Source organism: Cynocephalus volans, chromosome 11, assembly GCF_027409185.1.
Source record: "Cynocephalus volans isolate mCynVol1 chromosome 11, mCynVol1.pri, whole genome shotgun sequence".
NCBI classification, from domain to species: domain Eukaryota; kingdom Metazoa; phylum Chordata; class Mammalia; order Dermoptera; family Cynocephalidae; genus Cynocephalus; species Cynocephalus volans.
Window position 1 is genome coordinate 95,466,854 of NC_084470.1, and position 144,179 is coordinate 95,611,032.

General features: G+C 46.8%; 1 protein-coding gene and 1 pseudogene across 1 annotated transcript; both read right to left on the reverse strand.

Annotated features, from left to right (window-relative positions):
- Positions 1 to 28,600: 28,600 nt before the first annotated feature.
- WNT7A (Wnt family member 7A) lies at positions 28,601 to 88,411 on the reverse strand. Its single transcript, XM_063115173.1, has 4 exons — positions 88,341 to 88,411; positions 83,531 to 83,757; positions 68,863 to 69,134; positions 28,601 to 29,080 (listed from the first exon to the last, which is right to left on the reverse strand). The coding sequence occupies exons 1-4, from the start codon at positions 88,409 to 88,411 to the stop codon at positions 28,601 to 28,603; spliced, it is 1,050 nt and encodes a 349-aa protein (XP_062971243.1).
- Positions 88,412 to 101,408: 12,997 nt separating this feature from the next.
- LOC134390145 (vomeronasal type-1 receptor 90-like) lies at positions 101,409 to 131,817 on the reverse strand (annotated as a pseudogene).
- Between the last annotated feature and the right edge of the window lie 12,362 nt (positions 131,818 to 144,179).

Consider the following 144,179-nt stretch of genomic DNA (forward strand, 5'->3'; position numbering starts at 1 on the left):
ACGTGGCCAAGCAGTCCTGGAGAGTGTGTTCCTGTCCTCTCCTTCCCGAGTATGTGAGCTCCTGCATGGGGGAGGGCCCACGTGGTGTGTCCTCTTCACGCCTGCCACCACCCCGTGGCCTCCTGAGTCTCACCCATCCCCTCTGGGCTGGGCCTTTCCATCTCGCCTGCCATGGGCGTGCCGGGGGGACTTCAGCCAGGCCAGCAGCTCCATGGGCCCTTCCCAGGCTGGTGTGCCCCCCTTGCCTGGCTGGCCGTGTAACCTGAGCTGCAGGCAGGGAGCTGAGTACCGATGGCCAGATCGCACAGGTATCAGCTGACCACCTGTGTCCCGTTTTCCTTCATAGGAGGTGCAGCTAACAATGGCCGACAGTCCTCACAGGGGGCCCGGGCCCCCCCAGGGAGAGGCCCCGGCATGCTATCGGGCCACACGATCTCGTCCCTTAAAAGGCCTGCACTCCCTGCTGACATATCGCATAAATGGGGCCTTCACTCGCTGCCAGCGACCGTCTGCCGCCTGGGAGTGCCGGCCGGAACCCGGGCCCCCGTGCCAGCCAGCCCCGCTCGGCCCGCTCTTTCCCTCCATGTGAACCTGCCTCTCAATACACCTGACCATTCTTCTCCCATCAGCCTGGGTTACACCCCGTGAAAGCCCTTTGTTCCTCAGCCCTGGATGAAACTGGGCCTGGTACCACAGGGGCTGCCCTGCCTCTGCCAACACAGCATCTGCCCGGGGGTGGGCCGACCTCGGGCCCCGACCCGCTCTCGGGGAGACACCAGCTCCAGGCCAGTAATCAGTTTGGGCATGGAGGGCGAGGTTATGGGTGTGCTGCTACTACCCCAGGTAACTCCTCTCTGTCTCTGTCCTGCTGTTTCCCTGCAGCTGCCCATAGGAGGCCTGGGTGGTTGTCTGTGCTGCCTCTGCTTCCCTGGATGACTGGGGCGAGCCCTGGCCCTTGCTGAATTTTCTCTTCTTCATCTGCAAAGCGGAAGTGACACTCTCTCCCTCCCAGCAGGGTTGCTGGGGCTGAATGTGCACACCCCACACATAGTAGGCCCTCAGTTAATACTGGCCATGGTGGTGGCAGGCCTGATGGAGCTGGAACGAGGGTGAGACTATCAGGTATGGGGATTTCTACATGGGCATGGAGAAAAGGACTGGCCTGAGTTCCTCAAATTGGGGCTGAGACCTTTACGATGACTCCTATCAGATGGGAATGGCATGGGTGGGCTAAACCCAATTTCAGGAAGGGATTTGGAGTCCTTGAAAAATCATTCCAAGTCAAGACCTGCCCTTAAAATAGGGTCTGAGTCCGCAGAAGAGCTCAAGTCTTAAATTTTACAGCTGCTTTGTCCAGTATAGTAGCCACTAGCCACGTGTGGCTATTTAGATCTAAAAAATTAAAATGGAACATGCAGTTCCTCAGCTGCACCCGCCCCATTCAAATGCTCAGTAGCCACGTGTGGCCAATGGCTCCCACATGGGGCAGTAAAGCTGTGGGGTATTTTCACCATCAGAGAAAGTGCTCTGGACAGTAATGCTTCAGAGCCTAGTGGGGGAATCCATTCAACACACACTTGTCCAGAATCTGCAATGTGCCAGGCTCCAGCCAGGCCATCTGTGAATGTGGTAGGCATAGGGGCCCTCTGAGCTTCAGTGGCTTGTTCTCTCTGCTCTGTCGCTGGAGGGAGGGGCCTCTGAGCTTGGCCCTCAGCAAGCTCGCAGGCGGGCGTCGAGTCAGGCCTGGACACATTTCCCAATATCATGCACCTGTGTCGGATGAGTCTCCTGGGAGAGGTGCGGGCCAGGCACTGGGGGCCTGGTGGAGGAGAAGTCACCCTCACTGGGCAAGGGATGCTTCCATTTCTCCCTCTGGAAATACGTAAGATGGGCTGAGGATGAGTTCTGAGATTCTCAAGTTCCGAATTAAGGAAAATAAAATCCATGCCTTCCATTAGCAGGCTTTGCAGTGGGCCCAAGATGTGCTCACACACATCTAAGAAGTAGGAGATCACTACTTCTTTTAGCAAGCCACAGCCTAGTTCAGCTATGGTGGCCAGGATAATGGCCCCCCAAGATGTCCATGTTCTAATCCCCAGAACCTGTGAATATGTCATCTTACATGTCAAAAAGGACTTTGCATATATGAATAAACTAATGATTTTAAGATGGGGAGATTATCCCAGATTATGAGCATAGCACAATGCAGTTAGGGTACTTAGAAGAGGGACCCAGGAGGTCAGAAACAGGGGAGAAGGTTCTGGGATGAGGCAGCAGAGACTGGAGGGATGTGCTTTGAGCATGAAGGCAGGAGCCACAAGCCACGGAACACAGAGGCCTTGAGAAGCTGAATGAGGAGACACATTCTCCCCTCAGAGCCTCTGGAAGGAACTAGCCCTGCCCACACCTTGACCTTACCCCAGTGAAATTGATTTCAGACTTCTGACCTCCAGAACTGTAAGAGAATATATATGTGTCATTTTAAGCCACTTTAAGTTTGTGGTAATTTGTTACAGCAGCAGGAGGAAACTCATACACTAGCATAGAGGTTACAATCACGGGTTTTGCACTGGATAGAAATAAGTTTGAATCCCAGCTACTTCCTTTGCTAGCTGGATAATCTTGAGAAAGTGGCTCCACATCTGGGTGCCTCGGTTTACCTTATCCAAAAAAATCAAGATCATAAGGATACCCACCTAATAGTGTCATTAAGGGACTTGGGAGAAATAATGCAAACTGATTATTTTGAAAATGCTCCCTGTTGGCATTCTTATCGTTACCTCTTAAAAGGCAATATGTGGTTTATAAGGATGTCATGCCAAGAGATAGATCATCTGGGCTGTCAAATTATTCAGTCCTGCCTCAATTTCTTTATCTGTAAAATTAGGGTAATATCAGGGGGTCCTAGGAGGACTGAATGAATTAATCTGCAAATGGCACTAAGAATAGTGCCTGGCCTTAGGTGAGCATTTGTCAACAGTAATTATTATTGATGTTATTTTATTCTCAGCCTTGGCACCCCATCCTGAAGCCCCTCACAGGCCTGTCCCCCTGACAGCAAGGCCCGCGGCCAGGAAAGCTGCCCCACAGTGCCCTGAAGAGCAGACAGGCAGGATGCAACTGGGGCTGGCCTTGCTGGGCCTGGCCCTCTGTGTCTTTGCTTTCTCGGCCCCCGCACCCCTCAAGCTGTCCAAACACAGGCCAGGCGCCTGAGGAGGACTCCCAAGGATCGGCCCTGGGAAAGGTTGGCTGTCCGCAGCGTGCGCTAGAGGAAGTGGCCCTTGTTTGCTTTCCTGCATCCCCGGGAGCTTCCTTCCCTCTGCGTGTTTGCTTTGCTTTCTTGCAGCTGCCTGCTGTGGAGGGCTGGCTGCCCAGTGGCCCTGGGCCCTGGAGCCCCGGATGCTTCCAGACCCAGAGTAACATCCTAGAACAATATCTTGAGCAAGGACCCAGCTCCCTGAATTGCCTCTTGGACTCATTGCCATTGAAGCTAAGAGCAGAGCTGCCAAAGTGGGCACGTGCTGCCTACCTGCTGAATGCCAGGCCCTGTTCTCAGTGGTCCTTGAATACTCTCAGAAACTTTGCAAGCCCATTCTATCCCCCATTACAACCCAGGAGACTGAGGCATGGAGCTGGCAGGCAATGTGTCCTAGTTCTCAAAACTAATCAGAGTTGGATTTGGTCCTTAGTAGCCTCACCTGAAGCCTCCTGTCCTGTGGGGCCTCCCTGGAGCTTTAACATAGAATGAGAGGCTCAGAATCACCAGATCAGAGCATTCAAAAACAGAATCATAGAATCAAGGAATCTGATTATAGAAATTCTCAACAGTATTACAGACTCTTGAAACAAAAATCAGAAATTCTTAGATTCTTAGACTTATCACATCTCATTGCCAGAAAAGACCCTAACTGTTCTCCGGTCGGCCCTCCTGCTCAACCCCTCCTACAGATGCGTTCCCTTGCAACCTCCCGTGCCAAGCTGTCCCGCCTCCCTCAGCCTGCCCATCCTACTGGCACTGTTGGTTAGTTAGAATTGCCCAGCCCCGCATCCTCCCTCCCATCTGCCAGCTCCTCTCTGCTCATGTCTCCTGTTCCTACTTACCTGCATAAATTAGCACCCCCACCTCTGAACATCTGGTGACAAACAGTGGCACTGATTCTAAGAGGCTGTGCATTTCTTATGTGGATTTCATGGGCTGTCTTTGGGGAGGACGGGGAAGTTCCATCCTCAGGCTGGTTGTCTGGCTCAAGGTTGCTCTGGTTCCCCTCAGCAGGTGCTGGGGAGGGAGACTTCAGATCATAGCTGTGACGGGACCTCATGCAGATCTCAGCCGGCATCAGCCCCACAAGGTTTGTACAAAAATAAGACCTGCTAGTAGGAACAAATGAAAGGTCACCCAGTGTAGTGGATTGAATTATGTCCCCCCCAAACTCCCTGAAGCTTGAATTGTGTCCCCCAAGTTTTATGTATTGGAAATTTAGCCCCCACTATGACTGTTAAGAGGGTGGGAAATCCTATTATGGTGATTGAAATGTAGAGCCTTGAAGAGGTGATTGGATTGTAGGACCGTGCAGCAGTGAATGGACTAAAAATGGTGGTCAGGGGCACGCTTCTGAGGACTTTAAAAGAAGAGGCAAATCTGTCTTGCTCTCTCTGCTTCCACCGTCTTGCAATGTGAGACCCCTGGGTCCCTGTTGCCACCACCAGATGGACTTTGGACTCCTCAGCCTCACAAACTGTAAGCAATAAATTTCATTTTTCTTTCTAAATCACCCAGTTCAGTGTACTTTGTTATAAGCAACAAAAATGGACTAATACACCCAGGTCACCCAGAACCCCATGGAGGAGGCCCCCTCTACAGCGCCCCAGGGGGCGGTTGTCTGAAGCCCCTTGCGTGCCTCTGGCACAGGAAAGCTAACGACCTGCACAGCTCGGTGGGATTATCCAGGTCATTTGTTGGATGCGGGGTGCCTTACCCCAGGCACTGGCGGCCCCTGTTGACTAGTGTCAGTGGGGGCATCCATTTTGATGGGGAACCTAAAAACCCTATTTCTGGGAGACAGTCTTACAGTGATACTCAGAGTCAGGCAGAAGACAAGTGTTCAAGGGTCTTTGTTACCAGGTTGGTTGCGATGGTGATAAACAGACGCCGTCCTCTTCAGTGTCCATAGATAGGAGGCAGACGAGACAAATTCGGATACCTTCATGTTGTGAAATACTCTGTCTCTTACAAACAACGAGCAGGCTTACCTGTGCACGTGTGAAGTTCCAAGAACTTGCGAAGCAGTTATATGATGGGAATACATAGGATATGTGTGTATTTTTGCACAGGAAAAGTCCAGTCATGGTGGTTATTCTGGGGAGCAGGACTTTGGAAAAGATGTGTATATTTTCACATTTTACATTAGGCACTTCTGTGTATTTTAAAACTAGGAAACATGTTCTGCTTTTGCTATTAAAAACTGTAAAGGGTGGTCTTCCCTCCCTACACTGAGACCATCCGCCTCAAGAGCGCGGGGAGAGAAGGGCTGGCCCAACTCCCCGTCCCTCAGTTCCTTCATGAGACTCAGGGACAGGCACCTGCCTCCTTTGATATCCACCTCTAGCTGATGAGATGCACATGCCTCAGTACTGCTGTCTAGTTGGTTATTCCAGAGGCTCTAATAGCTGAACTGAGGCACCTCAGTGACTTAATGCCATTGAGGTTACAGAATGGCCACACAGTAAAGGGGTTCCCACTGGGCAAAGAAGGTCCCAGGCTCCTGCCACCCATGGCTCCTCTGACAAGGTGGCTGTTGGGGACAGGGGTGGGCAAGCCCACTTGCTTCTTCCCCACCTCGGTCTGGATGTGATACAGTTCTGCTCCTGCCCACGTTCCCTGCAGAGAAGCCACCCTACAGAACCATCTCCTAGATGCATGCGGGGTGGAGGATGGGGGCGGGAGGGTGGTCCCATGTGGGGACCTGCAGCACCTGGCTCTGATCTGAGCAGGAGCAGTTGCAGATGCTCCCAGCTTCTGCCTGTACTGCCACCACCTTTTCTTGTGCCAAAGCCGCCATGACTTAGGAGCAGCCAGTAGGGCTCTGAAAGAAACTAGGTGGACCTGAGTCAAATGGTCCTGGGTGCACTTCAGGGTGGGGCAGGGAAGGCACACGGGGGGCTCCCTGGGCTCCTGTCTGGGGGCTATGCTGTGTTTGCCATGGATTTGGCATCCCCCAGCTTCCTCACCTCTAAAAAACCACTCAACACAAACACGTATAACCAGGATAGAGCTGGGCCGGGGTTGCAGTGGCCACAGGTAGCAACATGCTGGCATTCAGGCAGGGAGGTCAGGGAGGGCCTCCATGAGGAGGTGACTTCTGAACGGGGACTTGGCTGGAGGAAGGGAGGGTGGGGATGAGTGCAACTGGTCAAAACTGGTCAGGAAGTGGCTTAAGCGAGCGAGCAAGGACACCAAGAGTGGTGAAGGTCGTGGAAGGAGTTAGAGTTGTATTCCAGTGGTGATGGGAAACCAGCGGATGAATGGGTGGAAGAAAGGTTGGAGGGCGGGGAAGGCAGCTCGGTCCATCTCTGGCTGGGGAGGTGAAGCACAGGGTACTGCAGGAGTCCACAGAGTCCTGGGGACCAGGGGCCAGTGCTGGCTTCCTAAGGAGATGTGGAAGTTGGCCAGGTGGGAAACTCAGGAAAGCTTTCACAGGTAGTAGTCCTGGTGGGAAAATGGGCCAAAGGTGTAAACCATCAATCTACAGAAGAGAGACAGAAAAGGCCAATAAGCACAGGAAGAAATGGGCGAGCTCAGTAGCTGCCAGAGAAACGCAGATTAAAAGGACAATAGATATCACTTTATGCTGAGTAGACTGGCAGGAATTGGAAAGTGGGAAATGCGAAGTGCTGGGATGGTCGTGGACATAGAGGACCACTGGTACCCCGCGTGGAAGCAGCAACTAGTGGAACCAATCAAGAAAGCCATCTCCTAATCTCCTGGTTCTTATGCAAATTAAGTTATATCTACCCAGGCACCTGGGTGTCCATAGCTCAGGGTGTAGAGGGACACGTACTGAGCATCTACTACTTGCTGGGCGCGGTGCTGTCCATTTGACTTCATTATTGCACTGCAGAAAAAAATCCCTTGTTATCCCCATTTTGCTACTGAGGACACTCAGGCTCAGCAGGTGGAAGCCCTGGCCCAAATCACACAGAGTTAGTGGCTAAGGTCTGTGACTCAGCCTCCAAAAGTCAGCTGAGATCCCAGAGTCCTGTCCTCAGCGGGTCCACTCCACTCCCCACTTATGGGGCAGCTCCTGCAGAGATGGTGGCTGTAAGGTCAAGTGGAATGTGGTCTTACAGGATGTGCCCTGGCCATTGTCAGGAGCCAGAGTGAGTCCTGGCCTGCCATTCAGCAGCCCCATGACTAGGTGTCCGCAGGCTTCTTGCCTGTGAAATGGGTATAATGAGACCTGCCTCAGAGGCTTTAGTGAGATTTCTTATGCTAAGCTCCTGGCACCTCAAGTCTTTCTTTCCCTTCTCCACATTCCCTAGGTTCAGAGAGACATTGCCATCACCACCCCAAACCCAAATAAGAAAGGCTTCTCAGAGGGGGTATGTCTAATCATGGAAAATGGTTTTGCTAAAGTTAACTCCAGGCTTTCATGCCAGCTGCATGGCCTCCGGTAAGTGCCTGCCCCTCTCACGGTTTCCGTCACCCCTGTTATTAAATGCAGGGCCTGGAGCAGCTGGCCCAGGTAAGCTGACACTTTCTGACCCAACAGTCAGGGGCTAGAATCTCTGAGTGCTCTTAAAGAAAGAGCCCAGTGAGAGGAAGAGAGGGATCCCAAAGAATTGGGGATTAATCTACACACTGACTTATGTGGGGCATCGTGAGGGGTCTAAGCAGCCAGAGGATGCATCCCGGTGCCTGCTAGACCCTCCACCTTTCTCTGAACACCAGCCCCTCTCCCACATAACCACCTTAGCAAAGATAGTTGGAGCCTGGCATCCCTTGCCCTCAACCCTGGGCCCAAATATAACAAAGAGGGAGGCCTGGCCTCAGGCTGCATACCTTCCTCATGCAGCAAGCTGGCAGCTGGGATGGTGGTGGCAACCTGAATAATGGGAGAGACACAATCATAGGACCAACTGCCGTGTGGCTCACTTGCAAGGAGTGATGGCACTGGAGCTAGCCTGCCTGGGCTCAAACCATGGCTCTGCCCCTTCACAGCCATGCACCCCAGGAAAGTTGTCTCACCTCTCTGTGCCTTCAAGAGGAAAACGGAAGCACCTGGTCACTGGGTTGTCATGAGGATAAAACGGAGCAATTGAGGGGGCTGTAAGTGCACAATACTAATAAGCCACTGCTATTGTTAGGCTTGCAGGTCCACCATCCCCAGTGCCAAGGGGAACAGGCTTTCAGGGTAACACAGACAAGGACTGCAGAATCAGATTTGTCAGGACCAAAGAGATTATCCCACGGGCATCAGTCAGGAGATGCTAAGTTAAGCTGCAGAAACAAAAAGCCCCAAATCCTGGTGGCTTAATACAACAAAAGTTTATTTCTCATTCATTCATGCTACATGTCCAAAATGAGTCAGCTGTGGCTTTGCTCTGGGTCACCCTCATTCTGGGCATCAGGCTGATGGAGCAGCCACCATTGGGAACACTGCCAATCCCTGGGCAGAGGGGAGAGGCGAGTGGCAGTTGTACATGGGCGCTGGAAGTGTCCACCTGGGAGTGAGACTCATTACCTCCCGTGCTGTTCGCATCGGCCAGTCCCAGTCATATGGACGACTCCAAGGTGGCAAGAGGCACAACCTTACTATGTGCCTGGAAGATGGAGAGACAGAATGTTTGTGGGCAGTGCCAGTGACTGCCATCCTGCCCAACTTCCCTACTCCTGTGATTGTAGTTGCTGTTGTTGTTTCAAGGATGGCATGCTGGGCTCAGAGGGATCACGGAGTCATCCCCAGACCACAGAGCAGTCAGTGTCAGAGCAAGAGCTCATTTCTCACTCGACACATGTTTATGAAATAGCTATGATGTGCCAGACGCTGTTTTAGGCACTGGGGAAACCGTCAAAACAAAGAAATTGGAAAGCTCTGCGTTTAAAAAGCTTTTATTCTGGTGGTGGGGGAACAAGACAAGAAGCTGTTGCTTATTATGTTGATTGTGTTAACACAATAAATAAGTGAATGGTGTCATGTGTGGGAAGGAAGGTGGAAACAACAGAGCAGGGGAAGGGAGGTTAGAGTCCTGGAAGGAAGCAGGTGCTTTCAGTTTCAAATAGGGCGGCCAGACCTCACTGAGAAGATGACATTTGAGCAGAGACTTGAAGGAGGCAGGAGGGTGAGCCATGGTGATGTCGGGGGGAAGAGCATTCCAGACAGAGGGAGCAGCATGGGCAAAGGCCCATTCCATTATTCAATCGACAAACAATTAGGAGGGCTGCTCAGGCCAGGCAGGTGCTAAGAGCTTGGCACCCAGAGCAGAATAAAGTAATCCTTAACTCTGAAGGCCTCAGAGCCCATTGGGGAAGAAAGAAAAGGCCTGGTAGTTAATTATCATGAATTGTCATTCATTAATTCCATCATTCATTAAATTCATTTATTCATTCAGTAAGGATTCATTCATGCCCAGACAGTGTCCTGCCCTGTGTGGGGAGCTGGTGCCCTAGTGCAGGATCAGACATGGTCCCTGTCCTTGAGGAGCCCCCCAGTCTCATGGGGGAGGCAGGAATAAACAGGCAGCTGCTCTCCAATGGGAGAGGAAGAGGCACAGCGGTCAAGGAAGCCCAGAGAGGGACTGTGGTTCAGAGAGCTGGTCGAGCTGGTCACAGTCCTGGGAAAAGACTCAGGTGAGGCCTGAGTAGGCAATGACGGTGGGGCTGAAGGATAGAGATTTAGGAGGTGGGATCAGCAGGACCTGGTGGTTGGATGTGGGGGCTGGGAGAAGTGGGAACCAAAGGTGACTTTGGGAGTCTCACTTTGGGTTACTAAAAGTCTGGAGAACAGGCCGTTCTCTGAGGTCATGAAATGGAATGCAGAACAATTTTGGCAGAGAATGGTGAGTCTAGACTTGGCCATGTGGGGACTGAGGAGTACAGTGGGACAGGGTGCTGCTTAATAGAGGGACACGGGGGTTCTGCGGTTGCCTGGCCATGTGATCTGGGGCAAGTTAGAAGTCAATCCCTCTCTGGGCCTTATTTTGTCTTTTGTAACCTGGGAATAAATAATATCTACCTCACAAAGTTCCAGGGGGAGGGGGTGGTTGACTGAGGTCGTGTAAGTGCTGCATCTGTGGCCCCCAGCCTCGGCTGCTCATGAGAATCCCCACACCTAACAGCTCCCCAACCCGATTCAATCACAGTTCTGGAGTGTGGTCCAGGCATCGTCTTTTTAAAGCTCCATGGTGATGTTGATGTGAAGGCAAGGTCAGGGACCACCATGCCATCTATTCTACCTGGCACACTGGGGGAGCCTGATTGTGGGAGTTGCTTTTTATTTTTAGTTTTCATGCTATTATTTTTTTGTACCATTATTTAGGTGACACCATCCAAGAGGCAACTAGAGGGCTAGCTCTGGCATGAGGTCCTGCTGATGCTGCAGACCCCGGCCTCTGGTCACATGGGCCAGAACATTTCCAAGTAGGGGTCATGCTGCTTCCTGGCTTCTTGAGAAGAGGGCCCTGTGGGGACTTACCTTATAACAGAATCCAAAAGGAAATGGATTATGAAAACAGTACACACCAGTGAGACCAGGGGCTTTATTCATCTCAAAGTAATTTAAATTACTTTGATTTTTGCACCAAATCAATATAAAGTAGAATTACAAAACACAGATAAGCAAAAAACACACCAAATTCCTAAGCCCACCACCTGGGAAAACTACTGTATACAACCTTCCAAGCAAATTCCATGTAAATATATTCATTATATAGACATATGTGGTATATGAGGGATCTTCAAAAAGGTCATGGAAAATGCATATTATGAAAAAGCTATACATAGACTTAAAAAATTTTTGCACCAAAATAATCTCATGCTAACTTGTTATAACATGCCTGAAAAGGATCTAGTTTGAGGAACTAAGACGGGTAAGATATGAGTTTGAAAAGAGCCCCTATCAAAGCAATATAAATTCTGCTAAAATTGAAGCAAGAACAAACATCAAATTTATGAGACGCTTCGGTGGAAGAGTGGTGAGATCACTGATGTTTTACAAAAAGTTTATGGAGACAACTCCCCCAAATAAATCAGCAGTTTACAAATGGATAACTTGTTCTAAGAAGGGATGAGACAACATCGAAGATGAAGCCTGCGGTGACACATCAGCCACAGCAATATTTGAGGAAAAAATTAATCTTTTTGTTTCCTAATTGAAGAGAACCGACGATTAACAGCAGAAACAATAGCCAACACCATAGACATCTCAAATGGTTCAGCTTACATAATTCTGAACAAACTTTCCACCCAAGGGGTGCCCAAACTGTTGTGCCTATGTCAGGTGCAGACAAGAGCAGAGCTTTTGATGGAAAATTTAAACAAGTGGGAGCAAGATCCTGAAGCGTTTCTTCAAAGAATTGTTACAGGAGGTAAACCATGTCTTTACCGGTACAATCCTGAAGACTAAGCACAATCAAAGCCATGGCTACCAAGAGGTGGACATGGTCCAGGCAAAGCAAAAGTGGATCTATCAAGAGCAAAGGTCATGGCAACAGTATTTTGTGATACTCAAGGCATTTTGCTTGTTGACTTTCTGGAAGGCCAAAGAACAATAACATCTACTTATTATGAGAGTGTTTTGAGAAAGTTAGCCAAAGCTTTATCAGAAAAATGTCTGGGAAAGCTTCACCAGAGATTTCTTCTCCACCATGATAATGCTTGTGCTCATTCCTCTCATCAAACAAGGCCAATTTTGCAAGAGTTTCAATGGGAAATCATTAGGCATCCACCTGATAGTCCATATTTGGCTCCTCTGACTTCTTTTTGTTTCCTAATCTTAAAAAATCTATAAAGGGTATTTTTTTTTAGTTGATAATGTAGAAAAGACTGCATTGACATGGTTAAATTCCCAGGACCCTCAGATCTTTAGCGATGGACTAAATGGCTGGTGTTATTGCTTATAATAGTGTCTTGAACTTGATGAAGCTTATGTTGAGAAATAAAGTTTATATTTTTCATTTTTATCTTTTAATTCCATTTTCTACAAACTTTTTGAGGTACCCTCATATATATATATATATGCATATGTACACATATATGCATATATGTTATATCCGTATATTTGTACTATTATATTTTTATTTCCACAAAAAATAAAACCAAACTCTTAAATCCTGGATTCACATCCACCTTTACCACTATGCAGGCAAGGTGATTTAACCTTTCTGTGCCTTATTCTCCTCAACTAAATGATAACCTGCACAGTAGACTGTTGTCTTTGTTTAAACAGTCAGTTATTGGGTCTACCTTTTTAATCCAATCAGTCAATCTGTGTCTTTTGACTGGGGAATTTAATCCTTTTACATTGAGACTTATTATTGAAAGGTGTTGATTTACTCCTGGCATTTTACTGATTTTTGTTTGGACGTTTTAAATATCTTTTGTTCCTTTCTTTCCATTTCATTGTTTGTCTTCAACGTTTGTTGGTTTCTTGAGGTGGTTAGATAAAGTTCCTTTCTATTTATTGTTTGCATTTTTGTTCTACTGGTGGGTTTTGTTCTTTCTTGTGTATTCATGGTAGTAATGCTTATTTTTCAGATATCAAATGCAGTACTCCCTTGAGAATTTCATGTAGGCCTAATCATATGGTGGTGAACTCCCATGGTTTTTATTTGTCTGGGAAATATATTATTTCTCCTTTATTTCTGAAGAATAACCTTCAGATGGGTATACTATTCTTGGCTGGCAACTTTTGTCTTTTAGTATTTTGAATGTATCATCCCTTTCTCTTCTGGCCTTTAGAGTTTCTTATGAAAAGTCTGCTGCTAGTCTGATAGGGGCTCCCTTATAGGCGATGATGCTTTTCTCTTGCTGCTTTTGACATTCTCTCTTTGTCTTTGAGCTTTGCCAATTTGACTATAACATGTCTTGGAGAGAACCTTTTTGGGTTGCATCTGTTTGGGGATCATTGAGCATTCTGGTTCTGAAGGTCCATATCTCTCCCTATACCTGGGAAGTTTTCCACTACTATTTTGTTGAATATGTTTTGAATGCCTTTTCCTGTTTCCTCCCCTTCTGGAACACCCATGATTCAAATATTTGTGTGCTTATGGTTGTCTGCTATCTCTTATAGATTTTCTTCATTTAAAAAACATTTATTTATTTATTTTGTGTCCATGTGGGTTATTTCACAAAGGCCATCTTCAAGACTGGAAATTCTCTCTTCTGCTTGCTCTAGCCCACTGTTTAAGCTCTCTGTTGTGTTTTTTTATTTCATTGAGTGAATCTTTCTGCTCCATGATCTCTGCTACATTATTTTTTAGGGCATTAATTTATTTGTACATTTCCTCTTTCAGGTCCTGGATACTTAACCACATTTCATTGTGTCATCTGAGTCTTCTTGTATCTCATTTAGTTTCTCATTTTAGATTGTTGCTCAAAATTCCTTTCCAGTCATCTCCTGCTCTATAGGGTCTGGTACTTGAGAATTTTTATATTCCTTTCATGGTGTCATATTTTCTTTTTTTTTCCTTTCATATTTCTAGTATCTCTACATTGGTGTCTAGTCATCTGGTAGAGCAGTTGCTTTTTCTAGTAGTCTGGAGTGTGGGGTTTGAGGAGAGGAAGTTCCTCTTGTAGATGTGTTTTATAAATGCTCTTGAATGAGGTGTTTTAATATTGGTTCCAGGTAGATGCAGTAGTGTAGTCTCTGTATAGGTACTTTGGCTAGAAAAACAAGAGCAATCCAACCCCAAATTTAGTAGACAAAAAGAAATAATTAAGATCAATGCAAAACCAAATGAAATAGAGACCCCCCCAAAAAAAGATTCAAAAGATCAATAAAATGAAAAGTTGGTTTTTTGAGAAGATGAACAAAATAGACAAACCATTAACTAAGTTAACTAAAAAAAGGAGAGAGAAGACTCAAATAAATAAAATCAGAAATGAAAAAAGGAGACATTAGAACTGATACCACAGAAATACAAAGAATCATTAGAGACTATTATAAACGACTGTACACCAACAAATTTGAAAACCTGGAGGAAATGATAAATTTCTGGACATAAACAAACTACCAAGACTGAACCAAGAAGACATAGAAAACCTGAACAGACTGATAACAATCAAAGAGATTGAAGCTATAATCAGCAGTCTCTCAACAGAGAAAAACCCCACACCAGATGACTTTACTGCCTAAGTCTACCAGACCTTTAAAGATGAATTAATTCCAATTCTCTTCAAACTATTCCAAAAAATTGAAACAGAAGCCATTCTCCCAAACTCATTCTATGAGGCAAACATCACCCTGATACCAAAAACAAACAAAAATACAACAACAACAAACAAAACTACAGGCCAATATCTTTTATTTTAGCACAAAAGTCCTCAATAAAATATTAGCAAATAGAATACAGCAGCACATCCAAAAATTATACCCCACAATCAAGTGGGATTCGTCCTAGAAATGCAAGGATGGTTCAACATATGGAAGTCAACAAATGTGATACACCACATCAACCAAATTAAAGACAAAAACCATATTATTATCTCAATAGACACTGAAAAAACATTTGAGAAAATTCAATGTCACTTCATGATAAAGACTCTCAGCAAATTAAATATAGAAGGAAAGTATCTCAATGCAATTAAAGCCATGCATGACAAACCCACCATCAATATCATCCTGAATGGGGAAAATTGAAAGCTTTTCCCTTAAGAACATGAACAAGACAAGGATGTCCTCTCTTTCCACTACTTTTAAACATAGTATTGGAAGTCCTAGCCAGAGAAATCAGGGAAGAGAAAGAAATAAAGGGCATCCATTTTGGAAAAGATGAAAAGTCAAATTGTTGTTGTTTGCAGATGACATAATCCTGTATAGAGAGATGCCTAAAGGCTCTACAAAAAAACTCTTAGAGTTGATAAACAATTTCAGCAAAGTTGCAGGATACAAAATCAACACGCAAAAATCAGTAGCATTTTTATACTCTAACAACAGACAAGCAGACAAAAAAAAAATAATCAAGAAAGCTAACCCTGTTACAATAGTCACCAAAAACATAAAATACCTAGGAATAAAGTCAACCAAGCATGTGAAAGATCTCTACAATTGGAACTAAAAATCACTGTTGAAAGAAATTAAAGAGGACACAAGAAGATGGAAAGATATTCCATGCTCTTGGATTGGAAGAATTAACATTGTGAAAATGTACATACTACCTAAAGTGATCTACAGATTCAATGCAATCCCCATCAAAACACCAATGATATTCTTCACAGAATTGGAAAAACAATCCTAAGATTCACATGGAACAACAAAAGACCCCAAATAGCCAAAGCAATCCTGAAAAAAAAAAAAGTAAATAAAGCCAGAGGCATTACACTACCTGACTTCAAATTATGTTACAAAGCTGTAGTTACCAAAACAGCATGGTACTGGCATAAAAACAGACACCCAAACCAATGGAACAGAATAGAGACCCCAGAAATCAGCCCATATACCTACAGCCAAGTGATCTTTGACAAAAGCATCAAGAACATACACTGGGGGAGTGACTGTCTCTTTGATAAATGGTACTGGGAAAATTGGGCATCCATATGTAGAAGAATGACACTAGACCCTTACCTCTTGCCATATGCCAAAATCAACTCAAAATGGACTAAGATATTAAATGTATGCCCTGAAACTATAAAACTATTAAATAAAACATAGGGGAAACACTTCAGGAAGTAGGACTGGGCATAGACTTTATGAATACAACCCCAAAAGCTCAGGCAACAAAAGGAAAAATAAACAAATGGTATTATATCAAACTAAAAAGCTTTGCACAGCAAAATAAACAGTTAACAGAGCAAAAAGACAACCTACAGAGTGGGAGAAAATATTTGCAAAATATGCATCTGAGAAAAGGTTAATATCCAGAATATACAAGGAACTCAAACAACTTAGTAAAAAAACAATTAACCCAATTAAAAAAATGGGCAAAGGAGATGAATAGGCACTTCTCAAAGGCAGATATAGGAATGGCCAGCAGACACATGAAAAAATGCCCACCATCACTTAACATCTGAGAAATGCCAATCAAAACCACAGTGAGATATCATCTCACCCCAGTCAGACTGGCTATTACCAAAAAGACATAGAATAACAAATGCTGACAGGGATGCATAGAAAGGGGACCCTCCTACGCTGCTGGTGGGACTGTAAAATGGTGCAGCCATTATGGAAAATGGTATGGAGTATCCTCTAACAACCACAGACAGAACTGCCATACGATCCAGCAATCCCACTGCTGAGTGTATAACCAAAGAAATGGAAATCATCATGCCGAAGGAACACCTGTACTCCTATATTTATTGCACTGCTCTGTTTACAATAACCAAGAGTTGGAACCAACTAAATGCCTATCATTTGATGAGTGGATAAGGAAAATGTGGTATATTTATACAATGGAATACTACTCTGCCAGAAAAAAAGAATGAAATACTGCCATTCACAGCAACATGGATGAACTTAGAGATAATTATATTAAGTGAAATAACCAGGCACAGAAAGAGAAATACTGCATGTTCTCACTTATATGTGGGAGCTAATAAATAAATAAATAAATGAATGAATGAATAAATAAATAAATAAATAAATTTTTAAAAAAGAAAAGATACAATAATCACAATAATACATTGATCTTTTTGAGAGAGGAGAACAGAATTGTTGCCAGGGATGGGAAAGGGAGGGAAAGAGCGGGGGAAAGGGAGGAATTGGTAAAGGGCCATGAAAATTGATTATATTGCATTATGATGAATATACTAATTATCCTGATTTGAACATCACATACTGCACACAGGTATTGATATACAATGCTGTACCCCACAGATATGGACAATCAACTATGTTCCAATAAAAAATTAAATAAAAAAGCAGTCAATTATTCTTGAAAGATATTTAAATACTGTAATATGAAAAATCACCTTTTCTCCCCATGGAGTTACCATTTCCAACACTCTTTGTTCCTTTGTGTAAATCCAAGTTTCCAGCTGGTGTCTTTTTTCCCTCTGTCTAAAGGACGTCCTTTAGCATTTCTTGTTGTGTGTGTCTGCTGCTGATGAATTCTTTTAGCTTTTGTGTGTCTGTAAAACTAACACGTCTTTTTTTCCTCTGACTGCTTTTAATATTTTCTCTTTATCACTGATTTTGAACAATTTGATTATGATGTGCCTCGGTGTGGTTTCCTTCATGTTTCTTGTGCCTGCAGTGTGTTGAGTTCTTGGCTCCTTACATTTGGAATGTTTTCAGCCATTATTTCTGAAAATATTCTTTCCGTCCCCCCGCCTCCTTCTCCTTTCCAGACTCCAATTACTTGTATGTCAGGCTGCTTGAAGTTGTCCCTCAGCTGACTGATACACTTTCCATTTTTTAAAATATTATTTTTTCTATGTGTTTCATGTTAGATAGTTTCTATTGCTATGTCTTCAAGTTGCTTATCTTTTCTTCTGCAATGTCTAATCTGCTGCTAACTCTGTTCAGTATACTTCTTCGCTTCAGACCTTGTAGTTTTCATCTCTAGGAGTTTTGTCTCTAGAAGGCCTTTTCTATATCTTCCATATCTCAACTTAACTTTTTGAACATAGGGCACACAGTTGCAGTAATGATTTTAATGTCCTTCTCTGTTTATTCTACCATCTGTGCCAGTTTTGGGTTGGTTTTGACGGACTGATATTTCTCCTCCTCACGGGTGGTATTTTCCTGTCTGTTTACGTGCCTGGTAATCTTTGGTTGGATGCCAGGCATTGTGAATTTTACTTTGTTGGGTGCTGGGTGTTTTTGTGTTCCTATGAATCTTCTTGAGCTTTATTCAGAGATGCAGTTAATTATTTGGAAACAGTTGGTTCTTTGGGGTCTTGCTTTTATAATTTGTTAGGGAGGTTTGGAACCTTCCCAGGAACTCAGCCTAGGATGAGTCATTCCTCACTACTGAGGCAAGATCTTCCTGAGCAGTCTACCCACCGCCCTGCCATTTGGAGATTTTTCAGTCTGGCTGGTGGGAACAGGCACTGTTTCCAGCCCCGTATGATGACAGGCGGTCTTCTCTTTAATCCTTTCAGATGATTTTCCCCCTGGCCTTATGTAGTTCCCTCACACGCATGCACTGACTGGCACTCTGCTAAATACTCAGAAGGGATCCTCGGCAGTCTGCAGAGCTCTCGCCCTCTCCTCTCTGGCACTCTGTCCTCTGCACTATGACTGCCTTAACCTTCCTGGACTCCCAGGGTATCTCTGAGCTCTGCTTAGCTTCCTCTCCTGCCAGTGCCACTTCCTGGAAATTCTCAAGGCCGTAACTGAGCGATCATGAGATTTTTTGTTGCCTGAAATCCAGTGTCTTGGAAAATCACTATTTCATGTATTTTGACTGTTTTGTCTGTTTTAGGCTAGAGTGTAAATGTGGTTCCTGTGACTCCATCTTGGCCAGAAGTGAATGTCCCCATTGATTCTTTACCCGCCTCACCTGATTAAATGGGATTCTTCTCCTCTCCTCTCTCTCCTTCCCTTCTGCCAACCAGGCTAATGTGTCCCCTGGGCCAGACCCCCACCATGCCCTGAGCACACAAGAAGGTCCAGACAGCTGCAGACCTCAAGAGGGCCCAGCAGCTGGGGAGAAAGAGGAGCAGTCCCCATGGCAGCACCAACTGCAGCATGTGCTGGGAGGACATCTGGAGCCTATTGATGCCACATTTCACAGATGAGGAACTCGAGGCCTAGAGGCATGATGCCTCCCTGCCTTCTAGGCCGTAAAGCCGTAAGAGGTCAAGGCAGGATGTGAACCCAGACCTGGCAGACCATCATATTAACAGCTAACAATCTGTGCCAGTCACTGCTCCAAACGCTTTATGTGGCTCATGCCAGTTAATCCCTGGCACAGCCCTATCAAGTAGGAACGATGGGCTCAATTTTGAACCGGCAGTGCTGCTGAGTGGTCGAGAGTGGCCGGGGTTTGAATCCTGCCTCTAGTTTTTAAAATGTGTGTAACCCTGGACCAGTCCTTCTAACTTCCTTGCCTCAGTGTTTTCACCTGTACCCAGGTGCAACAGGTTGAATTTTGCCTCCCCCCAAAATTTATGCTTAAGTCCCAACCCCCAGTACTTCCGATGTGCCCTTATTTGTAGATAGGGTTATTTGAGAGATAGTCAAGTTAAAGTGAGGTCATTAGGGTGGCCTTAATCCAATTTGACTGGTGTCCTTATAAAAAGAGGAGATTTGGACACCGACACAGAAGGAAGAGGAGGTGAAGAGATGCAGGGAGGAGACGGCCTACTATAAGCCCAGGATCCTCCCTCACAGACCCCAGAAGGAACCAACCCTGCCGACACCTTGGTCTTGGACTTCCAGCCTCTAGACGTGTGGGGAAATAAATTTCTGTTGTTTAAGCCCCCAGTGGGTGGTACTTTGCTACAGTGTCCCTAGCAAAACTAACACAGCCAGGCTGATGACAGCACCTACTTTATAGAGTTACTGTGAGGATCACGAGAGAAAATAAGCATAATGTGCTTAGAATAGGGCCCAGCACACACCAGCACTCAGTGGTCGATGAGGAGGCTGAGGCCCAGAGAGGTTGAGCAACTTGCACAGGACCACACAGCTCACAGTGTGTGAACCCGACCTTATGGTCTTGAAGACCCTACTGCCCTTCTAAACTCCAGTCTGTGTTCTCTCCTGCGTACATTTTGCTGGGATTCCTGCCACCCTATGCCTTCCTTGCCAATAGTTGGTGCTTACCCACATTAATCGACCGTCTTTTCAGAGGTCAAAGGAAAAAAAATAAAACAGCAGGGAAGGGGGACAGGCTGTTGGGGAAAGGATTTTACTTAAAGAAATAATTACATATTAAGTGGAAAAGTCCACCAGAATGCTCACTGATTCACTGCCACCATGTCCCCGATGGATCTGCAGACTTGGCTGCCTTCCAGCAGCAGCAGCCACAGCAGAGTGTCCAGGTGTGCCGGCTGGCAGGTGTGGCCTGAGGGGGAAGATGTCCTTGTGAAGAGGAAGTCCTGGTGTTCCAGGATGGAGCGGTCTGGCGCCTAATTCAGTTCTAAATGACACAGCTGGGAGCCGAGCCTCAGTTTCCTTTTCTGTAAAACAAGTGTCACTATGGTGGAAAAACCCAGGGACCTGCAGATGTTGCCAAGTGTCCCCTGCCTTGTCTTCCCGGAGGACCCTCGTGCCCAGAGAGGGTCAGAGTGAGGCTGCAGGGAGCACGGTCCTCCTTAGTCATCCAGAGGGGAGGAGGCAGGAGGAAGACAGAGGCTGCCTCCGGGGGTTGCAGAGGTGGGGGGTGGGGTGAACAGATGGGGTTGCTCTGGGGACAATCTCTCAAAGTGGGCCTGGCTGGCTATCGGGGATTGGGGAGACTCTGAACTTGAGGGGAAATGTCACCAGAAAGAAAACTGCTCACAATCACCACCACAACTTAGCCCCCCATCTCTGCCATAGGGGGAGGGGCTGTAATGCCCCCCTCTACAGATGACAGAGGTGGAGGGGCTGGCTCCAGGGTGCACAGTGGGGGGAGCTGCCTGGGGTAGAATTCATGAGGCAGGGTGCCCCATCTTGCTCCTGTCCCTGCCCTCAGCACCCAGAGCAGGCCTGGTACAGTGAGGGTTGCCAGATTTGAAAAACCGAAATATAGGACACCAGTTAAATTTGAATTTCAGATAACAACAGATCCTTTTTAGTATAAGTATATCCCGTGCAATATTTGGGATGTACTTTTACTAAATGTTTTTGTTGTTGCCTATCAGAAATACACATTTAACCTGGCATCCTGCTTTTATCTGGAAGCTCTAGGCACAGGGAGGGGCAGGAGACGGCAGGGACTGGGGTGGGGGGGTGTCTCAAATCAGACTACCTGGGCTTGAGTCCTGACTCTACTACTCACTGGCCCCACAACCCCATCAAGTTCCTGGAAGTTCAGCCTCAGTTTCCTTCCTGTCTTAATAGCACCTACTTCTCAGTGCTGGTGTGAGGATTCCTTGTAATCACCCTCCAAAGCCCTAGAATGGGGTCCGGTTCTAGGTAAGTAAGGACCCTATTTTTATTACTTACTGAATTTGGGTGAACAGAGGAAGTACAGTCAATTGCTAACTGTGTGTCTAAAGCAGCATTTCTCAAACTGTTGGATCTCAGGACCCCTGATATTTATAAAAATTATTGCAGTCTGAGGTGTTGTGTATGTGATGTCTACCAACATTTACAGTAATAGAGATTAAAGCTTTGAAAAAATTTAAATATTTGTGTATTAATTTATTTTAAAATAATGTAATGAACCCATCCTGTTTACATAAAAAACAAGTTTTTAGTTAAAAATAGCTGTGTGTTTTAAAACAAATAAAATAAAGCAGTGAAAAGAGGGCCTCATTTTGCATTTTTGCAAATTGCTTTAATGTGCTGCATAATAGAAGTTGGCTAGAGTCTCATGTCTGCTGCTGTGTTCAGTCTGCTACCATATCACAAGGCATATAGCCTCTGGAAAATTCCACAGTATAGTGAAAAAAGCAAACATCCTCTTATTGCTATAAAAATAATTTTGACCTTTTGATCTCCTGATCCCTTGAGAGAAGTCCCCGGACCACGCTTTGAGAATCACTGTCTCAGGCCAATTTCAGGCAGGGGTCTGCCCAGCCCCTGATTCCTGCCTGGCCCCTATGGGGTGGGGGCTGGACCCAGGCTTGCAGTTTTGAGGTCATGCCAGTGTAGTTAGTCAACAGTGAGCATTCGCTGCTGCCCTCTGATCCAGTAGGGCTGGGGAGGCAGGCCTGGGATTGTCCCCTGCACTTTACAGTGAGGACACTGAGGCTCAGAGGGTGGAAGGGCCTTGTCCAACCTCTTCAGACTAAAAGGGGCAGAGCTGTGAGGGGAACCCAGTTCTCAGGGCTGAGAGCCAGGGCTTTGTTGGGCTGCTTCCTATGCAAGGCAGGCCCACAGCCTCAGAGGATGCCCTCCTGGGCTTGAGAGGCTGTCTCTCTTCATACTCAAGTATCTTCTGCTGGGTGTGGCCTCCTGAGGGAGGTGACACTGGATCTCCCTCCAACCTGCATGTCCTCGAGTCCTCCTGAAACCTCCACCCAACATCACACACACGTGCGCACACACACACTGGGGCCTGCCACCAAGCAGGTGCCAGAGGCTGCAGGTGAACACTGAAGGTCCAGCCGTGGCCTCCCAGAGAGACAGGTTTGCCCAGGCCTCCCCCAACACCAGACTGTGACCTGCATCTGGGTGGGTGTGCATCTTGTGAGTGTAACCCTGCACCTCTTGGGGTGACTCGTGTGTATCTCTCAGAGCCTCTTCTGGGGTCTGTCTAGGGCTCTGACCATGGTTGATGTGTGTTTGCACTCGCTTTGTGAGTGTCCAGTTTCTCCCTCGGCTGTATGGGTCCCTCTGGGTCTCTTGCTCAGTGTGTGTGTGTGACTGTGAGCATGTGTGACTGTGTGTGTGTGTGTGTGAGTGTGTACTTTCTCTGGGTCGGGATGGCTTGCCATCTCAGGGGCTAAGCTGGGGGTGGCTGCAGAGCCCTCTTGTTGTCTCCAGCACATTGTTCTGGGGCCAGGAGTGTTGCTGTGGCAACCAGTGGCCACCCTCTCAATGGAGCAGATGTGCCTGTGACCACGTGGAGGGGTTTGGTCTACCTCAGCACCCCCACCCGGCCCCTGAGCAGGCAGGCAGCCCTCAGGATGGAACCTCCTCCTATCCTCCAGCTAATCCACTCAGATGCCCTCCTGAGCCCACCACCCGGAGCAGTGGACCTGGTGAGTCTGGGAACAGGCTCTGGATCTCATTCATTCTTATTCAACAAATATTTATTAAACCCAACTGTGTACTGGATACTGGAGACCCTGTAACAGCAAAGATAGACAAAGTCCTGCTCTCATGAAACTTAACAACTGTATTAATACCCAAAGCTCACACTTCGATAGCCTTACATTGTGCCAGGCACTGAGTCTAGCAATTTATATGTATTAACTCATTTAATCACTGTGATAATCCTACCACTGCCCCCTTTTACAAATGGGGAAACACAGGCACACAGAGGTTAAATTACTTGCCCTAAACTACAAAGTCACTAAACAGCAGAGCCAGGTTTGAACCCAGGGCATCTGGCTCCAGGCTACATGCTCTTAATCACTGTACTGTAGAGCTGCTAATAAATGAGAAAAATCATTTCAGATAGTGGTAAGTGCCACAAAGAAACAAAAGTCATTGATGAGGGGGGCACTGGGAGTCAGGGAGTATGGGGGTATATCTTGAAGTGTTGGCATTTGAGTCAGGGACTAGTAACAAGAAAGAGCCAACCATGTGTAGATCAGAGGGAATAGAATGTGCAAAGGCCCAGAGGCAGGGCAGAACCTGGCTTGCTGGAAGAAGAGAGGAGAAGGAAAGCCATGGCGGCTGGAGCCTAGTAAGGTAGAGGCTCTGTGCTATAACAGATGAACCCCCAAGTCTCAGTGGCTTCCCACAACAGACATGTATTCCTTGCCAGTGAGTGTTTCTAATCAGCAGGTGTCTCTACTCCAGGTGGCCATTCAGGGACCCAGGGTCTTTCCTTCCACTGCCTGTACCTGCAGCCTCCTGGGTGGCTGTGCTGAGCCCATGAGGTGTTGATGGGCTAGGAAGTGGGCCCATCACCTTTGCTCCACAGTCCAGAACCTAGTTGCATGGCCCAGTAGAGAACCTGGGTGTGGTGAGAAGCCTTCCAGAGTTAGCCACAGAGATGGCTGGTGAGTGTGCAGACAGAGAGAGAGGTCAGGTGTGGGTAGAGATTGGGGCTGGGAATTGCTGTCAGATGGGTAGAGGAAAACAAGACCCAAGACTGAGCCCAGACCTGCACACTGATCGAGGTGAGAAGCTGAGGCGTAGGCTCCATATGGCATAGTGGCCGTATCCCTGCTGCCCCATCAGCCCTTAGGTGCTCTCCTGCCAATGTGGATGTCTTCCCACTAGTCCTGTGGTCAAGTTTTGGGAAATTATTCCCCTCCCTCTCCCCATGCTCTTTGCCATGTGACTGGACAGTCCTCTTCGTAGGAGGTGGCCTCTACTTCCCCAGGCCCTGAATTGGGGCTGGCCTCATGAGTTGCTTTGGCGAGAAGGACGTGGAGGGACTAATGTAGTGGCAGTGGCCTCAGGAAGCTTTGCAGCACCTGCCCCACTTTTGGAATCCTTCCCCTCTAATGGGAAAAAGCTTGGTCTAGCCTGCTGGAGGACGAGGGTCCAGTCATCCTAGCTGAAGCCATCCTAGACTACCCCAACATATGTGAGAGAGTTCTGCCAAGATCAGCAGGGCCACCTACATGATCCCCAGCTGGCCAGAGTTGCATGAGGGAACCCAGCTGAGACCTGGAGTGACCAATGCATGCATTGACTCCTGAGTAAGGGGACATAGTCATTGCTTGAAGGTACTGAGTTTTGGGGTGGTTTGTTATTCGGCAATAGCTGACTGATCTACTTCCCCAAGAGTCCACGTCATGGAGCTGAGGACATGGGCTCCAGTCCTGTGGCTGTCAGTGACTTGTCGTGCAGGTGACTCCCTTTGTCTCCTGCCTTTCAGCTGGCTCTGGAGCCCTGTCAGGGAGTGTGGTTCTGACTGCAGCAGGTGGGAGGAGAATAAGGGCCAGGGCTGCACAGGGTGGCCCTAGATCCATCCTCCCTGCAGCAGCACGAAAGGCTCCTCAGAGGACCAGGACTTTGTCAGGTGGAAAAGGAAGGGGAGTGCTCCAGATGGAGGAAACAGCAGAGGTACGAGATATGAAGGGAAACGTGGGGCCACGGTAATTCTGTGCCAGAGGCAAATGCGGTGTGGTGGTACGAGAAGGCATGAAAATTGCTGGATCCTCACCTGGCACAGAGTACTTGCTTCATAAATGGCAGCACTGCTACTGCCAGGACGGCAGGTGCCGGGTCAAGAGGGGATAAGGTGCTTGGACTTTATCTACAGGGCGACGGGGAGCCATGGCTGCTGGTAGGCAGGGTGTGGGTTGGTCTGACCAGAGCTTGGAGGCTGACCTGATGGGGCCTGAGTAGATGCAGGGAGACCCAGGAGGAGGCACGGCATTCTTCCAGGTGTGGGACGACGGTGGCTGGAGTCAGTGATGAGGGTGGGCAGTGAGGGAATTCATGGGATACTCCATGGAGGCAGTGCCAGGGCTTGGTGACCTTTTGGATGGGCCAGTGAGAGGGTGCAAGAGTTGACGGTGACAGTCTGTGTCCAGCTTGGGCAGCCTGTGTGGTCCACATCCTGAATCCTTTCTATCTTCCTTGGGCCTCTGTTGGAGGTGACAGAAGTCTCAGGACCACGTACTGACATGGGACAGCCCGGACTATGGCCCTTGTTGCCTCACTACCAGTGGTAGGACCTTGAGGAGGTCACTTCCCTTCCCTGAGACTGGTCCTCCTCTGTGCAGTGGGAGCAGAGGCTTCCTGGGGGCTCAGGAGCCGCGGCGGCCTTGCCTCGGTGTGTGTGTGGGGTGGGGGGACGGCTCCACCTGTGCACAGAGCCCCTCACTTCCAAAATTGTGTCCCCACCTAAGCCCCACTCATCTGTGTTTTCAACACTACAGTCCTGGGCTTTCTGATTTTATGAATCAGCCTCCGCCATTTTAGCCATTTGAATGTTAGTTTTATTGAAAAGCCACTTTAGGATTAGACCACTGTGCGGGGGGGGTAATTTTGCCCAGCATAGAGCCAAATATTTATTACCATAGGCCGTGTTTTAAGAATCCTGTAACTGCGGAGAGAATAATAATGACAGTAATAATATTTATGAGTTATATTATTTAGCTCTCACCTGTTGCTTTGCACCTCAAAGCGCCATGTGGTCATTACTGGAGGGACCCTCGCGAAAGTCCTGTGCTGGAGGTGTGCTTATCCTGATTTTACAGATGGAGAAACAGGCTCAGACCACAGCTGAGCTGGGTACCAAAGAAAAGGCAGGCCCCAGGGTGGGGAACCTACGGTGTGCTGTGGACCAGGTGACAGGCTGGCAGCTGACTGAGCCAGTCTTCTTACAGGCCCAGCTGCCCTCATGCCAGGCTGATTGCTCACCTGGACAGTAAAGGAGGACAGGGAGGTCACTTTTCTAAGATCGTGTATATGTAACCAACATTAAACAGTCATCTGGGGAGGCTAGTCAGAGCCCCTCCCATTCCCAGGTGCCAATGAAGCCAGGAGCAGAGGGGCCGCAGGCTTGGGAAGCCCCTCTGCTCATGGGAGACACAGTATGTTTCCCAAGGCAGAGATAAAATGTGACATGGTGGCTTCGAGAGACTCCTATATGTTTTCTCTACCCATCCATCCATCTGTCCATCCGTCTGTTCGTCCATCCACCCACTCACTACCCATCCATCCGTCTGTCTGTCCATCTGTCCATCTACCCACCCCTTCGCCTCCCTCCATCCATTCACTTCATTGTTCCTTCACATTCCCACTCATCCAGACAACCAAGAAAAGATAATTTTTTAAAAAGTCCAAGGGAAGAAATCAACAACCATCCAGCCATTTTTATTTGCCAATGCTGTGATCCAGGCCCAGTGCTGACATCGAGGAGCAGACACAGCCTAGATGCTGAGGGGCTGTCAGCATGTGGGGCCAAGGGGATGTCGTCTAAAGATATTACCAGTGGCTGTGGGGACAGAGTTCAGAGGTGGCTCAACACAATCACAGAAGATCTCTGCTGTCTCTCACACCACAGGTCCTCATCTGTAAGCAAAGACACCCCAGAGACACCTGGAAACCAGCAGATGCACAGGCACACAGCTCTGTTTATATATGTATACATAACCTAATCTCCCAGGCACATGGAGAGAGACACACAGATACCCTGGTACACACAGGAGCACATGGAAACACACAGAGACACAGACATGCATAGGCACACCAGAGGCTCTTTAAGGCGCAAAGTCACATGACCACCCCAAGAATACCTAAGGTTATACATACACATGTGGAAATACAAACAGACACATATTAGAACACCCAAAGCCTCCTGGAGAAGAGCATTCTGGGTTGAGAGGCACTGGGTGTAGCTGGACCCAAAGCCTCTCCTTGCCAGGCTGCCCTAGGAGTGTGACACAAGGGAAGCCCCACTGGGCCAGGCTGCTCATTGACCCCTCACCAGCCACTGTTCTGCCCCTTCTCTGAGGACTGCATCTCACCTCCTCCAAGGACACACAGGCCATGGCAGGGGTGTCCTCATGAGGTGCAGGCTCCCTGAGCTGACCTCTGCCCAAAGACCACGGTCCCTGTGATGGTCACACAATGCTGAGGGTGCGGCCTGCCCGCCACAGTGGCTCATCCTGAGGCCACCACTCAGTGATACTGCTCAAAGGCTGAGCCTGGGGATTTGATTTCTTTCCCAGTTAATAGCAATGGTGCCTCCACCCCAGGAATCCCAGGGCCACTTTTGCCCACTTGTCGAACAAACTCGAGGACCTAGCATGTGAGGGTCCTGGGGGCCTGGCCGCACCCCAACGTGAGCACCAGATTAGGAAGAAGCATGGGCCATGGAATGATAGAGGCAGACTCGTATAAATAAGATATTCATATAAAAATAGTCTCTTACAAAATATTCTCTCTTATCCAGTGGCTCACTTTCCAAAAGATGGAAACTTCTGGGAGTTAATTATTAACTTTCCTCTCTCTTTCTATTCCAAACTGGATTTTTGTAGTGGTAAAGTTTGAACCAGGGAGGGCAAAAGGATGGGAAGCGTATTCTGGAAAAACATCTCCAAATCTGGACCAGCTTAAATTTCTGGATAAGTAGCAGCAAACAGCAAAAAAATATAAATGTGTGTGTGTATATATGTATCTACATATGTATAAAGGATGTCTGCTCTCGTACTTAAACATCTAGTACTGCAAGGGAGCTACTTGTAACATCAACTAGTAGAAATATCTGCATAAAGAATAACTATGTACAGTTCTACTTGGCTCCTTGTCCTAGCGACAAAATCATCCCGCCAGGAAAGCAAGCAGTCCACTTTGATTGCAGAAAACGGATCCCGACGAAATGGAAGAATTCTTTTTAATTAAATAAATTAATATTATTTTTTATCAGAATAAATTGTTAAATATTGCTATGATGAAGCCCAAGTGTCTAGAGTTCCTGCTGTGAGAGGCTTCGCTCCAGCCATGGAGGGACCTGGGCGGTGTCTGGGGGAGAGTGGAGCAGCATTGGGCGTGGAACAGAATAGTCGAGGGCTCGGAGAGGTTTTTTCCCACAGGTGTCTGCAGGAATCCCAGGAGAGGTGCCCTCCTCAGCAGAAAAGACAAGCTCAGTAATCCTGCAGCTCCCTGTGAAGATCTAAGCAGTGACCTGCCAGGGAGATTGCAGCTTGGAACTGTCTGGTCCTCCCTGCAATCTAGCTTGCAGCTGGAGGGCGGCGTGCAGTGCAGACGTGGGCTCACTTGCACGTGTACATCTCAGTGCGCTCGCTGCACGTGTTGCACTTGACGTAGCAGCACCAGTGGAACTTACAGTTGCACTGCCACACGCGGGCGTACTGGTGAGTGTTATAGCCACGGCCGCAGCACATGAGGTCGCAACCGCTGGCCTGGGGCGCCGTCTTGTTGCAGGACCGGCCCTGCGTGCCCACGCTGCCCGTCACCGGGTCCTCCTCGCAGTAGTTGGGTGACTTCTCGATATACACCAGGTCCGTGTCCATAGGCTTGCGGTACGACAGGGGCTTCTTGATCTTCAGGAAGGTGGGCCGCTTGTTGCGGCTGGCGCGCACGGGTTCCACATGAACAGCCTCGTTGTACTTGTCCTTGAGCACGTAGCCCAGCTCCCGAAACTGGGGCAGCGTGGTCCAGCATGTCTTTGTGGTGCACGAGCCCGACACACCATGGCACTTACACTCCAACTTCATGTTCTCCTCCAGAATCTGCAGGGGAAGGCGAGGAAGAGCACAGCACAGGTCACTGCATGCAAGGACCAACGCAGCCCCAGCCCAGCGTGGCCCAGCCCCTGCCCCACCTGGCTGGGTGTGGCTTTAGTTTTTCTTTTTGGTGCAGGAAACTCAGACCTGGATTCCCACCCCTTCCACCTGCAGCCTTTGTGCTGGGCCTTCGGCCTGGAACTCACTTGTCCACCTTGCCTTAAACTCCTTGTGGTCTCTAGATATGCGCTGAGACCATCCAGGCCAGTCCAGACCACACATAGGTTCTCTTTGGCCTGCATAGGTTTAAAATTGACTTTGAACAAATATTTAAAAACCAAGAGAGTTCACTTTAAAAAGCAGACTTCTAGTAGTATTGGCAAACAAGGGGCATCTGGCAACACTGCAGGATACAAAATCAACACACAAAAATCAGTAGCATTTCTATTTTCCAATAGTGAACATGCAGAAAGAGAAATCAAGAAAGCGTGCCCTATTACAATAGCCACCAAAAAAATAAAATACTTAGAAATTGAGTTAACCAAGGATGTGAAAAATCTCTATAATGAGAACTACAAACCACTGCTGAGAGAAATTAGAGAGGATACAAGAAGATGGAAAGATATCCCATGCTCTTGGATTGGAAGAATCAACATAGTGAAAATGTCCATACTACCAAAGTGATATACAAATTCAATGCAATCCCCATCAAAATTCCAATGACATTTTTCTCAGAAATGGAAAGAACTATCCAGACATTTATATGGAATAACAAAAGACCACACATAGCCAAAGCAATGCTGAGCAAAAAAAATAGAGGTGGAGGCATAACACTACCTGACTTTAAACTATACTACAAAGCTATAATAACCAAAACAGTATGGTACTGGCATAAAAACAGACACACTGATCAATGGAATAGAATAGAGAATCTGGAAATCAACTCACACACCTACAGCCATCTGATCCTTGACAAAGGCATCAAGCCTATACACTGGGGAAGGGACTGCCTCTTCAGCAAATGGTGCTGGGATAACTGGATATCCATATGCAGGAGAATGAAACTAGACCCATACCTCTCACCATATACTAAAATCAACTCAAAATGGATTAGAGAATTAAATATACACCCTGAAACAATAAAACTTCTTAACAAAAACATAGGAGAAACACTTCAGGAAGTAGGACTGGACATAGACTTCATGAATATGACCCCAAAAGCACAGGCAACCAAAGGAAAAATAAATAAATGGGATTATATCAAACTAAAGAGCTTCTGCACAGCAAAAGAAACAATTAACAGAGTTAAAAGACAACCAACAGAGTGGGAGAAAATATTTGCAAAATATGCATCTGACAAAGGATTAATATCCAGAATATACAAGGAACTCAAACAATTTTACAAGAAAAAAAGAAGTAACCCAATTAAAAAATGGGCAAAAGAGCTAAATAGGCATTTCTCTAAGGAAGATATACAAATGGCCAACAGACATATGAAAAGATGCTCAACATCACTCAGCATTCAGGAAATGCAAATCAAAACCACACTGAGATACCATCTAACCCCAGTTAGGTTGGCTAAAATCCAAAAGACTCTGAACGATAAATGCTGGCGAGGTTGCGGAGGAAAAGGAACTCTCATACATTGTTGGTGGGACTGCAAAATGGTGCAGCCTCTATGGAAAATGGTATGGAGGTTCCTCAAACAATTGCAGATAGATCTACCATACGACCCAGCTATCCCACTGTTGGGAATATACCCAGAGGAATAGAAATCATCAAGTCGAAGGTATACCTGTTCCCCAATGTTCATCGGAGCACTCTTTACAAAAGCCAAGAGTTGGAACCAGCCCAAATGTCCATCATCAGATATATGGATACAGAAAATGTGGTATATCTACACAATGGAATGCTACTCAGCTATAAAAAGGAATGCAATACTGCCACTTGCAATGACATGGATGGACCTAGAGAGAATTATATTAAGTGAAACAAGGCAGGCACAGAAAGAGAAATATCACATGTTCTCACTTATTTGTGGGAGCTAAAAATAAATAAATAAATACACAGCAAAAAAAGAAAAAAAACGGCGGGGGGGGGGGGAAAGAAGACATAACAATTGCAATTCCTTGAAATTGATACGACCAGCAAACAGAAAGGATATTGTTGGGGGGGTGGAGGGAGATGAGGGAGGTTTCAGTAATGGGCCACAATAATCAACCACATTGTATATCGACAAAACAAAATAAAATAAAATATTTAAAAAAAATATTTAATAACTAGGACAGTTGGGCACTGACCTACTGGTATGGAAGCTGGCCCCAAAAGCCAGCATGGCTGTTTCACTGTGTTCTGGCTCACTGCAATGGTACATAGCAACCATACCTGCAGGTACACTTGCAGCTGCTTCTTCACAGGCTGGCGTCCTTCAATTGCCACAGTTCTCACCCCTCCCTATTGCTTCCCTGACCTCAAGCTGTGATTTCTCAGAGGCCATCTGCTTTGATCATTCACGACACCTCCCAGGCCCCCGTGGGTGTCTGAGTCTGGGAACCCTAGCTCTGACTGAAGCTTCTCTGGCAGCGTCCTCAGCTCCCCAGGCTGGAAGATGCAACCCTTCTTCTGAGCTCCCAGTACCTGCTGGGCTTCTATCATGACAGCATGAGGGCAGCATTGTACAGCAGGTAAAAATCACTGATTCCGGACCCAGGGTTTAAAGCCTGGATCTACCATGAACCTGCTATGTACCCGTGGGCAAGTCACGTCAGCCTCCTGTGTAGCAGTTTCCATATATATATAATGGAGATAATAGTAGTACCTGATCATAGCCATACAATGAAGCACTATACGGCAATGAAAAAGAACGAACTGCTAACATGCACACAAAGAACAGTGGATCTTTAAGAGGTGATGTTGAGTGAAAGAAGTTGGACACGAAAGAGAACGTACTTTACGATTCCATTTATATGATGTTCCAGAACTGGCTACACTGATGGCTGTTATTTCACTTAGACTTTATTTACATCTGCAGGCAGTGGACCAGAGCTGGCCTGTGAGCCGAATTTTGCTGACCTTTGTTTTAGAATATTTCAGCAATAAAAGAAAGCAACATTTTACCAATCTCCCTTTCTCCATAGTGCAGGATATTTAGGTTGTTTTCAGGGTCCTTTCAAAGAAAACCTTCTCTCTCTCTCTTCGTCCTCTCCTCCCTCCCTCTCTTCCCACTTTCAGCTATGAGTAACGTGGAAGGAAATATCTTTGGGACTGAAGCTTCTTTTCCTTCTTTATCTCTGCAGCCCAATTTCATCCTAACAGATGTTTATGGAGCGCCCACTGTATACCAGGCCCCGGGATGCGGATATACTGGTGAGCACAGTTTCTGGGTCAATGTGTGAGCATTTTCAAGGTCCCTTATTGAGACTGTCAAATTTCCTTTGCCTGTTATATCATGAAAGAATAATTGAATAAATGAGTAAATGAGTGGACATTTGTTAGTCGCCTGTGCACACACCGGGTCCATGCTTTTATACATGGCATCTTATTAATTCCATGAAGTTAGTAGGACTACAATTCTATTTTACAGAAAACAAAAAACAAAAAACAAAACTGAGGCTCAACGAAGTCCCAGAGCTGGTCTATCAGACATTCTCAGTCAAGGGTCTGAGAGCCGAGGGGTGTGGATTAAGTGTGTGGTGGCTGCTTACTTGCTCTGTGACCTTGGGGTTGTCACACTCCCTCTCCAGGCCTCAGTTGCCTTAACTCTAACATAGAGTGAAGACATTCCATCTTTCCTGAAAAAAGTCAGGGCACTGGAAGAGAATCAGACATTCAAAAAATAGCCATTAGTTTTGCCTCTGTCCCTGAGCCTGTTTAGGGTGCTGAGGACACAGAGGTGACAAGATAAAGTCCCTATCTCCAAGAATGGGTCCGTGTTCAGGGTCCTCCCAGTCCTGAGAGCTCTACTTCCAGGAGAGGCGACCAATGCTTGGGTCAGTAGAACCTGGTAATGTTCTGCTCCTTGATATGGGTGAAGGTTACATGGGTTGTGCTTTATAATTATTCTTTTAAATGAATGTGAATGTTCTGTGTACTTTTTTGCACATAGCAATATCTCACAATTTATAAAAGTGCAATGGATGCAATGGCCAATAAGCACATGAAAAGGCATACAACAGAACTCATCATCAGGGCAATGCCAACCAAAGCCACAGAGAGATACTACTTCACACCCACTGGGATGGCTAAAACAATGTATACAGACAGTAACAAGCACAGACGAGGATGTGGAGAAATGCGCTCCTCACACACTGCTGGGAATGTGGGACGGTGCAGCCGCGGTGGAAAACTGTCCGCAGCTCCTCAAAGTGATAAACACAGAGTTACCACGCGACCCAGCAATCTCACTCCAAGGTAACTAAGAGGATTGAAAGCACATGTCTGTGCAAAAGCTTGTACATGAATGTCCACAGCAGCATCATTCACAATAGCCAAACAGTGCTCAATCTAAATGTCCATCAGCAGTTGAGCAGATAAACAGAATGTGGTCTATTCCTACAGTAGAATATCACTCAGCCATAAAAAGGAAGGAAATACTGATATATACCGTAACACAGATGAATCCAGAAAACATTGTGCTAAGTCAGAGGAGCCAGTCACAAAAGGCCTCAAACTGTGTGATTCCACTTACATGAAATGTCCAGAATAGGCAGATTCATAGAGACAGAAGGTAGATCAGTGGGCAGGAAGGAGGTTGGGGAAACGGGGAATGACTGATAAAGGATACAGCTTTCTTTATGAGGTGATAAAATATTATAAAATTGATGTGGTAATGGTTGCCCATATCTGTGAACATATTAAAGGACATGAATTGCACACTTTAAGTGACTGCACTGGGTATTCTGTGAATTATGCCTTAATAAAGTTGTTTTATTAAGAAAGGCAACGGCAAGCCCCAGAAGGTTGTAGTGAGAACGCAGTGTGAATGCTGGTGCGTACTTGCACTCCATGACGGTGACTGCTATTGCTGTGCTGCACCCTGGGCAACGAACCCCCAATGCCAGGCTCCTGGGCAGGGTGCAGCTGCCACTCCTGCTGGACACAGTGTCCTGCACGTGGCCTCCCTCTTCTTCTGTGGCCATCGATGGCCTGAGGCCATGGTGATTTTGAGTGAGGCCCTAATCAGATGATTCCAGCCTAACCCTGCAAACTCAGCATGTTTTGAGAGCCTCCGTGATTGCATTCTGCCCGCATTAAGCAGAGCATAATCACAGCTGCTCTGGCCAGGGATGGTCACCCAGATGGGCACCCAGCCCTCTCCCCAAGGTAGGGGACAACAGCAGAGGAAGCATGTGAGGGACAAAGCTGCATTCTCTGTACCCCCTGCCCGCCGTGCCCTGCACCCCCTCCCAGCCAAGGGCAGGCTAGCCACCAGCTTCTGAGCTTCCCAAGGGCACTTGGAGCTCCCTTCCCACTTGAAGACTGGATTCTGTGATTCAGTGTCAGGCAGTCTGAGGGCTTGCAGGTTTTAAGATGACATGACTCCATCCACCTTCCCAGTGCATGGCACACAGCAGGTGCTCAAGCAATGCCCAAAGGTATTTCACCAACAGGGTACATTCAAACTACTCCACAACTGGTATGGCTCAGGCCCAAGTGACCACCAGCTGGAAATAAATCCGTGAATGTAGTGCCTGGCCTCAGTAGGCCCTTCCAGATGGGTTTGGCCAGTAGAAGCCACTGGCAGGAGATAAGAAGGCAGGAGAAAAGTTCTGGGAATTGTTTTCCCTGCTTGTTTCCTGCTGGACCCTGAAGGATGGCTGCCTTCCCCTGTCAAAAGTCACAGCTCCTGCTGGGATGTCCTCTCTGTACAGTCCCCTGGATTCTAGCAGCTCAACCTCCCCACCCTTCAGGTCTAAGGAGCAATGGCTCCCCAGGTGTGGCCAGCCCCCAGGAGCTGCACCATCTCTCTTGATTCCTTTAACTTTGTCCTGCTTAATTAGCAAACTCTCTTTTTGGCTTTATTGCAGTACAAGTCACATGCCATACAATTCACCCACTTAAAGTATACAATTCAATGGTTTTTGGTATATTCACAGAGTAGTGCAACCACCACCACAGTCTAATTTTAGGACATTTTCATCACCCCGAAAGAAAACCCCATACCTGTTAGCAATCAGTCCCCATTTCTCCTCTTCCTAGTCCTAGGCAACCTCTAGTCTCTTTCTGTCTTTACAGATTTGACTGTTCTAGACATTTACATGAATGAAATCATACAACATATGGCCTTTGGGATGTCTATCTTCCTTCGCTCAACATAACGTTTTCGAGGTTCATCCATGTTGAAACATGTGTCAGAATTCCCTTCCTTTTCATGGCTGAATAATATTCCAGGTCACAGTTTATCTATCTATTCATCAGTTGTCGGACAGCAGTCTTTTGAAACTCTCTTTAATGTCCCAGTCTGAGTGTATCCATTGCACCTGGCCGTGACCACAGTGGACACAGGTGGCTCCCCTGCGCCGGGCCTAGCACAATCTGTCCTCTGGCCTCTCATGCCTCTGCTCTTTTTCCTGCAGCTGTGGCCTCTTGTGTGTGCTCCTGCCATGCCTCTGGGCCCTGCACCTGCCTTCCTTATCTGGAAGGCCAATCTTTATCACCACTATAGACAACCAATGCAACAATTCCACTACTGAATGTGTACCCTGCGGGGACGCCTGCACATGTGCAAAATGACAAAGAGCCTCACAGAGGCATTATCTGAAATACCAAAAGGCCAAAAGAATCTAAAGACCCACCAGTGGGGACTGATTATATAAATTATGGCACAGCTACAGACTGGAGTGTCCTGCAGCTGTAAAAGAGAAGAGGCAGCTGGGTGCTTACCAGTGGGGCTGATCTGCGAGGTGCGTGGTGACGAGACAAAGCCAGCATGGTGGAGTTTGCAGAGTGTGCTCGTTGTGTGAGAAAGGAAAGACCTGCGCATGTTGCTTGTAAGAGCACAGGACATCTCCAGAATAATACATGAGAAATTAGAGTGGCTGTCTCCAGGGAGGGCACCCTGTGCCATGGGACCAGGGGAACAAATAGGAGCCTTACTTTTCATGGGATTACCTTTTGTTCCTTTTGAATATTCTACATGTCAGAAAAAGTGTCACCTCCTCCCTGATTGCCAAGTTAGACAGTGATGGTTCCTCATGTTTTCCATCGCTATCCTGGGCTCTTAGAGTCCTTGTCCCCATGGCACTGTGATACCTGTCTACACATCAGTGTCCTCCATTAGTTCAGCAGCTCTTTGTGGTGGACACAGAGATACATCATCCAAACACCCTTTGAAGGAAGACTTGCTTCCCAGCCGTAGGCAGTGGTGGGCTGGTAAAGTGGTTCTCAAAAAAACAAAAGCCCTGTTTTATAGTGTTTTCCAGTTTCTGTGGAATAAATTAAATGCTCTTACCATGGCCAACTACACATCCCTGAATATTTAGTACTGGGTCTTGCGAGCTGATAGGATGGGCTCCAGCACCCCACGGCCGGGAGTGTGATTAGCACACAGCCTCCAGCTGACAGATCTTTCAGGGTCTGTCCAGCTGCAGACAACTGCAGATTTCCCCAGTGGCCGTCATCAGGGTGTGAGAGGGGCCAGAGGCAGGACACTGATGGGCAGTACCTGCTCCAGAGCTCCAAAGCTCGGGAGTCCAGGCTCCTGAGGAGTGTGGCAGGTGGGGTTCTCTGGAAGCAGAGGCTGAGATGGAGCTCCCCAGCGAAGCTTTGTGTGGCCAGTGTCGCAGCTGAACGCTTCCCTCTGCCCAGTCCTGCTACTCCCCTTCTCCTTCACAGATCCTCAATAAACAATTTGGACCTGAAATTCCATCTCAGTCTCTGCTTCTGGAGAACCCTACCTGCAAGACTCCTTGGGGGCCCAGGCCAGAACATTCACCTCCATTTCCCCAGCCTCTGGCAAAGAGCCTGGCATGGAAAAGGTGCTGACCAGTGTTTGCAAGGGGAAAGAAAGACCTACAGTGTGTTTGTCCATATGTGCATTCATTCCCTCCCTCACTCATTTTTTCAGTAAGCACCTACTGTGTTCTACTTGGCATCACCCCTTCTGCAGAGTTCCTGGGAAGACGATGACACAACCAGATGCTGTCCAGGTCTTCTCTGAACTTCCAATCCCAAACCAAAAGCAGCCATGGAATTAATAATCCCCCAAAATCTAATTATAAGCTGGTGAGTACCATGAAGGAGTGGAGGCGAGAGCAAAGAAACCTTGAACCAGGAGGAGCTGCTCTTGTGTGCAGCTCAAGGAAGACTCCCCCAAGAAGGCAAGGGCTGAGCTGGGAGCCAGGCAACGGGAAGTGGAAACTAGAATCGACTAAACTTAGGAGGATGGGGAAAGGGCATTTCAGAGCAAGGAACAGCTCATATTGAGGCTGGGTGCTAGGAGGACATGGCCAGGAGAGGAATGGGAAGGAGGCGAAAGGGCTGGGCAAGCGCAAGAGGACAGTGGAACCAAGGCAGGCGGGGCTGGAAGCTCAGGCGGGGAGGCTTGTGGGCTATCCACGAGCCAAGCGGAAGCTTCCCTGCAGCAGTGAGGAAGCCTGATTGGCACCTTTAAAGAGCATTCTAGATGGAGTGGAAATTAGGTTAGGGAAGTCAGAATGGCAGGACAGAGACCCAGAGGGAAGCTATCCCCAACACTCAGGCCAGAGACGATGGTAGCTCTGATGAAGACGGAGGCAGTAGAGGAAGGGAGGGACTGGAATTGGCAAGACTGGCAACACTTGGTGGGAAACATCCGTGGGGGGCTGCAGGGGTGACTCGTGGGCCTCTGGTTGGGGAGGAGGCCATGCACAGGGGCAGAATGGAAGAGGGACCAAGCTTGAGGAAGAGCATTCCTTGAAGGCATAATGAGGAAATTTAGGCACAGTGAAGGATGGGAGAGGGTCATCTGGGGGGCAGAAGTGTCTTCGGCAGGACTGAAATCTGACTTCAGTCAGCTGTGGCACTTACAGAGAACAATGTGAGTGGAGTCCCAGTCAAAATTCAGGCCCTTCCACAGATTAAAACATGTGGTTTAAACCAGCCAGAAGAGTGGTAAACATCTACAATTTTTGATATTAAAAAAAAAATTGATTGCAAAATCACAGGATGGGAGAGAGTGAGAAAGATTAAAACCTTTAAATGGCCACAAGGTCAAAATGAGCTAAGAAGCTACTAAAAAGCTGATGGTTTCAGGACATATTAACTAAGGTCTAATGCTCACAATAAGGGAGGGGGTGGTCTTGCCATGTGATTCTCAGAACTGGACCATGTCCCAGCGGATGAACAGAAATAGAGCATGCCTATCTGTTAGACAGAGAGGGGAGCGGGAGATCCCACACTGAATGAGCTGGAGCTGCTCAGCCTAGAGAATGCAGTTTTTGGGATCCCTGGTCACTGCCCCACAGGTTCTGCAGACCTATCCTGGGACAGGGTGAGCAGAAGGGAATGTATGTCCAGAGGGCAGAGTTGGGACATGAGTCAGTGTAGGAAATCACAGGGCAACAAATTGTTGCTCAATGAGAGACCTGCCTCCCCTACCAAGTTCACCAGGGCTCAGGAGTGCTGCTGGAGAGGTGGTGAGCTCCGTGTCCTGGAGTGTATGCAAGTGGCAACTAGAACCTGTGAAAGGAATTCCTGCATTGGGTTGGGTGGGGCTGCAACCAAGATCCTTCCCTGTCCCCCAACCATGCCCTAAACCTGTCTGGAGAAGCAGGAAGAATTTTCCACACCGCTGGAGGGAGAAAAATCAATCTCTTTCTGACAGGTCCCCCAGGAAGTGCCAACAATGTACCAGGTGCTGCCCAGGGCCGAGAGTTACTCAGGGTGGGGTTCTCAGGTCTGGGAGGGACCTGGAAAGAAACTCAGCTGCAAAAAATTCCTTGATTCATAATATTGAAAAGATAACGATTGAAGTCAGCCTCTTGGGCCCATCCCAGACACTTGGGCGGCCTTGAAGATCCAGAGGCGAACTTCCTGGAGAAAGGGAGGGGGTTGAAGGGAGGGAGATCAGACAGCAATCTCCAGCTCTCACACAGTCCGTGCCACATGGTGACCGGAGCGTCTGTCTCCCTCCACAGCATTCTAAGGGGTATCTAGTTTTAAAAACCCAAAGCTGTCTCCCAGCATTGCCCACCACTGCTCCCTCTCACCAGCCCTCTGACAGCACAGGGATGTGCCCTCCTCCACGAATGTGTCCCCATAAGTGCCACCTCTTCCTCAGAGCTGTCTTGCCCCTGCCCCACTTGGCCCAAGCAGGGCTCCTGCAGCACCCGATGCCCTTCTTTTGGTGCTTTGTTTTCTAATGAGCCCAGTGTGGCCTTGGAGCTCTGCAAACGTTAACTCCTCTGTGAGGCTTTTTTCCCCCAGCCACCAAAACTGAAGTAGACCCACTGGCCATCACTCCCAGTTCTCAATGGTCATTTCTCCCTGTCCTCACCAGTCATTGCTAAGGATAAACTGGTGACTCAGGCTAGTGAGGGCCAATCAGGGTGAGTCCTGGGAATTCAATGTGAACAGAACACAATAGCTGTTGGTTAATTCTCATCTGATATGAACAGGAAGAAATGCAGGGGCCAGAATTGTGGACGGGCAGCTTGCAACCCTGCGGGGCAGCTGGGAATGGCGCCAACTGAAAAAGCAGAGCTGGGAAACAGAGGAGGTGAGGGGTGCATGCAACTGGTTCCGGGGAACATCATTGCTACCCTGGATCAAGCAGGACCTGAATCCATGACCCCAGGACCATTCAGTTCCATGAATTAATAAATTCTCTTTGTTCTTAAGCCAGCTTGAGTTGGTTTTCTGTTCATTACAGCTCAAATTATCTTAACTGGTACAGAAATCCTTTCAACTGTGCAGTAGAGATGCCTTTTGTAAAGCAGATAACCAGTCCCTAGTTGATGGGTTTAGGCCAGAAATGGCATGCAGCAGATCTGGGGAGCTCAGGAATGATTTACTTATTAAAACGGCCTTGGGGAGGCCAGGACCTCGGGGAGTGGAGGTTGAGGCTCTGGGTTAGCTGGACATCTGCTGCTGACTCCCCCTCGGTCCCCTCTGAGGTTGGCCAGCCTGGCTCCTCAGCAGGGAAGGGTTGGTTCTTGACCATGTGTACCTCGTGTGGACAAGCAGTGACCCAGGTGACCAGAATCAGTCTTTACATGGCAACACAGTGAGATGAATAGGGAGCAGGCAACAGCAGCAGGGCCAGGCTCAGATCCCACTGCTGTGGCCACAGGCTAGTGATGACAGAAGTGGGTGAGGGCAGCAGAACGGCTCTGTCTGCCTCTCCATTTCCTTAGTACGACCTGCCTGCCTCTGACCATGAAGGCTGAAAACATAAGACATTGCCTAATAAAAATAGAGGCCCGAGAGAGCCACTTCTCCCTTCCTGTGTTTGGATGCTGTGGTGTAAGAGCGTGATTCCTGGAGCTTAGGCAGCCATCCTGTGACCAACAGGCAAGAGACCCAGAGCCTGACAGGGTGGCAAAGGCAGAGTGGAAGGGTAAAAACAGCCTGGGCCCACAAAGAGACTGTTCAGCCTCTGAAGGAAATATATCCAGACTTTAATTTTGCAAGAAAAAGCAAACTCCTATCATCAAAGCCGCGTCTGGTAAGGCATCCTGTTGCTTGCAACCAAATGCATCCTCATTGTGAAGCAGAGGTGATGTGTGCAGTGGGGACGGTGGGGACAGAACAAGGGAAGTGCTGTGTGAGGCCTGGGGCTGCACATCTCACAGAACAGCGCCCAGCTGGCAGGAGTTTTTCTCATTTTGTTCAGTGAATGTGGGATGGACCGGCACAGTGCTGGACGGGCAGGGAGAGCAGTGCTGTGGGGTGTACGGAGCAATTGGACAGAGGTCCTGGTCCTGCCTCTGCACTGCTGTGTGGCTGTCGGCAAGTCCTTTTCCTTCTCTGGGCCTTAGTTTTCCCCACCCTTGCAATGCAGCGGCTAGAGGGGGATCTCCGAGACAGATGGGGCCATGGAGGGAAAAGAAGGGCAGTGGTGAGATTAGCAGGTTGGCGGAAGCTGGCCACATTCTTCCAGATTTCCTTGGGGTAGGGGTAAATTTCTGGTTAGTGCAGTAGCCACAGAGACACAAGGAAGTGGCCATTTCCCCCAGAAGTCGCTACGAGTGCCCAGTAAGCCCCACTGATGAAGCCCTGCCCTTTGTGCGCTCTCCTGCTCCCTCCCACACGGAGGCCAACTTGCAAGAAACCCACCCTGAAGCTCGTCCATGCTGCTGCCACCTGACGTGGGAGCCCAAGACACCTTGAAGAAGCCCCCGAGATCCCCACCTTTGTTCTCCCTCACACCATCTGCTCCTGGTCCCTGCAGTGAGCGCTCCCATCTCCCCAGCAGGAGACCAGTTTCCAAAACTCCAAAGAAGACCAAGTCAGCTGATCACCTGGTACAGGTGGGCACCGGTCAAGGAGACGCACAGAAAGCAGATCTGCTGGTCATGGAGGCACCCTCCTACGAGGGCTGACCATTCAGTTTGCACAGAAGGCCCTGCCTGGCTCACACTTGAGGGGACTTGAGGTCACCAAGTCCTGCTGATTTTGATGGCCCATGTTTCTCATCTCTGAGCACCACTGACCCATTCACCTGCACCACCCAAGTGAAATACGTGTCCACCATGCTCTGTGTGTGATAAAAGGTGTCCCTTACTGCCATTCTCCCCTCCTCCACCCATGGGGGCTGAACTGGGTCACTCTGTCCGTGGGCTCCTGGCCCTCACACTTATTCTGGTCAGGTCCAGCCTATGGGAGCTCCCGCAGTGAAGGGCAGGAGGAGAAAGAGGCTGGGACATTTGTTCTCCGGGTTCCCTTTCTGTGGGGCCCTGTGGTGGCTATCACTGCATTCCTCTACCTGTGGCCATGGCTCCTGCCCGGTGGCCCCTCTCCTCCAGCTACGTTTTCTCCAGCCCCATGGCTCCCTCTATGGCCCCGTGGGTCTCTAGGTAGTAGCAGCTCCCACTGCCACTGGCCCCAGTGCTGCAGTGCCTCAGAATTCCCTGGAGGCTGCTCACACCCTTGTAAGTAATCCCTTCATTAATCTTTCCTCTCTTACCCCCACTGGTGCCAATACCTAACCCCAGCTGGGACACTGGGTAAGCTGTGCACCTCCCTGAGCCTCAATGTTGTCTCCTCATTAAATGGATCCAATGGGACACACCTAGCAGTGTCAGCATCGAGAACGACCAGAGGCATAGTGCCAGGGTGAAGGAGGCACTCAGGAAATGCAGCTGTTGTGATATGATTGTTAAATAATTTAAGGAGCTGCAGGAGTTCTTTGCATTGGTCTCAGGATCAGAGTAGGGACAATTTCTCAGCATAGGGCTCAACACCGGCTTCAAGCCCAACCTTCCCTGTGTCATTATTTCCTGTTTGTACACATGACCCGCCCACCAGACTGTGAGCACCACAAGGGCAGGAACCATGTCTGCCTCTGATAAAAGCCGCTGACTCTGAGTCAGCTGCTATTCTAGGTGCTTAACATTTAATCCACACAGCAACCGCAGGAGGCAAGTCTATTGTCATCATACCCATTTAACAGATGAGGAAGCTGGACAACGTCACACAGGTAGGAAGTGTTGAAACTGGTATTCAAACCCAGTCAGTCTGGCTCTAGAGCTCTGTGATGCAGCTGAACAGAAGGAATGTGTGTGGTCTGGGAAGGCCTTGCCCCCTCAGGCCATGGCCAACTGGGCTGGTTTGTGTAGTGGACACTGTAGTGTGCCACCGAGGTCCCTTCTTCAGGACCGAGCACTCACTCCTCAGCTGCTGTGGTGCTCCTGCTGATGGTTGGCAGCCAAGACCCTCCCTCCCTATCACCGTCTCCTGATGGGAGCTGCTTCATGCTGGATTATGCCTCCTCCCTGGGGCAGTCCCCCCAGCAGTGACTGGTGGATGCGGGGCCTGCCCCAATTGGGCTAAACCAGCTGCAGTGCTTCTCATGGGACCAGCTGAAGCCCCCGTTGCTGTTGCATCAGAAGCCAACTTCTCTCTATGCCCAGGGCTGCCTTCCTCACTTCCTTACAGGTGTGTCTCCCCAGAGCTCCACACAGGAAATGCGCTGCTCACACGGGGCAGGGTCCACATTAGGGCCCCTTTCCAAGGAACCTGAACTAATACTATGCAGAACTCAGTGGGCAGGCGGCCTCGAACCTGCTCTTGGGAGACAACTGGTGAGAGTGTGCCCACCTGGAGGGACACTGCAGACTCCACTCAGAGCTGCTGCCACTTCCTCCTCTCCTCCTCCTCCTCCTGCTCCTCCTCCTGCTCCTCCTCCTCCTGCTCCTCCTCTTCATGTTCTTCCTCCTGCTCCTGCTCCTCCTTCTGCTCCTCCTGCTCCTCCTTCTCCTCCTCCTCCTCCTGCTCCTCCTCCTCCTCCACCTGCTCCTCCTCCTCCTCCTCCTCCTGCTCCTCCTCTTCATGCTCCTCCTCCTGCTCCTCCTCCTCTACCTCCTCTCCTCCTACGTGTCTATCCATCATGAGCAGAAAGCTGAATTTCATTCAGCTGCAGCTGTGTTCCTCTGGGCAACTCAGATGAAAGAGAGGAAAAACAGCTTTTTTTTTTTTAAACATTTGGAGTATTTTCTTTTTGGTCACATTCCTTAAGTCATACTGGATGCATTGACTTCAAGCAGATATTCCTGTCTGACTCAGGTAGGGATTGCAGGGAAAAGCTGGATTCCACAGAACAGGGCCACTGGAATGCAACTGGAGTAGCCCTGACTACCCGAGAAGGCAGAGTCTGGCCTGGAGCTCAGGAAAAGGGGTTTCAACCCAAACCAGAGAGAGGTTTCCAGGTGTAGATAGGGGCTTTCTGAAATTCAGGGCTTGCCGGGTTACAACTGCTCACACACCATCTATGGCTCCCTTATGTCCTGGGGTTAAAGCCCAGATTCCATTCCCAGGCTCTCAAGGCCCTCTGTGGACTGGCCTCTGCCCAACTTTGGGGGGTTCTGTAGCAAGTGCATCTTGTGGACAAACCACCTCCACCCCCAGACTTGTCTCTGTCTAGGTTTCCACTCCCCCAATACACCTGTATGCTCAGCACACAGTCACACACACACCCAAACACACCCCCACGCACTTACACCCACACACCGAGCCTCCCCACGCATGACCCCCATGCAAACCCACACAGGCCACACACCCTCACACCATACACTCAGAGTGCACGTTGTTATGTGTGTGCACACTTACATGCTCTCTCAGTCACACATAACCCACACACACATGCGTGCCTCCTCCCTGTACACCCCCCTCCCTGCGCCCCGTCCCCCCACATCACTAGCAGTCACACCCACACCCTCTCCCGTGTTCACACATGCACAACACTCATATACCCCCCCAAGCTCACACACACTCACATGCACACCCTCAAAGGTGAGGGGAGCCCAGGTGGTGGTGGAGGCAGGTGGCCCTCCTCATGCTAGCTGGGGGCCTTGGGCTAGGTCTCACTCAGCTTTGCTCACCTGTAAACTGGGCCTATCACCACCAGCCCTTCACAGGGCTCTCATGGGCATTTAAAGTGCAAAACCCATCTCAAAGGCAGAACAGCTGCTCCGCTGCCCCTCTCATGAGCCCCTTCACCTGGAGGGAGCTGGATTGACTAAGGGCTAGGGGCTGCCTCTGCAGGGTTTGTCCTAGAGGAGAAGGTGGGGAAGGGGGACTGTGGCCTGGAGCAAGGAAGTCGATGACCCCAACTATGGCAGGAGAGACAGGGAGCCGCCAAACCCACATATTCCTCACAGCTTCTGGAGCATCTGTGAGTTGGCCTTGGCATTCATTCACTCATCCATTCACTCACTCATTCATCTTCCCAACACATGTCAATTAATCCCTGTCCTGGGCCGGGCTCTGAGGTTGGTGGCCAGGTGGGCAGAAAGAGACAAGCTCCCAGCTCCCTTGAAGCTTGCACCCTTGAGGGGGAAGTGGCTGTGGACCCAACTGTCACATGGCATGAGGCTGACACCAACCTCCACCAATCGTGCTATGAAGGAAAGAGCCAACCTGCCCCTCCTGTGGTCACGCCCCTGGCGGTTCCTCTCCCACATCCTGATAGCAAAATGTTTTTAAGACAATCAGAGAAATCTGAATCAGATGGGGTATTAGACAGCATTGAGCAAAGTTTGTTCTGCTCAGGGTGACAGTGGTGCTGTGGTTCTGTTTTTCAAGAGTCCTTATTGATCAGAGATACACACTGAGGATCTGTGAGTGAAACAGCATGATGTCTGGGGTTGTGGGAGCTGTGGCGGGGGTCAAACAGTGTCGACAACTGCTGGCCAAATGCTGAGGTTGTTGAAACTGGAGTTGGGTATCTGGGCTCCTGATGCAGTATCCCCCCTTATCCCAGCAGATACACCCGAAGACACCCAGTGGATGCCTGAATCTGTGGGTAGCATGAAACCCTGCATGTGCTACCTTCTCTCCTGTGCACACTCCCCTATGGTAAAGTTTAGTTTATAAATTAGGATCAGTAAGAGACTAACGACAATAACTAATAAAAGAGAACAATTACAGCAGTATACAGTAATGATGGTTACGTGAATGTGGTCCCTCACTTTCTCTCACAATATCTCATGGCACTGGCCTCACCTACTTTCAGACCATGGCTCACTGTGGGTAGCTGGCACTGCAGGAAGTGACACTGTGGATGGGGCAACTGCTACACGGCTCTCTCTGTCAGCCTCGCTGTCCTGTTCCTGCTGCCTCTCTGACCTCATCTCCTGTGGCCTTGTGCACTCCAGTCCCATCACGACAGGTCCCTTGCCTGTCCTCCAACACTGACGTGCCCCTGCATCAGGGCCTTCATGCCAGCTGCCCCCTCTCCACACGGCCTCCCTCACTTCATCCCAGCCTTTGCTCAGAACTTGCCTTTCCAGCGATGCTTCCCTGAGCCCTGCCCTGGTTTGCTCCCTCATGTGCATCACTACCTGACACAGCACATGTTTTCTTCACTGGGTTTATTGTCTCCCACTAGAATGCAAACAGCCCAAGGGCAGGGACTTGGCCTGTCTATCCCCTGCTGTGTCCCCAGTACCTGGAACATAGCTGGTGCTCAGTAAATACCTGCCGCACAAATGATAACAGCAGTCTCAAAGAACCCTGACCTGAATGAAGAGGTGAGGAAGTGACTCCCTGAGGCGAGACTGGGACACTGAGGGACACAACTAGACACAAAGGGAGGAAAGGGCAGGCCAGGCAGAAGGAACAGTGTGGGCAAAGGCCTGGTGCGGAAGAGAGCAGGCAGCAGTCCCAAAATCAGAAGGAGGCCAGTGGGCCAGGCTGCAGGACCGGCCGGGTCTCTGTCCTGATGGTTCTCAGGACAGAGGGGTGCGTGTCAGGAGGCATTTGAGAAGCTCCCTCAGGTGGCCATGGGGAGGACAGAGCAGAGGCCTGAGCAGATGCAGGAAGACCTGAGATAGAGGCTTAGCCAGGCGGCCCTAGAGAGAGAGTGGGGAAGTTCACAGAAACCATCTCCCAGGGCAAGGCCCCGTGAGCCCCCTTTGGTGGTGAACCAGCTGTGATGTACCCAGCTGACGAGGGCCGAGCCAGTGTCCACAGTGCCTGCTGACATGCAGGGCCCTGGCCAGCCTCATGGGGCCTTGGGGCATGGCTGGCCCATGCTGCCCAGTTAGTCAGGGCCCACATCAGCCCAGACCCTCTTTCTCTCTTGGCCAGAGACCTGGGCTGTCTCAGGAACAACCCCAAAGAAGGTAGGCTTCAGAGACGTGTAGGGCCCAACACAAGAACGGCACAACCATCAGGCTAGAGACATATATGCACAAAGAAACTTATCCATGAGTGTTCACAGCAGCACTACTCACGACAGCCAAAACACAAAACAACTTGAATGCCTGCTGATGGCTGGATGGACAGACAAGATGTGGTCTACGCGTGCAAGGAGCATTACTATGCCACGAAAAGGAATGCAACACTGGTACACGCTGCAACATGGATGAGCCTTGAGAACATCACGCTACTGAAAGAAGCCAGTCACAAAAGGCCACATGTTGTATCAGCCCATTTATATGGAATATCTAGAACAGGAAGATCCTCAGAGACAGAATGAAGATTAGTGGTTTCCAGGGACTGGGGGAAAAGAAGGAACCGGGGGTAACTGCTAATGGGTACGGGGTTTCTTTCTGGGGTGCTGAAAATGTTTTAAAATGACTGTGGCAATGGCTGCACAAAGCCATGAATATACCAAAAGCCATCGAATTGTACACTTTAAATGGGTGGATTGTATGGTATGTGAGTGATATTTCAATAAAGCTGTTATGAAAAACCCAAACAGTCTAGAGACCCTGTCAGCTCGGCGCCCCTGGGAGTTTGGGACCACTGAGCACAGCTGCTCCTGCAATGGCGGGTCTGCAGGACTCAGCCCCTGCCCTCCAGCTGTGCACAGCCAGCATCTCTGATCCTCCTGCAGGCTGCACTTTGGAATTGCCTGCAGACTCAGGGGCTTTTAGAATTCACTGCTGCCTGGCCCCACCCCAGAGGTTCTGATCTCATTGGTCTAGGGAGTGGCCGGGCATCTTATGTTCTTAAACAGTCCTTGGGTGATTCTAACCTGTGGCCAGGGATAGAAAGCCCTGATAATATCCTCCACCCACTCTCTTCTTCCAGAACCATCCAGTGGGACTTCCCCACTACCAGGGCCTGTGCTGGGTGCTGGTGAAGTGAGGGCGGTAGGACAAGGTCTCTGTCCTCAAGAAACCCCCACTGTAGTCAGGGAGACAACCAAACCAGTAAGCATCTTCCTACAGGGAGACTGGGCCGAAATAGAGGCCGGCGTGTACTGTCACAGGGCAAGTGAAGCAGTGCCCTGTTAGGGCTTCCTGGAGGAGACGATCTGCGGGTTTTGAAGGACGAGGAGGAGTTCTTCACTGTAAAAGTAAGGAAGGGTGTCACCAATAGCAGAAATGCCTGGGCGAAGGCCGGGGAGCTGGAAAAATCACGGGGGTAGGGATGAGTGCAGGAGAGGTTTGGAGAAGCGGCAGTGATGGCCTGAGGTAGGAAAGGAAGGCAAGCTGGACCCCAAGGAACCCTGGATGGACTTGCCAAGAGACTGTGAGTGCTGAGGGCCGGGGACCTCGCTCCTCCTGGCTGAAGCCCAGCACACTGCAGGGTACTAACAGGGGGTGGCAGTTATCAGAGGTCAAGTGGCAGCCTCTGGTAGGACAACCACCTCCACGCTGTCGCGTGGGGCCCCAGGGCACCCACTGCCTCTCAGCCCTGCCAAATACCCTCAGTGAATGAGTAATGTCAGGCATTTCTGGACCACACCAGGCCCGGCCCGCCTCGGGCCTCTGCAGCGGCTGTTCCCTCTGCCTGCGATGCCCCCGCTCCCGTTCCTCAGCTCCAGCCCAGCACCTCCAGGCAACTCTCACTGGCCACTCTGCAGCATGCCTGCAGGCTCTGTCCTGCGCACCTGCCCCTCTCCCACCACCCTGTTTACATCCTTGGTCGCTTGCTTGGGCACATGCGGATGACTAGCTCGCCCCACCCCTCCCCGCCTGAATGTTAGCTCCGAAATGCAGAGCCCTCACCTGTCTTGTTTACGAGGCATCCAGAAGAGGCCTGCCTCTCAGGAGACTCTCAGCAAACATCTGCCATGTGAATGAAGGGATGAATGAGTGAGCGAGTGAATGAATGAACTGGTCCTTGCTCAGGAGCCTAGAAGGCCATTCCATCATGGTGGGATCTGGTAGACGAGGCCCTGACTTAGTCCATAGAAGATCAAGACTGAAGCTCCCAGGGAGGGGCTTTGGGCAGGGGCGCAATGGGGATGCTCCAGAGCATGGCGGAAGGACCCAGGAGCCGGGTCATGCCTGGCTGAACCCCTTCTGAACTGCCTGGACCCCAGCAAGGCCTTCCTAGGCAGCTAGCTACCAACGAGGCCCTTTGAAGCTCCCATCCCAGAACAGGAGCTCCCTGAGACACAAGGGGCAGCTTTGGCCTCTTCCTGCTTTGTGTGGGTGTGTAGTTACAGGAACTGGTGTCCAGGAGGGTGGGATGGCCTGAGCCAAGGTTCCATGCTGCCACAAAACCAGCCTGGGGACATATGTGCAGGGACACCTCCTCTGAGATATCCTTTTTCCAGCCCTTGGTGGAGTTGGAATTTTTCGAGCTGGGCGACTGGGAAAAACACCCTGGTTATCGCTATCCCTCGGCAGTTTCCAGCTGAGGGTGGGGTGGGGCTTCTCCCCTTGGGCGGAGGTGGTGGGTGGCATGGTTGGGAAATAACTGATTCCTTAGTGCTCTAAGCTATGAGGAGCTACTGCAGAAGCTGAGACCCAGTGCTCAGAGGACTTGGGTTTTTGTCCCAGCCCTGCCACCAAGGGCTGCGCAGATTCTGATGCCCATTCTCCCACTATCCCTGAGGCTCCATTAGTATCATCGAGGACAATCCCGTGTGTCTCAGGTGCGTGAGGGGGCCTGGAAGGCCCTCTGAAACCCCGTCACACTGAAACAACTGGAACCTCTTAGAGTGGAGAAGAGGTTGCAAAGTCCTGACTTCTAGGTTCAGCTCTGCCCCCTTCCCCCCTTCCGGCAAGGGTCACCCTGAGGCTATCACTTAACTTCTCTGATCCTAGTTCTTCAACAAGAAAAGTGGGAACTAAGAATAACAATAGAAACCATCTCAGGGCTGCTGTGAGGGCTGACCCAAACTATGTGAGATGCCTGTCTCACAGGAGAGAGCTGGAGGATAGGGCTTCAAGGGGATCTAATCAGAGGCTCCAAATTTTTGCCATGTGGCATGGGGACCCAAAGAGTGAAGCCAGGTCTCCCCAGCTGGTCCTAGGAGGTGACTCCCTACTCAGAACCTGTAGGAATGCAGTGGGTATCCTATAAGGTAGTAAGCTCCCTATCATCAGAGGAATTCAAGAAGGATTTAGATCTATGCCATCCTGAACAGGAGCCACCAGCCACATGAGCACTTAAAATGTGGCTAGTTTGAATTGAGATGTGCTGTAAGTGTAAAACAAATGCCAGACTTCAAAGACTTAGGGCAGGAAAAAAAGAATGTAAAATATCCCAGTATTTTTTTTTTATTGATTACATATTGAAATGATAATAATTTGGATATATTAGATTAAGTAAAATATATTACTAAATTTAATGTCACCTGATTTACCTTTTTCATCCAGCTACTAGCATGTTTTATATGACACGTGGCTCATATTATATTTTGTTGGACAGTGCTCGTCAAAGTCCTTGCTGCTCAAGATGTGGTCCCAGGACCAGCAGTGTTGGGCATCATCTGGGAGCCTGTTGGAAATGCAGGATCTCTGGCCCCACCCCAGACCTACTGCAGTGGATTGAATTGTGTCCTCCCAAAGTTTAATGTGTTGGAGGCTTGGTCCGCACTGTGACAGTGTTGAGCGTGGGAAATCCTATTACGGTAATTGAAAGGTGGGGACTTGAAAAGGTGATTAGATTGTAGGACTGTGCAGTAGTGAGTGGATTAAAAATACTGGTTATGGGCATGGTTCTGAGGGCTTTAAAAGAAGAGCCAATGAGAATCTCTCTCTCTCTGCTTCTGCCATCTCATAACATGATACTCTGTCACTGAAGCCACCACCAAGAAAGACCCTCACCAGATGTGTTCCCTGGACTTTGGACTTCCCAGCCTCCAAAACTGTAAGCAATAAATTTTGTTTTCTTATAAATTACCCAGTTCCAGGTATTTCATTATAAGCAACAGAAATAAACACACTCACATGGAATAAGAAGCTGCGTGTTCATACATTCCCCAGTTCCCCACTTCCCTGGTGACCCCTGTGCACATTAGTTTGAGAAAGCCTGCAGAGCTTTGGCTGGAGGTCTTAGAGGGCATCTAGCTTCAGGCAAGTAGTAGAAGCACATGACCTGAAACCCAGCCCATCTGCTGTGAAATATTAATTGATATTAATTGTTAATAATAAATTTTTGATAATTAATTGATATCAATTAATTGAATTAATTGAAATAGTAATTGATGCCTGTCCTTTAGTCACACTCTTAGTCTGTGGTGGTCTTTACTCCCAGCTCCCTCACTAACAAGCACACATATACTTTAAAGACAATCGAAGGGCAGCACAGCAAGGGATGAGGCTCTCTTGTTTAGAAATGAACGATGTCATGGACTACACCATTAGTTTGCACCCTGCAGCTTTTTAAAGGCTGGGAAATGATCTCAGAAAACAACTGAAAAATAGATCTATGTGTTTAAAAACAAAACAACAACAACAAAAACTTAACCAACTTCCTCCCAAATTTCTCCTTCTTTTGCTCTCTGAAAACCTGGCCAACAAGCATTACATGGCACTAAATATAGAACTGGTGAGCAAGTAAATCACTCAGAGGTGCCACATGTTGCCCAGGGCCTGTTTTACGGTTGAGTTGTAAACCATTGAGAGCTGGGAGCTGTAATTAAAATGCTGACAGACTCCCAACTGCAGAACAGGCTGGAGGCAGAAGGGTTGGGAACCCATTGAGGGGGTGCAGGGAGGGGGGTGCCTTTCCGGACACTAAGCAGCCCAGGTTCAATGTCCTCCAGTGGCTTCCAAGACACACCAAACCCAGATTCTTCACAGGGCCCTGGAGGTGGTCTGCCTATCTCCTGTGCACCACCGATTCCCAAATACACCTCTCTGTGACCTCCTCTGCAGCTTCCCCTCACTCACTGCTCACCAGGTGAGAGCCACGTTGGCCTCTTTGCCTCGGGGCTCTTGAACTTGCAGTTCCCTCTGACTCAAGATGGCTCTGATTCCCCAGATGGCTCACCTCCTCACTTCCTGTTCAGAAAACACCTTCCCAGAGAGGCTCTTCCCAACCACCCAAAATAAAATGCCCCCTCTGTCATCTCTGCCCTCTCATCCTACTTTATTTTTTCATCACAGCATTTATTACTCTCTGACAATATAATCTCCATGTATTCGATTATTTGTCTGCCTTCTCCTGGAACATCAGCCCCATACAGGCAAGTACCATGTCTAATCCCAGAGCCTAAAACAGAACCAGATACATAAATAGGTGCTTAATAAATATTTGTTGAATGAATGAATGCACGGATTTCCGACCCTTTCTTTCAGCTGGTCTGGTGATCTCACTGGGAGAATGTCCAACTTCCTAGCAATGAGCTCAGCTTTTCACCCATCCATTCAACCAACCATCCTTCCAAATGACTGTCCATCCATCCACCTACCCACCCATCCATCCATTCATCCATCCATCTATCTAACTATCCAAACATCCATCCGACCATCTGCTAATGTCTGTTCATCTAACCATCCATCCATCCATCCATATAACCATTCATCCAACCATCTTTTCAAATATAGAACTATCTATCTGTATTTTCAAATATGTCTATATCCATCCATCCATCCATCCATCCATCCATCCATCCATCCATCCATCCATCCATCCATCCATCCATCCATCCACATCTCTCTCCATCCACTCTACCACTCAACCATCCACCCAAACCAATCCTGAAATGTTTAGACCTCCTTTCTGGAGACCCATTGTCCCCTGCACTCTCCCCTACCAAGTGCAATTCATGTTATCATGTTTACATGCAATAATTCATGCTTCTCCCTCCACCATTAGAATGTAAGCCCCTCAAAAGCAGAAACTGTGTCTTATTTATCTCTAACTTCCAGTGTCTAAAACAGAGCTAACACATAGTAGGTAAGTCCTTTGATGGCAGGCACCATCTTTCAGTCACTCTTTGGTCTCTAAAATCTTGCACGTAACACAGAGAAGACACTCTATAAATATTCAATGAATGAATGAGTGAATAAATGTGGAAAAGAGAAGAAGCATAGCAAGAGCATAGACTCTGGGCAGACTGCCTGAATTCATATCCTGGCTCTCTGCTTATTAGCTGTGTGACCTTGGGTGAGTCACTAAACCTCTCTGTGCCTCAGTTTTTCTCATTTGTAAAAGGAAGATAATAATAGTAATTACCTTATTGAGTTATAATTTTATGAATTAATATACATATTAATGTGTATATATGTATATATATAAGGTACTTAGAACAGTGTCTGGAGTAAGATAAGAGTTATACAGATATTTTAAAATAAAATGTTCGTTTACTGCTGGCCCATTGCAATAAATATTAAAGGCACAGACCCTTAAGTTACAAGAGGGTGGGCTGGGGAGGAAGCTTCAGTCTGAGCCTACGCTGTTCCCACAGGAGGGCTCCTACAGCAAGCACTCTAACTTTTCCCAGCCACATTGGGATTACTTGGGAAACTACCAATATTATGTCAGGTGGTCAAAAGTGTTATGTAGAAAAACAAAACATGGGAGGGCACAGGAAGGGGTGAGATGCATGGAGGGGAAATTACAAATAGGATGGTCAGGAAGGGCCTCCTTGAGAGGTGATATCTGAGCAAAGACTTTAGGAGGCAAGGGGTGAATGTCTGGGGAGAGCATTCCAGGCAGAGGGAACGGCAAGTGCAAAGGCCCTGAGGTCAGCACAAGCCCAGTGTGTTTGAGGAACTGTGAGGAGACCAGTGCAGATGGAACAGACTGAGCAAAGGGGATTGGAGGAGATGAGGACAGAGGGTCGCAGGACCCAGGCCATGCAAGGTCTTGTTGGCCACTGTGAAGACTTCAGCGTCTACTCTGAGTGAGATGGGAGTCATTGTGAGGTATAAGCAGAGGAGACAGGATTTAACTTACATTTGAAAAGACTGCAGGTGGCCGAGTCAGGAGGCTGCTGTGCTCTGCAGGGAAGAGAAGCTGGGGGTGAGGGCCCCGGGGTCGGGGGTGCGGGCTGCTATAAGGTCGTAGATTCTGGATAGATGTTGCAGGTAGAAGTGACAACTTAGGTCTGGGGTGTGAAGGAAAGAGAGGAGACAAGGGCAAGGCCATGGTTTGGGCCTGTATACCTGGAAGGACGGAGCCACTACTTATTGAACCTGGGGAGGGCGATGAAGGCAGGAGCAAGTTTGTGAGAGAGAAGTGAGGACTTAGGTTTGGGATAGGTGCATTTTCATGGATCAGCAGACATCCTGGAGCTGGGGGGCGGGGCAGGCGGCTGGATGCAGGAGGCTGGGGTTTGGTGGGGGGTCCGGGTTGGGGACTGGGCTTGAGGGACAAGGTTACAGGTCCTGGAGTGTGGTATGTACTTGGGTGCAGGTGGCTGCTCAGACATGACTGAGAGACCCAGATAGGGGAAGACCAGCATGGTATCACAACGCTGTTTCAGATAGAGGAAGATCAGCGTGGTATCACAACAGCTTGGGCCCCTGTGACCCTTTATGTTCAGTGAAGTGACAAATCTCAATAACTTCCTGGACAGCTCCTTCTCCTCAGACCTTCTAGAGCGCTTTGTGGCCAGTAAATGGCAAAAACAGTTTTAGCTAGAAAGATCCTTAGGAATAGAATTCAGGGTTTAAAACTTGATTGTGGCTTTAAAATTACTACCACTACCACCATTCATAATAGCAGCTACTGTTTTCCCAGCTCTCATCATGCTTGAGAGCATCAGACCAAGCACTCGATGGGCATTACCTCATTCAACCCACATGACAGCTCAGAGTGCACATTCTCACTGCCCTCTTCCCAGTGAAGACACTGAGGCTCAGAGAGCGGTGACTGCCCAAGGTGACGCAGTGAGCAAATTGCACAGCGAGGTATCATGCAAGCTTTATCCACACCCATGTCATTCCCACCTCCCAGCAAGGAATAAAAGTCCAACAGAAATTCTTCATGAGTGGGGAGTATGGGGTAGTCAGCAGCCCCTGGCCTGCCTCCCGTTCAGGACTCTCAAAGCCCAGGGGAGAACTGTGCTTTGGGAGCCACCATCCCAGCAGATCAAGTGGTACCCAGCCAGAGCCTCAGCTGCCTTGCCTGCAAAATGGGCACAATCACACTACTCACCTGGAGGAGAGTGTGAGCCTTGGCCAAGAAAAAGTGTTAGAAAAGGTCTTGCAAGGTACAAAGTGTTTTACAAATGTTGTTAAATAACAATATTTATTTATGAACGATTTATTCATTTATTTATGAATGTGTATTTATTTATGAAGTTATAAATATTTATTTAGGAATAATTATTATTTCAAAATACTACTAGCCCTTCCACGTCCAAAACACACACACACACACACACACACACACACACACACACACACGCACACACTGAGGGCTAAGGAGGCCACACAGAGGATGGGCAGAGCTTGGGTTGCAGAGGTGGGATGGCTGGGAGGAAATTCTGGCTCTGATGTTTCCTACCGGGGCAACTTCAAACACACCTCTATGCCTCAGTTTTCCTCATCGGTTAAATGGGAGTAACAATAGGCCCTTCCCCGCGAGATCATGTACGGAGAGCACTGGGGATGGGCCAGCACATGGTATGTCAGCCTCAAGAGGGGTGCAGGGCCATGCAGCGAGCAGATACATGCTGGCCTCACACCCGCTCGGCTGAGCTGGCTGGGGGTCTGCCCCTCCCCCCAACGTCCTGGGAGGCCATGAGATCAGGAGTGTCCTCGGACTGCCCAGTTCTCCTGCCCAGGAGCCCGGGATGCTACTCAGGTCACTGTCTGGACCTCAGCTGCCCATCAGTGGAAAGGAGTTAACAAGGCCCTCCAAGTGCTCTGGGCATATTAAATGGATTAGCCCACGAGAGCAGGCAGGGTCCCATCTGGGACAGAGCCGGAGCTCTCGACTGTGAGCAGTCTGTATCAGTGGCATCTCGAATGCCCACTGAAAGGTGGTGATGTATAGAAGCTCCTTTGTCAGGCAAGGAGTCCTTTTTAGGGCCATAATTGCACCTAGATTTCTCCTCAAAGGACATACAAGTGTTTAGGATTAGGGAAAGTGACAGCTGCCGGTTCCTGGTGCCAGTTCCCCGAACTTACCTGGCCACCCCATTCCTCCCTCCCTCTAGGACCACTCCTTCTCCTCTGCTCTGCCCCCTCCCTCACTGTCACTTGGCTCCCCCTCTCCCCTCATCCTGGAAGATTTGATAATACCCAGGAGTCCCAATCACCCTCCCGAGGACAAAGGCAGTGATTGTCCCCAATGGGCGCCTTTTGACTTGGTCTCACCATGGTGTAACTGAGCCCCCTGCCTTTACCTCACCTGGGAGGCTCTTTGAGACCTCACCACGCTGCCCTCTCCCCACCTCAGGTCAGTTTCAAATGAATCTGGCTGAAGGGCCAGCAGCCACACTGGGAATTCCTTGCAAGAGAAATCAAATGAATAGCATTTGAGACCCCCTTGGCTGGCCAGAGGCCAGGGAGGTGAAAGGTTTGGTTCCCACTGCTGCCAAGAGCTTCCCGGGTCCCCTTAATAATAATGCCAACATCTGAGCCCTTATTCTATGCCTACCACCATCCTAAGCCAGCACTGTCCAGCAGAGCTTCCTGTGACTATGAAACTGTCCAATGTGGTCACCAGGAGCCACCTGTGGCTACTGAACACTTGAAACATGGACTGAGAACTAAATTTTTAATCTTACTTATTTGTAATTCATTTAAATTAAAATAGCCACATGTGGCTTGTTGTGACCATATTGGATAGCGCAGCTATAAGCACTTTAAATTCATTTAATCATTTAAAACCTCATGATACTCTATGGAGCTATTATTGTCCCTGTTTTACAAATGGAGAAACCGAGGCACGGAGAGGCAAAGTAACATGTTCAAGGCCACACAGCTAGGAAGCAGCAAAGGCAGGAGTGGGCTCCAGAGCCCGCCTCATATGCCACAGGAAGCATCCTCATGCTGCCCACCTCAGTGTGCACACCTGTGAATGAGGACAGGTACCCCACTGCCTGCAGTCCTCTAATGGCTGGTTTTAGATATTGGCCTTGGATTCATGTCACCCTATGTAACTGAAAGTACACCAGGCTCTGGGCTGGGCTCTGGGAGATGCCCAGGAGGATCTCAGGACTGCCCAGAAACGTGAGGGGGATTCTGCAGGGGATGAGGACAGGCTCCCCAGACTGCTCTTCACCAGGCTGTCTGAGCAAGCCAGAAATGCCGTAGCAACAGGACCTGCCCCGGGCTCTGCACCAGGTGTGGCCTGGGCAGGCCCCTGTCTCACCTTGAACCCCCCATGACAGCCTGGCTGTTCCCTGCCCCTGTATGGGGCAACACGCAGAATCCCCCTTTCCACACAGCCAAGTTCCCTCTTGGCCCTGACATGTCTTCTCCCAGGCAGAAGATGGTGGCCCAAGGACTGTCCCAAGGCCACAATAACCAGTGTGGGAGAGGACGCACAGTTCCTGGATAACCCACAATCCTGAATGGCCAGATAGTGGGGCCTTTTTGGGGGACTGAGGACTGTAATCACCATGTCCCCAAATGAGAGGGTCCGTGAATCTTAAGATAACATCTTGGAGTCACAGGATGTCAGGACTAGGAAAGGGTGGGGATAAAAGTATATGAGTCCAAGACCCCTGGGGCTGGTAGGATCGTTCAGTGGTTAAAAGCTGAATCTGGATTCTGGTGCACAGGTCAATGCATATCACCTGTCTGTGACAACCTCTGGTGCTTCTGCTTCAGCTGCTCTTTCATGTGACCTGCACCAACTGCCTGAGCCATACGGAGGATGCAGGGACACACATAGTGGGAAATGGGTATGTGTTCAATGCTATAAATTTTCCTTTACTAACTGCTTTGTTACATTTCACAAATTTTGGACTCAGTGATCTTTGAAGATGTGGCCGTCAAGTTCACTTTGGAGGAATGGGCTATGTTGGATCATTCCCAGAGAAAACTCTACAGAGATGTCATGTGGAATCTTTACAAACTTGTCTTCTATAGGAAAATGAGGGGAAAACCAGAATATTCAGCATCAGTACAACAATTAGCACAGAAATCCGAGCAATCATACTGTAGGGAAAGTTGGTGAAATTAAAGAAAGTCCTCACTGTGGAGAAACCTTCAGCCAGATTCCAAATCTTAATCTGGACAAGAGAAGTCTTCCTGGAGCAAAACCACGTGAATGCAGCCTGTGTGAAAGTCTTCATGTGCCACTCATCCCTCACTAGGCACGTCCCATCTCACACTGGACACAAACCATATGAAAATCAGGACTATGGAGAGAAGTGATACGAACATAAGCAATATGGGAAGCCTTCATTTCTGTCCCAGGTATTCAAAGATTCATGATAACACACACTGGAGATGGACCTTATGAATTAAGGTATGCGGGGAAGCCTTTGGCTGCCCCAGATCATTTCAAAGTCATGCAAGGACTCACACTGGAGAGAAGCCCTGTGGAGTATATGAAATGTGGGAAAGCCTTCATTTCTCTCTCAAGCATTCAGAAATGGACCTTATAAATGTACGTTATGTGAGAAAGGCATTGACTGTCTCAGCTCATTTCAAAGTCATGAAAGGACTCACACTGGAGAGAAGCCCTACGCATGTAAGGGATGTGGGAAAGCTTTCGCTTGTTCTGATTCCTTTCGAAAGCGTGAAAAAACTCATACTGAAAAAAATCCTAAATGTAAGGCTGTGGAAAAGCATTCAGCTGACCCATAGACTGACAAAAACGTAGAAATGCACACTGGATTGAAACCTCGCTAGTTTTCAAAGAACAAGAAAGTTAAAAATTTTAGCAAATAGTTTAAAACTCATGTGAAAACCCACATTGCAGTGAAATCCTGTAAACGTCAGTAATATGGAAAGCCCGATGGCCATTAATTCATGTAGAAGGCTCTGAAATTTTTACAACACGAAAGAACTACAAGTAATACATACATTATGCTCATCAGTGCCTTCTTTTTAAAGTGCATCCATGGACTATCGATTTCTACTTCTTTTGCAAAGAAGCTTCGAGGTGAGACAGTTCTGTGAGTACTCTGGAGTCTGTCTTAAAGTTTATAGTAGGTTTTTGGGGTCAGATCTTTGGGATGTCTGGGGTTCTGAAACATAAAGACACTCCTCACTATTCTCCCCACTTGGGGCCTTTTAGGGGCACCCTAACTGCTGAGCATTTGTATCATGTGTTTCCAGGACCAGCCCTGTAGCCATTTCCACTTCTAAGCTTTGTTTCCATTTCAATCCCCCTCTGCCTGCTTGTGAGGAAACTTCTTGGGGAATGTACACCTGACCCATCCTTTGGAACATCTGTCTACGGCTGCCCAGGTGGCCATGAGGTTGGATGGGAGGAAGCAGTGGTGGAACCGCGTCTCTGGACCCACAGCCTCAGGCTCTTCCCCACAGACATCAGTCGGCACCACGGGCACCGTCACACACAGCCTCAGATCTGAGAATGTCCCTCTGCTATCCATAAGTTTTCTCCCCAGCACCGCTTCTGTTTTGTTCTGTAAGTTTTGATGTTTTGTTTTTCTAGTTTTCTGTATTTATTATTATTTTCTGATTTCCCTTGTTATTTCTTTTTTGATCCAGTTGTTCTCTGAGTGTTGTTTAACTTCTCTATATTTTTGAATTTTTGAATTTTCCTTATATTATTTCTAAAGGCATTCTGTTGAGGTCAGAGGAGGTATTTTGTATAATAGCTATTTGCATTTTTAATTTTATTATTTTAATATAATTTCATATTAATAGAGCTTATATTATTTTTACATTTTAATACTATAGAATATATATTTATATTTGTGTGTTTCTGTACCAATGCCTAGAAATGTAGAAGAAATGGCTTTGGAACTGGGTAATGTGTACAGGCTAGAAGACTTTTCAGGTGAATGCTAGGAAACGCTGAGATTGTTGTAAAGGGATGCCTGTCCTATCATTGTATTTTGGAAGCACATAATTGATCCGGTTTTACACATTCACCGGTGGAGAAGTTTTTGCCTCATTATGAATCTTAACTTGAGTCTCACTCACATATGATTTATATGACATTGAGATGACAGTGTGGACTTCAGAGTTTAGAGTTGATGCTGAAACAAGTTACGACATTTGAGCCTCTGGGATAAAATGAATGGATTTTGCATGTGAAAAGGGAGGCCAGGGGCCAAAAGTGATGAACTGACTGTGTCCCATGCCCCCCCTGAATGAATATGTTGAAAATCTCCCTTTTAATGCGATAGTATCAGGAGGTGGTATTGGTGGGCGGAGATTAAAATTTGATAAGATTGTGAGGGTGGAGGTTGCTGTCACTCTCCACATCTGACAGCACGGGAAGACAGCTGTCCATGAGCACAGAAGCAGGCCCTCAGCAGACAGCGAATCTGTCAGGGACTTGATTTTGGACTTCCCCACTTCCCAAACTGTCAGAAGTAAATGTTTGTTGTTTGAACCACAAAAAAAAAAAAAAAAAAAAAAAAAAAAAAAAAAAAAAAAAAAAAAAAAAAAGAGCTGGAGCCAGACTGCCTGGGTTCAGATCCCAGGGCAGCATCTGCGAGCTGTGTGGCCTTGGGCAACTTTCTTAATCTCTCTGTGCTTCCACTTTCCCATTTTTAAAACAGAGAGAACAGAAAATGCTAACGTCACAGGACTATTGTGGGGATTAAGTTAGAACACGCATTTCAAGTGCTAGTGTTAGAATGGTGTCTATATTCTCCCAGCAAATGTACACCTTCCCTCTACCTGCACCACCACCTCTGACAGAGACCTTGTCCCACTTCCCAGTAGCAAGTTCTTTCTCACCAGAGCCAAAACCTACTTTTTCCCCATATTCTTCCATCCATGGTCCTGCTTGCTGCCCTCTCTCAACTCCCCCCCCCCAACCCAAAGTCCTTAGGGTCTGGGGACAGCGACAGCTCCCTAAGGCTGCCCCACTCCAGTCTAAGCCATCTGAGCTCTTCCCAGGCCAGGGTGTCCAGCCACCTCCTCTGGACCTGCCCCAGGCTGCCCATGTCCATCCTGGGTCGGGGGCTGGAGGTGGTCTTAGCAGCCCAGAGCAAAGTGGGGTGCTGGGGATAAGGCCCCATGGAGCTAGGGGCCAAAGATGCTTCCGTTCTCTGTGGGAAGGGCTGCTCTCTCCCTGACCCTGCTCCCCCCACGGCCTCCCTTATCTTGTCCCCTCCCTTCCTGGGCATCATCCATTGCTATCACCCTGGCATCACTGACAGGACCTGGCTGGGCCCTGCCCTCACTGTGTCATGGGAGAAAACTGGAAAATCCTCAGGCCTTGTAGGCATCCTCCATCCAGCCTAGGCCAGTCCCCCTCTGTGGCTTCTGCTCCTAAATATACAAGCACCATACGTTCACACTCTTGGGCATTTATCCTAGAGAAATGCAACCTTGTGTTCACACAAAAGCCTATTCACACATGTTCACAGCAGCTTTATTCGTTAATAGCCAAAGACTGCAAACAACCGAGACATCCTGCAACAGAAGAATGGCTAAACAAACTTTGGTACATCCATACCATAGAATATTACTTAGCAATAAAAAGGAGTGAGCTATTGATACACACCACAACTGGAATGAATCTTCAGGGAATTATGCTGAATGAAAAGAAGCTCATCCTAAAAGGTTACATACTGTATGATTCCATTTATTTAACATTCTTAAAATGATAAAATTATAAAAATGGAGAACAGAGTAGTGGTGGTCGGGAATCAAGAAGGGCTCAGGAAGGGAAGGAACTTAATGTGACCATAAAATGGTGGCATAGGGATCCTTGTAATGCTCTGTATCTTGACTCTCTCAACATCAATATCCTGACTGTGATACTGTCCTATAGTTTTGCAAGCTGTTACCACTGGGAAAAACTGGGCAAAGGCTATGCAAGAGGAGATGCTTGGTTTCCCTGGGTTTGGATTTCAGGATGTGCGTCTGGGTTTTAAGCCACTGCCTGAGGTTTCAGGTCCCTCCTCTAGGCCTTCCTCTAGAGGAAAGTTACTGTTGCTAGTTAGACCTATTTAGGGCACCAATAGGAAGATTGAGAATTTGAGGGTCTGGCTTATGCAAATGCAGTGTCTGGGCATGCTCAATAGAGAAGGATTCTGTAACCCTGGTAGCTGAATAACCTTCCACTGAGGGTACTAAAGAGCACAGAATGTTCTTGAATGTGTCAGGTGCATGTAATGGGATTTGACCAATGAACATGCTCCAAAAAGGAGACCAACTGAGCATGTGCAAGACTAAATGTTACATATTGTGAACCACCCCTTTAGTTTAATATTCATTAGATAGAGAAACTGTAAAAGCCAAATCCCAGCAGAAGGCAGGCTGCTGCTCACTCTCCTGGAGCCTGCACTCTGCCTGTGCAGTGTGTTTCTTTCTTTTTGTATCAAACTTACTTTCAGCAGGTGGCTGCTCACTCCCCTGAGCCAGCCTGCACTCTGTACTGAACTTTGAGTGTATTTCTCACTTTTGTGTTAAACTTGGAGTGGGCCCTGCTCAGTCTTTGGAGCTAGGCTGCAGTCTCTCTGTGAAATCTGTATCTATTATTTGTTACATTGAAACTGTTCTCACTTTCTACTGTAACTCTGCTCTTGAATTCTTTCCTGTGGTGGAGTCAAAAACCCAGTAAGAGGATGGGGTGGGTTGAGGCCAGCTATCGGACTCCTTGGACCCTTCCTCTGGTGTCAGGTACACAGGCTCTTTCTATATTCTTATGGCTGCACATGAATCTTTAATTATCTGAATATAAGTTTAATTAAAAAATATAAGAAACCCAGTTACATTTGAATTTGAAATAAACAAAAAATAATTTTTATTGGAAGTATGTCCCAAATATTGCATGGGACATACTTAATACCAACAAAAGTATTCATTATCTCAAATTCAAATTTAACTGGGAGTCTTATATTGTATCTGGCAACCCAGCTCCTGGTAAATTCCCCCAAGAAAGACCAGACATTTGTCATCTCATTCATTCACTCAACAGATATTTCTTGAGCATTTACTTGGTGCCAGAACTGTTCCAGGAGCAGGGGATACAGCTGTGAATTTAGGCCATTCCTTCCCTTGTGGTGCTGGCCTTGGAGTGGGAGGCGACAGGCAATAAAGACATAAAGAGCTGTGCAGATAAGATACTTCCATGTGGTGGTTTTACATGGAAAATAAAGCAGGGCAGTGTACAGGGGACATGAGGTGGACGTGGGAGGGGAGAAAGCAACATCTGAGTGGAGACTTGAAGGAAGAGGAGGAGGTAGTAATGCAAAGATTTAAGGGCAGAGCATTCCAGACAGGTGAAACAGCATGTGCAAAGGCCCCGAGGTGGGAACAAGCTTGGCTGACTCCAGGAATGTGTGGCTAGAAGGAAATGAACAGGGAACGGTAGGTGGACACAACGTTGGCTTCCAATAGTCCTAAGAACCCTGTGTCCTTTTGTACCCCACATGTCAGACCCATAAGACCCATCTGAGACCAAAAGGAACAAATCCCCACCATAGAGAAAACCAAGGCCCTGGAGGGGTGAGATCTGCCTAAGGCCACTCCTAGTCCAAGACCCCAAGTCCCAGCTGCAGGCCTTTCCATCTGTGAAGGTGAGAACCCACCTCTGTGCCCAAATGTGGGGCAGAAATGGAAGCACAGAGGCCTCAGAAGGCCTCCTCCAGCCTGGCCTGGTTGGCTGGCTCCTGGCTGGGAGGGCTCTGGCTCCTCAGGCCCTCGACATGCCACCACTGACCACTCTATCTGGTCAAATATGCAAGTGGCCCTCAGGACAGCAGAGAGGAGCATAGCTGGGCCAGCCTTATCTGGGCCCCGCCCCAGCTGCCAGGGGCTGGTCTCTGGTGTCCCTGACTCACAGGCCTGCCTGCGGCCAGGGCAGGGGTGGGAATCCAGCTCCCCAGAGCACCCAGGCCAGACGGGGCAGGGCAGGAAGGGACAAGACCGACACCCCTCTGTGAGCAAGAGGTTGGGCAGGGGCTGGGAGGTGACTTTTCACTCCGGTGGAATTCCATCTCCCTGAGCTCACCTCCCTCGGAGCAAGCGGCACATTCCAGCAGGGGCCAGCCCCGTCCTCGTTGGGCTCTATCCCCAGGGCTGCCTCTCCTGGGCTCAGTCACCACACTGCCAGGAAGGGGTTGCAGAGGGCCCTTCTGTCCCCTGAGGCCCCAGAGCTCCCTGGCACACCTCACTCTCAGTGTACAGCCTCCAGCCAGGTGGAATATCATCACAGAGGCTGGAGACACCTGTCCCTTGGCCAGGGTTCCAGAGCAAGTAAACGGCAGAGGATGACACAAAGCGCAGCCTGGGCTACTCTGCACCCGGCAGGGGTACACTTTACGTGTGCTCACACATGCATCCGAAGGCCCGGCTTCTCCTGGTTCTTCTCCCGTCTCCTGCCTGCTCTTCCCTTTCACAGCCTTCCTGCCCCAGTGCTCGTGTTCCCAGGCTGTGGCCTGGGCTCTCCTGCTATACCCCTTTAATCCTCCCACCGGGCAATGCTACAAACACCAGGGCTTCCCCTACCCCTCCCACTGGTGGCTGCTAGGACGTAGCTCCAGCCAGGACCTCTCCCCAGAGTTCAGATCCAGGCACTGGTGGCCCTGGGTGTCCCCCCTGCAGCCCACAGGATCTCCCACCCCCAAGCCCAAAAGAACCCTAATCATTTTCCCCTAAAACCAGTCTCCCTGGCCCCCATGAAGGGTGGCCTCCTTCCATCATCCCAAACAACCTGAGGTAGGTCCTGCCTATTCTGTTTCCTAAACAGCCTTCCCTACCACCCACCCCGAGGCTCCTACTGAGTTTAGGCACCAACTCTGTCCCAGAGAAGAACAGAAACCTGCAATGGCCCTCCCCACCAAAGCCTCTCCTGGTCACCTCTGGCATAAGGAGGAAGTCCGCCCCTTGGCCTGGCATTCAAAGCCTTGAGTCTGGCTCCAGTCCCCTCTGCAGCCTCGTCACCATCACCCTTCACCCTCAGCCACAGGGAGACCCCACACGGTGCTTTTTTAGGACTTCATGCCTGCTGCTGTCTGAAAGGCCCTCTTCCTCCCTGTTGCCTAGCCCACCTGGGGGACCCCTACTTACCCTTCAAAGCCCTGCTAGGAGGTCCCTTCTTCTTCCCCTTAGGGGTCTTCAGACCTCTACTCTGACCTCCTCTCTGAATCTTCTGTGTCATGTTTCTCCTACAGTGTGTTGCCCCAGATCACAGCTTTTGCTCTTCCAATCTCTCTCGCTAGACTAAGCCTCTAGTCTTGAGGGCAAGAAAGGTGGGTAACTCATCTCCCCACTGCCCATAAGGCTGGAAAGAAATGATTCAAAGCCGCAAAGATTCTGCCATCCAAAGATTTCAACACGGTGCTTCTAACTCCTCTCTCCCTCCCAACCAGAGATCCTCTGATTCCAAACCCCATGTGCTAGCACATGAACCTAATATTCTACAGTCCCAACTTGAACAGTTGGTGATTCCCATTCAAAAATGGTATGGCCCTAAAATGCCAATAGGACAGACTAAAATTCTAAAATCACCTCCCCCAAAGATGTTTACACACCCCACTGCTATCTTCTAACATGACTGTCCTATGATCTGCCCCTGCAGAGCACATGATGGCACTGGACGATGAGGGAAAGCTGGCCGGCAGAGGTACCTCTACCTGCCCAGCCCCATGGCCCACATCCGGCCGCTGGTGAGGGCCTGGCTCTGCCTGGGCTCAGTCCCAAACTGGAGAGCTGGGAGAGCAGGATGCCCCTGCAGCATTCATTCCTCCTCATCTGCAGGTGAGTTGGGGCTCCCCTGCAGCCCGAGAGGCAGCCCCTCATTGGGCCTACAGAAGGCACGTGGGCACCCCTTCCTGGCTTCCCCTACCTCCTCTTCCTCTCACGCCAGCTGCCAACAAGCCCCACCCAGAGCCTGTGGTCAGGTTGAGTCTTGTCTCCTTGTGGCAGGAGTGAGGGAGCGGGTGATAAACACATCTGCAATCCTTTCCAGGACGCTCAGCCAGGAGCGGCAGTGGCTGGCCCCTTGTCTCCTGTCGGTTCCCCAACTCTGCAGTGCATGGGGCCCACGGCAGCCTGTTGGGGGGTTCTGGGGGGGCGGTTCTGGAGTGGCCCTGTGCCTTCGAATAAACAGTACACTGCAAGATCCTGAGGAACTGACTGGCACCCAGTGATCCAGAACAAGGCCAGGGTCATAGGCCCAACTGACAGATGGGGAAACTGAGGTCCCAAGAGGGGATGGAACCCACAGCAGCTGGTGGCTGTCTTTGCTCCTGCCCAAGTGGATCCACGTCTGGGCCTTTGGGTCACACATGTCTGTGACAGGGGGGAGGGCCTGGCCACCTGGGGCTAGCTGGGAGACCACCTTTCTGCCAAGCTCTGGCTGACATGTGTGGCCACTGCCCTGATTGCCTGAGGGCTAGGTGGGACTCTCTCTGGGCCTCCATTTTTACCTCTGTAGTACAAAGGGTCCGACTGGTGGTTGTTCAGGCCTCTCCTTGTGTACATGGGGAGTCCCCAATTCCACCTCTTGGCTTAGGGAATACATAGTGTCTGGTTGAGCTGCCTTTCCAGGAAGCCACCCCCAAGGGTCCTCCTAAACAGAATGGACGTGGGCAGGCAGGGAGTGTCCCTTCCGCTGGGTTTCCCTGAGCTCCAGAGCTGTTCCTGCTCAGAAACATCAGGTCAGGCCCGGCCTGCACTTTGCCCACACCCATTCCTGACCCAGCCCAAGACCTCACTTTGTCTCCCAAGAGTTGTTTCTATGACCTCTGCCCCTCCCCTGCTCCAGAACCATCAGTGGCTCCCTAGTGATCACAAGGTACTCATCCATCCACCCCACATTACAGAGTGCCTGCTGTTTGCCAGGCTCTGGGGGCAGCTGTGAATGACTCCCGGGGTCTCTGCCCTTGTCAAGCTGACAGTCTAGGGAGGGAGGAAAGCCATGGAACAGGCACGCCTGACGAAAGTCTAGGAAGGAATCGAAAGGGAAGCTTCTCTGAGGAGGAGGCGCCATGGCTGAAACTTGAACGATACGGAGAAGGCGACCATGGGAACGTCTGGGGCAGAACGCAAGGCTTTTACTGCTTGACCCAGCTGCTGTTACCCCTGCAGGGACCCACAGACCAGCCAGTCAGTGCCCCTGAACTGGCCCCGTGGCCCCACCTTTGCACTTTTGTCCACTCCGCATCCCCCAGACCTGGGTCGCCTGCTCCTCTCTTGTCTGCCTAGCCTCACCTCACTCATCTTTGGTGCCTGCCTCCTCCAGGAAGCCCACAGAGGGTGGTCTCATGACCTCTGAGAGCCACAGTGTCTGCATCGCCTTCAGGCTAGTGACAACGTGACTGAACAGCGACCCTGAGCCTCACACCTGGGGTGGCTTGTAAAACATTCTCCCGCCTCATCTACCCTGAACCTGACTTGCTGCAGGCCGTGTGTTACTCTCCTTCAGTTCTCACCAATGCTCAACCAGCGAGTCACAGATGAGGAACCCGAGGCTAGGAGAGGAAAGCCACTCACCTTCCTCCTGTTTGCCTCCAGGGAGTGAGAGCTTCAAGGGCAGGAGGGATCCTGTGACTGTGACCCATGACCTGCAGAGTGACCTGACCACAGAGATGGGGAGGAAGGAGCAGCTGAGGACCCTGCAGGGATGTGCCAGCCCCGGGCAGGAGCTCAGCAGGGGCACTGGACAGGCAGGGCCTCATTTACCCAGGACATCATCCTGGGGCAGGCCAGGTGAGTGGCTCCTCAGTGTGACTCACCATGGCCTACTGGGAGGCTCTGACACACAGGATGTGGCCAGAGGCCTGAGAGGAGGGAGGCAGGGACAGAGGAGGGAAGAGCAGCAGGAGAAGGGCCTGATGGCCCCGCCCATTCCTCTGCACACCTGGCCTGTGTTCCGGGCTCACCACAGCCCTGTGCATGGATTCTCTCCATCTATTGCCGCCCGGCCCCCGTGGGCACCTGTGCTTGTGGCCCCTGGTGATGCCACACATCCTGTCACTGCAGTAGTCTGTCCCCCACCCAGGTAGCTACCAGGAGCCCTCCCTCCCCTGGCTCACAGATGCTTCTTTATGGAGTTCAGACCCCACGCAGAGCCATCCCCTCCCAGCGCCTCCTAGGCCTGGGAGCTCCAGGGTGGCCTCTGAGCACCTCATCCTTCACAGGCACTTCCAGAGCCGACTCCCGACCTCAGGCCTCAGCCCACAACACTGCTCGAGCCAGATAGCCCTGACGTGGGTGCCCCAAGATGCCTGGTTAAGCTGCCTCTGCTTGAATACTTTCTGGGATGGGAAGCTCACTCCTTTCTTAATAACTCGATCGGTTTCTCAATGGCTATGGCTGGTTCTCCCAATGGCAGGACCTGCCTCCCTGTGGCAGGCCCCCACCCCATGGGCAGGGTGTGCTCTGCGCCTGCAGACCCATTTGCTCTTCCTGTTCTGGGACAACGAGCTCCTCATGGGATGGGGTGCCCAGCTCCATTTCTATCCCAGCCGCCTCCACTAGAAACATCCTAGAACATCCCTGACTCTCCTCTAAGCTGAGAGCACAGAATTCAGGAGTTTCCGAAGAGGCAATGAAAAGGGAACTCTCTATTTCGAGCTCCAGATCCTGGTTAAGAGGACGGAGGCGAGGCTGGCTGCTGCGGAAGCTGAATCACCTGGATAACTCCTCCTAAGCTCACCCCAGTGCTTATTCCTGGTGAGTTACGTACAGCTGATTTCACAGACCCAAGGATAAGAGTTCACGTTTGTCCCTCTTGGCCGAGTAACATCCAATTAGTTTGAACAGAGCTTCAGTTATTCAACCTCTGCAGGAACTGACCAGTGTCACACCATAGCACCAACCCTGACAAGCAGTAAATCGATGCCACAGTCAGGCAGAGCACGGCTCCTCAGCACACGCCGAGCAGCAGAAGTTAGGACCGAGCTGCCTCGCAGCACCCCCGCCGGAGCCGCCGGTGCCCTCCCTGCTGCCTACCTTTCGGCCCGCCTCGTTATTGTGTAAGTTCATGAGAGTCCTGGCATTCTGCTTGATCTCCCGGGCATCCACAAACACCTTGGCGAAGCCGATGCCGTAGCGGATGTCAGCCGAACAGCCACCCCACTTCCAGCCCTCGTCCCGGTGGTACTGGCCTTGCTTCTCCTTGTCACAGCCACAGTCACTCAGGTTGCCCTGGGTGCAGGCAGCTGTGATGGCGTGGGCCACACCGGCGGCAATGATGGCGTATGTGAAGGCAGCCTCCCGGCTCCCTGCAAGGGGTGAGAAGAGTGGAAAGACTGCGGTCAGGTCCCGGGCCACCTCGGGAGAAGGCTCCACAAAGATGGACTGAGCGCCCATTCCTAACTTGCAAAAAAGCTCCCTCTTGGGGTGCTGACAGTACCTGAGCACCCCCATTATCCACACAGCCATTCAATCCCCAACCCCTTGGGGCAATGATGAGCATTAGAGAAGTAAGGCACATGGGCTTGTGCCCAAGCTCTGAAAGGTCAGATGAGGGATCCCTCTAGCCCATGTCTGCTCTCCAATCTCAAGCACACTCAACATGTCCATGTTACCTGTACATGTGTTCAAGGCTCACAGCATTGCAGAGCAGCATTTCTTGAACACCTACAGTGTGCACAGGCTCTGGAGCCAGAAGGCCCGAGCTTAAATCCTAGCAAAAGCAACCCCTGACTCTGTGACTTTCAGCCAACAACATCCCCTCCCTGTGCCTCGGTCTCCTTGGCTATAAAATGTGAACATATCAATAGTACCTTTCTCATGGCGATGATGGAGAACTAGAAGAGTTTGTATAATGCTCTCAGCCCTGTACTTGGCTCATGGCACCTGCCTGACACAGTAGCTCTCGTTCTCATGGCCGCTATTACACTGCTGTGTGTCACTGGCTATTTGAGATGTCTGTCGCTTCCCCTGCTCTGTGGCCCCCTCACAGACTGCGAGCATCTCCAGTGGAAGTGGAGGGGTCCTGAGAGGCTGGAGTGTAGGAGATAGCACCCTGGGCAGAGAGTCACTCAGGCCTGCTGCAAATATGGTGCTTCTACCTGCTTCTCAGTCTCTTCTGGCCTCAGTCTCCCCACCTGCAAAATGGGTTCAAGAACAGTGTCTGCTTTATAGGGTGAAGACTGACAGGGCAATCTACGGGAAGCCCTGCATGTGTGTAAGCCCTGAATGAGCACTTGGCACATTTGCTCACAGGTGAGGGCGGGCTGGTCTTCAGGGAAGGCATCCTGGAAGAAGAGGCCCCTGAGGCTGGAGCTGGAGGATGAGGCAGAGCTGACCAGGCAAAATGGGGCCTGGAGAAAGGTTTTAGGATGCTGGGGTGGGGGTGGTTTGGGCAGTGGGAGAGGAGGTGGATGAGACAACTTCCAGGTTACTCCAACTCACACTCGGCCAGATCCTTTCCTCACCCACCCTGTGACCTCCCTCACCAGGCTGCCAAGACACAAACAACCTGTCCCCCCATGGCTGCCCTCCCACCCTGCAGGATGCAGGCCTGCCCACCTGCTAGACTGCACAGCGTCCCTGTGCCAGGGCTGGCTTTGTTCTGGCGTTCCATGCCAGCCCACCCATGGCATCCCTGGGAACACAGGGGCTCTGGAGCCTGAGCACCTAAGTTCAAATTCCAGCTCCACCACTTATTGACTGTGGCTTGGGCGAGTCCCTTCTCCTCTCTAAGCCTCAGTCTCCTCGTTTATGAAATGTGGATAATGCCTACCTGATAGGAGCTGCCGTGAAGGTAAAGGAGAGGGGGTGTGTTAAATGCTTAGCCCAGCGTTTGGTTCAGCTAATGTGCCTGAACTGGACACTCAGGGGAGTGAAGCTTCTGCCCTCCCCTCAATGGCACCTCAACCTTTGAGACTTGCAAAGGGCGTTATTTGAGCACCTGCTGGATTTCTGACTCTGCATTTATCATTTCCTTGGTACTAGAAAACATCTCTGTGCAACATGTGCCAAACAGAGGGCCCGGCACAGAGCAGCCACAGGGGGCAGCCACAGGCCCCACTTCTAGTGGCAATAAGACCCAACAGTGCCTGTTTTATATGAAATCAAGAAACGCTGCGTAAGATCTACCAATGCTTGACTGTGCTCAAGGAGGACAAGGTAACCTACCGAGGCCATGTGTTGAAGACCAACTGACAGGAGGGTGAGGAGGAATGAAATATGGCCATTTTTGTGTTGCTGGGCTCTGCAAACGAGGGAGCTTTCGATAAGGCCACAAGGGGACAGGAGACTAGTCTTTGAGCCCCGCTGAGGCAGGGCATTGGAAAAGGGATAGAACTTGGTGGATAGACTCCCCAGAGAAAGGGCAGAAAGGAAAAATCTGCACCTCGCAGACAACAAGTAGCCAGAGCAGGAGGTGGGAGGGGGTGGAGGGAATCCAGGATCTCCAGGGAACTGGTAGCCACATTTCTGTCTTTGCACAGATTTCAGGCTCAAGTTTATCCCCCTGCATGCTCCAAGGCAAGTGGGAAGACTGACCCCAGGCCAGTGATTCCCCAGGCAGGGCCCCTAGAGGAGCAAAGAGAAAGGCCCCCCCCCTCCACACCCCCGGGCATCAGCCCACACTCCAGAGTATCAAACGCACCAAAGAACAAAACAGTAGGGGAGACAGCCAACATTAAGATTAGACCTCAAGGACATCAGAGAAAAGAACAATCAGATGGAGGACGGGGGAGAAGTCTCCCGCACTTTCACCACTTTCTAGCTGTGTGACCTTGGGTGAGTCACCTAACCTCTCTGTGCTCTAGTCCCTCCACTATGAAATGGGATCATAACAATATCTAATTGGTTAGGGTGGCTGAGAGGACTAGAAACAATTAACAATGGTAAAGCCCTTAGCACAGAGCTCAGCATGGAAAAGTGGCCCCAACCACTAGCGTTAGGACAGTTTCTATTGATGACAGTGGTAAAAGGTCCTTACAAGAGGGCTGAGAGGAAAGGAGTAGGGGTTTTCATTTACAGTTGAAGAAACTCAGGCCAAGATAAATGTCTGGTTTGTCCAGAACACCCAACTGGTGGGCAGCAGAGCTGAGCTGCAGTCCCAGCCTCTGGACACCCATATAGGCCAAGAACTGTCCCTGGGGATTAAATGACTCCAAGGTGCAGCAGGTGGGTGCTGCTGGCAGCCCGCAGCAGCTGAAAGGAGACTGTGCCCCCTTTATCAGACTGAGAGTTAAGTGTGCAAATAGAGGAGGGGGTGGGGAGCCAGGCCTCCCCGGGGAGGGTGGGGGACTGCCAGCCCAGCACTCCTCCTGTGATTTTGTGTGTCCCACTCTAACCCCCACTGGGGTTCTCTGGGTCTCCTGACCATCATATTATGAAGTAGATGATGAGGAACAGACAGCTAACTAAAGACCTGTTTCCACCCACGATCATCCCAAAGTGGGGGAAGGGCAGCTGCCCCCTGGGATGCATTTACCTCCCCTGAGCTCAAGGTGGACCCCAGATCAGAGTGAAGTCTCATCATGTGCCATGGCCTCCCCTCCCTCCAAAACTGGCCCTTGCCTCAGTCTCACTGCTCCTGAGGGGCTGAGAAACAATGAAGGACAGTCATTCTTGGCTTCAGAGCTCCCAGGGACACAGGTACTGGCTGGTAAAGCCCAACCTTTCCGGACTTTGATAAGTCACTGTTGACCCTTGCCATTGGCCTTGATGTTGGCCTTGCTCACCAACTTTAGACTGGGACTGTCCAGTTCCACTGTCCATGCCCCACCCCACTGACCACTGAGGAAACTGCCCTGGGCATCCGCTGGCTGTTTAACATTGGGCCTGTTAACCTCTGTGAGCTGCTGTCACTTCCTCTGTGAAATGGGCACAATGATGGCATGTGTGCCTCTGAGTGGACTGAAACTCAGAACAAGGGGAAGGTGCTGAGTGCCGTGTCTGGCATATAGTAAGTGTTTGGTAAAAGCCAAGTTGATGCTATTGTTATTTTTACTATCATCAAATCCCATTTCAGCCTCGTCGTGCTCCACGATGTCCCAAAGGACAAGACAGTATCAGGTGGATGCAAAGTGCATGGGCTAATCCAGGGTCTGTCTGCCCAGCCAAGTGTCAGGTTCATGAGGCAATGGGGTGGTGTCTGTCTCACTCCCACTCTCTCCAACTCCTGCTATGTGTGAGGGATGAATAAATGAGACAGGCCTGAATTCCAATTTCAACCCTGCCAGGAGCTGTGTGACCTTGGGCAAGTCACTTACCCTCTCTGAGCCTCCGTTTCGTCATCTGTTAATAGCACCCGGCACATAGCAGGTGCTTAAATAAATGGTAGTGAGCATTACAATTATCGTAACTGATGAAAATGTAGGCACTGTTGGGAGGTACAGAGAGAAACCTCCCCGTGCTTCAGCTCTCTCTGTAGCTTATCGTTACCCGCCATTTAGACTATTTGATTATTGTCTGTTCCCTGTACCAGCTCCACCACCCTCTGCTACTACCCCTCTAGAATGTAAATGTCCTTGAAGGCAAGCACTTTGTCACATTCCCTGCTATGTCCTCAGGGCCTGGCATATAGTAGGTACTCAGAAAATACCTGTTGAATGAGTAAATGAATGAAAGGAAGCTCTGAACAGTGGCCAACAACCACACGGTCTATATTGGTGCTTGTTATTTGCCAGGCTCCATGCTCATGGGTGCTGTAGAAGAGGAAGCCCATCTGCTCCTGAGGAAAACAACCCCTTGGGGGAGGTAATAATAGCATCCCCGTGTTGCAGATGAGGAAACTGAGGCTCAAGGAGGCTCTGACGGGCAAACATGGAGCCTGTGATAAACTCCACCCATTCAGCAAGACTGCCCCCAGGGTATAGCACAGAATTAATTGGAAGCTTGGGGTTTTTTGGGGGAGTGAAGGATTGAGAGGAAGTAACATTTGTTGAGCCTTTTACGTGCCACACCCACGCTTGGCTGTCCGTGCTATATTTTGTGACAGCACCCAATGGTAGACACCACTCTCCACAGTTTTCAGTTGAGGAAACAGAGGCTCTGAGAAATCAAGAGATTTGCTGAGGTCACCCACCTAGAAACCTGCCAGAGCTGGGATCTGAGGCCCAAGTTGGGCAGTGTCCTTCCTCAGCCCCACCTACGTCCTTCCCTGGCCCATCAGCGCATCTGAAACCCCACAGTCAGAGAGAGATGACTTTGGCTTAAGGCATCAACTCTTATCAAAATGGACTTATTTCTGCCAAGAGACCGCATTCAGTTGTTATCAGTTAAAACTCGGCAATAAATAATTGATCAGATCCATCCCAATCGCACGTCTTGCTAAGCTCAGAACAGGGTGTGACAGTAAAAATAAAGTAGGAAAGGTTCCCCGGATCCTAGAACCTCAGACTCTCAGGGTGAGAGGACATGTTCAGCTCTGTCCGTCCATGCCTCCTTCTGACTCCAGGTGGGGTGGGGAAACGGAGGCTCGGAGAGCGGAGGTGACTTGCCCAGGAGGGGCCAGGATGCAAACCTGGAGGCCACACGCTGTCTGCAAGCACTTCAGAGGACTCCCCACACCTTGACCACACATGCTGCCTGGGGCCCCTCCAGGTGGGCAGTTGCCCGAATGCCATCTCATTTGTCTCTTACAAGATATCTACAAGAGTGGCTCTAAGACATCTGCTTTATTGCTGCAGAAGTGGAGAAAGGTGATACGCCCAATGGCACATGGTTTACACGAGGCAGAGCAAAGTGTTATAAAAGGCTTACTACTTGGCAGGCTCTGTTCTAGGCACTCAATATAGATCAACTCACTTAATCCTGGAAACACCCTATGAAGTGTGGACTGTTATGATCTCCATTCCACAGATATGGAAACTGAGGCCCAGAGAAGTGATGTAACCTGCAAGTATTTGAGTCTGTACAGCCAAGCTCCAGGGCCCCAGTCCTACTAGCTCCAGCCCATGCTCTTTCTCCGATCCTCCACATGGGCCCAGTGAGTGGACACTGGGCTTGGACATCGCTGACTGTGTGCCCTCCAGGAACAGAACCACCCCTCTCTCTCTCTGGAGGTGCTGACAGTCTGCCCTCAATGACTCATCTCTCCCTCCTGCCCAGAAGCAGAGAACCTCTGTCCAACCCTGCCCTCCTCTCCACCTCCTTGACCAAGCTGTCTGTTCCTTCACTCAACAGATATTTCTTGAGCACCTGCTATATGCCAGGCACTGTGCCAGGGGCTAGGGAAACGGAAATAAGGGATCTGGACATGGTCTTGCCTTCATGCGGGAACAGACAGCAAGATCAGGCCACCCAGTGGCAGCTGAGGACTCTTAAGAATGTAAAACAGGATGGCGATGGGAGCAGGGGGCAGCTGGGTGGTGACTTCTGAGAGGGGAGGCTCTCTGTGGGGAGATAGCTCGAGGCCCAGGGGTGGCTGGTGGTGGGAGCAGGTCCTGTTGGCCTCCACCATCCTGCCTGGGCAGAGGCCTTGTCCTCTTGTCCCCGAATCAGAGACTAGACTCCCAGAGCCACAGACATAAAGCCAGAGGGGTTTTCCTTGAAGGATAGGTTCACAGAGGCAGGGAGACTTGCCCAAAGTCACCAGTGACTTGGAGACCAGGGGATTGGAACCAGGTTCTCCTGGCTCCCAGTGCAGAGTCCCTGGCCTCACTTCTACCACACCCTCCTGAACTTTCAATCTACCCACATCTCAGGTAAAGTTTCCATCCAGAAGCCCAGGGAACCGCCCTCTCGGGAAACCCCAGGTGGCTTCAGCTCAGAATTGAGATAAGATGGAGCTTGTCAGTCCTGCTCTACTCCTTATTCAGCTGGGCAACCCTGAGCAAGGACTCTGCCTCCCTGTGTCTCAGCTTCCGCATCTGTGAAATGGAAATCCCCAGGAGGACACCGCCACGTTGCCGTGAAGGTGAAATGAGATCTGCACAAAGAGGCCCTGGACGGTGCTCGATACACAGTGGTGAGAGAATGTGGGGAGCCGCTGATGCCCTCTGTGCCTTACAGCCCCACAGTGATCCCGATGGGGACAGAGGAAATACACTGAGGTCCAAGCCTGCCTGAAAGATTCCATTCCACCGCCCTGTGCAGCCACTGTAAATGGTTTGCACCGGAATATTATCTGGGTGTATTTACGGTATCTTACTGGAAACCACAAAGTACATTGTATTTTTTTCTTTTGCTATTTAAAGCCAACGGGTCAGAGAGTGAGCAATCTGCAGTGACACCAGCTGAAGTATATGATGATTTGGAAAACATACAGATGGAAAAAGGTGGCTCTTGCCAGCCCTGTGGCATGGCAGCTCATAGCGCCTCCAGGCTCAGAATGCTACATGTGGCTGTCTCCATCCAGAGGACCAAGGGAGCCTGTTGATGAAAAGCTGGAAGATCTGGGGGTGCAGGGAGTGTGTGTCTGAGACTGGTGGGGTAACAGGCCCAAGAGATGGAAACTGGGGGAGGGGGAGGTTCAAGCCCCCAGACTCGGCCCTTCTCTCCTGCCTCCACACCATCTAAGGGTCTCTCTTCCCACTGACAGGGCCAGGGCACACTGCTGACCACCCATCAATGGTCAACATCTGTCCCTTCCTACCTTGCACCTGTGCACATACTGTTCCCTCAGTCTGGAAATGGACTTCCTGTCCCACCTGCCTGGTGAGGGGCAGTGACCGTAGCCCATGTGGTTTCAAAGCAGGGCCCTGGAAGTTGATTAACCTGGATTCACTGGCTCTACTTCTCAGTGGTGGGACCTTGAGTGAGTTAACTCATGTCTCAAGGTCTCAGTTTTCCCATTTGTAAAATGGGAATAATAAAATATCTACCTCCTGAGATCGCTGGGAGGAGTAAAGACAATACACATGACATTGGCCTATACCTGGCAAGAATCAACGAACAGTAACTCTTATTAGATGCATTATTGGTTAGCTCCATATCCAGCAAGATGTGGCTGCAATGTCCCCTCCTGTGAGGGGCCTTCCTGATATCCCCTCCCTCCACTTGTGGCCCAGCACTGCCTCCATCCTTATTCCATACTGAATAGAACACTAGGTTGTGGGGACCTGGATTACTTGTCTGTGAAGCCTCAACAGCTGAACAAGTGAATGACTGTGCATGTGAAAGTGAGTGTGTGTGTGTGCGGGTGTGTGTGTCTGTTACCATGTGAGAGCTGGAAAGAGAACGTTACAACAAAAGACTCATCTCAAAGAATAGTGTCAGGAGAGCTAAAACCCAGGATGAACTGAGGCTTGCAAAAAAAAATGCAAACGAGACAAAAAGTCCTTTGTTGGCTGCATTCTAAGCAAGAACGGGGAAAGAATAGGTCTTTTGCTTGGGCAAGATGGCGCATTGTTAAGAAACGGCAGAGAGAAAGTGAAGCTGGCCCGCCCCTTGCTTCTCTCTCTCTCTCTCTCTCTGGAAAGGTCTTCAATCCACCCTCCAAGCACTCATTGGCTCCCCAGACATGTGCTCCACTCTCACAGCCCAAGATGTGTAAAACGATGGAGCCACTTTTGCGAGGTGTGTGGATTCCCAGACAGAGGACTCGAAGACCAGGTCACCGCAGGGAGAGGAGGGAGTTGTTCAAGTGACTGCCCAAGAGGCAAAGTGGTGACAAATAGTATGGAAGCAGAAGACCTGAACTGCATCAGAGTGTTCCGGTTTGTAGACAGAGGAGGGTGGACTCCATGGCTCCATGGGCTGAATCCTATGCCATTTGTGCCCATCCCTGGAAAAATTCCGGCAGGAGGGTACTCAACAGGAGGTCATGAGCATGTGGAAAAGAATGCAGCCATCCCCAGGAGCACACGTCGGAAATCACCATTTCTTTGTCAATGATAATGCTGGAGACAGCACATTTCTATGTGTGCAAAGAATTTGATTATCTTCCTACATCCTGTCTCTCCCCTGATTAAATCCCTCTGACAACTCCCCTCCCAAGCAAACCCCTGAGTCTGGTGCACAAAACTCCACAAGACTGCTTGGTCCCCATCTCTTCTCCCCTGCTTCTGCCCTCTGAACCCCACGTCCTAGAGTCCCACGAGCCCCAACATGCTGGACCTCAGGGCTCCTGCCTGGGTCCCACCAGCAAGCCTTCCCTGCTGACCCATCCTGCCCCTCCTAGGTTGTGGACCTGCCCCTAGTAGATGACCCCTACAGGCAGCTTCCCTGCCACAGGCCATGTGCCCATGCTGCCAGTGCTTTCTCCTCTCCACCAGACCCCCAGAGCACATTTCAGCCCTGACTTCCCTGTCTGATCTCACCAGACAGTGTGCGTCCCAGGCACAGCCTGCAGCCAATTCATCTGGAGTTCACTAGCATTTACTACACAGAGATTCTAGTAAATATCTGTGGGATGGATAAGTGAGTAAATGGGGGGACAGACTGGTGGGGGGTCTTATCCCATGAGAATTTATTTAACTTACATTAATTTAACCAAATGTGCCTGGGAAAAACTAAATTAAAATATTACAGTTATGTTTTTGATATGTACTCTTTATTCTACACAGTGCATTATGGTATATACCTTTTACGTTTATCTGAATGTTATACTGTACTTGTATAGAAAACCAGGTATTCTGAGTTTTGTGGTTGACTAATGCTGATTAGAATAGATTTCACATCAATGTCAGAAGCCAGGATTTGCTTCTTCTGTACCCTTTGGGAAAGATGTTGAAATTGGGGATGGGTGAATATAATTTTGGCAGATTCCAGGTTGGTACAAAAACCACATTCTGAGTATGGTCAACCTGCAAGGGTCTCCAGAGTGCTGTTTCCCGGTGTGAGTGCCTCTGAAGGTCAGCTCCACAGGACAGTCAGTGAGTTCAAGGTTGGAAAAGAGTGGCCCCTCCAGTCTAAGCCTGCTCAAGCTGCTTTCTCGGCTGCAGGACTTTTCAGGGTCTTTAATATGCTGAGGGGCACTCTGACTCTCTAGAAGCAAGGACTTTAAAACGCTGAGTCCCCACATTGATCGTCCGTGGAACCCTCTTTTCTCCCCGGGGCAGCTGGTAGTGGGGGTGGGGTGGAGGGTGGGATGAGTGTTCTGCTGAACAGATCCTGGGCCCCACTCCTCTGGAGTCATGCCATAGGGGTCTTTCCTAAGCCTTGACCTCATCAAGATTTTCATGCATTTGAAGCCATGCAAAGGTGGAAGGGAGAGCTAACAGAAGAGTTGGTCAAAGCAATATTCAAAGAGATTTGGATGAGTGGGAATGCTGGCCTAAAATAAATCTGAATGAAAATGTAAGATGAAAGTTCAGTCTTGTATTTGGGGCATCCCTAATTCACTAGGCCCACCCATAGTGGCTGTGCCTTGCATGTGCTAGGCCCAGTGTCAGAGGCCTTTGCTCCGTCATGGAGCTTCCTCTGGCCAGAGAGACAGACAATAATCACAACACAAGCAGGACTTATGGAGCCTTCCTGTGTGCCAGGCATGGTCCTGAGTGCTCTACGTGGAAAGAGTCATCTCATCCTCCTTGAGACAGGTACCAGGACCATTCCCATGGGATCAAGTAAATGGAGAAGCAGGTAGCTTCAGAGCTAAGTCATTACACAGTGCTGCACAAATGAGTGAATCATAGAGAGTACATTCTGGAATAGCAAAGTAACCTCAAGAAAAATACGGCCAGCTGGGGGTAGATAGGAATGGCAGTCTACATAGAGAGGGGGTGGTGAAGCCTTCTCTGAGGGGTGACAGGTGAGCCAAGAATGGAAGGATGGAGGGAGCGAGTCCAGACAATATCTGGGAAGAGCATCCAGGCAAAGGGAACAGCAAGGACAGAGGCCCTGCGGTGGGGATGACCTTGGTGATGATCCATAAAAGAGCAGGGGATGAGTCTGCATGTTATTCTCAGAGCAACAGGAAACCACCATCGGGTTGTACGCAGGGGGATGCCACGCTCAGGGTGACCCTGGCAAGATAGGATGCTAGACAGCTGCATGGACTGGGGTCCAAGAGAGCAGGGACGGGTACATTAGGAGGTTGAGGTAGTTGTTGGGGCCATAACCCTCTGAAGATGGAAGTTTGAACCAGGAGGAGGTGGTGAGAAGTGGACACATTTGGGAATATTGAGGCAGAGTCAAAATGGTGAGTTTAGATTAGTAATCGGACTAAGATCTTCTACTGCACCAAGAATAAAATCCAGAGCTTGCATCCCCAATTCCTTGAGGTCCGCTTCTTATGAAATAAACACACAGGCCTCCTGGCAGAAAGAAAGGGACATCCTCTGATGGCTCCAACCCACCAGGTGCCAGGGTCTTACATCCTGTATCACATGATGCTACTGCCACCTGGCAAGGGGGACTGTGTGGCGTCCCCATTCTGCAGATAGGCAGACTGAGGTCAGAGAGGCGAAGGTCTCACCCAGCATTATCAGCAGAGTAGGGTGGGGCTGGGATGGAAACCCGGCCTTCTGATTCCCATTCCCAGGGCTTGTTTGCTGCCCACAGTCCAGCAACAAGACGAGGCTCTCAGTACTCGGCAGCCCTGGGAATCTCAGATCTGGCAGGCTCACACAAACAGAGGAATCCTTCCAGAAACAGGGAACTCACTATGCATCTCAGCACAGCCACAAACAGGTGCATGAATATTGGTCAGGCTCTGCCTCACTCAGATGGAGGTGGATGTCCCTCCTTCCGGGGGAAATGGGGACCCAGTATGGTGTTGTACAAGGAAGGGTCGTCCCCGCTGCTGGCCCACAGTGGTCCTCAGTGAAAAGGTGAGTGACAGGAGAGAGTGAGGCCCACAGGACCCCCTCCCCATGGTGCTGCCTGGTGCAGCCCTTGTTGCCCTGCGCCAATGTTCCAGCACAGCCTCAGCAGCCACACCTGATGGAAAGACTCTCAACCTGACTAAAGAATGGGCAAAACGCATGAGGAGGCAACTCAGAGAAGAGTGAAAATGTGCAGCCAGGAAGTACAGGAAGAGATTCCAACCCCGTCACTTCTCAGGGAAGTGCAGAGCAAGGCAATGGTGAGATTGCATTTTACACCTGTTCACTGGGCAAAAACGTAGGAGTGTGGACACCACCAAGTGTTGGACAGGTGTGGACAGCACTGATCGGTGGTGGGGTGGGACTTGGCACCATTACAATCAAATACAACTGAAATGAAATAATTTACTTTGGGGGAATAGATCCTGGTAATAAATTCAACATAAACAAGCAATAGCGTGGGACACCCAAGATGCGGGACAGAGAAAGCTTGGCTTGGGAGGGAGAGTAGGAGAGGCCGGAGGGAGGCTAACAGAGCAGATGACAATCGCCTGTCCGTGTTCTTGTTGCTGTGTCAGGTGGTGGATTCCAGGCGGGTTCACTGTATTATTTAAGAAAAGGAAAAGCCTAGAGGGAAGTGCAGGCCTTCTTAGGCCCCGAGATCACACTGGACCTGGGCGGCGGTTGATGGAACTGATGTGGGGCCACCCCACACTCAAACAATACTGGATTCAAGACTCTTGACAGCTGGCTGCCATCGTACCTGAGGCCTCCCCACCCTCATCTCCTGAGGCTGCAGGCCCCTGCTCACACGTCCGAGTCTTTGCCTTGCTGTTCCCTCTGCCTGGGATTCCAGTCACTGTCTGGTGACCTGCTTTCCACCCTTCGAGACCCAAATCAAGGGCCATCTCCACTGCCCAGACCAATCCACCCTTCTGGGGAGTCTCACATCTCAGCATCCACCACATCCTATAAGTCTTTCCCTAAAGCAGGGACCACGCACTCGCTGGTGCTTGTGGCTTGCACTGAGCTGTGTCCCCTCATATTCATATGTTGAAGCCCTAACCCTAGTACTGCAGAATGTGACTCTATTTGGAGATAGGATCTTTAAGGAGGTAATTAAGTTAAAATGAGACCATCAGGGTGGGCTGTAATCCCATATAACTGCTATCCTTATAAGAGAGGAGACCAGGACACAAGAGTCACCAGGGCACATGCACAAAGGAAAGACCACGTGAGGACACAGTGAGAACACAGCCATGTGCAAGCCAAGGAGAGGAGCCTCAGGAGAAACCAACCCTGACAACACCCTGATCTCAGACTTCCAGCCTCTGGAACTGAGGAATAAATGTCTGTTGTTTATGGCGCTAGCCTGTGGTACCTTGTGATGGCAGCCCTAGCAGGCTGGTCCCCTCATGAGCCATCCCTCTCCCCTGAGAGACAGGCTGGGTGTGGCTCCAGGCCTAGCCAACAAAAGCACTGTTGCCCCTGGCCACTGCGATTAGTTTGGGATGAATACAAGGCCCAAAGTCAAGCCCCATTAGCTGGTCCAATCAGAGTGAACCTTAGGACTTTTGCAGGTGTTGCTGCAGAAAGGCCAAGGCTCTTTCAGGCTGGACTTGAACCTGGAAGTTGTGGTGCTGGAGCTGCAATGCCACTTTGCTGCCCCAAGAGGCGGCCATGGGGATGCTGGAAACCAACACTACCTCTGGCCCAGGCATTCTGAAAGCCAGCACCATCCCCTGGCCTTGCAGTTCCCTGGTCAGAAGGCACGCGAGGTGCTCGGCCCCGAAGAAATACCCGGTGTGGTGGTGCGTTTGGGAAACAGGATGAGGCCAAGTAAGCAAGGGGAGGGGGAGGATGAGAGCAGAAGGGGCAGAGGCCAGCAGTGCCCGGTGAGCGCTGGGATTTCCTTCTGATCCTGGGAAGCCTGCAAAGGGTTTTAAGCAGGGCAATGGCAAGACTTGATTTCCATTTTAAAGGATGGTCCTGCCTGTCAGGTGCAGCAGGGAGATGGGTGGGGGGAACAGGGGGCAGTTCAGGAGCCCAGAAGTGACAGCAGTGTCACCTCAGGGGAGGCAGTGAGGATGCAGAGAAGTGGCTGGATTTGGGGTGGGTCTTTTCAGCATCCCACCGGATGTGCCGACGTTGGGGCTAAGGGAGAGAGAACTCAAGGGTACCCTTGGAGCAGTTGAGCAGGACAAGTAAACCACCCAACCCAAAGAGACCCAAGGCTGACCTGACCTTCAGGGAATTTCACAGGTGCAGAAATGAGCCTGAGGTGTCACTGACCCACTCCAGATGCACACAGGGAGAAGACACCCATCATGGCCTTCCCGTACCCACCAGGGCCTCCTGGAGACCAGCATCTTTTGCTCCATCCCCTTTCTACCAGGCTGCTCTCACAATTGCTTCAGAAGTCAGATGTGTGGCTTAACATCCTATGTGAATGCATGTGTCTGCGCATGTGCACATGCCATTCCCATAAAACAGGGGTTGCAAAGGAAAAGCCTACAGGGATCATGTAAGAAGATTGCTCAGGCTGGGCCTCAGTAGGGAGTGTGGGGACTGTGGCGGTGAGTGGGCTGCCCACGCTCTGTCCAAAGGAAGCTGTGTTCTCAGCTCCAGCCCATTACAACCATGTGGGCACATGTGTAAGCTGTTGGTAGATCTGCCAGTTTTTCAAAAGGAGCCAGAAATCCACACTTTGAGGTGAAAGAGCTAATTTTTAAAAGTGGACTTTAATTTAAAACACAACATTGGTGCTCTATCAGCAGGTTAGCATTTGGGCCACTGGTTGCTGGTTTGCAACTGTGCTGATAAATGGTTGGGGTGGTACAGATTCAGACCAGAGCCCTGCCCCTCATCGGGAGACTTGAACTCAAGTCACAGCACCTGCAGAACCCCATACGGAGGGACATTCTAGCATGGGGCAGGTGAGGGGGTCCCAGAGTGCTCCTCATAGCCTGTAAGTCCCTGTTTGTGGTGTTAAGGGGAGCACATACCCACTTTGAGCTCCTTCCCGAAGACGGTGCGCTCCCCCAGCGCTGAACAGTTCCAGCGGCCATTGCGGAACTGAAACTGACACTCGTCCAGGCCCATTTGCGAGCCTTCTCCTATGACGATGATGGCGTCGGGCCGGCTCTGGCAGATCGCCCGCTGTCTGGGAGCCAGGCCTGGGATCTTGTTACAGATGATGCTCGCGCCCAGAGCTACCACCGAGGAGAAGCCACTGGAGGGGGGACACAGAGAGATGGAGCGTCAGGCAGGCAAAGTGGGGCACGGCCTAGAGACCCTCCCTAGGTGTTGGCCCTGGCCACCCACTGCCCCCAGCAGGGTCTCCTGACTTCTTTGCTCCTGTACCCCCATCCCATGAATATTCACTTATAAATTTATAATTTCCACATAGGTACTTGTAGCAGTGTGTATATTCATCAAGAGTGAAGCTTGATTTCCTTTCTAGAAACAATAAAAAAGATGATGTGTGTCACAAATGGAATGTTGACCAAAAAAGCAAATGGCCTTTGAGTTGATGGTAGGATTCCATTGAGGCAAAGTTCAAAAACCACGCAGAAGAAACCGTACTGTTAAGAATCGTCCCTGGTGAAACCATGAAGGCAGCAAGGGAGCGAAGACTTCAAAGTTCTAGGCGGCAGCTGCCTCCGGTGGAGTAGGGCTGCACAGACGGTCATGACAGACCTCTGCTCACATGTGTTATATATGCTCTCTCAGGTGCACATGTTTCATTACAAAAAACCTTTCAGAAGTAATTGTAAATACAAGGTCTAGTACTTTCTTCCTGCCTGTCAGTGCAGGACTTGCACCCCACTCTAGACATGACCAGCCTGGAGGATGCTCATGACGACTTTCCTCAACTCCTTCCCTGCACAGATACACAGGGGACACCTGTCAGGTGCCAGGTGCCATGCTGGGAGACAGCTGTGCCCCCCAACAGGCAAGGACCCACCCTCAAGGAGCTATGGAGGGAGACAACGCATGTGTCACAATGACTAAAAGGCCATCTCAGACCATGATGCACACTCTGAAGGAAGTCAAGGAAGACACTGTGATGGCAACTGGGGGCAGGGTGGTGGGAAAGGGGGAGGAAGGGTCATGTTAGCTGGGGCAATCAGGGAGGACTTCCCTGAGGAGGTGGCATTGGAGTGGAGACCTGAATGGCCAGGAGCCAGCCCTGGGAAGATCTGGGGAAGAGTCTTCTGGACAGAGGGAACAGAACACACAGACCTGGAAGGGCAACACGCTTGGGGTCGCCAAGGAACAGAAAGAACCCCTGGAAGCTGGTGTAAAACCCAGGCTAGACAAGGGGGTGAGTATGGGGGGAGGCGATGGCTCAGGGCTGGAATTTCTCAGTGTATCAAGAAGCTCAGGAAGCGCTGAATGGCTGTAAGCAGGACATTGATGGACCTGATGTCCCCTGCTCCATGTAGGAAAGGACTGGGAGTGCCAGAGCGGTAGCAGGGAGACCAGGCAGGCGAGAAGGGGTGGTGGCTGGGCCTGGTGGCTGCAGGCAGAGCTGACCAAACTTGCTGAGGGACTGATGGATGGGGTAGGGCTCAGGGAAGTGCGAAAGCTCAGGGCAAGAGAGGTATCACCATGACTCCTGGGTATCTGGCCGGAGAGTGATGCCATTTCTAGTATGGAGACAACTCCAAACAGCATCCAGCTGGAACCCTGAGCATGCAGGTAGCCCTCCCATTACACAACAGAGAGCCCACTTGTCTGCAGCTTCCTTTTTGTTTAATCCTTTAAATGTCATCAAGAGAACTTTTAAAGAGAAGACCTGTCCCCTAATGCCTCACTTTGGCTATAATAATAAGAGCTTCCATTTACTGGGGGCTGCTGCCAGCCACTGGGTGCAGGCCTCATCTTGGGGTGCAGCCGTGGGAAGTTGTTCTGAAGTTGGGATCTGTTACTGGAAGGTGCCTCTGAACAAGTGACTCTGGAGATGAAGGGGACCCATTCCACTCCAGGCATATCACTGACCATGGCTCCCTGTCTCCCTTTGCTCTTGCCACATGCGGGAATCTCTGTCACCCCTGATCCTGGCTTCCTGCCATCATTTACAGGACCTCGAGGGTCACTTCCTGGAACCATCCCAACTTAGGGAAACTCCCTCCCCACCCCACACCTTGTAACTTTCCAACACACTTTCTGTTTTGTTTACTTGGTACTCATGATTATTCATGGTCTTCTGAAATGTTTCAAAGCATGTGTTTGTTTTTAATGTGCGAGCTCCATGCTTATCTCGTCCTCATGAGACTACAAGCTCTTTGAGGGCAGGGAGGCTGTCTGCTGGTTCACTCAATGGCTACTGAATGAGTGGATCGTGAAACTTCAAATATGTCACTCAGGGTGAGTCCCTGTTACATAGCAGGTGCCCCAAATAGGCATAAGTGCATCCCTGAACTTTTGTGGCATCCCTACTATGTGCTGAAGCAGTATGGCTGGTGCTGCCACAAACATGAACACGTGTGACCTTTCTACACAGCTGGGTTGGGCAGAAATCACCACGTCCACTTCACACATCTGGAAACTGAGGCTCACAGAGGATGAGACCTGGACACCGGCTCCAGCTAGCAGGTGTGGGCACGAGAGAGCCCGCCTCTGGCACATTCTTCTCAGCCACAAACACAGATTCTCTCACACAGTAGAGGGTTTGTTTGCATGTTTGGCCTGTGCCGTCTGAGCTCCCTTTGCTCACTAGCTGTGTGACCTTGTGTATTCCATTACCCTCTCTGCACTTCAGTTTTTCCATCGCTAAAGCGAGGGTGTGGATAACTAGTCCCCACCTCATAGGGTTACTGCAAAAATTAAACATGTTAAAACATGGAAAGTGCTTAGAAGGAGCAAGACACACAGTGAGTACCCAATGCCTGTGTGGTTGTAATTATTACTATTATTGGATCTGAGTGCTAAGGGGCCAGTGCGGGAGTCACTATTATCCCAGTAAAATAAGAACACCACAGATGTCGGCCATCGACCAGAAGTGGTAGGAAGCTGTCACATCTGGGGAACTGGAGGATCTCTTAGGCACTTTGGGACTGTACCCCTCATTTTACAAGTGAAGCACTAGAGCCCCAGGGAGCAGCAGCAGGGCTGGGCCCAAAGTCACCCTGCAAGTTCCACCCCCCGACCTGGCTCTCTCCCTGCCCCCAGGGCAGCCGCAGGACTAAAGGCCAGCGCCGCCTGGCTGGCCTCCGTCCCTCCCTCCCTCTTGGGCGCTGGTCCCTGCAGGGCCGATGAGGCTACAGAGCATGCAGGAGGTCGGGCGGGCAGGGCAGCCAGGGGAGGTTATTTTCTGCTGTTTTCCCTTTCTCTCTCCCCCCTCCCGGAGGCCCTCCACCCATTTCTAATTAAAAAGGAGATAAAGCTGCACGCGGCCAAAGCCAATCTGCCCGACCGGCTTCCTGGATGCTGGATGCGCGCGAGGCGGCGGGGCGGCGGGGCGCGGGCCAAGATGAAGATTAAAGCAGGGGAAAAAAAGCCACCCAGACGCGGGCGAATCAATAACACTTAAAACACGCCGGCGGGCTGGCAGCGCGTGAGCCCCGTAGCTCCGGTCTCCCGCGGTCGCCTGTCCGCCGGCGGTCTCCGCTCTGTGCGCACCTGCGTGCCGCCGCGAATCACCAGCTTGCGAAATCCCGCCCCAGGGACGCGGGGGAGGGGGGTGATAGTGACAAAACACAAAGGATCTGCCACACACAGCCGCTGGCCGCAGCCTCTGACGTCCGCCCTTCCCCAGGCTGGGCAGTAGGGGGGACCCCTGGATGGGGGGCGGCGCAGGTCGTGTGAAATCCGCCAAGGTGGCCCTTTAGCCAAGAACCTCTAGCAGTCCCTAAAGCCCCACTCCCACCCCTCCGTGCCTCACACGCATTATCTCCTAAGTACAAAGGGTCCTGGAAGCGCAAATGCAGCTTGAAGACTCTCCCGAGCGTCCCCTCCCACCTTCCAACCAGAGCGCCACCCCAGGCCTCACTGCCACAGAGACGCTGCGGTGAAGACCGGGGGCTGCTCCGCGGGCGCCCCGCGCGGCCTCAGGTGCCCAGCTCCAGGCGGCAGGGTGTCCCGCCTCTCTCTGTTGCTGGCTCCGCGAGCTTGGCTGTCTGGATGTCTTGGGTCATCTCTCCTCCTACCTTTGTATGCGTCAGTTGGGGGTGGGAGCGCTGTCCCCTTGGCCTGGGAAAGGGCTCTGGGAGCCCGAGGGTCCCGGGAAATCAGGTGGTTCCAGGGCTCTGAGTGGCGGTTTATGCTTTTGCTAGCGAACGTCCTTCCCTCTGGGTACCTGTTCCTTGTGTGTACGGACCGCCCGCTTGCCACCTGGGGACTGCCCTGTCTCTAGGAGGGCTGTGTCCGCGCCTGCCTCCCTGTGCAGAGTTCCTCTCGGGCTCTGGGGCTGAACTCTCTGGGAGTGGCAGGGGTCCTGGCTCGGTGTTCCTGCTGGACCTGCTGTCCCTATACCCTGGTCCGAAGGCTCCCTGGGAAAGGGTGACACTTTGCGGCAGCTAGCCCTCTCCAGAGTCCCCAGATTGGAGCGTCCCTACTGTCTTTGGGTCTGGGGGCTTCCGGACTCAGGTTTCTCGGGATGGCTGGTCCCCCTGCCCCTGGCTCCTGGTGCATCCGCCTGCGGGGGGCCTTGGTGCGCCCATCGCTCGCGCACCGCGCCCGCTCGGCCTCTGGGAGAGGCCGAAGAAGTTGGTGGCCGGCGGCGGCTCTCGGGCCGCGCCCCTCCCTCCCCGGACCGCGCCAACTCTGCCGGGACACGCGCCCTCCGCGGAGAGCGCGAGCGGCCCTTACCCGATCCGGAGGTAGACCATGCCTAGGCTGAGAAAGAGGTGGCCCACGCAGCGCCGCGCTTTCCGGTTCATAGTCCCCGCTGGCCGCCGGGGCCGCGGGCCGGGCTGTGCTGATCCCGCAGGCCGGCCCCGGCGGGGCAATCCACATAGCCCGCCTGGAGGCGCGGGCCGAGGCGTGCACCGGGCAGTCTGTCCGTGCGCCCGTCCGTGCGCGGCGCCGGAGCCTCGCCGGGAGCGCGAGAGCCACCGGGCGGGAGGACGGAGGGGGACGAGCGCGCGGGCGACGCTGACCTGCGCGGGGGCGGCCGGTGCAAGTGTGCGGGGCGCGGGGAGTGCGGGGCGCCGCTGCCGTCCGCCCCCGCCCCGCCCTCCTGTCCCCCGTGCCTCCCCCGCCCCCTCCTGGTCCCCTCCCCGGAGCGCCCGCCCCGCGCCCCGGCGCCCGAGGGACGGGGCCGCCTGTCCCAGGCCCTCGCTCGCGCCTCGCCCCGCGCGCTCCCGCCGCGCCCCCTCCCTCCTCCCGGGCCCGGCTGGGGGGCCGGGGGGGGACACGCTCGCCACCCACCCGTCGCTAACTGGCAGGTTGCGGGGCTAGCGGGCGCCCAGAGGCTGCCCTCTGGTGGAGGGGATCAGGACTCAGAAGAGAACTCTTGAGCCTCGCCTGCCTCCCTGCCACCCCTGCCCTGAGCGGGGAGCTAGGGGTAGGAAGACCACCCCGGTTTCCCCCTCCCGCGGACTTCCGAGCCCGGCTTCTGGACAGGGCGCCCCCTTCTGCGGAGCTACTGGTGGAGCAGGGGTACCTGGCTCAGGAAATTCCTTCCCCACCCCTGTCTGCTTGAGGGGGGCGGCAGGTGGGTACCCTAGCGGCCTTCTCTGGGATACCGGTGCCAACGGACAGTAGGATCCGTCTGAGGTCTAGTGGCTCCGCACAGAACAGAGTCGTGGGACGCCCGAGCCACCCGAGGGCGCGGGGCGAAGCTGGCCACTCAGTGCGCGCTCACGGCGACACCTGGCGGGCGCGGTGGCTGGAGCAGCTTGCCACGCCCCCGGGACTGCATACTCTGAGCGTCCTCTGCGACCAGGGGTGTGGCCCGTTCCTCTGATACACCCCCCAATCTAGTGAGCTAGGGGTTGTTGGACGCGAGATGCAGCTGGAGAAGTAGGGACTCAGGGAGGTGAAGGTGTTTTCCCAAAGTCAGCTGCTGGTGAGTGGCAGAGCCACATTGGAAGCAAGGTGTGCCCAACTGGGTAACCTCCACCCATCCTCCAGGCCTGCCCAGCCTTCAAGATAGCCTCTGTAATTCACACACACACACACACACACACACACACACACACACACACACACACACACACACACACACACACACACACACACACACACACACACACACACACACACACACACTCCTTCCCTGAAAGCCCCATCCATACACTCCTTCACATTTCACAAAGGTCTGTGCCAGGCACCATGGTGGGCACCATTGGTACAAGGAACAAGCGAGGCCAGAGTCCTTCCTCTTGGTGCCAGTGAAGGAGACAGACCGGAAGTAAACAAACACGTGACTTCAGATAGCCCAGGTGAAGAGAGAAAAACAGGGAGATGGGAGAGAGACACTGGGTGTTGGAGGATTTGTTAGATCTGAGGAGATGGCATGGAGCTGAGACCTAAAGGACACAGGATCTGGGGGCCCAGCATTCCAGCTAGGGGGACCAGCAAGTGCAGAAGCTGGGAGGGAGCATGAGCCCCCGGGAAGGGCTGGATGGCTGTACTCAAGCAAGAGAAAGGAAGGCAGTGGGAAGAAGGGAGGAGAGGGGTACCAGTTCCCGTAAAGCTGTGTGGGCACGTCAGGGGGCATGAATTTCAGGGGTAGGTTCAGTGGGAAGACACTGGAGGGATGAAGAGGGGTGGCTCATTGGATCTGTGGGTTCAAAAGCTCCCTTTGGCCGGCCTATGGAGAATCTACTGGGGGTGGGTAGGGTGGTAAGGTGGAGCCAGGAAAACCAGAGAGGGGACTACAGCTTGGGTGCAGGTAGAAGACACAGGTGGTGGATCAGGATGGAGCTTTTAGAACACAGCCACAACATTGTCCCACACTCCTCCCATTGAGAGGTGGGTTCTCTGTGCCCTCCCCGCTTGAATCTGGGGGGCATGCGATGGCTTGCACCAACAAGGTGTGCAGAAGCAATGCTGCAAGGACCAAGAGTCCATGTGCTGAAATGCAATGCAGCTTCTGCTCTGTTGGCTGGAGCCATCATGCTGGAGCCCTGAGCGACCTTGGAAGAGCCTGGAGGCCACCATGCTGTGGGGAAGCCCAGGCACATCCAAAGGCCACGTGGAAGTAATCCAGTCCACAGTTCCAGTTGAGATAAGCCCTGGAGTCACCCCGGCCCAGGTGCCAGACATGTGGGTGACCCCAGCCCCACCACCAAGTCAACCTGGCCTTCAAGTCTGCCCAGTTGAGGCACTGTATTAGTCCGTTTCTGTTGCTTATAACAAAATACTCAAAAGTGGATGATTTATAAAGAAAACAAAATTTATTGTTTATAGTTTCTGAGGCTGGGAAGTCCAAAGTCCATCTGGTGATGGCGACAGCAACCCAGGGGTGTCACATTGCAATATGGTGGAAGCAGAGAGAACAGAGAGAGAGACAGACAGACAGACTCTCCTCTTCTTTTAAAGCCCTCACAACCATGCCTCGACCACCATTTTTAACCCATTCACTACTGCATGATCCTACAATCCAATCACCTCTTCAAGGCTCCACCTCTCAATTGCCATAATAGGATTTCCCACCCTCTTAACAGTCACAGTGGGGGCTAAGTTTCTAACACATAAAACTTGGGAGACACAATTCAAGCTTCAATGAGTATTGGAGGGACATAATTCAATCCACTACAGGCACTGTGGACAGTGGCCTGTGTATCATCCCCTATGTACCCTGCCCAAATTCCTGAGCCCACAACTTGGATTTCTGTATTCCTCCTCCTCTCTTACCCACAGACAGTCAGCACCAAGCCCTGAGCAGTCTACCTCCAAAGCTTCTCTCAGATGTGTCCTTTCTTTTTTGTATGCATCATCATTATCTTAGACCAAAGACTCACTTGTGTCACAAATGTGGGGGGATGCTCGTGATCCAGACATTGGGACAGGTGCCAGGGACATACAGAGGATCCAATCACTCCAGTCTCTGCCCTCCTGGAGCAGCTAGTCTGAGGACTGATCTCATTATCAAACACGTAGCTGGCACTACTCTTTGCCAGGCACTGCCGTTCACAACTTCAGCTGTCACCTCACGTAATTCTCTGACAGTGCTGTGAGGTAGGTGCTCTCCTTCTCGTTAACATTATTATTAACATAACCATCATTATTTTATAGTACAAAGAAAGCCAATCATGGAGGGATCAGTCTCAAATTCCCACAGCCGGTACATGGCCGAGCTGGGCTTTGAACCTAGAGAGGGTTGGTTTGGCATCTGCTCTTAACCTCTCCATGATGCCATCCATCTAACGGAGTAGGAAAGCCTGGGCCACTGCACTAGACAAGAAGGTGTTAGGCACTGAGGTGGGGGTGCACACAGTGCTCTGAGAACACAGAGGAGGGGCTCCTAATCCAGTGTGGTGGATCAGGGAAGTCTTCCTGGAGGAGGTGTTTCTAAAGTGGGGTCCTAGGCGAATGAGTTGGAGTGAAGCAGGAAGAGTCTTTGAAGCCAGAGGAAGCAGCACCCATGAGGTTCCAGGGTGCCTGGAGAATGGGGTGATAGAGGCAATGTGGGTGGGGGATTTGCAGGGAAGAGGTTCAACAGCGAGTCTGGGGACATAGGGCATATTAGTCAGTTTGGGCTTGATCATAAAGGGAAGCAGGGTTGTCACATGGTCAGATTTTGGTTTCAGAAGACGTATGGCAGCTGTCGTGGGAGCCAAGAGAAGTTGGCAGGAGATGAGGGCGAGTCCGGAGGTGTCAACAATCATCTGGGGGACAAAAGGCCCCCCTGGATAAGGGTGGTGGCAGCAGCAAGGAGAGAAGAAGGTGTATTTGAGAGCTAGTTTGAAGGCAGAATAGACAGGATGGGGAGGCCTCAGGACAGATTCTGTCCTGTGAGACGGAGTAGCTGGTGAGGATGACTTGGAGATGGGACACAGGGAGCAGGAAGTCTAGGGGAGATGAACTTGGCTTTGGACATGCTGAGTTTGAAGTGTCTGTAGGTCACTGAAGGGACGGCCGAGTGTATGCACCTGCCGCTTGGGAGGGGGGTTCGGGCTGTGGAGAGCGACTGGGGTCTCTGCAGCTGGAAGTGGGCAGTCATTCCCATCTAGGCATGGAGGGGACGCCTCGGGAGGCTGAGAAGGAAAAGTGGGGAGCCCAGCACAGAGCCCCAGGAGCTCAGCACGAGTTAAAGAACCAGCCTGGGCAGAAGTGCGACTAAAGGTGGCTGAAGAGGACAAGCACGAGAGGCAGGAAGTTAATCAAGGAGCGAGGGAAGGAGAGAGGAGTTTGCAGCATCAGACTCCACCGAGAAGGCAGGGGGGCAAGGACTGAGAAGGGTCCATACTGTCACCCTAGCACCCAAAGGTCTTTATGGGCTGGCTCCAAATCCCCCTTACAGCCTCCACCTTCCTACCCTGTGCCTGCATCGCAGCAAATCAGTGGGCTGCACCGGCATTTACTAAGAGCACAGAGAGCAGAAAGTAACAGAGGGCATTGCATGTGACAAGGTTCCAACTTGTGCGTCTGTGTGCGTGTGCGTGTGTGTGCGTGTGCGTGCGTGTGCGTGTGTGTGTCTGTGTGTGTGCATGTGTGCGTGCGTGCGTGTGCGTGTGCGTGTGTGTACTTGTACAGATATACTAAGAGTATGTTGTTTACGTATCTGTGTATGTGTGTGTATTGAGTATGTGTGTGTGGGTTGTGATGTTTTTAAAAGTGAAGAGACCACTGCAGCACCCTGTCAGTCCTCTGTGCATGCCTGGAATGCCGCCAGCCCTCTTCTCTACCTGGTAAGCTCCTACCCCATCCTCCAAGGCCCACCCAAATATCAACTCATCCGAAGAGCCCTCCTTGGTCAACGCTGCTTCCGTCCTAGGCACTTGGTCTCTACCTCATTCATGCACCATCAAGCACTGGTTGAGGATTCAGGTGTGCAGGGCCCTGGGTCAGTGGTGAACACAACGACGTGGCCCCGGCTGTGGAGAGAGTACATTTCAATGCATTCCTCCCTATCTGCTCGGCAGAGCCCTCTCCACCCCAAATGACATTTGGGCTCACCCCTCTCTCCCCTGTTAGAACAGAACCTCCTGTGGAGAAGACTCTGTCCCCTTCATCTTGTCCCCAGCACCCAGTTGCATTGGCTGAGGGCCATGGCTTGGGAGGAAGACCATAGACTTTGGGGACAAATAAGCCTGGGTCTGAATCCCAGCTCTGTCACTTACTAGCTTCATGATCCAGGGTAGTTTTCCTAACTCGTTGGCTTTTCCCCGGGGCTAATAATGTCGAGGTCATTAAATCCTTCACTCCACTGGGAGCTCCCCCAAGGCGGGGGGCAGTACCTGATTCATTGCAAGACCTGGAACCAGGTGTGAATAACTGTTTCATAATTCAGGGCGATCTATTGCAGAACATTCTTCTTTGACAGAATCATGCTAACCCAGAATCTTCCTCCCCTTTTGGCTTCCTTGCCTGGATCAAGGGAAGACAGGGCATCTCTCTTCAGCAGGTGCTGTTCCACTTTCAGCCAAATCAAGCATACCTGGGGCAGGTGGACATTGGGCCAGGTGCTTTGATGCCCTCTGCTGGAGACAGAAGAAAAGGCTGCTTAGATCCCAGAGCCTGCAATAGTAATTATCACTAAAAGGTGTCATGCTGTGCTATATCCCAGACACTGCTGTGAATGAGGGCTCTAGAGGGGCTCCAATTCTAGCTTCACCATTTATTCTCTCTGTGACCTTGGGGGAGCCACTTAACTCTCTCCTTGCCTCAGTTTATCTGTAGACTGGGGATAAAGAGTTTCTACCTCTAGGGCTGTTGTGAGGTTCGAGATGCCGCTTGTAAAGTGCTTAGAACCCTGCCCAGGACCCAGTGAGTACCACGCACACATTTGCACAATGAAGTTAAGGAGGAGCCACAGCCACCCCTTGGCGCCGCCAGTAATAGAGAAAGGACCTCATTGTTTAGGACCCCACTGACGGGTCCCAGGGATGGGGTTGTAGAGTCTTTCCACTCGTATTTGGTTCCTTTGTTTTCTTCATTTGTGCTCATAAGAAAACTTCAGCGACACAAACCATCGAAAAAACTGTCGTTACTAAATTACGTGCAGCTGCTGGAAGCCATGTGCTAGGCACATTGTTTTCGTTGAAAGAATGGAAGAAGGAAAGAAAGAAGGAAGGCCCTCAGTAGTGACACCCAGGTGATGCTCACAGGACCCTGGGAGACCAGCCCATGGACAGCAGAAGAGTCAGACAGAGGAGGTGCTGGAGAGAAGGTTGCTGAAGCCATCGGGTGTTGATGGTAGAGGACTGTAGGCTTCCTTCTGCAGAGGTGGAAGGCCCCGGGGGTGTCTGAGCAGGACTTTGACCCTGTCCCATGTGGGTTTTCACAAGGAACCCGAGCCTCTGTTATTTGGGGGCTGCCCAGTAATCAACCCCCTTGTGACTGACACCGCAGTCTCTGCTTGGGGAGCCCCCACTGTGGGCCAGGCTGGTGGGAGGTTATGCAGCCTCTCCAAAAGAAGCTCTTCCTCCTGCCTTGGAACTGTCAGTCTTCAGGGCCTCTGTCCCAGGATGGGGTCAGGTGGGACAAGAAGATGGGACCTGCAGACCACCATCCCCAGCTGGGGAGCAGCAGGACACAGAGACCATTCCATCTGGTGAATCAAGGAAAAGGCCCCTCTGAACTCCGATGGCATGCACAATTTATTGAGCACCTACTGTGTGCCAGCCTCCCTGAGGGACCCTGTGTATTTCCTCACTGCCTGTGTCATATCTTTCTTCAAATCGCTGTAGGGTCATCCACACTTCAGTCAAGCAGAGTATCACCTCCCACATCTCCACCTCCAGGGAGGTGGCCCTGAGCACCGACCCCTTCACAGCACTCTCTAGATCACCTCTTGCTTGGCTTCATTTATCTTCCTAGAATGTGTCACCACTCCCCACTTCACATTGTACACTTATTTGCTGACTTCTTTTTGTGTGTCTTTCCACTGCACCATGGCCTCATGAAGTGGGGATATTTGTTACTCCCCGCTGTGTTTCCTGGCACAACACCTGGCACGTGGGCAGCCCACTATGGGTAATTGTTGGATGAATGAATAATCGACTGAATCTCGTTTATGCCTCATAACAACCTTGTTTTCCAGAGGGGAAAACTGAGAGGCTGTGGGGTTAAGCTGCATGCCCGGCATCTAGCTGAATGTGGGGTGCACAGTGTGTGCCTAGCATAAGTTAACTGTCACCCCTTCCTTCTTGTCTTCCCCCACGTGTCCTGCCCCTGCAAGAAGGGGGCCTCAGCACCTGTTCCACCTGCATGGATCCATCTCCATCCCAGCGCCCCACTCTGTGCATGAGGCGAGCCTCACCCAGGCTGGTGATTCAGTGCCCACCATGGGGGCCGGACCGGGCAGGACCAAAGCATCCTGCCTGGGAGGAGCTGCACATGGTGTCAGGGCTAGAAAAGTGGCACCTCACTCCACCTGCCGCCAAAGTCCTGTTGACTGCCCTGCTGCCCATCAGCCCTGTATGTGGATTTGGGGGCAGAGACTGTGGAGCAGGGGTGGAGAGACTGTCCAGTCCCCATTCTGCACACGGGGAGACTGAATCTCAAAGCTGGACTTCTGGCACAGGTGGGCGTCGCTTCTGTACTTGTAACCAACCCCTCAGGTGCAGTCGAGGAGCACGGGTCTTTGGGCTCTGCTGTGGCCTGATCTTCCCCCAGGGCCCCCACCTCTGTGCTGTCCCCCACAGTGGTGACCACTTGTGCTCAAACTGCTCAGGGAGGGCAGTTCCCTTCACTCCAGGAGAGCCCCTTGCACTTAGGGACAACTGTGGCTGGGACACAGTTCTTCCTCATGCCAGTGGGAAATCAGTGGATGGAGGTCAGAGGGACCAAAGCAGGGAGGAGCAGTTCCCTTCTGTTCTCTGGGCCTCGATGTCTCCAGCTCAGAAATGGGGCCAGGCATGCTGGCTCTAAGTCTGTCTCTCCCAGAGGGGTCTGTGGATCCCTAGGCCCCCAGAGAGGTGTGCTCAAGGCTCCAAGAGAGATGGTTTTTAAATCATCCTGTTTCCATTTTAACATGACTCCAACATCCACATATTTTGAACCACCAGGATGACAACTTTATAACTGAGAACTCTCCTCTAGTTTATTTCTCTGCTTTAGTTTGCATTGGTGCTGATAGCCATGGGGTTGCCAGCTAAACCACGTTCACTATGTGGAGCTGGCGAGAAGCAAGCAGAGGTTGATGACATGTGAGTAAAGCATCGGAGCCCTGCGGGCACTGTGGGAAGGAAGGGGGTGGAGAGGCCGGACTAGAGGAGAGGGGTGGGAGGCTGACTCCCTTCTCCACACAGGGGGACACATGGGGCCGACCTTGAAGGGCCTGTGTGGTTTGGCTTCAAGCAAATCAGCATTCTCTGACATGTGTCACTATCATGCATGAAAAGTTAGGTTTTGTGGTGTGGATGGTAGTTACATTTAACCTGGCGCTTGCTGAGTTTAGAATAGCATAAGAGCCACTTAGTTTTATGACAGTACATATGAAAGCAACGGTATGATAAAAATCAGCTAAAGCACCACTTTGTGCGGGGAGAGTAGCGCACACGCAGCTGTCCCCCTTAAAGGAGACCGCGCATTCCTCAAGTTTGTGACTTCCAAGGGCCTGTGCACTCTCGTGGTTTGTGAGTCCGCAGAGGGGCCATCAGGTGAATGGGATTTCCTATCGTAGTCGAGGTTAAGACTGTTTGACACCAAATAACTGTCGTGTGTGCGCGTCTGTGTGTGGACTCTGGGGTTTGCTGGTGTCAGAGTCCCCTGGGGGAGGACCGGTGAACAATCAGAGGGCTGCCCACCCCCCAGCTTCAGATTCAGGCCATGTGGGGTGGGGGTGGGGCCCAAGAGAGTGTGTTCCTGCCAAGTTTCCAGGGGATGCTGGTGGCCAGGCTTATAGACCCAGAAGGTGCTCACCCGCAGGCTGGGCAGTAGGAGTCAGATCAGGGTGGCCTCTGCCCGACTCGCTCTGGCATCCTGGCTCATCCCTCTGCCCCTCTGGGCTCCACACTCCCCGTTCGTGCACTGTGGAGTTTTGACAAGTCTAGTGCCTCACCCAGAAGCAAGCGCTAGACCCGAGGCCTGGCTGGCCACTGGGGGCCGAGACCCCGGTGCTGCTTCTGCCGACCTTCACGTCCACCCAGGAAGCACCTGGGGGGAGGCAGTAGCAGTCTTAGCTCCCTGCTTGGGGAGACAAGCTGGCAGCAAGAAAAAGGCAGGCCCCATTTCAAATCCTACTTCTCACTGTTGTGACCTTGACCAAGGGGCTTATCTCTGAGGCTCATCCTGGTAGTGCAGGGTCATGGAGGGTCACTCTGGAAAGCACCTGGCCTTCTAAGAGCACCTGAGTGCTCCCAACTATACTGTGCCTTGCTGAGCACCGGCCAGCCGTCTGCAGGCCCCCGGTCACCTTGGGAGGAGGGCACTTATCACAATTCCGCCCCAAGGTCTTCCTCAGGATAATCCCCGTCCCGGGTGACCCGGGTGATTCATCGCGTGGGCTGGGCCCTTCCTCTCAGCCCTGAAATATCTCCCTCCCCTCTCCATTCCAGGGTCAGGCCTGTGACCTTGGCCATGTGACTTCCTCTGGGGACTGGCCCTGGACCCCTGCAGGCCTGTCAGCCCTCTAGTCCCTGCCTAGTGACCATCCTGGGCCAAAATATCAGGCAGGGCTTGGCGGGGGAGGAAGAAGCCCACAGCTTGTTGTGCTGGAGGAAAAAGTACATCCCACGTCCGGCCCCACCCCTGCCCTGCCACACCTCTGCTTTCAGCTGCTGGGCTTCCGCTGTACAGCCTAGCATGGCCCGGCCCGTTTATCACCCAGTTACCACCTGGTGCCCTGCCCCTCATGCTCACAACTTCCCTGGGAGGCTTCTGAGGCTGGCTGGGGCAGAGGGGATAGCTTGTCTACCCCTCAACTTCATGGAGGCTGCCTTTTTTCTGGAGCTAAGGACACACAGCAGTTTGGAGAACACAGAGAGATGTGAACATATCTGAGTTTGAATTCTGGCTCTGTTACACAATTATGGAGCCTTGAGTAGATTATCTGCCTCTCATAGCCTCCGTTTACTTGTCTGCACGATGAGGATAATAGCTCCTACTTCCCATTGTTTTATGAGAATTAAACAAAGTAAGAGCTGTTACGTGCTTTGCACACAGCGAGTGCCCCCTAAGTAAGCCAGATGAGGACGGGCCCCTGTCCATTCACTCCATCAGTACACACTCAGCATCGAGCTCTGTATCTGGTCCATATTCGCCCTTCACACAAATCTCTGTAAATGACTAAGTGCATCTGTTACCATTATTGTAGTCTAAGAAGCAATGAAGAAATATCATCAACATAAAGATAAAGCTTCTTTCTGTCTTTCCACCATCTTTAAAAATGACATCTGCCAGCATGCTTTGCATCTAGGAGTGGCCATGACTTTGCTCTGGCCAATGAGATAAGGGGGAGCCACTGGGCTTTCAGCCCCTTGGGTTTCCCCATCTTCTGGCAGCTGTCTTGAGGAGGATGGTAGAATGGAAAACAAGAAGGGTCCTGGGACACAATGGCATGGTTGAGCTGCCATAGCAGCCCACACTGCCCACCTCTGGCCTTTTAAAATTTTAAGTGAAAGGAAAATCTTTTATTGTTTGGGCCCCTGGTTGGGGGATTATTGTCTCTAGTAGAAGGAAAACAGATGCATTGGGCTTCCTCATTGTTCTACTTTCTCTTCTCAGTCAGGCTCCAGAAAAATTGAGGCTAAGAGGACCAGCTGCCTGTGTTATTAATTCCTTCCTCAAATCTCTGGGGTGGGGTTAGAGGTGCCACGGGAAACCTGCCCAGCCCCTAACACGACTCCTCAAGGCACAGTTAGCACTGAGTCCTGTCCAGGCTCCTCAGGCCTCCCCAGAAGGTTCAGGAAGAGAGAGTGATTCCCTCCTTCCCTAGATGCCAGCACCCAAGTCCAAATCTCACGGCTCCCAAGGCTCTCCTGAGCACTGTGTCTGGAGTCAGGCAAGTGCTGCTCAGGATCTGGACTCCTGTACTGATATGCTTTGGGCAAAGTGCCTTTGAGCAAGCCTGATGTCCTATTTGTAAAGTGGGGCTGTGCCAACTGGGAGATAAATGTAAACGAGAAACTCAGAAATGGAAGAATCAAGGGAACAGGACTAGAGGTGAGCAGCGCTTCCAAATAAACCAAGAGCTAGGATTAACATCCCAGGGAAGGGAGGTGGCAGAGGAAAGTGAACGAACGGCACAGATCTTGGTGTAACAGAAACAACAGCCTGAAAGCAGCACGTTGCGGGTGGGCATGGGAGAAAGTATGTGGGACTTAATTTTCTCATCCTTCATAACAGGTTAAAAAAAATGCTAAGGGCCGAGCCCGTGGCACACTCGTGAGAGTACGGCGCTGGGAGCGCAGCGACGCTCCTGCCGCGGGTTCGGATCCTATATAGGAATGGCTGGTGCGCTCACTGGCTGAGTGCCGGTCACAGAAAAAAAAAAAAAAAAAAAAATGCTAAGATTGAAACACGTAATTTAAGAAAAAAAAATGAGCCCTGATGTCATAATGTTCTTCACAAGCCTGGGGTGATCTTGTAGGAAATATCTGTATTGGTAAGGAAACAAAAATGCAAAATCAGCAACTTCTTCTATTTCACTTAATTTCTTTTTCTTTTGTTAAATTCAAACGGGAATGAGCTCCCTATATTCTATTTTAAAAATTAGCATGTACAGGATGGCCTCATTTTAATAAAATTCTTTCTTTCCCTTCCTTCTACCCATCCTCCCTCTCTCACTACTCCTTTCCTCCTTTCTTTCCCTCCCTCCCTCCCTTCCATATATATGCCTAGAAAGGAATGATGTTGACTGGTATTAATTCTGGGGTTTTGGGAACCAGGATTTGTAGTGATGTGCTCCCCACCCCATTTTTGCAGCATTATGCTGTATAGGTTGAATTCTTTATAAAAGCACTTAGTATTTTTATAAAGACAATACAATCATTTTTCCAAAAAATTAGTGATATCCATTTCTGTAGGGTTCTTGTGAGATATGAATGACATGACCAGGAATGCACCTGGCACAGCCTGGCAAGAACAATTCTAAGATGGCCCCAAGATTCCTTTCCAGTGATGCACATGCCCTGTACATGCTATTCCTTCTACCTGGAACGTCCTTCCCTCTTCCTTTAGCCAATTTCCACTCATCGTTCAAGACCAGTTCAATGTGAAGAACTTCCTGACACCTACACCCAACCAGTCAGACCCTCTCTGGAGACCTGGAATCTAGCAGTAACAGCGGGACAGCAGCAAGGGTAGAGTGTATTCCCACATCAGCAGCGTCCAAGGGCGACTGTGCAGAGGTTTTGGCACCAAGACCACCTGGTACAGCCCAGCTCCTGCTTTCCTGAACCTCTTCTTCAGGCTTCCCTTGTCCCATGACCTCCCTGGTATCCTTCTAACACACTGCTCTTATTTCAAGCAGCCAAGTCAGTTTCTGCAGCTACCACTTTAAGTACCCAGAGGTTGCCCTGTCTCCCCAGCATTGAGTTCCTGGCTATCAGGGGTTGTGGAAAGAATCGTAGTTACACAGAGGGTCATTATAAGAGGCCATCCTTACCACGACCCAACATTCTGGAGGATGGGGCATGGGACAGACACCTGTGCAGCCTCACCTGAGATGTCTGGGCTGGAGGGTAAGGCAAGCATTGACAGCTCTTGCTTGACAAGGAGCTGCTATTCCCATTTTACAGAGGGGAAATGCTAAGAGGCTAAGCTCAGAGCCACAGAACGGGCGAAAAGCAGAGGGCCAGGTCATTGCAAACTCGTGCTCATTTAATCTTCCGCGGGCTCCTCCATAGGCAGGGCAGTGACCTCGCTGTCTTTCTCACCGGGTGTCCTCTGTGTCCACACTGCCTGGCGTAGCATAGACAGCGCTCGGGTGTCCTCTGTGTCCACACTGCCCGGCATAGCATAGACAGCGCTCAGCACGTGCTCACTGGCACGCGCGCGGATCCTCCCATGGGGCCCAGGAGCGTGGTATTATCAGCAGCTGCATTTAGCAGATGGAGAGGTGAGAGGACTGCCCCAAGGTCATCCACTTGCGACGTGGGGGGGTCCGGACGCGACGCCAGACCGGGCATACTCCAGAACCCAGGTTTGTCCTTCGGCCCGCGCGGGGTCCGGGATGATGGAAAACTTCACAAGACCCTTACTGGGTGGTTTCGGACCGAGCTCCCCAAGAGCAGCCGGGGCGGTGAGGGGGTGGCAGGTGCACGAGTGGGTTTCTAGGTGACAGAAGAGGCGAGCGAGGGATGCCCGGAGGAACCGAGCTGTGCCGGACGCAACCCAACGTGGGCCGAACTGGGCCAAGCCAGATCGTGTAAGCGACTGGACCAGGGCTCGGTGGGGCTAACTTGCGATCCCACGTTGTTCCACCTGCGGAAATAGCACAAGCAAGTGCCGAGTGCGGCCGAGCGAGTGGGTGGGGCCAAGCGGGGCCTAGAGGAGCTGAGCGGGAGGACGGAACTAGTGGGCGGGGCCGAGAGGGTGGGCGGAGCGGGTGGGGTGGAGCCGAGTGGAGCCGAGTGCAGCCGAGCGTGTGGGCGGTGCCAATCGGGGCCTAGTGGAGCCGAGCGGGGGGCGGAGCTAGTGGGCGGGGCCGAGGGTGGAGCCGAGCGGAGCTGGGGGGTGCGCAGAGCGGGTAGGACTTTCCTGAGGTGATGGGACTGGGTAGGCTGCTCTGGAAATCCTGCAGTGTGTCGCCTTTGGAACCCGCGCTTTCAAACCCAAGGGAAAAAAGCGGGACTCTTGGGTTCCTCCGCTCGAGGTGTAGCCTCAGACGGGAATGTCTCCATTGGCGGCCTCAGTTTCCCCATATCTACAATGCGGGCCCCGGAGAGAGGAGGAAGACGCTGGGGTGGGCAGCCTCTCTTAGGCCCTCCCACCGACGGGACGGTGCGACTTTTCATACACTCGTGGGATTGGATGTTGCGTCTTCCGTTGGGGTCCGTCGGGTCCGGCTCACCTCGCAGGGGTTCCTTGGGGCCTGGGGAAAGGATCGTATATGGGGGAGTCGGGCCTTTGCCAGGGGCTGAGCCTCACTGTTTCCATCTGTAAGGTGAGGAAAACGAGGCTCCTGTGAAGCCAAGCCCCAACAGGAAAATTCTCAAAAACGAGATTTGGGGACGGATGAGGGAGGGGATCTGTATTTTGACAGTGTTATCATGTAGTCTCACATATGGAAAAATACCAGCCTTTTATTTTTTAATGACAACTATTATGCTCCAGGCATTGTTCTAGGCAGTGGGGTTATCGGTGTGAGCCAGTCAGCCAGTAACCCCCGCATTCCACTAGGAGGCTGCTGTTGCAGGGGTCTGGCCCAGGAACTCAGCAGTGAGCATAAGCATGATCCCTTAGGTGTCTGATCCTCAGTCACAGGCCATGCCTATTTGCCTGCACTGAATTATTCTAAAACGCACATATGAGCATGCCACCTAGCTGCCAGAAATAGTGCAGTGCCCATCAGATAACAGGTCTCCTTCAGGAGCTGCTCTAGCCTGCTTCTGCACTTGCATCTCCCCGTCCCTCCCGCAGGTTTTCAGGAAAGCCAGCCTGCTTAACCCGGTCTCCAACCCTCCCTCCCGTTTTTTTCTTCTCTTGTAGTGCCCAGCTCCAAATTAGACACGAGATGGCGCCAGAACTTCTTTTAAGGCTTTCTCTAATGGCCACTGAGTACTGGCCTACCTGTGAACTGGCTTGGTTGTTAGAGCTTTTAGAAAGCCCCTTAGCACTTGTTCTGTACAACTCTTAATGAGTTTTATGTATTAAATAAATTTTCCAGATATGAAAGGAAAAGAGTATTATGACATTAGCACCCAGAATGTGTCAGTGCCATGTTCTGCTCCTTGGAGAGCAGGTCACACAGTTTTACTCAGAAGCCAGGTACGGGTCTGAGTTCACCCACAGCCTCTTCCTACAGGTGTTGTTGCCAGGATGCTTTAAGGAACTTGGCCACGGTTGGAGACTTTCCTTCTCTTCGCTAGGCTCTGACGTTCATAAGCCAAGAAACAGAATTTAGTCAGAAGGATTTTTTTCCAGAACCCTATTTATTTTCCACCCAAGCTAGTAGAAGGTAAAAATCAGACATTACTTGGCCTGGTTTCTTAGCAAAATTTCTTTCATTTCAAATGTATGAGATTGCAGGCCCCTTCCTACTTTAGGAGGGGCCACAAAATGATATTTTGTCCCAAATCAAGAGAGATGTGACCTGGTCTTTTCTGGCAGCACCTGAGGGGACATGCCATCCTTTACAGATGAATGTCCTACAAGGACAATCCATTAGTGGGGAAATTGTAGAATAATAGAAATAGTTATTATTTTACCTCACCCTTTAAAGTTTATATGTGTATTTGTGGCCATGTAATGTAATGTACCCAGTAAATCCATTGTACTCATCAGGCCTGTGTTTTTCCAGATGAAGAAAAGATTGCCACAGAACAAATGGCCAAGAGTCTTGTTGGGTTCTCCCAGGATCTTTGAGCCCAGGGGGAATCACTGAGATCTGAGAGGTCCCATTTAGGAATGTCTCCTTCAGGGTTTTGTCTTTTTCTACATCTCAGTCTTGGTTTCTTTAAAAATTGTGCTCATAATCCTTACCTCATGGTCTTGTGATAATTCAGTGAGATCTTGTGTGTGAAAAGGTTTTGAAAGCTGCGATGTCAATGGCTGCATAAACAGGGCCACTCTTAGACTGTACAACACCTTTGGGCACCGTGGAAAAGGCACCCTTTCTCCTGGTGGACCCAAACATGTGCCAGGGTGCATGGCTTGGTGAGTTGAGCTTGGCTGGATTTCAGCCCCACTTGCTCACTTGGCCAGGCATGCTAGGGCGCAGTCTACACAAGGGATGTGGCAGCCCTGTGGATCAAGTCCAAGTTCATACAGAAGAGCCTGCCCTGAATGCCTCTCCCTTGCACACACCCTGTGTTTCGATTAAACCAAAGCCATCAGTGGCTTGAGAGCAAAGATCATCTCACCAGTCTGTGCCCTTGCACCTGTGTGTACCTCTGGCTTGTATGTGACTTCCCTTACTCCAGATGATCTTGGTAAACTCCCACCCAACCATTAAGATCCACCTTAAGCAAATCTTTATGTCTTCCTGATTTGAGCACTTCTTCCTTTATGTCCCTGCTCCCCACCCCCATTTGAACCCACACCCTTGTCCTAGTCATGATTAAATTAATCTGTTCTGTTTTCCTCTTCTGCTAGTTTTGGACAAAGAAGAAGAAACTGAGACCCAGAGAGTGGACTACCTTGGATCTAGGGAAGTCTGTCTTCAGCAGATGGGATTGTTAATGCCTCATAGTTCCTTGTAAGGAGTAGCCACTCTGTGAATAAATTGGAGACTATGGTGCTGCTCAAGCTAAAAAGCATGACTGATTCACTTCCTGGTGCCTGGTTTGCATCGCGGTCCTTCTGATGGGTGCTGGAAGTATCTGTGGACTGACTTACTGACCATGTCTCACAGTTCCCTTCCTGCCCTAGCCCTGCATGAAGGCCATAGACATGAGGGAAGTATGGAGGTGAACGAGGGACGGGCAGTTGGTGGATAGACAGGACACTTCTGAAGCAAGATGAGGGGAATGCAGGAATTGTCTTCTAAATTGTTATCTACAGCTGAAATAATATACATATTTCTTTTTTTCATTTATTGAAACATAATGGATTGTACCTATCTCTGGGGTACAGTGTTGATTATCAATACCTGTGTGCAATATGTGATACTCAAATCAGGATAATTAGTATATTCAACATTATACAGTGTAATCATTTCTTGTTGCCCTTTACCAATTTTTTGCTAACCTCCTCTTGCTCCCCGTTTCCTATCTCTGGGGGCCTCAGTTCTCTTCTCTCCTTTTAAAAGTTCAATTAATAATTCTGATTGTTGTATCTTTCAATATACATATTTCTTATCCTTTGGAAAAATTAAAATATTGCAGAGTAGGCTGAAGTTCACTTTGTCTGGAATCTGCTATTCTAAGTGGACTATTATCTGCCTGTGGTTCATGTGTGTCTTTTAGAGTACATGCTAGCTGCAGTGCCAGAATAGCTTCCAAATCTCAGTTGCTTAACATAAAAGGAGTTTATTTCTCACTTACTGCACAGTGTGATATGGTTGGGAAGTGACTCTGGAAAGTGTCTCAGTGTCTGGGCACAAAGGACTTATGACTCTGTCAACTCCTTACCCCCTGCTTCTCATCTGTGAGAGGAAAATTGAGTGAGACATTCTGGGGGCTCTGCTAGAGGTAGCATATATTAATTCCTTCCATATTTCAACAGTCAGGACTCAGTCACATGGTCTTAAAGTCTGGCAAAGGAGACTGGGAAATGTAGTCTTGTGTGAGGAGGACTTGTGCGCATCTAGCAGATCTTGCCACAACAGGCATGCGTGTCAGTAGAATATCTGTTCTATAACATGTCGGCATGACTAGGTAGTAGCAGAATAAAAGTGCTTGGATTTGGGATATACATTATTTCGGCTCTAAAGTAGGAGGGCTTGCTGGTGGATAGATGTGGGAAGTTAAGGGGCAAAAGAAACCAAAGATGATTCCTGAGGTTTTGGTTTGTGCAACACAGGGGTTTAGTGGTATCTTATACTGGACGGAGAAGGAGACTTGGGGCAGGAAGAACATTGTTTAGTTCTGGTTTTGGTTTTTGGTTTTTTTGAGAGGTGGTGATTTTTTTCCATTGTTAAGTTTGAGATAACTGTTAGATACCCATGTGGAGAGGTCTGCAGATCAGAGGAGAGGACAGAGAAGTGGGAGGCACAGACATGTGGACATTATTTAATGCCATGAGACTGAGGATGATAATGAGGAAGAGGATGCAGACAGAGAAGCATGGAGAGCTTCACTCTGAGTCTGGGGCCACACCAACATTCAGAGATAAAGAAGAGGAGAAATCTATGAAGGAAACAGAGAAAAGGCATCTGGTTAGGTGAATGAAAAACCAGAGGAATGTATTGACATCGTTCTCAGAGAAGAGATGATTTCAAAAAGAAAGGTGGGACCACCTTGCACTGAAGACCACTGAGAAAGTGAGCCATAGGGTGACCAAGAAGGGACCATTAGATTTGGTACCATGGAGGTTACTGATGCTCTCAATGGAACCAGTGTCTTCCAGGTAGTGGGGACTGAAGTCAGTTGGGTGAGTTATAGGAGAATGGGAGTTGAGAAGTGGAGGGAACAGCTATAGATACTTTTTATTGTGATTAAGGAGAATGAGATGAAAGGACACCCACCCAGGATATTAACAATGATGGTGCCTCAATGTGGGGGTGGGCTAATTCTGTAGAGTCTGTATTTTTCTCTCATTTGTGGCCACTGAAATCTGTTTTGTTACCATACTGGTCAGCTAAAAGTTGCAGACAGATTTTTTAAAAAGGCATAGAACTAATAAGTTTCTTAGACTGCTGGGGGTGGTGTGTGTGTGTTGGAGTGTGCCTTCAGCACTTGGAGAGGCAGTTTATAACCCTGTTGTAGTCTTTACTTCCTGCTTGTGTGAAGCTTCACGGCCAACCACAGGTGAGAACTCAGGGCCCTGTCAGGTATTTCCTAGCATCTCTACAGCCCTGAGTGTGCATACCTTCCTATGCACGCTCCTGGCCTTTGAGATCCCCCAGAATTCAGAGCCCCATGGACAGCTCATTCCCCAGAGTTTACTTTTTAAGTTTTCATGGTTAACTTGTTGTTTACCCCAAGTATTATCACCACCTCAGGCAACTGTGATATTAAACAATCGCTGCTGATTGTTTTTGACAAATGCCCCCAGAGAAAAGGCTATTCACACTGGGTGAGGTCTGAGTAAAGTACAACAGAGAGAAAACCTTTGCATGGGGTTTTCTCAGGCTCTTGAAGGTAGATGAAATACAGGCAGTTCTCTTGGAGTGGGGTTTTGGAAGTGTTCCAACCCTGTTCTTTCTCCTCCGGTGGCTGCTAGGCTGCAGATGTTCACCATGATTGCTGGCTCTTGATTTGTAAAGGTGGAGAGCAGAGGTAGGTGGAGAGCAGAGGTAAGAGTACAGCAATTTAAATGCCAAAGAAACCCTATTCTTACCAATATTCAGGCATTTTGTTGAATAAATTCTGTCCCGATTCTGAAAGAGTTGTTTTTAACAATTTTTAGCAATGTTCTCATTGCTTTTATGGAGTAGGGGACTTATGGAGGTCCTTATTCTGCCTTCTGCCCTTCTGGCATCTCTCTAGCTGCTTATTCTAGTAACTCCATCTCCTGTCCAGTCCTCTTTGTGCTTACTCTACATTTTGTGTGCTTTTTCATTTTTTTCTCCTCTGTCTTCTGTTTGCTTTACTGGCTTTCTTCATAATCCAAGATCATATTTGAAATCATTCAAACATTCTCTTCCCCAAATTGTCCATTTCTGTACTAATTGCCTTATGACAGGTACTTTTTCAGGTAGACAAGAGGTCATTTACACTTGAGCTCTCTTTAGATCTAGGAGACTAGTGTTAAAGAATAAAACTTCAACAAATTTTGTTTAAAGATTTAATTGGCTTTATTTTAGTGAGTCATGAATCAGGCAGCATCTTGTTTAAAAAATAGAAGGAGGTCTGTTGGGCATGGCAGAACTGTTGGTTTTTGTAAGGCAGCTTAAGCAGGAATGAGGAAACAGCACAATACAAAAAAAGCAGATTGGCTAACATAAGGTTACTTCAAGTTACTTTCTGCCATGGGTTGAATGTCCCCCCAAGACTTATTCCCCACTCTGACAGTGTAAAGAGGGTGGGAAGTCCTGTTCTGGTAATTGAAAGGTGGGGCTTTGAAGGGGGACTAGATTGTAGGACCATGCCATAGTGAGTGGATTAAAAATGGTGGTCAGGGCCATGGTTCAGAGGGCTTTAAAAGAAGAGGGAGAAGAGTTTGTCTCTCTCTCTCTCTGCTGCACCATTTTTGAAATGTGATACCCTGCCATCATTGTCACCACCACCAAGGACTTCACCAGATGTGTTCCCTGGACTTTGGACTTCCCAGGCTCAGAAACTGTAAGCAATATATTTCGTTTTCTTACAAATTACCCAGTTCTGGGTATTTTGTAATAAGCAACAGAAATGGACTAATACACTTTCCTTGTATGTGTTAAAGCACAGGGGGTCTTCCTTGTCATGTTGGCTCAGATTGATTGTGTTCTTTTAGATTGGTTACTGTAAATCTCCTAGTTTTTGGAGAACTGTCCAGTTTGAGAACTTTTCTGTTTTTTAAAGTTTCAGTTTGGGGCCGGCCCGTGGCTCACTCGGGAGAGTGCGGTGCTGATAACACCAAGGCCCCGGGTTCGGATCCCATATACGGATGGCCGGTTCGCTCACTGGGTGAGCGTGGTGCTGACCACACCAAGTCAAGGGTTAAGATCCCCTTACCGGTCATCTTTTAAAAAAAATAAAAAAATTAAAAAAATAAAGTTTCAGTTTGATTATGTGACACTTAGCCTAAGTGACCCCATTTTGGTTTGGTCTGTTGGAGCCTAGTGCAGGATCTCAGTCTCAGACAATGGCTTCTCATAAGTTTTATCTAATACTAGACATGAAACCAGAGTATCAAGCACACAACAGGGCTTTTCTTAACAAGGTTATTGCTAGGTTGATTATAAGGATATTCTTAAGGAATAACTCTGTACAATTTATAAAAAGGGGAATTTGAAACCAATTGCATTATGGAGAAATGAAATGATAATTAGAAAACCAATTCCAGGGCTGGCCTGTGGCTCACTCGGGAGAGTGTGGTGCTGATAACACCAAGGCCATGGCTTCAGATCCCTATATAGGGATGGCCAGTTAGCTCACTGGCTGAGCATGATGTTGACAACACCAAGCCAAGGATTAAGATCCCCTTATTGGTCATCTTTAAAAAACAAAAAAGGAAAAGAAAAGAAAACCAATTCCATCTATAAAAGTAAAATTAAAAACTAATTTCCATCTGAGTTCAGAGCTTATTCCCCATCCCGTAAAAATATCCCATAGTTATTTGAGGACATTTGAAGTGTAGTTTTGATACAGATGAGAGAAATTATGCTAGCAAGAAATCTTATGAACACAACGAATGTGGGAAATTATTTGTAAAAGCTCACCCCTTGCAGGAGTAGAACTTTCTGGATATAATCAGTGTGGGACAACCTTCAGTCATACCCAACCATGTAAGACATCAAGAGATTCATAGTGGAGATATTCCTGTAAGTTCGATAAATGTAGCAACATCTTCACTAGAAAATACCCTTCATTGTAGAGCAGAGAAGTCATACTGGAGAGATTCCTTTGATTTTAATCAAAGTGAGAAGCTATAATGCCAGGAGTTAAAACTCTTTAATAACCAAAAATTTGTAGAGATGATAATCCTTGTTAATATAATGAGTACATCAAAGCTTTCTTCAATGAATCACACTTCATTGTACATCAGAGGAACTATATAGGGAAAAACTTTGAATTAGATTCCCAGGGCTGCTGTGACAAACGACCACAAACTGGGTGGCTTAAAACAATGGAAGTTTATTCTCTCCTAGTTCAGGAGGCCAGAAGTGAGAAACAAAGGTGTTGTGGGGGGTTCCTTCTGGAGGCTCTGAGTAGGAAGCTGTGCTAGGCTTCTCTCCTAGATGTGGTGGGGGCCAGTAATCCTCAGAATTCCTTGCGGAGTAGCTGCATCACCCTGATCTCTACCACCATCCTCACATGCCTTTCTCCCTGTGTCTCTGTGTGTTATCTACTGTTCTTATAAGGAAACCAGTCATTGCATTTAGGGCCACCATAATTTAGTATGACCTTATCTTAACTAAGTACATCTGCAAGGGTCCTATTTCTGAATAAGATCATGTTCTGAAGTTCTGCATGCACATGAATTTGGGGGAGAAATATTCAACCCATTACAAACCCTGTGAATGTAGTAAATATGGGAAGCCCTTTACCTAGAGCTCAATTTATGTTCAACAATAGTAAGAAGTCCTATGAATGCAAACAGTGTGGGAAATTCTTCAACTATAAATAGTCCGTCTTTAGATACTAGAGAATTCATACTGGAGAGAAATCCCATAATTAGTGTGGAAAAACTTTCCAAAATAGCTTATTTTTTATTTAATATATGAAAACTCCTAAAGCATAATAAATCTCTTTAATGGAATCAATGCATTAAAGCTTTTAGATGCCTCACTAACCACAGGGAATACATTTTGAAGGGAAACCTTATGATTATAATGTCACAAAGCCTTCAGCTGCAAAGCAGACCTCATTTAGACCTCAAATAATTCATACTGGAAAAAACCTTACTGATGTGTTATTCATCAGACTGTATTAAAATACGTGAGTTACTTAACTTATAAGAACACATACGTGTGGATAAACAGTGTATGAGAACTCATACAGGTGAAAACCAATTTGGAGAAACCAACTGGAAAAGAAACCTCTTTGTACATCACTAAATTCATCTTGAGTACAAATCTAATTATTTTATTAATTTCAAAATGTGAAACCCATATAAACATATTCTAATAAATTGATATTATCAGATACCAAACTAAAAAGAAAAACTTAAAAGCTTTATAACTCTTCAGGGTACAGTTTATAATTTTTTGCATGGTAAATTAAATAATTCAGGTAGGATAGTGAAAATTCACATGCATTTAAATGGAATAGGAACTTAATAGGGTATTATTCACAGTCCCTATGTTCTTAATATCTTCTGTTATTTAAACTAACAAATTAGGAGGGACACATTTTTGTGAGGGTCATGTACCTCATTTTATCAAAGCAAAATTGGTATCAGTTGTAAAACACACCATTGTTTATGTACCACTAAGACTTTCATTTAAAATTTTCAATTGAATTATGGCATTTCATTGATTATATGTTGCATTATGATTCGGAGATGCTGAGATGTGGGGGGATAAGCAAACTTGGAGTCTTCAAACTATTTTACAATTCAGTAATATTTCCTTAGGTGGGGAGAAAAAAGCACAAATTTACAAGATCAAATCTTTTCCCTTTTCCCCAAATCTTGTGCTGAAATAGTAAATTTCACTTATTTTGCTTTTTTAAAATTCATGTTTGAATGCTGACATGGGATATAAAAAAGTCTGATATTTTTAACATCTGTATGGTATAGGTTTGGCATTTGTCAATTGTGTTTCCCTCTTAAAATTGATCACATATTCCCATTTCTTCATATATTCAATAATTTTGAATTGTGTTTAGACTTTGTTCTGTTGTGTTCTGAGCCCTGTTATACAACTCTTGAGATAGTTTTTTGTCTTGGAAGATAATCAACCTCGTATGGTTCAGTCTGTGTACCTGTTTCATCTTCTGTGTGTATTTACATCTCAGCTATGTTGATTTAGGTCTCTCTCACATGTGCTCAGGGGTTAGGCTGAGACTTTTGCAGGGACAAACTCAGAATTGTGGACTCCCCTTCTCTGATGGTCTCCCCGTTGGGATTCCTTCCCATACTATCTGGCTCTCAAAGGCTGCTTCTCCTATTTTCTCCGGCCAGAAGGACATGAGATTTGTTATGTCCTTGAGAGAGGAAAAAAGCCAGAGGAAAAAAGCCACGAAAGAAGAGAAATGGGAAACTAAGCCCCATATAGGATGCATCAGAATATTTTTTCTCCTTCTGCAATGTCTGCTTTTGTTTACTTTTCAAAGTCCTCAGGTCATTGTCTTTTACATGCTGTCCAAAGATTTTAGCTATAATCAGCAAGAGGAACGTGTTCCACCATAGCAGAACTAGAACTCTTCCATTGAGTTTTAATTTAAGTTTTTAAAATTTTCATTTCATTTCTAGAATTTATAGAATTTTCTAGAACTATGTTTACAGTTATTTTTATAGCTGTTTAATTTTTGCTTATGTTTTAAGTCACATACTTATTTCTAAATATTTGTCATGCTTATATCGCGTAAATGGCTATTTCAGTATATGGACTGTTAGAGACCTAGTTCTTTCTTCTTTCATTTCTACAGAAATTAGATTTTTGAATGTTCTGAAAATTTAGATTTTGCACTGACATATAGCTGATTTTACACTTGGAAATTTTTTGAGAATGAATTATTATTTGCCTCTTCCTTGCTCTTGAGGACTAACAAGTTGAGATGAGATATTCTTTTTTTTTTTTTTTTTTTTTTTTTTAAATTTTATTTTGTCGATATACATTGTAGCTGATTAATGCTCCCCATCACCAAAACCTCCCTCCCTTCTCCCTCCCCCCTCCCCCCAACCATGTCCTTTCTGTTTGTTTGTTGTATCAACTTCAAATAATTGTGGTTGTTATATCTTCTTCCCCCCCCCCGGTTTGTGTGTGTATGTTTGTATGTGTGTGTGTGAATTTATATATTAATTTTTAGCTCCCACCAATAAGTGAGAACATGTGGTATTTCTCTTTCTGTGCCTGACTTGTTTCACTTAATATAATTCTCTCGAGGTCCATCCATGTTGTTGCAAATGGCAGTATTTCATTCGTTTTTATAGCTGAGTAGTATTCCATTGTGTAGATGTACCACATTTTCCGTATCCACTCATCTGATGATGGGCATTTGGGCTGGTTCCAACTCTTGGCTATTGTAAAGAGTGCTGCGATGAACATTGGGGAACAGGTATACCTTCGACTTGATGATTTCCATTCCTCTGGGTATATTCCCAACAGTGGGATGGCTGGGTCGTATGGTAGATCTATTTGCAATTGTTTAAGGAACCTCCATACCATTTTCCATAGAGGCTGCACCATTTTGCAGTCCCACCAACAATGTATGAGAGTTCCTTTTTCTCCGCAGCCTCGCCAGCATTTATCGTTCAGAGTCTTTTGGATTTTAGCCATCCTAACTGGGGTTAGATGGTATCTCAATGTGGTTTTGATTTGCATTTCCCGGATGCTGAGTGATGTTGAGCATTTTTTCATATGTCTGTTGGCCATTTGGATATCTTCCTTAGAGAAATGCCTACTTAGCTCTTTTGCCCATTTTTTAATTGGGTTGCTTGTTTTCTTCTTGTAAAGTTGTTTGAGTTCCTTATATATTCTGGATATTAATCCTTTGTCAGATGTATATTTTGCAAATATTTTCTCCCACTCTGTTGGTTGTCTTTTAACTCTTTTAATTGTTTCTTTTGCTGTGCAGAAGCTTTTTAGTTTGATATAATCCCATTTGTTTATTTTTCCTTTGGTTGCCCGTGCTTTTGGGGTCGTATTCATGAAGTCTGTGCCCAGTCCTATTTCCTGAAGTGTTTCCCCTATGTTTTCTTTAAGAAGTTTTATTGTCTCAGGGTGTATATTTAAATCCTTAATCCATTTTGAGTTGATTTTAGTATATGGTGAGAGGTATGGATCTAGTTTCATTCTCCTGCATAACGATATCCAGTTATCCCAGCACCACTTGCTGAAGAGGCAGTCCCTTCCCCAGTGAATAGGCTTGGTGCCTTTGTCAAAGATCAGATGGCAGTAAGTGTGAGGGTTGATTTCTGGATTCTCTATTCTATTCCATTGGTCAGTGTGTCTGTTTTTATGCCAGTACCATACTGTTTTGGTTATTATAGCTTTGTAGTATAGCTTAAAGTCAGGTAGTGTTATGCCTCCAGCTTTATTTTTTTGGTTGAGCATTGCTTTGGCTATTCGTGGTCTTTTATTGTTCCATATAAATGTCTGAATAGTTTTTTCCATTTCTGAGAAAAATGTCTTTGGAATTTTGATGGGGATTGCATTGAATTTGTATATCACTTTGGGTAGTATGGACATTTTCACTATGTTGATTCTTCCAATCCAAGAGCATGGGATATCTTTCCATCTTCTTGTATCCTCTCTAATTTCTCTCAGCAGTGGTTTGTAGTTCTCATTATAGAGATTTTTCACCTCCTTGGTTAAATCAATTCCTAAGTATTTTATTTTTTTGGTGGCTATTGTAAATGGGCAGGCTTTCTTGATTTCTCCTTCTGCATGTTCACTATTGGAGAAAAGAAATGCTACTGATTTTTGTGTGTTGATTTTGTATCCTGCTACTGTGCTGAAATCATTTATCAATTCCAACAGTTTTTTTGTAGAGGTTTTAGGCTGTTCGATATATAGGATCATGTCATCTGCAAACAGGGACAGTTTGACTTCATCTTTTCCAATCTGGATGCCCTTTGAGATGAGATATTCTGAATCACATGCATTTGTTAAATTTGAAGTCCAAACTAATAAGAAGGGAAACCTTTGTCACAACCAGATCCAAGGCAGGGAGGGACTGGTTTCCAATGTCTCCTTTGCCACTTGTCACATTTTATCTACTCTACACTTTCCTTAAATGTCATACTTAGTGTTGCCTCTTTATTCCAACTTCCCACCTGCTGTGGGCCTAAGGCTTGTGCCCTGCCCTGGCAGACCAGGTAAATATCAATCATCTGAGTTATCACTAAATGCCTCAAGGGCAGCTCAGGCTTTCCAGTTTGCAGATTAATCTGGTCTTAAATTATTCTTTATATTTGAATGCTCTGATTAGATTTACTTGGTAAACATTACTAGGTATTTACAGGGGCATTTGTCTTAATTAATCCAGACTTTAGAGCAGGAGATTTTCAGACTTACTACTCTGTGGTATCTCCCAGAGCAACAATATCCACATTATATATGTGAGAAACAAGGTCCTCAGACTCAATCACAAAGATAATGTATTACAGAAAAAAAGCTTGTTTTGTGAGAAATCATGACTTTGTGATGCTTGTATTCTGTGTTGTTTCTAGTATTGTGTTATAACAATAATATTTTTAAGGATTTGATTACAGTGTTAAAACTGAACACCACAATTTGAACACCACAATTGTCATAATAGTAAGGGGATTCTTCAATGGTTAGAATTTTTAACCTTCTGGTTTCCAAAGGTCACATGTAGTAGGAAAGATTTGAATTTATGTTCTATTGTGCCTCTCTTTGCTTACTTTATTTTTGAGTTTATATATAATCTATAGGTTTTTCATAAGGGTTTATATAGTTTGCAAGTATGAGGGTACTTCAAAAAGTTCATGTAAAGATTCATATTATCTTTTAATTCTATTAGCCTTGGCTATTTAGGGTGTTTTGTTGTTCCAAATGAATGTTAGGATTGTTTTTTTCTATTTCTGTGAAGAATGTCATTGGTACTTTGATGGGAATTGCACTGAATCTGTAGATTGCTTTGGATAGTATGGACATTTTCACAACAATACTTATTCCAATCCATGAACACAGAATGTCTTACCATCTTTTGGTGTCTTCTTTTGTTTTCTGTCATCAGTGTTTTGTAGTTCTCATTGTAGAGGTCTTTCATTTCCTTGGTTAAATTAATTCCTAGGTATTTAAATTTTTTGGTAGCTATTGTAAATGGGCTTGCTTTCTTGGTTTCTTTTTTTGGTAGATTGTTGTTGGTGTATATGAACGCTACTTATTTTTGTGTATTGATTTTGTATCATGCAACTTTACTGAGTTCATTTATCAGCTCTAAGAGATTTTTGGTAGAGTCTTTAGTTTTTTCTATGTATAGAATCATGTCCTCTGCAAATAGGGATAATTTGCTTTCATCTTTTCCTATCTGGATGCCCTTTATTTCTTTCTCTTGCCTGATTGCTCTGTCTAGTACTTCCAATACTATGTTAAATAGGAGTGGTAAAAGTGGGCATACTTGTCTTGTTCCTGTTCTTAAGGGAAAAGCATTCAACTTTTCCCCACTCAGGGTGATGTTGGTGGTTGGTTTGTCATATATGGACTTTCTTTCTATACCTAATTTATTGAGGGTCTTCATCCTGAATGGATGTTGAATTTTGTCGAATTCTTTTTCTGCATCATTGAGATGATCATATGGTTTTTGTTCTTGATTTTGCTAATGTGGTGTATCACATTTATTGATTTTTGTGTTAAAACATTCTTTCATCCCTGGGATAATCCCACTTGATCATGGTGCATTGTTTTTTTGATGTGCTGTTGAATTCTGTTTCCTAATATATACTCGAGAGTTTTGCATCTATGTTCATAAAGGATATTGGCCTGTAGTTTTCTTTTTTGTTGTTGTTGTGTCTTTGTCTGATTTTAGTATCAGGATGATGCTGGCCTCATAGAATGAGTTTGGTTGAATGACCTGTGTTTTGAATAGTTTGAAATGGATTGATATTAGTTATTCTTTAAAGGTTTGGCAGAATTCAGCAGTGAAGCCTTCCAGTCCTGGGCTTTTCTTTGTTGAAAGATTGCTAATTACTGCTTCAATCTCATTGCTTATTATGGCCTGTTCAGATTTTGTATTTCTGTTTGGTTTAGTCTTGGTGGTTTGTATGTGTCCAGAAACTTATCCATTTCCTCAAGATTTTCAAATTTGTTGGCATATAGTTGTTTATATAGTCTCTAATGAGGATTTCTTGTAGGGCTGTTCATGTGGTGGTGAACCCCATGGTTTTTTTTGTCTTGGAAATACACTATTTCCCCTTCATTTCTGAAGAACAGTTTTTCTCAGTATGGTATTCTTGGCTGGCAGTTCTTTTCTTTTAGTACTCTGAATGTATCATCACATTCTCTTCTAGCCTGAAAGGTTCTGCTGAGAAATCTGCTGTTAGTCTGATGGGGACTCCCCTATTGGTGAGCTGACACTTTTCTCTTGCTTTTTTTAGGATTCTCTCTGTCTTTGACTTTTGACAGTTTGTGTATAATGTGTCTCAAGGAAGCTCTTTTTGGATTGAATCTGTTTGATGATCTTTGAGACTCCTGTATCTGGAAGTCCTTATCACTCCCAATACCTGAAAAGTTTTCCATTATTATTTTATTGAATAGGTTTTCAATGCCTTTTCCTTTCTCCTCCCCTTCTGGAACACTCATTATTTGGAAGCTTGTAGATTAAAGTTGTCTGATAGCTCTCATAGATTTTCTTCATTTTTTAAAATTCTTTTTTACTTTTTTTTTGGTCCACCTGAATTATTTCAAAAAGCCTGTCTTTGAGATCAGAAATTCTTTTTTCTGCTTGCTTTAGCCTGTTGCTTAAGCTCCTAGTTATATTTTTAATTTCCTTAATGAATCCTTAAGTTCCAGGAGTTCGGCTATATTCTTTTTTAAGTTATCTATCTCTTTGTAAATTTCTTCCTTTATATTCTGGATTGTTTTTCTCATTTTGTTGTGTCATCTATGTGAGTCTTCTTGTATCACATTGAATTGCCTTAAGATTGTTGCTTGGAATTCCTTTTCAGTCATTTCAAAGGTTTCCTGCTAATGAAGGTTCCTGAAACAATTACAGATAGAACTACCATATGATAAAGAAATCCCACTACTGGGCGTATATCCCAAATGAGCAGAAATCATCATGTCAAAATGATACATGCACTCCCATGTTCATTGCAGCTCTATTTACAATAGCCAAAGTATGGAACCAACCTAAATGTCTGTTGGTGGATGACTGGATAAGGAAAATGTGGTATATATATGCAATGGAAGACTACTCACCCATGAAAAAGAATGAAATTCTGCCATTTGCAGTAACATGGATGAGTCTGGAGAAAATTACATTAAGTGAAATAAGCCAGACAAGGAAAGAGAAATACCTGATGTTCTCACTTATAACTAAGTGCTAAGAAAGAAAGAAAGAGAGAGAGAGAGAGAGAGAGAGAGAGAGAGAGAGAGAGAGAGAGAGAGAGAGAGAAAGAAAGAAAGAAAGAAAGAAAGAAAGAAAGAAAGAAAGAAAGAAAGAAAGAAAGAAAGAAAGAAAGAAAGAAAGAAAAAGAAAGAAAGAAAGAAAGAAAAGACAATTCCTTGAACTTTCAGAATATTAGAGATGGGAGTGAGGCAGTGCGGGGAGGTTTGGGGAGGGACAGGCTGGGTAAAGGGCATAAAGGAAAACCACAATTTGTAATAATAATATGTTTATAATAAATAATTTTTTTAAAAAAAGGTTTGCTGCTATTTGGGGTCTGGTACTAGAGAATTACTGTATCCCTTTGGTAGTGTCATATTTTCTTCTTTTTCTGTATTTCTGGTATCCCTGCATTGATGTCTGGTCATCTGGCAGAGCAGTTGCTTTTTCTATTACTCTGGAGAGGCTTTTGAGGAGAGAGAAACTCCCTCCTGTAGATGTCTTTTATATTGACCATTGGGTAGGGTATTCTAGTTTTGGTTCTGGGTAGATGCAGTAGTGTATTCTCCATGTTGTTACTTCAGTTGTGCTTAACATCAGAGTTGTCTGTGAGTGCCTTCATGTACTAGGCACTGGGACACTCTGTTTCCTTGCTGAAGTGAGTGACATCATGTTTAGTCATTGAGGATGTGTATGAGATCTCGAGTTCTTATATTTATTATTATTATTATTTTATTTTATTTTATTAAGAATATTCGTGAAGTACAAAGCTGATTGTCACCCCTCATGCCCATGATGTGAGGGCCAGATTCATACTGGAGGCATACCCATTACCAGAAATTGATCTCGAATTCTTAGGAGAAGAGCTTGGGTATCCTGTTGCTCCTTGGCTGAGGTGGGTGACCCTGGTTGGACTTGCTGGCACTCCAGCTAGTGTTCCATGACCTTGATAGGTGCACTGAGTTGTACTGAAGCTCCTCAGCTTGAATGGTGACACTTGGTGGGGTTTCTTTTTCCTCATTTGCAAGCACAGGAATTCTCTTTCCTCATTCTTCCTGGCTCCTTCTGTCTACTGGTTGGGGGATGGGGTGGTGGTGGCTGGAAATTTTCTTGTATACTCTATTTGGCTATCCTGAGTTTCCGGTCTCACCATTGGCTCTACACATGACCCTCCCAGGGTCAATGCAGTTGTGTGGGCTGTGAGAATATTTCCACCACCAGACATGCAACCATGGGAGAAGTGCAATTTTCCCTGTGGGTTGGGCAGCTGAGTCATTGGGTGGCACTCACTCACTTCTTTTTGGTGGCTGCACACATGTCCCTCCCTGGGCCAATGCAGTCTTGTGGGCCCCACAAGTAGTTCTCACTACTGGATGTGTAGGGCTGCACTTGATCATCTCTTTCCTCTTTCCTGGTAAAACACAGGAACACCTGGATCTTGGCAAGGTGGAGCTGGTGGCACCCAGGCTGGATGTCGGTGGGAAGCAGAGTGGGTTGCTGTGCAGGGAGATGCATGGCAGCAGCTGCAGCACTCTGGGGCTGGGCAGTACTGGCTGTGATCAGCAGTGGCAGTGGCTAGGAGTTGAATGGACTGCCATGCAGGTAGATGGGCTGCAGCCACTGCAGCACTCTTCAGTTCCAGGAGTTCATTCTCTTTAATGTTATCTGCCAAGGTGGTGGTGGCAGGTCAGGGTATGAGCAAGAGAGGAAGATTAACACTAAGAAGTGATCATGGCTGAGCAGATTCTTTTTGCCACAAGGGAAAATTCCTCCTGTGCAATTCAGGTGTTGGAGGTGTGGCAGTTGAAGCCATGTGCTTCTTTCTCCTCTCTATGCCACCCTCCTGGATTTTTGTGCTCCACAGAGACCTCAGACTTCTGCTACCTTCCTATGCTCTCCCACCAATGCTCTATTCATTATTTAGCTGTCTGTTCCTTGTTCTGGTCTTTTCCTGTGGCAGTAAGGTACCCCATGCACCTCTAGTCTGCCATTTCACCTACACCTAATAAATATCCGTGAACTTTTTGAAGTACCCTTGTATATGTATTATTTTTACTTGTTTTCTTTTTGTTGTTATTTGCTGATGTTATTAAATTATGCCTAGATAATAAATCCTGTAAACGTTTTGTTTTATGGGATGTGTAGAGATTTTCTCTGACCTTGTACATAGCCAGTATTTAAGCATTTATTCATACAAAGTTAAATATATAATGTACACATATGTAGACATATATATCCTGTGAGCTATGATTAATCATTTTATATACAGTGTGCTGGTTCATCTGAAGAGCAGTTATCCATCAACAAATAATTAATCATTTACTGTCCTTCTCGAGAAAGGATTTTAAGAACTTGATCATTAATTTTTCAGTTCTGATGAGCACCAAAGGACTGATGGTGGCATAGACACTGCCCGCAAGCAACTGGACACCCAGGCAAGATGGGTCATTATATCATAACATTCTTCAGGAGTAGGAGACAATACAATTTAAAAGCTACATGATCACAAAGAAACTCATGAGCAGAAGAATGATCTGGGTGGCCCTGTTTTCAGGTGGGTGCTGTGGAGATGCTTGGTCCTGCCTCTTATGCCTTTACAAGAGAATCGTCATGTATCCACTACAGATGGCCATGAGCCCCACAAAGGAGACATCCCAGAAGGTCACTAGTGTGAAAAATATGTACTCAAGGAAGTAACTCAGGGGCCAATGAGAGCAGAATTCAGTGACAAGCCTTAGATAGGCTGAAGTCATATTTTGGGTAGAAATAGTGGAAATTATGAAGTGACTACTAATGGACATATTGAAGACCCACAGGAAGAGAAAGACACATGGGTTTTGATGTGAGCATTTATGTTTAAAATTTGCCAAACAGGTGCTCCTGGGGCTGAGGGTGATGGCCCAGAGGGCACTCAGCAGGCAGGTGGTGCAGATGGAGAGGCCCCGCATCAACCTGTGCAAGTACAGAACTGCCTTACACTCGATGTCATCCCCCAAATCCTGAGACCCTAAAATATTTGTAGCCATGAAACCCACAGAAAACAGCATAACTAAGTGGTTGTTGGTGAGATTGGTGGCCTTGGTTCTGTGCTCAAGAAGGAATGCGAGGACATGGAAGAGACGAAGGAGGGTGTTGGTGAAGATCCCCATGCCAAATTCAGAGAGAAAGGCATTTCTTATGGCAATAAAAGGGTAAAGTTTGTTGTTTATATTTATCTTCTGGTGAAAAGAAGCATGTAGCAAATGTCTGAAGAGAAAAGCTAGGAAAATTCTTTATCACAAGTATTGATTGCTGCCTTCATCAATCTCAAAAACACTCCTTTCACCCTTAAAGTATGTGGATTAATCCTGATGCAGCTTTTTTTTTATTCTTTAATGCTTAAATTCATCTTTACACACCAACTCTGTCCCTAGTGTCAACATTTCTCAATAATGGCTGGGTTGTGTATCCCATTGCTTGGCTCCCACAGTATCCCTGTACATTAAAAATTTCCATTGCAAATGGAATTGGGGGAGGGGATTTTTAAAAATAGTTTGCTATTAGTATATAGAATCACTACTGATGTTTTGTGTGTTGATTTTGTATCCTGAATCTTTACTGAATTTGTTTATTAGTTCTAACAGTTTTTTGATAGGGTGTTTAGGGATTTCTGCATATAAGATCAAGTTGCCTACAAACAGGGACAATTGAACTTCCTTTTTTCTAATTTGGATGCCTTTTAATTCCTTCTCTTGCCTAATTGTTCTGGCTAGTACTCAATAGAAAGAAAACAAATAACCCTATTAAAAATGGGCAAAAGACCTCAATAAAACTTCTCAAAAGAAGACACAGAAATGTCCAATGGGTGTATGAGAAAAAAAAAAGTTCAACATCACTAGTCATCAGGGAAATGCAAATCAAAACTACAATGAGCGCTGGACACCAACTGAGCTTCTGCCCAGTTGAGTGCAGGCTCCCATGTGGGCAATTCCTGACACAGCCACAGGCCTGCTCAGGCCCACCTGAGCCCAAGAGGGGACTGCACATTGACTGAGCCAGCACCCAGGTGACTGCAGTCTCCTGTGTGGCTGACTACTAAAGCAGCCACAGGCCCACACACTCCTGCTTGAGCCCCAGAGAGGACACCTCACCTACCAAACAGGAGCCAAGGAAGCCCACCACCCAGTCAACTGCATTGATACAAGAAAAGTCACCAGCAGAGCCTACAAATAGAGAGGGAAGTCTTTCCCTTCATAGTCCACTCCAGAGTAATAGAAGAAACAAGTGTCTTACCAGATGACCAAACATCAGTGAAAAAATACTAGAACTACAAATAGACAAGAAGATATGACACCATTAAAGGAATATGGTAATTCTCAAGTACCAGACCCTATAGAGCAGGAAACCCTGGAGATATCTGAAAGGAATTCCAAGCACTGATCTTAAGAAAACTCAAAGAGATAAGAGAAGAATCAATTAGAGAACACAATGAAACAAGAAAACATACTCAGGACATGAAGGAGGAAATTTACAAAGAGATTAATACCTTAAAAGACAACATAACAGAACTGCTAGAACTGAAGGGTTCACTCAATGAAATAAAAGACAGAACAGAAAGCTTGAGCAGCAGGCTAGAGCAAGCAGAAGAAAGAATTTTAATCTCAAAGATGGTCTTTATGAAATAACCCAGGTAGACGAAAAATTTAAAAAAAAAAAAGGAAAAAAGAATTTTAAAAAGTGAAGAAAATCTACAAGAGTTAGCAGACAACCTCAAGTGCACAAACATCTGAATCATGCGTATTCCAGAAAGAGAGGAGAAAGGAATAGGCATTGAAAACCTATGCAAGGAAGTAATGACAGAAAACTTCCCAGGTATAGTGAGAGATGCAGACCTTCAGATCCAGGAAGCCCAAAGATTCCCAAATAGATTCAATCCAAAAAGATGCTGTCCAGGACACATTATGGTCAAACTGGCAAAGCTTAAAGACAAAGAGAGAATTCTAAAAGCAGCAAGAGAAAAGTGTCATGTCAACTATAAGGGAGCAGACTAACAGCAGATTTCTCAACTGAAACCTTTCAGGCCAGAAGAAAATGGGGTGATATTTTCAAAATACTGAAAGATAAAAATTGCCAATCGAGTATGCTATACCCAGCAATGTTATCCTTCAGAAATGCAGAAGAAATAGTGTATTTCCCAGACAAACAAAAATTATGGGAGTTCACTACCACACAGACAGCCTTGCATGAAATATTCGAAAGAATCCTGCATCCAGAATCTTAAAAATGATAAAAAATAACAATAATAATAATAATTACAACCATGAATACACTAGGAAGAACAAATCCCACTGATAGAACACATAGGCAAATGAGAAAGAGGAAAAAAACTATATTGTACCACCTCGAAAAACCAACAAACTCCAAAGTCAGAAAACAGAAAGAAAAGAACAAAATATACTTAAAACAGCCACACAAAGGCAATTAAATGACAGGAATTAGACAATATGTTTAAATAGCAGCTCTAAATGTTAATGGATTGAACTCTCCACTCAAAAGACATCGATTGGCTAGATGTATTAAAAAAGAAATGAAAAAATTTCTCAAAACTAATAATAATAACAACACATCATACCAAAACCTATGGGATAATGTAAAAGTAGTAGTAAGAGAAAAGTTTATTGCAATAAATGCTTACATCAAGAGAACAGAAAGACTTCAAATAAACAACTTAAAATTACAGCTCAAAAAGTAGAAAATCAAGAACAATTCAATCCCAAAGTTAGTAGACAGAAAGAAATAATTAAAATCAGAGCTGAACTAAATGAAATACAGATCAAAAATATGATACAAAAGATCATTAAAACAAAAAGTTGGTTTTTTGAGAATATAAGCAAAATAGAAAAACCACTAGCCAGACTAACTAAAAAAGAAGAGAGAAGACCCAAATAACAAAAATCAGAAATGAAAAAGGTGATATCACAACAGATACAACAGAAATACAAAGAATCATTAGAGATTACTATGTAGAGCTATACACCAAAAAATTTTAAAGTCTGGAGGAAATGGATACATTTCTGGACACATACAAAGTACCAGACTGAGCCAAGAAGACACAGAAAAACTGAACAGACTAATAATGGGCAATGAGATTGAAGTAGTAATCAGAAATCTTCCAACAAAGAAAAGCCCAGGACCGTATGGCTTCACTGTTGAATTCTACCAAATCTTTAAGGAGGAATTAATACCAGTTCTTTTCAAACTATTCCAAAAGATTGAAACAGAACCATTCTGCCAAATTCATTCTATGAAGCCAGCATCACCCTGATACCAAAACCAGACAAAGATACAACAAAAAAAGAAAACTACAGACCAATATCCTTGATGAATTTAGATGCTAAAATCCTCAACAGAATACTAGCAAACAGACTAAAGCAACACATCGAAAAGATTATACACCATGATCAAGTGGGATTCATCCCAGGAATGCAAGAATGGTTCAACATACGCAAATCAATAAATGTAATACACCACATCAACAAAATCAAGAATAGAACCCATATGATCATCTCAATAGATGAGAAGAAAGCATTTGAAAAAATTCAACAGTCCTTCATGATAAAGACTCTCAACAAATTAGGTATAGAAGGAAGGGATCTCAACATAATAAAAGCCATATATGATAAACCCACTGCCAGTATTATCCTGAATGTGGAAAAGCTGAAAGCTTTTCCTTTAAGATCAGGAACAAGACAAGGATGCCCACTCTAACCACTCCTATTTAACATCATAATGGAAGTACTTGCCAGAATAATTAGGCAAGAGAAAGAAATAAAGAGCATCCGAAAAGGAAAAATGAAATCAAAATGTCCCTGTTCACAGATGACATGATTCTATATATAGAATACCTAAGAGACCCTACCAAAAAATTCTTAGAGCTCATAAATGAACCCAGTAAGGTCACAGGATACAAAATCAATATAAAAAAGTCAGTAGTAGCTTTATACTCTAACAGCAAACTAGAAGAAAAAGAGATCAAGAGCAAGCCCATTTACAATAGTCACTAATAATAATAATAATAATAATAATAATAATAATAATAATAATAAAATAAAATATCTAGGAAGAAATCTAACCAAGGATGAAAAAAATCTCTACAATGAGAACTACAAATCACTACTGAAAGAAATTAAAGAAGACACCAAAAGATGGAAAGACATTCCTTGTTCATGGATTAGAAGAATCAATGTAGTGAAAATGTCATACTACCCAAAGCCATCTATAGATTCAGTGTAATCCCCATCAAAATATCAAGGACATTCTTCATAGAAATAGAAAAAGCAATCCTAACATTCATATGGAACAACAAAAGACACTGAATAGCCAAAGCAATCCCGAGCAAAAAAAGTAAAGCCAGAGGCATAACACTTCCTGACTTCAAACTATATCACAAATCTATAGTGACAAAAAACAGCATGGTACTGGCATAAAAACAGACACATGGACCAATGGAACAGAATAGAGAACTAGAAATCAATGCACATATTTAAAGCCAACTGATCTTTGACAAGGGTACCAAGAACATATACTTGGGGAAAGACTGCCTCTTCAATTAATGGTGCTGGGAAAACTGGATATCCATATGTAGAAGAATGAAACTTGATCCATATCTCTCAACATATACCAAAATCAACTCAAAATGGAATAAAGACTTAAATATAAGACCTGAAACTTAATTTTTTAAATATATATATTAATTAATTAATTAATTAATTAATTATTCTTTCTTTCTTATTTAAATTTTTTATTTTTTGAAATTTTAACTTCTCAATATACGTTGTAGTTGATTTTCGTGACCCTTTACCCATTCCTCTTCCCCTGTTCCTCTCTCCCCTCCCCCCCCACATCATATCTGTTTACTTAAGACCTGAAACTTTGAAACTCCTAGAAGAAAACATAGGGGAAACACTACAGGACTTAGGATTGGGCAAAGACTTTATGAATAATACCCCCAAAGCACAGGAAACAAAAGAAAAAATAAACAAATGGGATTATATCAAACTAAAGAGCTTCTGCACAGCAAAGGAAATAATTAACAGTGTGAAAAGACAAACTACAGAATGGGAGAAAATAATTGCAAATTATGCATCCAACAAAAGATTAATATCCACAATATACAAAGAGCTCAACTTTACAGAAAAACAAACAAACAAATAATCCAATTTAAAAAATAGACACAGGAGTTGAATAAACATTTCTCAAAGGAAGACATACAAGTGGCAGCAGGTACATGAAAAAATGCTCGACACCACTAAGCATTAGGAAATTGCAAATGAAAACCACTTTGAAATATTACCTCACCCCAATCAGACTGGATATTATAAAAAAGACAGAGAAAAGCAAATGCTGGTGAGGATGTGGAGAAAGAGGAACCCTTCTGCACTGTTGGTAGGACTGTAAATTAATACAGCCATTTTGGAGAACAGTATGGAGATTCCTCAAACAATTAAAGATAGAACTACCATATGACCCAGAATCCCACTACTGGGGATATATCTAGAGGACTGGAAATCATCAGGTGGAAGGGATACCTGCACTCCCATTTTTATTGAAGCCCTGTTTACTACATTCAGGCAGTGGAACCAACCTAAATGTCCATTGATGGATGACTGGAAAAGGAAATTGTGGTATATATACACAATGGAATACTATTCAGCCATAAAAAAAGAATGAAATTCTACCATTTGCGGCAACATGGATGAGCCTGGGGAAAATTATCCTAAGTGAAACAACCCAAGTAGAGAAAGAGAAATACCACATGTTCTCATTCATAACCAGGAGCTGAATCCATAAATAAACAATAGAGACAGAGAGAGAAAGAAAGAAACAATAATCACAGTAATACTTTGAACTTTTAGAAGTAGAGAAAAGAACTGTGGTTACTAGAGGTAGAAAAGGGGAGGGGAGAGAGAGAAGGAGGGGGTCAAATGAGGAATTGGTGAACGGACACAAAGAATTTTGCATATTGTAATGATGAATAAGCTAACTATCCTGATCTAACCATCATACATTGTACACAATTATTGAAAATCGACATTTTACCCCACATGTATGTATAATGAATTATCTAAAAAAAAAAAAAAATTGTGCCAATAACAGAAAGACAATCTTTTAGACACTAGAAAAGATGTTTGTTCCAAAAGCTATAGCTGTAAGGTCAAGTCCTTCATTTACAATCACAGAAGGATTAAGCATCAGTGCCTGTTTTGGAGATGCAGCACTATTCACGATCATTCTACTCAAACATGATCATAATATTCAACTATTTTACAGAATGTGAATTATCAGAAACATCAGAGGTGGCTTTTTTGTTATGTTTTGTTTTTGCTCTTATATCATTCCAGGCATTTCTTGGTATGTACTTTTGCAAATGTGGATGGCCTTGGATATCTCATTTGGGCTAATCTCAGTAGATTTTGTGAAATGAGTATTTATTTGCAAATTCCCAAACCACTGTTGCACCATTTCAGTTTGAGACATCTGTTCTGAAAATGGAAAAGGAGTTTTTTTGTGGGCAAAGGTGATTGGAGAGTGCTTGACAGTTATCAGGTTTTTGAAAGATCCAGATAGTAGAATTGTGGTTATCAGTGGGTCGTCGGAAGGGGAGGGGAGAGGGTGGATAGGGAGAGATTGTTTAATGGACAGAAAATTATAGCTAGATAAGAAAAATAAGTGGTATAGAGTAGTGCTAGACATCTATAATTAACAACAATTTACTGTATGTTATCAAATGGCCAGAAGAGAGGAGATCAAATATTCTCAACATAAAGAAATAATTAGGTTTTACAATGATGAATATGCTAATTACTCTGATTTTATCATCACGCATCATATACATGTTTTGAAATATAACTCTGTATTCCATAAATGTGTACAATCAATACATTTTAATTAAAAAAGTAATGACAAAAATAATCCAGAACTATTGGATGTCTTTTCTTTAAAGAAGTGAAAATATTGGCATTGCTGTTTGTGGGTGAGTGTCTCTCTATTTTTATCTACTCCCGATCTTTTGGGCTTTGAAAGCATTTCTTCTGAATGATATTATTCCGCTATATGTATTTCTGCTCTAGATTGACTATTAGAACTGCTGGATCTCTTCTGGCTTAGTTCCTTTTACTCAGGATTTCTTTGGATATTCAGGATCTTTGTGGTTCCATACAAATTTTAGTATTGTTTTTTTCTACTTCAGTGAAGAGTGTCATTGTTATTTTGATAGGGATGACATTCAACCTGTTTATCACTTTTAGTAGGATGGTCATTTTCACAATACTAATTCTTCCAATCCATGAACCTGAAATATTTTTCTATTTTTTTGGTGTTCTCTTCATTTTTTTCACCAGTGTTTTATAAAAAACATCCTTCCATCTCTTTGGTCAGATTTTTTCTTCATTTATTGAGATGATCAAATAGTTTTTGTCCTTTATTCTGGTGATGTGATATATTTATTGATTTGTGTATGTTAAATCATCCTTGCATCCTTGAGATAAATCCCACTTGATCATGATGTGTAATATTTTTGATGTGTTGTTAAATTTGGTGGGCTAGCATTTTGTTGAGGATTTTTGAATCTATGTTTATCAGGGATATTATTAACCTATAGTTTGTTGTTGTTGTTGTTGTTGTTGTTGTTGTTGTTGTATGTCCTCGTCTGGTCTTGGTATCAGGGTAACGCTGGCCACAGAGAAAGAGTTTGTGAGAATTTCCTCCTCTTCGATTTTCTCGAAGAGTTTGCGGATAATAGGTATTAATTCTTCTTTGTTTTGTAGAATTCAGCAGTGAAGCCATCAGGTCCTGGGCTTTTTTTGATGGGAGACTTTTTATTTCTGATTAAATCTCATTAGACATTATTGGTCTCTTAAGATTTTTTATTTCTTATTTCTTCAATTTTGGTAAGTTATATGTAAATAGTAATTTATCCATTTTTCTCTCTAGGCTTTTCAATTTGTTGGCAGATACTTGTTCACGATAGTCTCTAAAGATACTCCACACTTCTCATTTTTTGTGTCTGAACTTAATTGAGTCTTTTCTCTTTTTCCTTCGTTAGTCTAGATAATAGTTTGTCAATTATGTTTATGTTTTCAAAAAAATCCAACACTTTGTTTTGTTCATTATCTGTATAATTTTAGTCTTAATTTCACCTGTTTCTTCTCTGATAATTATTATTTCTTTTCTTCTACTAATTTTGGATTTTTTTTCTTTTTCAGTTTTTTGAATAAATTGCTAGGTTGTGTATTTGAAACCTTTCTACATTTTTGATGTAGGTGTTTATTGCTATGAACTTTCCTCTTAATACCACTTTGGCTTTATCCCATAGGTTTTGGTATGCTGTGTTTCTATTTTCATTTATTTCAGAAAAAATTTTAGATTTCTTTCTTAATTTCTTGATCAACTCATTAGTTGTTTAGGAATACGTTGTTTAATCTGTGTATTAGTACAGATTCCAAAGCTCTATTCATTATTTATTTCTAGTTTTATCCCATTTTGTTCAGAAAATATATTTGATGTGCTTTCAAAATTTAAAATTTCTTGACATGTGTTTTGTGGCCTAACATTTGGCCAATCTTGGAGAATAGGCCGATGAGAAGAATGTGTATTCTGCAGCTGTTGGATAAAATATTCTGTAAAAATGTCTGTTAGGTCCTTTTTCCCTATAGAGGAGTATAAATCCAATATTTTTTGGTTGATTTTCTGTCTACATGATCTGTCCAATGCTAAGAGTGAAATGTTGAAATTCCAACTATTATAGTATTGGGATCTATCTCTTCTTTTAGATCTAGTACTATTTGCTGTATATCTCAGGATGCTCCAATGTTGTGTGCAGTTACACATACAATTGTTATATCCTCTTGCTGAATTGATCTTTTTATCATTATATAATAAACTTCTTTGTCTCTTTTTACAGTTTTTGATTTAAAGTCTGTTTATCTGATGTAAGTATATACTCCTGCTCAATTTTGGTTTTCTTTTGCTTGGAAAATCTTTTTCCATTCCTTCATTTTCAGTCTATGTGTATCATTATAAGGGAAGTGAGTTAGTTGTAGGTGGCATATGGTTGGATCTTGTTTTATCTATTCAGCTAGTCTATATCTTTTAATTATCGAAAATATGCCATTTACATTCAAAGTTCTTATTGGTAGGTGAGGACTTATGCCTGTCATTTTGTAATTGTTTTCTGGTTATTTTATATGTCCTTCGTTTCTTCCTCATATTTTTTAACGTTGTAATTTGGTGGTTTTATGTGTTGATAAAGTCTGATTTCTTTCTTTTGCCAATTTTGTGTCTGATTACCTTTTGCATGTTTTCATAAGAGTAGTATTATTCCTTTGCTTCTTGCTGTAGCTCCCCTGAGCATTTCTTGGAAGGCCAGTCTAATAAATATAAATTTTTTCAATTTTGCTTCTCTGGGAAATACTTTATTCATCCTCCATTCTTCAAACATAACTTTTCTTGGAATAGCATTCTTGGCTGGCAATATTATCCTTTTCATACTTAGAATATGTCATACCATTCTATTCTGATATGTAAGGTTTCTGCTGAGAATCTGCTGTTACTCTAATGGGGATTTTCTTATATGTGGCCAGATGCTTTTCTATTCAACGCTTGACAATTTTAGTATAATATGTGCAGGAGAGAACATTTTTGGTTGAATCTATTCGCAAACCTTTGAACATCTGGTATCTGGATGATCATATCTCTCCCAAGATATGGGAAATTGTGAGCTATTATTTCATTAAATAGGCTTTTGATGCCCTTTCCTGCTTCTTGTTCTTCTGGAAATCCCATAATGATAATTGTGTTTGCTTTAAGATATCCCATGATTTCTCTAGGCTTTCTTTACATTCTTTCATTCTTTTTTCTTTTTGTTTTCTGACTGGATAATTTCAAATGATCTGTCTTCACATTCAGAGAGTCTTTTTTCTGCTTGATCTGTTCTGTTGTTGGTGATTTCGGGTTTTTTTTTTTTTTTTTTTTTTTTTTCCTTTCATTGAGTTCTTCAGCTGCAGGATTTCTTTGGTTGGTTCTTTTTTATAATATCTATATTTTTTGTTAATTTTCTCATTCATACCATGAATTATGTTCCCGATTTCATTGAATTGTCTATCAGTATATTCTTGTATCTCATTTAGTTTCCTTAAGATCATTATTCTGAATTTTTATTCTGGAAATTCATAGGTTTACTTAACTTTGGGTTTTGTTACTGGAGAGTTATTTTGTGCCTTTCATGGGGTCATATTTCCCTACTTTTTATGTTTCTTCTCTCCCTGCATTGATGTCTGTACATCTGGGAAAAAAATTACCTCTTCCAAACTTTGCAGAATGGCTTTCATAGAGGAAGTCTTTTACTACAGAGGAAGAGGCAAAGTGTTGGCTCCTTCTCTGGGGGATCACAACTGTGGGTGCTCCAGGCAGCTCCTTCAGCTTTGTTTAGTACCTGTGAGGAATGCAGGTATCCACAGTGGTGAGGACTGTAGGTGTCCCTGGTGTCGAGAGGGCTGCTGGGGTCTTTTTGCTTACTTTTTACAGCCAGCGAGAAGTTCCTCCTGTTTGCCATCTTCCCAGTTAAGGGACAGAGTGGTGAAGGCCAGGTGTTTTCCTCCATTCTCCATGTGGCAATCCTGAATTTCTGTGCATACAAGGGCTGTTCTTACTCCTTTGATGTACTCAGGCACTCTCCCTTAATTTCTTCCTCAGAAGGTAATTGTTCATTCATTGTTTGTCTGTTCTTGTGGGAAGTACAAGTGCTTGGGTCTTCTAGTTGATTGTTTTGCTGCTTAACTATCTCTTAATGATTATGGCATCTGTAGTGATATATTCCTCCTCAACTCTGACTGGTGACATGTACCTTTGCTCTTTTTTGCTTCAAATCAGTCTAACTAGAATTTTATCATTTTATTGATATTTTCAAAGAACCAACTTTAGGTTTGTTAATTTCTCTAATGACATTCTATTTTAAAGAAATGGTTTCTGCTTTTAACATTATTATTTTCATTCTATTTTTAAGCTTTAGGTTTAATTTGCTCTTCTTTTTTTAATCTTGAAGATAGAAATTTAGCTATACATTGTTTCATTTCAGTATAGCCACTGCAACCTTCTTCTGATTAGTGTTAGTTCTATCCTTTAAATATAAACCTGTGTCTTTTTCTTCAAGTAGGTTTCTTAACATCAGCGTAAAGTTAACTCTTGGTTTTCAACCTAGTTAGCTTTTCACTCTGTCAAATATCTGCCTTCTAATTGGGCTGGTTGCACTGTTACATTGAATGAGATAATTGGCATCAGTGGGCTTAAATATATGACTTTTCTAGTTGTCTTCTGCACACCCCTATGTTGTTATTATTCTGTTTGTTTTGTTTTGCCTTTTCTTTTCCTCTTTTTTCTTGCTTTCTTTTTGATGGTGTGTTATTCATTTCTATCTCCATCATGGGTTCATTGGCAATACCTCCTTGTTTTACTTTTCTAGAGTTTGCCCTAGGGTTTTATAGATACATCTTTAATATATCATAGAGTACCTTCTAATAATATTATGAACTTTTGTAAACTGTATGAATCTAAAAGATTATACTTTTCTTTTTTCCCTCTTACCCTATTGTTGTCATACATTTTAATGCTAAATATGTGTTAAACCCAAAATAATCATTGTTTTTGTTTTAAATGTCAATTACAGTTTATAATATTATAATTTAATTAATTACACCATATAAAATTACAATATAATTTGTATTTCACAACATTTTTTCATTTTTTAAAAATTTATTTTTAATTAACACAAAGAAATTGTACATGCTTGTAATATACAGAGTGACATTTCTTACCTGTAATTTGCAGAGCTTTCAAAATTTTCTCTTCTTGCTATTTTGAAATATACTACATTATTATTAACCATAGTCACCCCACTGTGTATTGGAACACTTGAATTGATTCCTCCTATTACTTAATTAATTTTATTGAAAGGTTTGAGTGTTCACATTTGTGGGGTACAGAGTTAAATTTCAATGCAATGTGTGATGCTAAAATCACAGTAATAAGCATATTCATCATTACAAAACTTAATCATTTCTTTATGATGAGGACTTTTGATCTCCTTTCTTCTAGCATTTTCATAACATAAAATATATTATTGTTAATTATAGATGCCTGGCTCAACTGTACACCAGTAGAACTTATTTTTTTCTCTCTGGCTGATTTGTATCCTTCAACTAATTTCTCCTTATCTCCACTCCCCTTTTCCCTTTTCCACCTCTATTAACTGCAGTTCTGCTGACTCTTTCAGAAAGATCAACTTAGTCTTATTTATTTATTTATATTTATTACGAGTGAGAACATGTCGTATTTCTCTTTTTGTGATTGGCTTGTTTCACTTAACATAGTTTTCTCCAAGCTCATCCATGCTGCTGCAAAGGACAGAATTTTAATATTTTTAAATTATTGATTAGTATTACGTTGTGTATATGTATCACATTTTCATTATCCAATTGTCCATCGATGGAAATTTAGGTTGGTTCCATATCTTAACTACTGTGAGTAGAGCTGGGATAAACATGAGAGTGCAGGTATCCAATTGACGTGATGACTTCCATTTCTGTGGGTATATACCCAGCAGTGAGATTGCTGGGTCATATGGTCGTTCGATCTGTAGTTATTTTTGAAATGTCCATACTGTTTTCCTTAATAGCTGTACAGATTTGCAATCACACCAACAGTGTATATGGATTCTCCTTTTCCTGTATCCTCACCACCATTTTTAAATTTTGATCTTTTTCCTAATAGCCATTCTAACTGAAGTAAAATGATATCTTAATGTAGTTTTGATATGCATTTCTCTGATGATTACTGATGTTGAGCATTTTTTTCACATACATGTTGCCCATTTGTATGTCTTCTTTTGAGAAATGTATATTTAGCTCATTTGCTCATCTTTAAAACAAATTATTTCTTTACTTTTGAGTTGTTTGGGTTCTTTTTATATTCTGGATATTAATCCTTTGTTGAATGATGCTTTGCAAATTTTTCTTCTGTTCTGTAGGTTATCCTTTTACCCTGTTGATTATTTCCTTTGCTGTGCAGAAGCTTTTTAGTTTGATATAGTCCCATTTGTTTCTTTACCTTTTACTGCCTGTGTTCTTGAGGTCATATTTATAAACTCCTTGCCCAGTCCTACATCCTGAAGTGTTTCCCCTGTGTTTTCTTCTAGCAGTTTTATAGTTTCATGTATTATATACAAATCTTCAATTCATTTTGAGTTGATTTTTGTATACGGTAGGAGATAGGAGTCTAGTTTCATTCTAGGACACGTGGATATCCAGTTTTCCCAGCACCATATATTGAAGAGGCTGTCCTTTCCTCAGTGTATGTTCTCTGTGCCTTTGTCAAAGAACAGTCTGCTATGAAATTGTGGATTAATTTCTGGGTTCTTCATTCTTTTCATTGGTCTATGTGTCTGTTTTTATGCCAGTACCATGCTGTTTTGGTTATATAGCTTTGTAGTATATTTTGAGGTCAGGTAGTGTAATGCCTCTCTGGATTTATTCTTTTTGCTCAGGATTGATCTGGCTATTTGGAATCCTCTGTTGTTCTGTGTAAATGTTAGGATTGTTTATCTACTTCTGTGAAGAATATCACTGGTATTTTGATGGATTACATTGAATCTGTAGATTATTTTGACTAGTATGGACATTTTCACAACATTAATTCTTCCAATCCACCAACATTGAATCTCTTTCCATTTTTTTGTGTCTTCTTTAATTTCTTTCATCAATGTTTTGTAGTTTTTGTACTGATCTTAAACCTCCTTGGTTAAATTTATTCCTAGGGTTTTGGGGGGTTTTTTGGTAGCTATTGTAAAGAGATTGCTTTCTTGTTTTTTTTCCCCTGCTAATTCATTATTGATGTATAGAAACACTACTGATTTTTGTGTATTAATTTTGTATCCTGCAACTTACTGAGTTCACTTATTAGCTCTAAGTGTTTTTTAGTAGAATTTTTAGGTTTTTCTACATATAGTATTCTGTCATCTGTAAAAAGAACAATTTGACTTTATTCATTCCAAGTTAGATGTGCTTTATTTCTTTCTCTAGCCTAATTGCTCTGGCCAGAACTTCCAATACTATGTGAAACAGGAGTGGTGTCTTGTTCCTGTCCCTAGAGGAAAAATCTGTCAGGTTTTTCCCGTTCAGGATGATATTAGCTCTGGGTTTGTCATATGTGGCTTTTACTCTGTTGAGCTACTTTCCTTCTATACCTAGTTGGTTGAATCTTTATCATGAAGGGATGTTAAATTTTGTCAAATTCTTTTTCTGTGTCTATTGAGATGATCATATGGTTTGTGTTTTTTATTGGCCTATTTGGGTTTTCTATTTCTTCTTCGTTCAGGCTTAATAGGTTGTACATGTCCAGATATTTATTCATTTCCACCATATTTTAAAATTCATTGGCATGTAGTTCTTCATAATAGTCTCTAATGATTCTTTGTATTTCTGTGATATAAGTTGGAATGTCTCCTTTTTCATTCTGATTTTCATTATTTGGATCTTTTCTCTTCTTTTAATAGTTAGCCTAGCTAATGTTTTGTCAGTTTTGTTTATCTTAACTTATCCTGGATAAAACAAACCTTATATTGGATTTATTTCAACTCTTATTTCATCAATGTTTCGCATGTTGTTTTGGTCTATATTTCGTTTAGTTCTGCTCTAATCTTTATAATTTCTTTCAGTCTACTGAATTTGGAATTGGATTGTTCTTGTTTTCTAGTTCTTTTAGGTGTTATTTTAGGTTGTGTTTTTGAATTCTTTCTATTCTTTCAATGTAAGCACTTATTGCAATAAATTTCCCTCTTACTACTTCTTTTGCGGTGTCCCATTTGTATTGGTAAGTTGTGCTTTTATTTTAATTTGTTTCAAGACATTTTTTTTTATTTCCTTCTTAATTTCTTTTTGACTCATTGTTTTTTCAGGAGCATGTTGTTTATTTTCCGTGTATTTTTTTATTTTCCAGAGTTTCACATGGTATTGATTTTTTGTTTTATTCTACTGTGATCTGAAATTACAGTTGCTATAATTTCAAAATTTTTGATTTGTTGAGACTTGACTGTGGCCTAATATATGGTCTATCCTGGAGAACATCCCATGTGCTGAGAAGAGTATATATTCTATAGTTGTTGGTTGAAATGTTCTGTAAATGTCTGTCAAGCCTAATTTGTCTGAAGTGTAGTTTAAATCCAGTGTTTCTCTACTGATTTTTTGTCTAGATGATCTGTCCAGTGCTGACAGTGGGGTGTTGAAGTTCCCATTTTATTGTATTGGTGTGTATCTCTCCCTTTAGATCCAATAATATTTGCTTCATATATCTGGATTTTCCAATGTTGGGTGCATATGTATTTATGATTTTATTTTATTTTATTTTATTTTATTTTATTTTTACATTGTTCTCCTTTATTCAAAACTCAAATTATAAGCAGGATTTGCCCCCTAAGTACACTTTCCGGTGGTTCTAAATAGATAGCTATTAGGACCTATTTTGAACTACATTCTCATTCAGTGCTTCCAACCTAGTTTACCTTTAAAGCCAATTGGAGTAAAATAAATACATTTCCAAACTATTTTCAGATTTTAAAAATTGTTTAAAACAAAGATTTATGCTTTTCCTTTCTTCACAAGTTTCTGTGAGCTAATGTTCTCTAACCTCTGGAGAAGAAATCTCTCTTCTCATTCTCATGTATTTATGATTTTAATATCCTCTTGCTGAATTGGCCCTTTTATCATTATAGAATAACCTTCTTTGTCTGTGTTTATAGTTTTAAAGTTTGTTTTATCCAATATAAGTATAGCTATTCCTGCTCATTTTTCATTTGGATTTGTATGACATGTCTTTGGTTATCCCTTCAGTATTAGTCTGTGTGTGTCTTTACAGATGAAGTGAGTTTCTTGTAGGCAGTATATAGATGGGACTAGTTTTTAAAAATCCATTCAGCCAGTCTGTATGCTTTAAGTGGGGGAGTTCAATCCATTTACATTAAGGGTTGTTATTGAAAGGTATTGTCTAACTCCTGACATTGTATTGATTTTTTATGGTAGTTTAATACATCTTTTTTCCCCCTTTTATTGTCTTTGCTGTTTGTTGGTTTTTCTCTAGTTATGAGATATAGTTTTTTTTTCTATTATTCGTTTGTGTATCTATTCTACCAATGAGTTATATTTTTTCTGTTGTGTTCATGATGGTGATTATCATTCTTTCAAATCCAGTTATAGGACACCCTTGAAAATTTTTTGTAGGGCCAGTCTTCTGGTGGTGTATTCCTGCAATCTTTATTTGTCAGGAAGGACACTATCTTTCCTTTATTTCTGACGGATAGCTTTTCTGGGTATAGTTTTATTGAATGGCAGTTGTTTTTCTTTAAGTATTTTAAATATATCATTCCATTCTCTCTTGGCCTGCAAAGTATCTGATTGGAAATCTGCTATTAGTTTAATGGGAATTTCCTTATAGGTAATTTGTCCTTTTTTCTTGCTGTTTTTAGAATTCTCTCTTTTTCTTGGACATTAGACAATTTGACTACATCATGTCAAAGAGAGGATATTTGTGGGTTGAATTTATTGGGGATCTTTGGGCCTCTAGAATCTGAGATTTCATATCTCTCTCAATAATTCAGGTTCTCTCAAAACCCACTATGGGAAACTCCCTTTGGTACATGTGCTCAATTGTGATGGTTGGGAAGGGTGTTTTAGGTTTAATTACAGGTAGACACAGTAGTGTAGATGCTATGTGATTACTTCAACTGTATTCAGCAGAAGAGTTATCTGTGACTGCCTCTGTGGCCTAGGCACTGGGACACTCAGGTGTTCCTTGCTGAAATGAATGGCACTGGACTGGGTCACCAGGATCATGAATGAGATGTCAAGCTTTTCAGAGAACTTTGGGGTTCCCTTTCCCTCCTTGGCTGATGTGGGTAACCATGGGCAGGCCCATTGTTGCTGGCCAGGATTCTGTGTCCCTTATAGGTGCACTGGGGCTCCTCAGCTTAAATTGGCAACCCTGGGTGAAATTTCGGGGCATAGAGATTATGACCTTGGACTTTGAGGGAGACAATGAGGTGCTCAGCAGATTCTCAGCTGGCTTGGGAGACTCAGTGGAGTCACTGGGGCTTTGGGCTGGGCCTTATTATCCCAAAGGAAGTGTTAGGGTGCTCTGCAGCCCTGCTGCTAAAGTGGGTGACATTGGGCAGAGTGGCTGGGATCGTGTTGGGACTCTGCATACCCAGAATAGATACTGGAAACCTGAGTAGCTGTTCAGCCAGAGAGGGCCATTCTGGGTCAGGCTTCTGTGGTCATATGTGGGATCCTGCCCCAGTGAGAGAGAAGATAGTGTTTCCTGCAGGTGTTTGGCTGAAGTGGCCACTCTGAGCAAGACCACTGTGTTTGTTGGCAGGCCCCCTAATGATAAGAGAGGTACTAGTATCTCTGAAGTTCCTCGTCTCAGGCGTGCATCCCTGGGTGGGCTCACTGAAGTTACAGGTGTGGGTTGTGTCCCTCAGATAGGCATGTGGGGCTTACAATGCCTCCATGCTGCTGTATATAGGTCTGTGGCAGTTCACTGGGGTCACATGGTGACTCTATGTGGCTGTGAGAATACAAGGGTGTTTCACTGATGAGAGCAAAACTGCCAGCAGTGGCAGATGGCACTGATCAGTCAGCTTTCTGGCCCCAGGAAGTGCCACCCATTCTGTCCTGAGTTGTCCCCATCACTGCACTGGACCACCTGTTCCTAGAGTGCAAGATACCATGTGAAATTGAGTGCTAGAGACCCAGCACTATGATGGGGCCTCAGGCCTGGAGCCCTTGGGGCTATTGGGCTCCAAGGCAAAATGAACTTGGATATTGGCTCTCATCCCAAAATGGTGACTGGTACAGTAGCCTGCGACCCTAGGATGGATGCAGTTTAGCATAAACTGCATTTCCATATCAATGTAGTCGTGTGGGTTCACAGGCACACCACACACTGAGCCACACCACTCCCATTGGCTTGGATCACCACAGGGTGTGGTGGTCTGCTCAGTCAGTCACCTCACTCTTGAAGGTAGAAACTCCTCATGGGTCATTGCTGCTCCTCGCTGAGGGATGGGGTGGTAGAGGCCAGGAATTTTCTTTCATTCACTACGTGGCTATAATGACTTTCTGCATTCACCAGCTTCTCTGCTACTCCTTTGATGTGTTTCCACTCTCCATTAGTTATTTTAGTCCAAGTGTAGTTGCATATTCATTGTTTTCTCTGTCTTTGTGTGAGAGACAAACAGTGGATCCTTCTAGTAGTCCATCTATTGCTATTCAATTCCTCCTGTATAACTGTAACTTTGTACCTATTGACTAACCTTCTCATCCTCTCATTCTCCCTCCCCTCCCAACTTATGACAACCATAAGTCTATTCTTTACTACTGTTATATCACCTTGTTTAAATTCCAAAAAAGAGGGAGATCATCTGGTATTTGCCTTTCTTTGCCTGGATCACTTTACATAACAAAATGCCCTACGATTCCATCAATATTGCTACAAATGAAAGAATTTTCTTTTTCCTTTTGTCTGAATAGTATTTCATTGTATTTATATACCACATTTTCTTTATCCATTAATCTGTCAGTGGAAACAGGTTGATTTCATATGTTGCCTATTACTGTGAATAGCACTACAGTAAACATGAGTGCTCAGATATCTGTTTGACTTACTGACTTTATTTCCTTTGGTTATATTCCTAGGAGTGCGATTACTGGATCATATGAGAGTACTGTTTTAAATTTTTTGAGAAACCACTGTACAGTTTTCCTAACACCAGTAGAAGCTAATTCAGTAAAATTAAAGTACTTAAAATTAAATCAACTTATAAACATCAGTAGTGTTTTTACACAACAATAGTGAATTATCAGAAAAAGATATAAAGACAAATTCCTTTTTCAGTAGTTACAAAAAAAAAAAAATACCTAAGAATAAGTTTAAGAACAAAAATGATATCTACAATGAAAACTATAAAAGATTGATAAAAGAAATTAAAGACACAAAGAAGCAGAAGATATCCAATCTTCATGGATTAGGAGAATTAATATTGTTAAAATGTTCATACTACCCAAAGCAGTTTACAAATTTAATGAAGTCCCTATCAAAATACAAATGACATTATTCACAGAAATAGATAAAACAATTCTAAAATTACCAGACCCACAAAAGACTCTGAATCAACAAAGAAATCTTGAGCAAGTAAATAAATAAGTAAAGCTATAGGCATCACAGTACCTGACTACAAAGCTATAGTAAAAGAAAACCCAACATGGAACTGGCATGAAAATAGACACATAGAGCAACAAAACAGAACAGAAAAATGAGAAAGGAATTTATGCACATACAGCCAACTGATCTTTGAGGACAAAGGTACCAAGAACACACATTGGGGAAAGAATAGTCTCTTCAATAAGTGGTACTGGGAAAAGGGGACGGCCACAAAGAGACCAATGAAACCAGATCTCTATCTCTCATGATATACATAAATCAACTGAAAATGGATTAAAGACTTAAATGTAAGACCTAGAACTATGAAACTACTAAATATATTGGTCAGGGCAAATCTGTTTTGATTAAGACCTTAAAAGCACAAGCACCAGGGAGAGGCCCAAAATCTGTGGAGACAATGTGCCCTGCGGTGCCAGCGCAAGGCCCAGCAGGTAGGCCTCGCCGCAATTGCCCAACTCCATCCCCAGCCCGGCCGAGTGCATGCCAATCAGAGAGGCGCCCAGCCAGAGAGGACCAAGATCCACGGAGACTACGCACCCTGTGGTGCCAGCATGCAACCCAGCAGGTAGGCCTTGCCGCCGCCTCCTGATTCCATCCCCAGCCTGGCCAAGTGTGTGCTGACCAGAGAGGTGACTCCCTGGAGAGGCCCAAGACCTGAGGTGACCACGCACCTGAGGCACCAGTGGACAACTGAGCGGACACTGAGGCAGCCATGCCAAATTGGCAGCCCCAGCAGCATCCTAGCCAGACAATAGTGTCAAACCAGTGGACCATTAAATCCCCTGCCACAATGATTAAACCTCAAAGGAAAGATACCAGAAATAGGAAAAATCAAGAAAGTACACCACCAAAGGGTAATAACTCTTAAGATCAAGATCCTATAGAACAAGAAGCCCTTGAAATGTCTGACAAGGAATTTCAAGTGATAATTCTAAGAAAACTAAATGAGATACAAGAAAACTCAGCTAGACAACACAATGAAACAAGAAAAAGTATACAGGACCTGAAAGAAGAAATGTACAAGGAAATCAATGCCCTGAAAAAGAATGTAGCAGAGCTTGCCAAGGTGAAGAATTCATTCAACAAAATAAAAAACACAACAGAGAGTTTAACCAGCAGGCTTGCAGAAGCAGAAGAGAGAACTTCTGACCTTGAAGATGGGCTGTATGAAATAACACAGGCAGACAAGAAAAAAAAGAAAGAAAGAAAAAGAAAAAAGAATTTAAAACATTGAAGAAAATCTAAGACAGATATCAGACACCCTAAAGCACTCAAATATCTGAGTCATGGTTATTCCAGAAGGGGAGGAAAAAGGAGATTGCATTGAAAACATATTCAACAAAATAGTGGCAGAAAACTTCCCAGGTATAGGAAAAGACACAGATCTTCAGATTCAGGAAGCTCAAAGATCCCTAAATGTCTTCAACCCAAAAAGGTCTTCTCCAAGACATGTTATAGTCAAATTGGCAAAACTCAAAGACAAAGAGAGAATCTTAAGCACTGCAAGAGAGAAGCATCATATCACCTATAAGGGAGCCCCAATCAGACTAACATCAGACTTTTCATCACAAACCCTAAATGCCAGAAAGAAATGGGATGATCTATTCAAAATACTAAAAGACAGATATTGCCAGCTAAGAATACTCTACCCCACAAGGCTATCCTTCCAAAATGAAGGGAAAATTGTATATTTCTCAGACAAACAAAAACTGTGAGAGTTCACTACCACATGAACCCCCTTACAAGAAATTCTCAAGGGAGTACTGGGTTTGGTACCTGAAAAATAACTACCACTGTCATAAAAACTCAAGAAAAATCAAAACCCACTAGTAAAATAAAAATGCCAACAATGAAGAGAAAAAAAAAAGTTTATCTACAACCCAAGAAACCAACAAATACAGAAGACAAACAGTAAATCAGAGAGAAAGGAACAAAAGACACTTAAGACATCCAAACAGAAATCAATAAAATGCTAGGAGGAAATCAACACTTTTCAATGACAACTCTTAATATAAAAGGATTAAATTCCCCAATCAAAAAACAAAGACTGGCAGAGTGGATTAAGAAGGAGGACTCAACTATATGCTGCCTTCAAGAGACCCACCTCACCTATAAAGACTCACATAGACTAAGAGTGAAAGGATGGAAAAAGATTTACCATGCAAATAGAAATGAAAAACAAGCTGGAGTAGCTATTCTGATATCTGATAAAATAAACTTTAAACTAAAAACCATAAAAAGAGATAATGAGGGCCACTACATAATGATAAAAGGATTGATCCATCAAGAAGACGTAACAATCATAAATATTTATGCACCCAATGTCAGAGCAGCCAGATTTATAAAGCAAACTCTATTAGACCTAAAGAAGGAAATAAACACTAATACCATAATAGCAGGGGACTTGAACACCCCACTATCAATATTGGACAGATCATCTAGGCAAAGAATCAGCAGAGAAACACAAGATCTAAACAACACTCTAGACCAATTGGACTTGGCAGATATCTATAGAACATTCCATCCAACAACCTCAGAATATTCATTCTTTTCATCAGCACATGGATCATTCTCCAGGATAGATCACATGTTAGGTCACAAATCAAGTCTCAACAAATTCAAAAAGATTGGAATTATCCCATGTATTTTTTCAAAGCACAATGGATTAAAATTAGAAATCAATAACAAATGAAATTCTGGAAACTATACAAACACATGGAAATTAAACAGCATTCTACTTAATGACATATGGGTCCAAGAAGAAATCAAACATGAAATCAAAAAATTTATTGAAACTATTGAAAACAATGATACATCATACCAAAACCTGTGGGATACTGCAAAAGCAGTACTAAGGGGGAAATTTATTACATTAAATGCTTACTTCAGAAGAATGGAAAGATGGCAAGTGAACAACCTAATGCTTCACCTTAAAGAACTAGAAAAACAAGAACAATCCAAAACCAAAGTTAGCAGATGGAAAGAAATCATCAAGATCAGAACAGAACTTAATGAAATTGAAACCCCAAAAATGACACAAACGATCAATGAATCAAAAAGTTCGTTTTTTGAAAAGATAAATCAAATTGACAAACCATGAGCATGGCTAACTAAAAACAGAAGAGAGAAGACTCAAGTAACAAAAATTAGAAATGAAAAAGGTGATATTACAACTGATACTTCTGAAATACTAGGAATCATTAGAGACTACTATAAACAACTATATGCCAACAATTTTGAAAATCTGGAGGAAATGGATAAATTTCTTGGCACACACAAATTACCAAAACTGAGCCAAGACCATGTAGAAAATCTGAACAGACCAATTACAATAAAAGAGATTGAAGCTGTTATCAGAAGGCTCCCAACAAAGAAAAGCCCAGGACCAGATGAATTTACACCAGGATTCTACCAAATATTCAAAGAGGAATTAACACCAATTCTCTAAAAACTATTCCAAAAGATTGAAACAGAGGCAATTCTCCCAAGCTCATTCTATGTAGCAAATGTCACACTGATACACAAACCAGGTAAAAATACAACAAAAGAAGAAAAGTACAGGCCAATATCGTTGATGAATATAAATGCAAAAATCCTCAATAAAACAATAGCTGACAGAATACAGAAATACATATGCAAAATTATACAACATGATCAAATGGGATTCATCCCAGGGATGCAAGGTTGGTTCAACACATGCAAA

Excerpts from the sequence above, each read along its gene's own strand:
- WNT7A (XM_063115173.1), bottom strand. The coding sequence starts at position 88,411 with ATGAACCGGAAAGCGCGGCGCTGCGTGGGCCACCTCTTTCTCAGCCTA. Across the intron at positions 83,758-88,340 it reads ATGGTCTACCTCCGGATCGG|TGGCTTCTCCTCGGTGGTAG; the intron begins GTAAGGGCCGCT and ends TCCCCCCTCCAG. Across the intron at positions 69,135-83,530 it reads CGGGAAGGAGCTCAAAGTGG|GGAGCCGGGAGGCTGCCTTC; the intron begins GTATGTGCTCCC and ends CACCCCTTGCAG.